The sequence below is a fragment of the Neovison vison genome, chromosome 14 (assembly GCF_020171115.1).
Source record: "Neovison vison isolate M4711 chromosome 14, ASM_NN_V1, whole genome shotgun sequence".
Lineage (NCBI taxonomy): Eukaryota > Metazoa > Chordata > Mammalia > Carnivora > Mustelidae > Neogale > Neogale vison.
The window spans coordinates 11,620,376-11,735,955 of record NC_058104.1 but is presented as its reverse complement, the minus strand read 5'-3'; the positions used below and the strand labels follow the sequence as shown (position 1 = coordinate 11,735,955).

At 57.5% G+C, this 115,580-nt stretch overlaps 2 protein-coding genes and 2 long non-coding RNA genes across 5 annotated transcripts; 2 read left to right on the top strand and 2 right to left on the bottom strand.

Moving 5' to 3' along the window:
- Positions 1–1,638: 1,638 nt before the first annotated feature.
- Positions 1,639–22,369, top strand: LOC122896065. Its single transcript, XR_006382350.1, has 4 exons — positions 1,639–1,664; positions 9,222–9,293; positions 21,679–21,799; positions 22,136–22,369. It is a non-coding gene; the product is annotated as an uncharacterized LOC122896065 (long non-coding RNA).
- A 364-nt stretch (positions 22,370–22,733) lies between these two features.
- Positions 22,734–47,918, bottom strand: LIMK1 (LIM domain kinase 1). 2 transcript variants are annotated; one of them, XM_044234004.1, is made up of 16 exons: positions 47,773–47,918; positions 45,934–46,030; positions 39,336–39,474; positions 39,006–39,115; positions 37,725–37,931; positions 33,049–33,154; positions 32,792–32,958; positions 31,666–31,849; positions 30,825–30,911; positions 30,383–30,514; positions 28,946–29,005; positions 28,617–28,682; positions 25,327–25,483; positions 23,842–23,897; positions 23,451–23,608; positions 22,734–23,347 (listed from the first exon to the last, which is right to left on the bottom strand). In XM_044234004.1, exons 1-16 carry the CDS (start codon positions 47,825–47,827, stop codon positions 23,185–23,187), a joined length of 1,944 nt encoding a protein of 647 aa, XP_044089939.1. In that variant the 5' UTR covers positions 47,828–47,918; the 3' UTR covers positions 22,734–23,184. The 2 variants fall into 2 exon arrangements, with proteins under 2 accessions (XP_044089939.1, XP_044089938.1); XM_044234003.1 differs by lacking the exons at positions 45,934–46,030; positions 47,773–47,918 and adding an exon at positions 42,511–43,080.
- Positions 47,919–48,283: 365 nt separating this feature from the next.
- Positions 48,284–52,027, top strand: LOC122896064. Its single transcript, XR_006382349.1, has 3 exons — positions 48,284–48,491; positions 49,264–49,424; positions 51,766–52,027. It is a non-coding gene; the product is annotated as an uncharacterized LOC122896064 (long non-coding RNA).
- A 4,680-nt stretch (positions 52,028–56,707) lies between these two features.
- ELN (elastin) lies at positions 56,708–86,534 on the bottom strand. The gene is made up of 37 exons (XM_044233191.1): positions 86,359–86,534; positions 80,311–80,361; positions 79,177–79,206; positions 78,662–78,694; positions 76,507–76,536; positions 75,294–75,329; positions 74,853–74,945; positions 74,530–74,607; positions 74,377–74,445; positions 73,642–73,689; positions 72,732–72,803; positions 72,405–72,434; positions 71,809–71,880; positions 71,315–71,356; positions 70,877–70,936; positions 70,541–70,588; positions 69,189–69,278; positions 69,051–69,104; positions 68,353–68,514; positions 67,045–67,098; positions 66,380–66,496; positions 66,085–66,135; positions 65,616–65,702; positions 64,715–64,771; positions 63,767–63,850; positions 63,614–63,673; positions 63,097–63,201; positions 62,375–62,413; positions 60,924–60,977; positions 60,766–60,825; positions 60,454–60,531; positions 59,846–59,884; positions 59,586–59,639; positions 59,149–59,193; positions 58,684–58,713; positions 58,071–58,121; positions 56,708–56,844 (listed from the first exon to the last, which is right to left on the bottom strand). The coding sequence occupies exons 1-37, from the start codon at positions 86,438–86,440 to the stop codon at positions 56,801–56,803; spliced, it is 2,289 nt and encodes a 762-aa protein (XP_044089126.1). The 5' UTR covers positions 86,441–86,534; the 3' UTR covers positions 56,708–56,800.
- Positions 86,535–115,580: the final 29,046 nt, after the last annotated feature.

Genomic DNA, 115,580 nt, shown 5'->3' with positions numbered 1-115,580 from the left:
CCCTGGGATCATGACCTGAGCCGAAGGCAGATGCCCAACATCTTTTCTTGCTCCACAGCCAATGTGGAGCCCAACATGGGGCTTGAACTCCGGCTCCTGAGATCCAGACCTGAACTGAGATCAAGAGTAGGACACTTAGGGGCGCCTGGGTGGCTCAGTGGGTTAAAGCCTCCACCTTTGGCTCAGGTCATGATCCCAGGGTCATGGGATCCAACCTGGCATCGGGCTCTCTGCTCGGTGGGGAACCTGCTTCCTCCTCTCTCTCTGTCTGCCTTTCTGCCTACTTGTGATCTCTGTCAAAAAAAAAAAAACCTTAAAAAAAAAAAGTAAGACACAACCCACCAAGCCACCCAGGTGCCCCAGAACATTTTCATTACCTGAAAGAATGGCAGTGCTCCCCTTAGTCTTAATTTCCAAATCCTCACCTGCTCCCCAGAGCTGGGACCCAACCAGTCCACCTTTTATCTTTACAGGTTTGCGCCCTTTGGACATTCCGTGTAAAAGGAGTCCTAGAATACGTGGTCCTGTGGGACTTGCCTTCTGCCACTCAGCCTGATGTTTTCAGGGTTCCCCCAACCTGTGGCGTGTTATCAGTGTCTCATTCTTTTTATTGCCGAATAAAAATCTCATTGTCTAAGTAGACCCCGTTTAATTTCTCTATTCCTCAGCTGATGCACATGGGAGTTGTTTCCATTTTGGGTCACTTAGAAACAATGTGTGAGCATTTGTGTACCCGTCTTTGTGTGGACACATTTTCCCTTCTTGCGGGTATGCACCTAGAAGTGGAAACGCTAGACCCTTTGGGAATTCTGTGTTTAACTTTTTTTTTTTTTTTTTTAAGATTTTATTTATTTATTTGACAGGCAGAGATCACCAGTAGGCTGAGAGGCAGGCAGAGAGAGAGGAGGAGGCCGCTGAGCAGAGAGCCCGATGAAGACAGAGGCTTTAACCCACTGAGGCACCCAGGCGCCCCTGTGTTTAACTCTTTGAGGAATTTCCAGACTGTTTTCCGAAGGGGCTGCGCTATCTTATGTTCCCACCAGCAGTGTGTAAGGGGTCCCGTGTCTCCCCGGCCTCTCCGACACTGGTTGTTAACTGCGTTTTTGGTTATAACCATCTCATGCATCCAAAGTGCTATCTTGTTGGGTTTCAGTGTGCATTTCCCTGCTGGCTGCGAACATATTTGCATGTGCTTATTAGCTGTTTATAGATCTTATTTAGAGAAATATGTTTTCAGGTCCTTTGCCCATTTTTAAATTGGGCTGTTTATCTTATTATTATTGAATTGTGAGAGTATTTTATATAGTCTAGATACAAGACCTTTCTCAGACATAGGGTTTGCGGAATTATTCTCCTATTCTATGGGTGGTTTTTTTTTTAATTTATTTTAATTTTGTTTTAATGGTGTCAATCTGAAGCATAAAATTTTAAAATTTTAATCCTGTCCAATTTATGTCTGTTTTATTTTTTATTTATTTTTTTAAAAAGATTTTATTTATTTATTTGACAGATCACAAGCAGGCAGGGAGGCAGGCAGAGAGAGAGAGGGGGCAGCAGGCTCCCTGCTGAGCAGAGAGCCAGATGCGGGGCTCGATCCCTGGTCCTTGGGATCATGACCTGAGCTGAAGGCAGAGGCTTAACCCACTGAGCTACCCAGGCACCTGGTAAGTTACATTTTTAAGGCATATTGCCTAATCCATCTGAAACTAATGATGTACTATAAGTTGGCTTAATTTAAATGAAAAAAAATTACCTATTCCATGTAAGATTTAAAATTTACCATCCTGAATTGATTCATAGTACAACATCCTATTTCCTCCCCATAGTTTTTATTTCTGCACTGTCTCTTTTTATGTCTTTCGCCTGAGGATTTATTAGGGTTTTAAAAGAACCAGTTTTGCGTTGGAGACCGCTCTTTTCTTTGTTCTCGATTTTATTGTTTCTTTTCTTCATTTTTGGGATTTTTGTTTTGTCATCCCCCCCTTCCCCCACTTCCTGAGTTGACTGCCCAGCTCACTGACTTTTGGTCTTTATTTCTAACATACACATTTAAGGTTATAAATTTTGCCCTAAGTATTCCGGTAGCCATATCTGCCCAGTTTTGTTATATGGTGTTTTCCTTTCTTCTTTGACTAGTAAATACTGAGAAGTGTGTTTTCAAGTTTTGAATGCCTGGGGATTTGCTTATGTTTTGTCTCACTGATTTTTCACTATATTGTAATATAGCCAGAGAATATGATATGCATGATGGTAATTTTGGGGTATTTATTTATTTATGTATTTTAAAAGATTTTATTTATTTATTAGACAGAGATCACAAGTAGGCAGAGAGGCAGGCAGAGAGAGAGAGAGGAGGAAGCAGGCTCCCCGCCGAGCAGAGAGCCCGATGCAGGACTCAATCCCAGGACCCTGAGATCATGACCCGAGCCAAAGGCAGCGGCCTAACCCACTGAGCCACCCAGGCGCCCAATTTTGGGGTATTTATTAAGACTTGTTTCTGACTTAGCATGTGGTCAGTTTTTGAAAAGAGTCCATATGTATTCTTTAATTATCACATTTGGAGCTCTATAAGGGTAGTTTATTTCTTTTTCTTTTCTTTTTTTTAGATTTTTAATTTTTTTAATATTTTATTTATTGGAGAGAGGGGGAGGGAAATTGAGAGCATAAGCAGTGGGAGGGTGAAAGGGAGCAGCAGACCCCCTTCTGAATGCAGACCACCCCCCCACCCCCCCCACCCCCCACCCCCCGCATGCCCAGTGGCCAGGCTCTGTCCTAAGACCCAGAGATCATGATCTGAGCCAAAATCAGATGCTTAACTGAGCCACCCAGGTGCCTAAATATTTTTTATTTTATTTTGTTTTGTAAGTAATCTTTACACTCAATATCAGGCTCAAACCCAAGATCCTGAGATCAAGGATCCCATGCTCTTCCTGCTGAGCCAGCCAGGCACCCCTGTGAAGGTCCTTTAAATCTTCATCAACACTGATTTTTGTCTGCTTGACCTAGCTCTCAGCTGGTGAGGGGGTATTTTAATGTCTTTCCCTGTGATTGTGGATTTGTCAAATTTATTTTCGTAAGTAAGTCTGTAAGTTTTTGCAGTGCTTATTTGGAGACTGTTTTTGTGGGCATCCAAGTTTAAATTCTTTTATCCTCCGGGTCGTCTGATCCTTTTAACATCAAATCTTGACTCTCCTTTTTCATACTAGTGTTTTGTTTTGTTCCGTTTTTGCCTTAAAGTCAGCTTGAATATGTCCATACTAATGTGTGAGACACACCTGCATACCAGCTTTCTTTTGCCTTGCCTGTTTTCCCCTCATCTCCTTACATTTAGCTTTTCTGAATCTTTGTATTTTTAGGTGAGCCTCTTGCAAGTAGCCGATGGTTACGTATTACTAATAGATATAATCACTATACGCGAGAATTGGCAAGTTAGTCCATTTCCATTTATTGTGATGACTGATGTGTTTAAATTATTTATGTCCTTGTATTAAGTTGGTCAATATCTTTTATTCCTCCCAACCTTTCTTATAATTCTATTTCAAATATTTTAGAAGTTGTCATGCAGTACCCAGCACGCATTTTTAAAAAGATTTTTATCTATTTGACAGACAGATCACAAGTAGGCAGAGAGGCAGGCAGAGAGGGCTGAGCAGAGAGCCCGATGCGGGGCTCGATGCTAGGACCCCGGGATCATGACCTGAGCCAAAGGCAGAGGCTTTAACCCACTGAGCCATTTTTGATTCCACAAAGGATACATTTTTTTTTTTTAAGATTTTATTTATTTATTTGACAGGCAGAGATCACAAGTAGGCAGAGAGGCAGGCAGAGAGAGAGAGGAGGAAGCAGGCTCCCCACTGAGCAGAGAGCCTGATGCGGGGCTCGATCCCAGGACCCTGAGATCATGACCCGAGCTGAAGGCAGCGGCTTAACCCACTGAGCCACCCAGGCGCCCCAGGGATACATTTTTGATTCCACAAAGCCTAACGTTAATCCCAAACAAGAGAAGGGCCCTAGAACTCTTTATGTTTTAAGTTAGCTCAAACTCAGACCCTGAGATCAGGAGTCACCCACTCCTCTGTCTGAGCCAGCCAGAAGGCGCCCCTCTGCTGTCAGGTCTTCCTGATGTAGTTTTGGAATGTTGGTGAGGTCCCATGCCCATGGCCGAGAACGAACTCGAGAATTGTCTGTGGTGCAAAAAGGTCATTTTATTTAAGGCACAGAGTCAGGACCCTTGGGCAGGAAAGAGCGGCACTGGGGTTATGAGGAACAGCTGATTATACACTTGGGAGTTGGGGGGGGTGGTAAGGAAAAAGGGAGGTGCCCCAAGGCCTTTCATCTGCTAAAGGAGACCCTCAGGTCACTAGAGGCCTTGCTATTGTCAAGCTAAGGTTGTTTTTCCCTCTGGCAAAGCATTAACATTAAGACAGCCTGGAGGGGCGGCTGGGTAGCTCAAGATGGTTCTGCCTTGGCTTGGGTCATGGTCACGATCTCCATGTCCTGGGATTGAGCCCCACCTAAACAGGAAGTCAGCTTCTCCCTCTCACTTTGCCTCTCCCCAGTTTTGTGTTCGCTCTCTTCTCAAATGGCTTAGAAAAAGACAGTTGTGAGTTTCCTGGAGGAATGTCACATAAATCTCACATCCAGGAATCTGGGGTGCAGGGAGTGGGGGGGCTGGGGGTGGTTTTGGGGTGTTAGCCGTTCTCTGCTTGCCTTCTGCTCCCTTATCATTATGGGCAGATAATCAACATTTTGACCCCCCTCTGGTAGCTTTAAACTTCTTTTTTTCCGTTTTTGCTTTTGTTCTGTGCATTCACTGTAATGGTTTCTAAATGAAGACTTACCATTTCTAAGCATGGGTAGGGTTTGCATTTCTTGAATCTTAAAAATCTTTAAAGTACCTGATGAAGTTCTAGAACCTAGGTGAGGTTCGGTGGGCTGAGCCGATGACCAAGAAAGAATTCTTGAGACATCTTTGGTGCAAAATGGTGGTTTATTGAAGCACAGGGACAGGACCCGTGGGCAGGAAGAGCTACTGCCGCCGGTTGAGAGGGATGGCAGGTTATATACCTTGCTGTTGGGGGGTGTGGTGAAGGGATGGGAGGTTTCAACGGAGTTTTCATATGCTAAAGAGGGCCCACGAGGTGCCAGGATTTCGGAGGCCCACAGGAGGCCTTGCTAGATCCGTGTTGTCTTTAGGCCAGCCATTAACATTAAGATAGTTGGGAGACTTTTTGGTGGGATGTCACAATCCTGCTCTCAATTGTCTTTGTTAGTGAGATTTAGGACATTTGCAAGCCAAGGGAGACTCCTGTCTAGCAGGACTGTGAGCTCTGCAAGTTAACTCTTTGCTTATAGTTTATGGCAGTCAGGGCTGCCTGAGGGATGCTACCCATAGGACTGAGGGGAGGGGGTGGAGAGGGGCGTGTAAGGTGCCAGGTTTGCTTTGTCTTCAGCCAGCCCCGTGCTCCCTCATCAGTACCTTTTGTTAGTTTTGAACATGTAGACTTTGTTAGTCTTTAAACCTTGCCCTTCCCCTGTTCTTTCTTTCTCCTTGGAGGATCCTCCTAGAGCTGTGTTCACTTATGTTATTCTCTCTTTGATGCCTTCTAACTTCCCCTCATTTTAGCTCTCTGTGCATTCTGGGCATAGAAAATGTGTCTGCAGACATGTCTCCCAGCTTGCTAGTTTTGAGTTTAGCTATTTTTCTTTAAAGATTTTATTTATTTATTTGACAGAGAGAGATCAGAGGTAGGCAGAGAGGCAGGCAGAGAGAGAGGGGGAAGCAGGTTCCCCTCCCAGCAGAGAGCCCGATGTGGGGCTCAATCCCATCATGACCTGAGCAGAAGGCAGAGGCTTAACTCACTGAGCCACCCAGGTGCCCTGCGATTTGACATTTCTTAGTGTGAGCTCATCCTTAGGGTAACTGGTTCTTAATGATCCTTGCCTCCAATAAAATGTGTTGTGGCCTGGATAGAATGGAGCATGGCTTCCTTCGCTTATGTCCCGGGAGTATCACCAGACTAGGCCCAGTATTTATGTCAGTGTTTAGCCTGGGACTTTCTGGACCGTCTGAGTCTGGTACATTGACATCTCAAACCACATGATGCTGGGCTGGGAGTTGTGGATTCTCGGGGTGAAACAGACAAAACATGCTTGTCACCTCCCTGTAGATGGGCACATTTTCTCAAGGTCCCCTGTTCACTTCTCAGAGGTCTCAGGACCCCTCTGGCCTTGGGTGTGTCCCGGGGCTGTCTCCTGTCCCCACCTGGGCTCTATGGCCAAGCCCCTGCCGCCCACCCTTTCCTCAGCACAGGGCAGAAGCAGGATGAGCTCATTAGCTGTCAGCTGCTGGGGACAGGGCCCTCTTGTTTCCGGCATCTGGGGATTTCTCTTTCTTTTATGCCATCGCAGCTGAGCATTTGAAATAGTTTGTCTCGTTGACCATTTCAAGGAGTCGGTGATGAGAAAAATTCCAGGTCGCTTTGGTATGCAAAATCAGAAACACCTGAAGGGGTCTTCACGGAGCACTTGCGGCTGTGTCCGAATAATGTGGTTGTGGAACTGGTATTTAATTTTCATTTAATTTTCATTAATGGACACTGAAGTCTAAGAAGTGACAGGTAGCTAGTGGCTCCCGTACTGGGCAGCATAGTCTTGGGAAGAAAAGAGGTGCTCCCCACGGGCCCAGGGGGTGGGCAGGCTCAGGCCAGATGAATCCCAGGGTGTGGACAGCCTGCATTCCAGCCTTGGTCCCTGGCTCTGACCATCTTGACGGAGCTCAAGTGGGAATCGTGTGGGTTGGCCTAGATTCCATGCTGTGGATTTGGACGAGCAAGTGCCTGAAGAATGGGTCAGTCTGCCTGGAGGACAGGCCTGAGGGGGTGCCTTTATTAGGCCCCACCTGTTTATCTGTTGAGGGCAGTTTCCTTAAGTGACAGTCAGGTCCCCATGGGAACCCTTTTGTCCCTTGAAGCCTTGGCTTGCTTTCCTCACCATCCCCACCTCTTCTGTCCTAAGCCCTTTCTGACCCTCAGGCTGTCCCTGGAGGGCTCCTCCCCTGCCAGGGCTGCCCACCCAAAGGGCTTGAGCTCCCCAGAGGGCCTCAGTGACAGCCTTACAGGGCTCAGGATCCCGTAGACACATCCCGCTTTCCCCAGCCTGTGTGTCTGTACCTGTGCCATTCCTCCTTCCCAGCTGTCCCTCTGTCACCTCCACCCCCCTCCCCGACTTTCTCAATGGGCGCATTTTCATTCTTTTTTTTTTTTTAAGATTTTTTTTTTTTTGAGAAAGAGCACAAGGAGGGGGAGTAGCAGAGGGACAGGAAGAAGCAGGCTTGCCGCTGAGCAAGGAGCCCGATGTGGGCTCCATCCCAGGACCCTGGGATCATGACCTGAGCTGAAGGCAGACGCTCAACTGACTGAGCCACCCAGGTGTCCCTGTTGGGTCCCACCAAACTGGGTACCCCAACTATGGGTCCGTGATTAAAGGAGCGAGACTGATACAAAGCGAAGGTCAAGCAAAGTTTTATTTTGCGCCAAGCATCAGGAATCAGACGGACCCGTCAAACATACCGGTTGGGGCTGCCCCTCCAAAGAGGAGGGCCCCTCCCTGCTTTTCAGACTAACTTTTACAGAGCAAAGGCCGTGTGGTTGGGCCTGGCCAGCCCTGGCAGGGGAGGAGCCAATGAGTTTGTAACACACACAGGAAACTCCACAGTGATGCTCGGCGACCAACTGAATTACACTGTACCCTAGTAGACATTTGAACCAGCCTATCACACCTTGGTTGGGATTGGCGCCAGAAGGCTCCCAAAGGGCGGGGGCCCATACTCCTTGGTAGCTAGGAGACAATATGCGCCCCCCACTGATTGAATCCCTCCACCTGGCCTGACCCACCCTTGTACTTGGACTTTGTTACTGGGACTGGTTTCCCGGACTTGCTTTTAAATAAGTTCCCCTGGGGGGGGGGGCAAGGTCAATTTAAGCTTTACAGCAAAAATGGCAGTTCAACCGGGGTGGGGCTGCTCTGGCTGAATAGGCCCTTCCAGTCCCCCATTCTCTTTCAAAACCGATCTCAAATTTCTGTACTCCCCAAACTCTGGACTCTCATACTCTTCTGATAGGTGAGTGTGTGTGTAGATCTGTACATGCGCAAGTACATAAAACATTCACGGAAGGACATTTTATGTGCACAGTGGACAAAATTCACACCTCATCCCTGAGTAGACAGCAAGGTTCGTCTCCCCCACACCCTGGGTTCCAGGCCGCCCTCTTCCCCTTCCCCAGGGCAACTGCTGTCCCTCAACGCCAGGAACACCCTTCCTTCAAGAAGGACCTGAGGCTTTTTTTTACTTTTTTTTTTTTTTTTAAAGATTGTATTTATTTATTTGACAGACAGAGATCACAAGTAGGCAGAGAAGCAGGCAGAGAGTGAGAGGGAAGCAGGTTTCCTGCTGAGCAGAGAGCCCGATGTGAGGCTCGATCCCAGGACCCTGGGATCATGACCTGAGCTGCAGGCAGAGGCTTTAACCCACTGAGCCACCCAGGCGTCCCTCAGGATTTCTTTTGACCTGTCAATGGACAGCAAGTGCCTGGAGGCCGGGGCTGATCTTGTCCATTCTCTGCAGGCTCTCTGGGCACAGGAAGGCACTTATGCCTGGGCAAACCATGGCCACCTGCAGACAAGGCTGCGGGGCAGTAAAAGTGAGAATAATGGAGCCTTAATGGGGGTCTGTGAGCCCCTAACAGAAGAATGGACCACAGTACCACTGTAAAAACCCCCCGCCCCAAGCTTCGGTATCAAAGGTGCAGGGCGGGAGCTGGAGCCTGGTCCTCGGGCATCACGGGCATCACAGACAGTAGCCTCCGTTCCTACCACCTCCCTGCACAGAAGGTGCCAGGTTTGCTTTGTCTTCAGCCAGCCCCGTGCTAGGGGCTGGTGTTTCGGGCTGGGATGCTGCCACCTCCTCTGGCCTACCTTTGGAAATGCGACTCCCTTACTTAGCAAGGTGTCAGGGAGACCCAGCTCCCTGGGGAGGGCAAGGACCCCGGGGAGGCAGGTGGGGGGGGGCAGAAGCTCTCAGCTTGGAAATCAAGGCCAACTTCGCCTTTCCAAGAATATTCTGACTGTCTGATCAAAGAAGATTTCGATTCAAGGGCAGCACGTTTCTGGGCACCAGGCCAGGGAAGGACACTAATGCTCTTGCCGGGTCCCTCCAACAGCCGTGCAGCGTTGACCCAGTGGAGAACCGAGTGGAAAAGGCCGAGCCAGGAACACTGTCTGCTCCTCAACAAGTAGGTGTTGGACGATTACTTGAAAGGCGGACCGTTTCCATATCCAGGGGCGTGGGGGTGACTTTTGCTTTTGTTCCTCTTGGGACTGGCTCAGAGAAGAGCAAGCGGAGGGGTGGTACCCGCAGAATTGGGCAGGCTCGTGCGAAAGCTGCCCCGCTCGGAGCACCGCCAAACGTGGTTTTTATCCTAAATTGATGTTTCTAGAGTGGAGGCCAGAGGGAAGGGAGAGGTGGCAGGCTGTTGAGGGGCGGGGTCCTGAGGGGTACGGGACAGTGGGGAGGTTCCTCGGAGAGAGCGACTAAAGCAGCAAGTCAGGCGAGGGGCGATGAGGGACGAGGTCGGGGTGGAGCCCCTCCCCGGAGCTCCGTGCAGTGACCTTGTCGCCGCCAGAGAGGTTTATCTGAGCTGCGATTCTTGCTAACTGGAAGCCCTCCCCGGAGACCTCAGCGGCCCTTGGCCCTTGGGGGGAGACACTGGGCTTCCTGAGTCCCCTGGCCCAGGTGCTGGATGGCCAGTTGTGTTGTAGAAGCCAGGGAGCTTGGCGATCCTGGGGCCACAGGTGTCACCGTGCTGGTTGGAAGTCGCCATAGGGTCCTGCCTTCTTCCCGAGCAGCCCCATCCCTAGCCTGTGCCCCCCACTAAGTCCTCCTCTGGTGCTGGATACTCCCAAGTCCTTGCTCACCTCTGTGCCTTTGCCTGTGCAGTTCCCGCTTCCCAGAACGCTCCTCCTTCTCTGTCCCTGTTGCTCCCACGTGCCCACCAGACACCCACCTGCCCCTCTCCTAGGCTCCCTGCACATGCCGCCTCCTGCAGGGAGCCCCTCACAGCCCTGATTTCCTCATCACGGTCTCTCGGCATGGCCGCCTCCCCGACGGTGCTGTGGGTTGTCCAGACTTAGGGCCCCATGGGGTTCACTTCTATCCCATCCACCCCCCAGAGCGTAGGCAATGGGTGGGCCTCTCCTGCGTGCTGAATAAATGAATTTTCTGAAAACCTGGTAGCATTGCATGACGCGTGCTCTAGACCAGGCCGAGGTGGAACTTGCGCGCACCTGGAGAGTGGTTCTGGGAGGCGGGAAGGCAGATGCCACCCCTGTGGTTTCTCATGCCCGCACCCAGCCACCCCCCGTCAGCGAGGACATAGGATGCACGCCTGGGCAGGCATGGTACCCAGCTACCTGGGGACAGCGATCTGTCCGGATTGGCGTGCATGCGAGCCAGCAGGTCAGTTGGTTGCATTCCTTGTGACCGATGCCCTTTTGCAGGGAGGCAAACCCTCCCTTGCTGGGGTGGCTCAGCGGGAACGGCTTGGATTTGATCTGTGCTTTGCTCCATTTCTCTGAAGCCAGTCTGAGTTGGTTTCCATCGCTAGAAACCACAAAAGCTGGACTAAATGAAGGCCGAGTCAAGGCAAGTGCGTGCTTCCGGGCAGAGAGCTGTATCAGCCGGGAGCAGTGCAGTGTTAGAGGTAGAGAAATAAAATGCTGCTCATTCCCACTGCGGTGAGAGGTCTGGAGACCTCGTCCTCTATGTAAAAGGAGCAAGACCTGGGGACTTTCAGCCAGGAGAGGGGAAGCTCCCCTGGCTGCAGAGAGGTAACCTGAGAGGACCGGACTTGCGTAATAGCCGAAAGATACAAGAGGGTCTTAACGACTGGACAGTGACCACAGCCGTCTAACAGTGGAGGTGCTGCCATGTGAGGTAGTGAGATCCCCGTTACTGGAGGTATTCCAACAGACATGGAATAGGAATCAAGAATACTGGCGGGGGTGGGGGGCACCTGGGTTGCTCAGTAGTTAAGCATCTGCCTTCGGTTCAGGTCACGATCCCAGGGTCCTGGGATGGAGCTCCGCATTGGGCTTCTTGCCCAGTTAGGAGCCTGCTTCTCCTCCTGCTTGTGGTCTCCCTCTCTCTCTGTCCAACAAATAAGTAAATAAAATCTTTAGAAAAAGGGAGAAAAAGATTGGTGGGGGCCATGTTTCAGAGTAACAGAGAATGGAAAGACCCAGCAGGCCAAGTAGCCCCAGAGCTTTGACTGGTTCCTTATGTGACCAACAAGACAAAATAGCCATAAACTACTTTTCTGAGACAACTGGGGAAACTTTAACTAGGGACTAGATACCAGAGAATACTGGGAGTTACCGTTAATTCTCTCGAGTCTGATAATGGGATTGTAGTTTTGTTTTTTTAAGATTTTATTTTATTTATTTTATTTTTTAAAAGATTTTATTTATTTATTTAACAGATAGAGACCGCAAGGAGGTGGAGAGGCAGGCAGGGGTCGGGGAGCAGGCTCCCTGGCTGAGCAGAGAGCCCGATGCGGGGACTCCATCTCAGGACCCTGAGACCATGACCTGAGCCGAAGGCAGAGGCTTTAACCCACTGAGTCACCCAGGTGCCCCAAGATTTTATTTTATTTTTTTAAAGTAATCTCCACACCCAACATGGGGCTCCAACTTACAACCCCAAGATCAAGAGTGACATGCTCTACAGAATGAGCCAGCCAGGTGCCCCAGAGTTATGGTTTTTTGTTTTTTAGTGTGTGTATTTTAAAGATTTTATTTATTTATTTGACGGAGAGTGCAGCAGGAGGAGCGGCGGGCTCCCCACTGAGCAGGGAGCCTGAGACAGCGTTCCAATTCCCTGAGTGTATTCCCTGTGGCGTATGGTCGTTTGTAAACTAAGGAGAACCAAAAGCCCAGTTGATAATCAGAATGGCTCCGGGACACCGGGGAGGGCTTGGGATTTCTGGAATCTGGGAAGGTTTCAGAAGTACTGGGGTGAGGCCAGAGAGGGGGCCTGGGTGGAATGAGGAAGGGCCTTGAGTGCCAGGTTAAGGAGGCTGATTTTGTCTGCAGGGGCCTGGAAGCCACGGCACGGCCGGGCATGTCATTGGGAGCAGTGAGGGGGCTGATGGGCTGGAGGACGGAGCCTTGGTCTCAAGTGCCTTGAGGGGCCAGGCAGCCTGGGTGGGGTCTGGGACCATCAGGGGAGATAGGAGTCCGCTATGTAGGGAACAGCTGCCCCTTGGGGAGCTCCGATCAATCGTTCCTCCAAGGGGGCAAAATGCACGTGGGTCCAGAGAGAACTTCTCGAGAGCATCTGGGATTCTTTCTTTGTATGAGAATCGTCTAGCTTGTAGCGGCTCCTTTTTAAAAGCAGAAGCAAGGGGCACCTGGGTGGCTCAGTGGGTTAAGCCTCTGCCTTCAGCCCAGGTCATGATCTCAGGGTCCTGGGATGGAGCCCGCATCGGGCTCTCTGCTCAGCAGGGAGCCTGCTCCCCCCCCCCCACCCCCGCCTCTCTGCCTACTTGTGATCACTCTCTCTCTGTGTCAAATAAATGAATAAAATCTTAAAAAAAAAAATAAATAAAAGCAAAACCCTACTGGAAGCAGACAAAGCCAGATTGAAGCTGTGGTCAGGTTCTGGGGCCACCATCCTTGGGGGAGTGAGGAGGTGTGACAGTCCTGGCGAGGAGGGTGCTGGGGCCGACCTCAGGTGGTGATGGGGAGGCCTGACGGCAGAGGCATCCTGAGGCGGCAGCCTCCAGCCAGGAGACTCGGTGACTAAGCAGATTCGGGAAGGGGAGGGTGGAGTCCACGGGTCCGCGTGGGCCCCGGATGGGCGGGGAGGATACTCCGGAGGAGGAATCACAGGAGGAGGTCAGGAAGGGGAAGAAGTGGTGTCCTGGCTGGAGACCTGGAGAGGGAGCCTGAGGCCGTGGGGAGAGTGGCCCTCCCAGAGGAGGAGCCCTCAGGGAGACTATGGGGATTCAGAAAGAGCCTGAGCGCCTGGGGACTGGATGGGGGAGGCGGGAGGGCGCGGAGAAGGACAGCCTGGCCTTCTGACAGTCCTTCTAGGTGTTCCTAATCTTTCTCAATCTGTGCCACACCCTCAACAGATAAACAGGTGGGGCCTAATAGAGGTCCCTGGAGCGGCGCCGGGGCCTCCTGTCCTCCAGGCAGACGGGCCCATTCTTCAGGCACTTGCTGGTCCAAATCCACAGCATGGAATCTAGGCCAACCCACACATTTCCCACTTGAGCTCCATGGAGATGGTCAGAGCCTGGGACCAAGGCTGGAATGCAGGCTGTCCACACCCTGGGATGCGTCTGGCCTGAGCCTGCCCAGCCCGTGGGGCCGTGGGGAGCCCCTTCTTCCTGTTTTAGGGGAAGGGGAAATGGCCTTTTACTGAGCAGTTACTATGTGCTGGGCGGTCAGGCACTACCTGGTTTGATGGCGTATCAGATCAGACCTGCACCATGGGCGCCGCAAGGTGTCGGCCCAAGTGTCGGGCCTTCGTTCATTCACCACACGCTCATCCAGTATCTCCTGGGGGCCAGTAAACTGCACTGGGCGTTGGGGATACAAAGATCTAAGACGCTGGGAATTGAATCCAGAATCTTGTGTGTTGCTTTCAAGTTACACAGGAACGATCCCCACCTCCACCCTATTTCGGGCTCCAGCTCCCCCCAGATTTTGGCGTATTCCCTAGCAGGCTGTATCAGAATTTTGGCAGGCCAAGAGGGGCTACGAAGCTTGTTCTCCCGAAAATCCTCCCCATATATCTCTGATTTGGCAGGCTCAGATAACCAGAGAACTCAGCTAGTGACACTCTTGGAAAGGTTTCATGAAATTTTGAAAATTTTATTTTAAATGCACAGCTGAGCTCCCAGGACAGAGGAATCCCAGGAGTCTAGGAACAAAGAGGGGACTAAACACGGTAGATGATAGCCAATGGGTTGACAATGTTGGTAATTGCCTTAGGGTTCCATGAAGGTCAATAACCAGGAGAGCCCGGAGAGGAGACCCTGCACTAGGGTTGCTAGGAAAGAAGTACAGGATGCCCGTGTGTGTGTGTGTGTGTGTGTGTGTGTGTGTGTACAGAGAGATACATGCATCACATACATAAACACACATGTACATAAGTACGGGGGTTTTTTTTTGGCTATGGCAGCTTGGGCCCACTTAAAATGGAAATTGGAGGGGCTCCTGGGTGGTTCAGTTGGTTGAGCGTTAAAATAATACGAAATCAGGGGCGCCTGGGTGGCTCAGTGGATTAAAGCCTCTGCCTTCGGCTCAGGTCACGATCTCAGGGTCCTGGGATCGAGCCCCGCATTGGGCTCTCTGTTCTCTCTCTCTCTCTGCCTACTTGTGATCTCTGTCTGTCAAATCAGTAAGTAAAATCTTAAAAAAAAAAATAAAAAAAAGATAAAAAAAATACAAAATCAGAGAGGGAGAAAACTGTAAGAGACTCTCAGCTCTAGGAAACAAACCGAGGGTTGCGGAAGGGGAGGTGGTTGGAGGGATGGGCCCTGGGAGGTCACGTGATGCGATAAGCCCTGGGCGGCGTGTGCAACTGGCCAGTCACTGAGCTCTCCCTCCAAAACGAGTAACACACTATATGTTAATTAATCGACTTTAAGTAAAAAATTAAAAAAAAAGAAATATCAGAGCCTTGACGGGATAATTTTCCACATGTGAGACTCAGAGGCACAACAATTAGGACAATCAGAGCCCTCCGCCCCAATCTTTTTTTTTTTTTTTAAGATTTTATTTATTTATTTGACAGACAGAGATCACAAGTAGGCAGAGAGGCAGGCAGAGAGAGAGAGGGGGAATCAGGCCCCCTGCGGAGCAGAGAGCCCCATGCGGGGCTCGATCCCAGGACTTGGAATCATGACCTGAGCTGAAGGCAGAGGCTTTAACCCACTGAGCCACCCAGGCGCCCCCCCACCCCGCCCTAATCTTGATATTATACAACAGGAAAGGGAGCATAAAATTCAATATGTTGATGTTGATTATAGACATCAAATAGGAAACCCCAAACCCTAAGAAAACAAACACCATCAATTCCCCCCCCCCCAGATTTGACAAAGAGCCAGAGTTTCTAACAATGAAAAGTGTAGTCGTTGAAGCAGATCACAGATCACATCCTGGGGAAGAGAGGATGGGTGAGCTGTGATAAGATTTCAAGGACTGTAGAGAGCTGAAATGATGAAAGAAATATGAAAAAGACGTTAGGAGATGCAGACAACGGAATCAGAATATTCAACGTCTAATAGAATTTCCAGAAAGAGTATGATTCGCAGAACGAGGCAGAAGTAACATCTGAAGATGGAATGACTAAAGACTTTTCTGCAACTGTGGGGTCCTGATTTCTCGAGAAACGAGGAAACACTGTGAATCCTGAACACGGTGAAAGATGGTGCGTGTAGATTTCTGCAGTAGAAATATGCAGAAGAACAAAATGTATAAAAAAAGATTTTCTCTCCCACAGACCCTTTCTGAAAGAATTGTTAACTGCGTACTTGAGGAAGAAGAAACTTCTGTTTGGAGTATCGTGAGAAAGGAATGAGGGACAAGGAGGGCAAGTGACCCAGGCAAGACCCTGGTGAAGGTGTTGGCTCAAAAAAGCAATGGGAAAAACTGGCAAAATTATCAAAAGCAATCATTTCGGGATCCTGGAAGTTAACAAAGGCAGACAGCAATTTGGAAGGCGCTTATTTGACAAAAAACTCGAGAGTCTCATTAATAACAGTGGCATCTGTGACTTTTTATCTCCAGGTGACTCCCGTTCCCCACCCACCCCCGCCCCCAAAGGCCAGGACACGGTGGCCATGAAAACTGGCAGCCTCACTTCCGCTGGAGGGGCTGACCTGATTTGGAGCTCTGCAGAAACAACTCATGGTGAGAGGCAGTGTTGAAAATAATATCAATTAGCGGCAAGCAAATGGGGGAAGGCCAATGTCATGGCCACCTAAGGCTGCAGCGCCGTTTGGGGCAAGCAAATGACTCGCCGCAGTTTTGAGAAGGAGATCTAGGGCACAAGATAGCCACAGGGGAATACGGAAGCCTCCAGCATATAATCCAGAGTCACACGCTCAACAGACTGAGCCGCCCAGGCGCCCCGAGACAGATCTCATTGAATCTGTCCCACAGAGGACATTCTAGCTCGCATTTGGGAAAAACGAGGCTCAGAGAGGTCAAGTAACTTGCTCTAGGTCACACAGCTAACACACGGCGGGGCTGATGCAAGGACTCCGGTGTGCGGGACACGCAGAGAAACAGGAGAGTAGCCCGAACCCAGGAGAAAAGCCAGGAACCGTCAGAGGGGGGTCCAGATGCTAGACTTAGTAGACAAAGATTTTAAGTCGGCTTTACAACTCTGTTCAAAGAACTAAAGGAACACGTGTTTAAAGAATGGAAGGAGGTAGGAATGTCACTCATCACGCAGAGAATATAAAAAAAGAGATACTGATTTTGGTTTTTCAGAACTGCAAGACAGACGCTGAATTGACCGAGCCACCCAGATGCCCTAAGAGTTTATTTTTTTATTTTTATTTTTTAAAGATTTCATTTATTTATTTGACAGACAGAAATCACAAGTAGGCAGAGGGGCGGGGGAGCAGGCTCTCTGAGCAGAGAGCCTGATTCAGGGCTCCATCCCAGGATGCTGGGATCATGACCTGAGCCGAACGCAGAGGCTTTAACCCACTGAGCCACCCAGGTGCCCCGAAAATACACTTTAAAGGGAGGAACTGTTTCTCGTTCACTGCCTTCTTCTTGAACGGTATTTTAAGTCTTCCGAAAATGACAACACAACAGCTTTAGGGATGACTTCTGTTAAATGATGGAGGTATTACACAGAAGTGTAATACAAATGCTTCAAGAAAATAGAAAGATAAAAAGAAAAGGAACCTTACACACGGATTCTATGAGGTCAGTATAAGCTCAATGCAAAACAAAGCTAAGACCACAGGACAAAGGCAGAGGACCATCTTCTTCTGAATTATGGGCATAGTAAAAAAATCTCCACCAACAGAATCCAACTGCATGCATAAAAATGAGGACGTTAGAGCAAAACTAGGCTGTTCCAAGAATGCAATTTTTTTTTTTTTTTAAGAATGCAAGGCTTTTAACATTGAAAAAATACTAATCTAATTCATCACATCATCAGTTTAAAAAAAAACACCAGGGGGCCCTAGCTGGCTCAGTGGGTGGAGCAAGTGACCTTGGTCTCAGGGTTGTGAGTTCCAGCCCCATGTTAGGGGCAGGGATTGCTTACACATAAAATTAAAAACTAAAAATTTTAAAAATATTATATTTATTTATTTGATAGACAGAGATCTCAAGTAGGCAGAGAGGCTGGCAGAGAGAGAGGAGGAAGCAGGCTCCCTGCAGAGCAGAGAGTCCAATGTGGGGCTCGATCCCAGGACCCTGGGATCACGACCTGAGCTGAAGGCAGAGGCTTTAACCCACTGAGCCACCCAGGCATCCAAGCCAATGATATCTGAATTGGAATAGATTATGTTGGTTAAAAAAAAAAAAAAATTACATACGTGATCATCTGTATTTTGAGGGTTCCCCTATTTATGGAATTCTTACCAAGATTTGAAAAAGTTAATTTGTTATTGGCAAGTTTGAGGTTCTTAAAGTAAAAGTTTAAAGCTTTTCATGAGTGGTTTGGGCCAACCTGGGCAGGAATCAGCACATTTTATAGCTATGTAACTGCCGGGCTCTGTAAGCTCAGCAGTTAACAAGGTGTAATGAAATCTGAAAGAAGGAAATTGCATAAATTTAAAAACCATAGTAATTTGTATAAAACAACCGGCTCTGTGATAAACTGCCGGAAAGACAGTGATTTGATTTTATGCTTAAACGGTTGTTTTTGTAGTTGAAACGGTCACTGAAGTGATACAGGATTCCAACAATTGCAACCTAGTTTTACTGTATTACAAAGAACCAACAGGATCGTATGCATTTGGCAAAATTTTGTCATTTGGAGAAGGAATTGCCCTCTTTAGATTTGTGCTTCCAAAAAGTCTCTCCGACGTAGAATGCTGTTATCACAGGCTGATTATGTCCCTTGAAAACCATTGCTTACACCTCGCCGCACTCTAAGCTTCCACAGAGGAACAGTTGTCCCCATCTTTTAGCATTTTAGATTTGCCTAACTTTTATAAAATCGCCGTGTGTCAAAAATCACACTTCCGTAATTGCTAAAGCATGATATGTCAGATTATCTGAATGCAGTGGCTTTTTTTTTTTTTAAAGATTTTATTTATTTATTTGACAGAGAGAGATCGCAAGCAGGCAGAGAGGCAGGCAGAGAGAGAGGAGGAAGCAGGCTCCCCGCTGAGCAGAGAGACCCATGCAGGGCTCTATCCCAGGACCCTGAGATCACGACCTGAGCCGAAGGCAGTAGCTTAACCCACTCTGAGCCACCCAGGCGCCCCCACCGCAGTGCTTTTGAGATCCACCCCTGTTCCTGCACGCACCCACGACAATCTACCCGTTTTCTTGTGAAAGGGAAGTTGGGTTATCACCAGATTTTGGCAATTATGAACAGAGCTTTTAGAAACGTCTGTGTCCTTACAGGGAGCGTGTGGACATCACTTTTAATTTCTCTAGGGTAAATCCCTAGGAGTGGGACTGTAGTGTTGCATGGGAAGTACATGGTATGTGTGTGTTTAACTCTGGAGGGGAACACAGACTGACCGCATTATCTGGCATTCTCGCTACCAGTATGTGAGCGTTCCGGTTGCTTCATATAGACCCGGACGCTTGGTGTCGTCAGTTCCAAAGATGCTAGCCGTTCTGACAGGTGCGAGTCGCATCTCCTTACAGCTTTACTTTGCATATCCCTGGGACTAGTGATGTGGAGCATCTTTTTAAGTTTTGCTTATTTTTTAAAGGATTTTATATTATTTTTTTTAAAAGATTTTATTTGACAGAGAGAGACACAAAGAGAGAGGGAACATAAGCAGGGGGAGTGGGAGAGGGAGAAGCAGGCTTCCCGCTGAGCAGGAAGCCCGATGTGGGGCTCGATCCCAGGACCCCAGGATCATGACCTGAGCCAAAGGCAGAGGCTTTAACCCACTGAGCCACCCCGGCGCCCCAGCGGTGTTGTTTCATATTCACATCAGCATGGGTTCCAGTTTCTCCACATCCTCTTCCACACTCATTTTCTTTCTTTTAAAAGAGTATGGCCGTCCTGGGGAGTGTGAAGTGAGGACTGGCTGTGTTTTTTTCCAAGCCTTGTTTGACTACGGGACTGGGAGTATATGCCCAGCGTCAAGCTGGGAGCATGAAGTTGGAGTATATTGTTTTTAGACGTTTCTCGATTCTATTTGCTGATACTTTGCCGAAGATTTTTGCTTTTTTCTATCCCTGAATGCTATTGGTGTGAAATTGTTCTCTTCCTATACTGTATCGGATGCGGTGTCAGGGCCATTCTGAGCTGCTAAGATGAATTCAAAAGTGCTCCCTGCTCTTCTGTTTTCTGGAAGAACTTGTGTAGGTTTGGTGCCTTTCCTCCTTTAAATTTGCCAGTGACCCCTTCGGGGGCCTGAAGTTTTGTTTTTCTGAGTGTCCTGAACTATAAATTCAGTTCATTTGGTAAATACATGAGCGGTCACATTTGCTGTTTCTTCTTTGGTGAGTTTTGATCGTGTCTTTTATTTATTTATTTGACAGACAGAGATCACAAGTAGGCAGAGAGGCAGGCAGAGAGAGAAGAGGAAGCAGTCTCCCCACAGAGCAGAGAGCCCGATGCAGGGCTTGATCCCAGGACGCTGGGATCATGACCTGAGCCGAAGTCAGAGGCTTAACCCACTGAGCCACCCAGGCGCCCCTGATCGTGTCTTTTAAGCCACCCATCCATCTGATCAATATTTAACACTTCTGTGCATCAAAGGACACTATCAAGACTGTGATGAAAATGTTCTAAAATCAAACTGTGGTGATGGCCGCACAACTCTGTGAAGACATCAGAAACAACTTTGCACGTAGTTGACTTGCGTGTGAATGGTCTCTCATTCTGAGTGTTAAAAAATCAATTATGACATCAGACCCGGTTTTGTTAGTGAGGACCACAGCAGCTCTGGATATTTCCTTCGTTGCTTGCGTGTCCATGAGCTCACTGCCCCTCCCTTCCGTTATCTGATGTAAACGTATTGATGAAGATGGGGAACTTCGTGATTTAAGTTGCACGGCACTCCAGGGGAATCCGAGGGGTGGATATGGTGACTCCGGCGTGCTGTTTGTCCCTCCCTTTTAGGAAGAGAACAGTGTGTGCACGAAGGATCCTCACCCTCTGATAGGGGGAAGCAAGAAGTTGTTAGAATCGTATGGAAATCCAGTACGGTAGAAAGATGTGTACGGGTGACGACCAGCCAAAGGGTGGACTGTGCTGGTTACTGTTTCAGCCCCAGACCCACTCCACTTTCTGTGATGCTGTTGCTGGACCTCAGAAAACTACATTTCCCAGGCTTCCCTGGCAGCTGGCTTCCTGTTAAGGGCCACCTGCTAATAGGGGCCAGCGGGGGGAGACCTGGAAATGAAACAAAGGAAGGGTCTTTCTTGAGCTCTCCTGCGCTCGTCAGCCTCGGCCGATTTTGGCCCCCGGAATGACTGTTTTTGCACCCACCTTCTTAGAAGTCCCAGCATCAACTGCTTCGAATCCAGCCTTTCCCCCCAGCACACATCAAAGATCCAAGCACTGCAGGGGCACTTGGGTGGCTCAGTCGGTTAAGCATCTCACTGTTGATTTCGGCTCAGGTCATGATCTCAGGGTCGTGAGATCGAGCCCCGCATTAAGCTCCACGATGAGTGTGGAGCCTGCTTAAGATTCTCCCTCCCCCTGCCCCTCCCCTGCTCTCTCTCTTTGAGAGAGAGAGAGAGAGAGCGCGCGCACAAACTCTCAAGTAGGGGAGAGGGACAGAGGGAGAAGCAGAGTCCCTGCTGAGGAGGGAGCCTGCTGCGCTGGCTGGATCCCGATTCTTGGATTGTAACCTGAGCCGAAGACAAACTAAGCTTAACCGACTGAGCCACCCTGGTGCCTCTCAAGATAAGAACTCTAAAAATCCGAGCACTGGTCTCCCAGGGTCTCTCCAAGGTCCTAGCCAGCTTCCAAGACCCCCACCGATCCCTTCTGGTGCGGTATCGGTGGCCTTGTGTCGTCCGCTCCCACACGGAATCAGGGTGGCCCACGTGACCAGCGGAATATGGTGGAAGGAATGTTGGGACTTCTGAGACGGGGTCAGGAAAGGCAGCGCCGCTTCGGCTCGGCTCTCTTGGGATGCTCTAGGAGCCCGGTGGAGAGGCCCAGACGGGCACCGAGGCCTCGGGTCAGCAGCCGGCCTCAGCTTGCCGCCACGTGAGGAAGCCCCAAGGGTCCTTGGGTGGGGACCCTCCAGTTCCCATCACGTCCTTAGAGGGCTGCAGCCGAGACAGTATGCGAGCACCTCAGGAGAGACCCCAGGCCTAAACCACCCACCCAAGCTGCTCCCCAATTTTTTGGAGCTGCTGAGTTTAAGGGGTGATTTGATACAGGAACAGCAGATAGCTAAAGTAATTCCTTCTTTTTCTAAATGCCCCCGCCAGGGCCACGGCAGCCTTCTATCGAAAGCCTCTCCATGTGAAAGAGCCGGTGGGCTTTCCTGACTGGACCCCTTAACGTCGTAGGAAGAACATCTCTTAGTCGGTGAAAGCAATACATTCCCTGGTACCTCGTCCTCCCCGCTCCCAAACCCAGCTTTGGAGAACGTTCCGTTGGGGGGGGGCCGCCTCTGCCCCCCACTCCCGCCCTGCCACCTGTCCCCACCCGCCCCCCTCTCTGGTCTTCCCACGGGGCTTCTGTCACCAAGCGCCCCTCTCGTGCCCGGTTCCTCGGGGCCCCAGACACACACGGCGACGGGGAATCTGCGTGGGGAGTATGGAATTTATTTTATTGTTCTGAGTCTGGATGCGTGTTCCTTAGACATCACGGTTCCCGGATGGAGGGGACGTGTCCCCCCTCCTGGCCTCGTAATGCCATGGACCTGTTTGGATTGTTTTCCAGGTTCAAAGTGCACTGAGAAGGCTTCACAGTTTTAATACTTCCTAGATGCTCAACCGAGGCGAAGTGACAAAATGGCCCCCCCACCCCCGCCCGCCAGAAAAATAAAACCCCAAGCCCCCCCGACAGCAGCTGCTACGGCCGTATGAAAAAATAATACAAATTCTTCTTAAAAAATAGATTACACAGAAAGAACCCAGAGGACAGAGGGCCACGGTGGGGGAGGGGGATGGGGGAAGGGAGACACCAGGGGAGAAGCCCCCCCCCGGGGGGGGGTTACTGAGATGAACTGCGGGGGGCGGGGATGCTGGTGGACACCTGCCTCGTCTGCTCTGCCCAGCGTCCCTCTGTGGCTCCGCCCGGCAGCTCTGACCCGGGGCCCCGACTCCCCTGTCCCCCAGCAGACCCTCCCTTCACCCTGAGGCCTGGTACCTGCTTTCACTAAAGTGGCTTCAAGAAAGAAACGAAGAGACCCAAAGCTAAGAGAGGCCTGCGGCTGAGCGACCGGGGGGTTTCCATCCTGCAGGGGCAGACCTCTCCGCGTTCGGGGGGTTTGGGTAAGTATCGATCCCTCCGGCTACGAGACACCCCCCCGGGGGCACGAGACACCCCCCCCCCCGGGGGCGACGCACCCCAGCAGTGTGGCCTCTCCCTCACTCCGCGCCCTCCCCTGCCTACCCAGGCGGTGGGAGGCGTCTACCAGTCCAGCCTCAGAGGCGCTGCAGGCGGGTGGGGGGTGCACAGGACGGCTGGGGGGGGCGCGGAAGGGTGCAGGATGGGGCGGGACTCACGCGGGCCCTCCGGCTCATGCAAGGAGAAGCGAGAGGGGGCGGCCCCACCGCGGCGGAGGTAAGGCAGGGCGAGGTGACTGTGTGTGCGCTGCCGGGCCGGCTCCCGGGCCCTGGCCCGCGGGGGAGGAGAAGGCAAGGCAGGGCCCGGCGCCAGGGAGGAGTATGGGGGCCTGCCACCCAGCTGGGGGCTCCGCACCCCGCCAGGACCTGCAGAAGAGCGTGGTGCCGGCGGTGGGGGTGGGGACGCTGGGTGGGCCGGGTTCAGTCGGGGACCTCGGGGTGCGCGGGCAGGCCGCTCTCGCCACGCCGATAGGTCTCCCAGAAGCCCTTGTCCAGTTGCTCCAGCTGCGGGCCCAGCGGCAGGTGGCCGGCCAGGTGCATGCGGAGGGTCTCCAGCCACTGCTCCAGCTTCCCGAAGGAGGGCCTGGGGGGGGCAGGCGGGGGTGGGGGGGATTTTGGGTTCTGCCCTGGAGGGGACAGCCCCCCCCCAGGGCTGCCCCTCCCTGGGGAGCCCAGGCTACACTGACCTCTTCTCAGGGTCCAGATCGCAGCAGCGCACGGTGATGGGGAAGAAGCTCGGCGGGCAGTTCGGGGGGCAGTAACGGTCCAGGAAGCCTCGCACATTGAGGCCGAAGTCCATGGTGCGGGGCAGGTAGTCGGGGTCCGCGTTCACCCGCCCAATGATCTGTCCGGCGCCAAGGCCCAGCAGTTACCCAGGGTGGTGGAGGGCTTGGCCGGGGCGGGGGGGTGGGGGGGGTGTCCCGGTGGCTGGGAGCAGGTGCCAGGCCACCACACTCCCCCAGGGGTATAGCTGCTGTGGGCGGCCCCTGCAGACTTCCAGCCCGCGGCCTGGGAGTGTCGGGGGGTGGACCCGAGCCACCAAGCCTGATGCCGCCCGCCGCCCGCCCCTGGACCTACCTCGCACAGGACGATTCCAAAGGAAAACACGTCCACCTTCTCGTCGTAGCTGCGGCCTGGGTGGAGAGACCGGCTGTCAGCAGGCGAGGCCGGCTCAGGGACCAGGCGGCCGGGGCCAAGAGGAGACGCTAGCGGTGTCCACGGGACCAGGGCTTAGGCTCTGCCCCCTTACTCCCCTGACCCCTGACCCCACCAGGTCTGAGCAAACCTTTGGGGGATGAGAATGAGAGCCCTGGGCAGGGGGTTCCAGACCCAGCTCGACCACTGACCAGCTGTGACTTTAGGCAAGTCACGGACCACGTGGTGGCCTTGAAATATATCCATGTCATACCCCCGGGATGGGTGACCCCTGCTCTCTTAGAAAAAAGGTCTTTGACCATATGATTGCTAAGGACCTGGAAACGAGAGAATCCTGGGTTATCTGGGTGGGCTCTAAGCACCGTTATGAGGGTCTCAGGAGGAAGAGGAGACAGGAGAGGCGGCGGGGGCCACAAGCCCGAGGCAGCCCCCGGCAGCCAGGAGTGGGTTCTCCCCTCAGATCCCTGGAGGGCCCATGGCTCTCCTGAATTTCCGACTTTGGGTTTCCAGAACTATGAGAGAATTCATTTCTGTTGTTTAAGCCGGCCAGCTGGTGGAAGTCTGTTGACGGCAGCCCCGGGGGTGGGCACAGGCTCTCTGAGGCTTGGGTTCTTCAGCTGTGACGTGGGGCGTGCAACTGTCTACCACGTGACGTTAACGACCCGTACGGCTGCTCCCCCGTGTCCGATTCTCACTAGTTTACAAGCCTCAGCTCCTCAGTGGATGCTCACAGACCCCCTTAAAGGTAGGGAGCGAGCCCTGTCTTGCAGGCTGCCAGCGGGCCGGGATGTGGGCAGTGCTGGCGCCAAGGGGGCCCCATCCCCTGGCCGCCCCGACCCCGTGTGTGCACCTGCCCGCGCAGGGGCTTTATAGCATGCCCTGTGGCCACACGTGGGGCACTGGGTGACGGGCCTGACCAAAAAGAAATGGAGCAGGAGAGGGGCCCCACCACCTACTCCCTGGGCCCTGTGGAGATGTCGCCTTGCGTGGGATATGCTCGTTTGATTAAGCTGAGGATCTGGGCGTGGACAGAGGACGGTACAACCACAAAGGTCCTTACGAGGGACGCAGGCATGGAAGGAGACCTGACAACGGACACAGAGGTCAGAGAAGGGACCAGGGTCCTAGCCTTTGTCGGAGAAGGGGCCTCTCGGGCCAAGGGACGGAGGCAGCCTGTAGAGGCCAGAAGGGAAAGGGGTTCTCCCCTTGAGCCTCCAGAAGGAACCCGGCCCAGCTGACACCCGAGACCGACGCGGACTTCCCACTCCTGGGACTAGATGGTAACTTGGTCTCCAAGCCACGCGGGGGGGCGATCTGTTACAGCGGGACAGGGGACGGGTCACGGGAGGCGAGGAGGGAGCCGAGGGGAGGAAGCGGAGGCCGGGGACCGGGGGGCCGCCCACTCACCGTTGATCATCTCGGGCGCCATCCAGTACGGGTTACCCACCACCGTGTATCGCTTCTTGCGGTCTGGCTTCTTGAGGCTTCGCAGGTCCGCGGGCTGTGTCTTCTCTTCCACCATGAGCCGGGCCAGCCCGAAGTCGGCCACCACCACGTTCTTGTTCTAGGGCGATGAGGAAGCAGGGCCACGCTGGAACAGGCTCCCGGCACCACCAGCCCACCCCACGCCCGGTTGGGACCGGTCCCTAGCCGGCTCCGAGGACGTGCCTCAGACTCCTGGGGGCCTGGGAGTGCTGTGCCCGCCCCATCAGGGTGCCAGGGCCGCCGGGCTGTGTGGGGACAGTGGTGACTCCCCTTCAAGACCCAGGTCCTCTGCTCTGCCAGGGACAGCTTTGTCTCTTACTCCTCCTTCCAGCAATCTGGGGAGGTTATCTTCACACCCACTTCACACAGGCTATTACTTAGGCCCAGAGAGGTTAAGAAAGCTGCCCGAGGCCATCCAGCCGGTCAGCTCCACTGTTTCAGGTTTGTAGGAGCCCCTGTACGCCCGGAACCCTGCGGAGTGGAGATGCTGACTGCTGTGTCTACCCCTCAGGATGGAAAATCAGGGGGCGCCTGGGTGGCTCAGTCGTTGGGCCTCTGCCTTTGGCTCGGGTCATGATCCCAGGGTCCTGGGACTGAGCCCGGCATCGGGCTCCCTGCTCAGTGGCGAGACTGCTTCCCCCTGGCCCCAACCGCCTGCCTCTCTACCTGCTTGTGATCTCTTTCTTTGTCAAATAAATAAAATCTAAAAAAAAAAAAAAGATGGAGGGACGCCTGAGTGGCTCAGTTGGTTAAGCAGCTGCCTTTGGCTCAGGTCATGATCCCAGGGTTCTGGGATCGAGTCCCACATCGGGCTCCTTGCTCGGCAGGGAGCCTGCTTCTCTCTCTGCCTCTGCCTGCCTCTCTGTCTGCCTGTGCTTGCTCTCTCTCCCTTTGTCTCTGACAAATAAATAAATAAAATCTTAAAAAAAAGAAAAATTAAAAAAAAAAAAAGACGGAAAACCAGGGAAGGGGCCCCCTGAAGGGCTGGGGGGCACCCCAGGGCACCGGTGACAAATCAGGGGGCTGGGGAGGTCCTCTAACAGATCCTCTGTGCCAGCACCAGGATTGGCCATGGTGCCCGGACGCTGAGGAGTGGGCCCGGAGTGGGAGGCCGCAGGGCCCCAGCCGGGAGGGCTTAGGACCAGGCTCTTTTTTTTTTTTTTTTTTAAAGATTCTATTTATTTATTTGACACAGAGATCACAAGCAGGCAGAGAGGCAGGCAGAGAGAGAGGGGGAAGCAGGCTCCGTGCTGAGCAGAGAGACCAATGCGGGGCTCGATCCCAGAACCCGGTGACCATGACCTGAGCTGAAGGCAGACCAGGCTAACTCTTAAGAGAAAGACTCTGTGTCGCCTCTAGGTGTGACATGAATGTGGACAGCTGCCTAGAGGACACTGTACAAGGACAGCAAGCAAGGGAGGGGCTGAGCACAGGCAGGGTCCGCCAGGATCGTTCAAGGGCTGCTTCCAGCCCCATCCCTCTGTTCAGGCCTCCACTTTTGAGGGGCCCCCCAGGGACTAATGATACAGCAGCCGCCCAGATGGGAAACAGCTAAGGATGACCAGCCAAGGGTGACCAATGGATTCTGAGGCCCCAGATGGTGGGCAGAAGTTCTGCTTTGTGCGGAGATGGATTCTGGGGATGGCGGCCGGGGAGCTCACAACTCGCATCAGATCCTCATCCTCAAGGGATGCCCCCTGCTGCCGGTGGCGGCTGTGACAGGTCACCCTCTCCAGGCCCTGCACGCCACACGGGCTCAGGCCTGCAGTGACGCTCATCACCAGCAGGGGCAGTGTGAGTCCCGTGGACACAGCCCCGCCCACCTCCGTGCTCTGCTTTCTGCCGCTTTTTTGAGTCCAGGCGGCCCCAGAGCCTCTGGGAAATTCCCAGTGGGCTGAGACACCCGCCCCTGCCCCTCAACCGCGCGGACTCTACAGCGACCAGCTCATCGGTTCCCCAATGTCATACTGCCGGTAACCCTTCTTGTGCTGAGTTCATTCAGCCAACACCTGCCTGGAGAAACTGCCTCCTCCAAGCCTGGATCTCAACCTGCCTAGTGGGATGAAGAGTTTCCTTCTCCAAATTAGAACCTCACTTAGAACCTCAGAGCGACTGGGGGCGCCTGGGTGGCTCAGTGGGTTAAGCCGCTGCCTTCAGCTCAGGTCATGATCTCAGGGTCCTGGGATCGAGTCCCGCATCCGGCTCTCTGCTCAGCAGGAAGCCTGCTTCCTCCTCTCTCTCTCTACCTGCCTCTCTGCCTACTTGTGATCTCTGTCTGTCAAATAAATAAATAAAATCTTAAAAAAAAAAAAAAAAAAAAGAACCTCAGAGCGACTGTGTTTGGACACGGGACTTCTGCAGACGCTACCAGTTCAGATGAGATTATACTAGCTCGGGGGGAGGGGTCCCTAAATCCAGGGCCTGCTGTCTTTGTAAGACGAGGACACACCGTGGGAAGTCAGTCTCCGGCAGAGGCTGGAATGATGTGGCTGCCGGCCAAGGAGTGCCAGGGAGTGCCAGCAGCCTCCGGAGCCGCGAGAGAAGCACGGGACAGATCCTCCCCCAGAGTCTCCAGGAGGAGCCCACCTTGTCAGCACCTGGTTTTGGGACTTTTTGCTTCCCGAACCCTGTGCTTTTCGGCCACATCCAGGCTGTGGTTCTCTGGGATGGCAGCCCCAGGAAACGAGGGAGCCCCGTCTCTAGCTGGGCACCCCCCACTGCCTATGGTCCCCTCCATCCCCACCTCTCAGACCCTGGGCTCGCAGCCCCTCCGCAACTCCCACTTCCCGACTTCAGTGTGTGCCCCCCCCACCCCCCAGCCTCTGGGAAGCCGGCCCTGACCACGCCCACCCACAGGCCACGCCCACCCACGCGCCCAGGCCTCCCTCCAGATTCGGGGCTGTTCGTGCTGCGTGCAGCAGGCCCAGTCGCTGTGCCGTGGGCTGTTCTGGCGACAGCCGCGCTCACGAGCCGTCACGGGTTACCCGTCACTTTCTCCTTTATCCGTTTATCAGAGCCTCCCAACAACCGGGAGCCACGGTCCAAGCAGATGGCCGCACCGGGTCTGGCGGAGGCCTGGCACTGCTTCCCCGTGAGCCAGAGGAGGAGTGGAGGAGGCAAGCCAGGATCCCCGTCCCTGCAAGGCCTCCCGAGGCCAGGAGTATGCAGGGTGGGGGGTGGGTGTCTCCCTCCCCGGGGCCCAGGCTGCTCACCTCCCGGACCAGGCAGTTGTGGGAGTTGAGGTCCCGGTGGATGATATTCATGGAGTGAAGGTAGGCCTGGGGGCAGGGGGCATGGAGGTCAGGGGGCTGCTGTGCCCAGGGAGCCCAGCCCAGCCCGGCCCTGGCTCCCCAGAGGCTCCCCCCACTCAGACGAGGGAGGGGTGCTCCTCCCACCCCAGCTGATGCCCTCTGCTTGGTCTCAGAGCTTTCCGACAGCTTCTGCCTCTGACCTTCCAGTAAAGAGTTAGGTTAGTGGGACAGAGTTTTGGTACAAGTGGGGTTAGCTCACCCAGCCCACAACCCCCCCCGAGCCCACTCACCATCCCTGAAGCGATGTCCTTGGCAAAGCTCACCCTCTGACTCCACGGGTACTGGCTGTCCTGTGGGCGGGGGGAGATGGGGGAGAAGGGCCAGGATGGGCCAACGGGGCCACGGCGGCGGAACGGTCGGGTGAGAGAGATCAGCCAGGGCAGCGAGCGTCCTGGCGAGTCCCGTGACTGCCCCCTCCCCACTCTCTCTGGCACCCACGTCTGTCCACATCGAAGGGGAGTGTCTGGATAACTTGAAAACATCACTCTCAGGGCGCCTGGGTGGCTCAGTGGATTAAGCCTCTGCTTTCAGCTCAGGTCATGATCTCGGGGTCCTGGGATCGAGCCCTGCATCGGGCTCTGCTCAGCGGGGAGCCTGCTTCCCCCCCACCCTGCCTGCCTCTCTGCCTACTTGTGATGTCTCTCTGTCAAATACCTAAATAAAATCTTTAAAAAAAAAAAAAAAACAAAACAAACAATGACAAGAAAAGCCACATCATTCTCCACTATGGGATTTCAAACACAAAGCGGGGAATACTCCTCTATGACTCCCGACCCCGCTCTTTGGAGGAAAAAAAAAAAACACCATCTTCTATCTTCAACACAATCCTGTTCTTTCAGGTTTTTCGAAAATCTGAACCTGCTTTCCTGTAAGGGCAGACAGACGTGCCCAATGAGAATGCCTACAGGGCACCAGTGAACAGGGCTCTGGGCTCAGATCCTCCGGGGAAATGCTTGGTTCTCCCCACCGCCGGGGACCTCGCGTTGGTGGGTGAGGACATTGGGGTGTATCAAAGACGGGTGTGCCGTGAGGAAGCCCCAGAGCGTGTAGCTCGGCATTTCCAAACTGAACTTGACCAGAGCACCCTTTCCAGGAAGGTGCACCTGTTAGGGGCCTGGCCTGCAGGGACCCAGCCTGAGGAGGGGGAGGCATCCAGGGAGCAGGACCGCTCGGTCTCGGGGGGTGGGGGGGGACACCAAGGTGGGGCGCCATCTGCGAGCACCGGGGTGCTACCTGCTCCTCCCCAAATCTGTTTTCAGTTTGGATTTGCAATTTTTCTCCAAGCCCTTAAAGATTAAGTTCCAAATTTCACAGAACCTAGTACATAGTAAAAAAGCCCCCCATGGGGACAGCACAAAGGTGCCTCTCCTGAGGGGTTCCACCCGCAGCCCAGACAGGTAAGGCTGGGTCCGGCTACCCAGGGCCTGGGTGGGGTCAGGCCGGGGGTCCACAGGATGGCCACCCTGAAACAGCCCTTGTGTCCGCTCGGAGGAGCTGCTGCCCGCTCCAGACCTCCGCTTTAGGTGGGAGTGGGCGGCTCCCTGTCTCCCTGTGTGATTCAGAATCACTGAAGGGGCTGGGGGGGCCCAGAGAGCAGCCGCCCGCCCAGGGCCCGCCGTGCTGGTGGCGGGGGTGGGGTGGGGAGCGGGCGGGATCTCGACGCTCACCATGCTCTTGATGATGCCCCGGAGGGTGCCCCCCTTGATGTACTCGGTGATGAAGTTGAGCCTCTTGTCCTTATAGAGCACCCCGATGAACTTGAGCACGTTGGGGTGCTCCAGGCATCTCATGACCTTCACCTGGTGGAGGGGGGGCCAGACAGGCTAGGCCTGGGGCTCTGCCCCGGTCCCTCTCCCCCCGCTGCCCCGCCAGAGACCCCCACCCGTCCCGGAGGTGGAAGAGTGCCCACCCGTCTGGTCCCCGTGAGGTCTGCGAGGGCCGCGCCCACCCCCCAGCGATGCCCTTGCCCGCCTCGCTCTCCCGGGGAGACACTTTCTCTTCTTCCAGCGTGTGGCTGGAGCGTCCCATCCTCCCAGAACCCCGTGCCGCCCCCTCAGAGAAGGGGGGGAAGAGCAGTCTGGGGTGGGGGGGGCGGGGCCACTTGCCGACCTCCTTGAGGAATGTCCTCTGGGTCTCTTCGTCGAACCGGATCAGCTCCTTCATTACCATCACCTCGCCCGTCTCCCGGTGCGTCACCTGTGTGGGGACACCGAGGCACGGAGACTCAGCACCGACAGAGGCTCTGCTCTCTGCCTGCCGTGCAGGAGGCCCAGCTGCTCCCCAAAACTGCAGGGGAGACGGACACACCCGGCTTGAAGCTTTTCATGGGCACTTCAGGGGATGTCCCCAACCCCTGAGGGGCGGCCGGGACTTATCGACTGCCTCACGGATGAGGCTTCCTGAGAGCCCGAGGTCACCCAGCAGGAGGGAAAGCGGGTGGCTGGGGTTCAGGCCCAGCACGGCCCGACCCAGAGCCCAGCCCTCTTTCCTCGGCTCCGCTGGGAGGTCGACTGGCGGCTCTACCAGAGACTCCCGTCCCCTGGGGTGGGGACCAGGCACAGGGCACCGTCTGCATGATCCTGAACCTTCCAGCCCTGTCATAGTCAGGGGACATCAGAGCCAAGGGTTTCTACTGAGAGGGTGTGGGAAGGGGTAAGCAGTTGGGGTTGGCCTCAGGCTCAGTGCAGGGCCTGGGGAAGGACCCTTCTGGATCCCACCCCCCATCTTCCAACCACATCCTCCACATAAAGTTCTGGGTCTCCCTGAAGTGGTACCCCCCCCCCCCACTAACCAGGTCAGGGAAGCCCAGCCGGATGAGAGTACGGGCCAGGGAGTCTGGAAGCTGGGTGACCCTTCCACTGTGCGTTCCTGGAGGCAGTGGAGGGAGGCAGAAGGACGGACAGGTCTCACCAGGACCGCCCCCCCATCCCTGCACAGGTGTACCCCGTACCTTGATGGCCTGGCCAAAGCAGCCCTTGCCCAGCACCTCCCCGTGGATGAGGTCCGACGGCCGGAAGATGCGGTGTGGCCGGCAGACCACGCGCAGGGACTCGGAGCGCCCCAGGTCCTTGCGCTGGGAGGCCGGGGAGCTCAGGGAGCCGGCTCCCGGAGACCTGTCGATGCTGTAGCTCCTCCTGGGAAGGTGCACGCGGGGCTCAGTGTCCCCGGGGCACGCAGGCTCCAGGCCTCAGCCCCGACCCCTCCTGCCTGCCACGCTCCCATCCATGCCCGTGCACGCAGTCGGCCCCCCTGGGTGGTCGTATGGCCCTCGCCCCATCCTGACCCGGCACCCAGGGCCCTGTCCTAGGCCTGCTATGCAGCACCGTCTGCCCTCGGCCTTCTCTGCTGGGGGACCCGAGGTCAGGGGCTTCATCTCCGAGCATTCAGGCGCCAGGCCCTGGGGTATGGAGCCAGATAGCCTGGCCGGGTGCTGTAGCCCCGCCGTGTGAGTGGCTCCCCGGGCCAGCGAGGACTCTAGGCAAACTCAGACAAGCAGGAACCACAGCCCTTCCCCACCACCACGTCTCAGAGTACATGTGATTTCCCCAGGAGGTGCCCCTTCCCCCAAAATCTTTGCCCGGAGTCTTGAGCAGGCCTCACGGTGTGTGCTGTGAGGACCCAGGCTACTTTTGGGTTTCTTCCTCGTGCTCCCCCTCCCTTCGAGAGAGTTTGGGGCTCCTGGCACCTCCGGTCTGGGCCCCTGCCGTGGCCCTGTGAGCCATCTCTGGGCTCGGGCACCTGGTGCGCAGGGAACCAGCGCGATCTCTAGAACACTCCCTTCAGGGGGCCCACCCCTGCCCAAAGACATTCGATGCTCCCATTGTCCTGAGCTGTCTATCCTCCCTGAAGCCAGGGTGCTGGTCCCCCCCAGAGCACTCCGTAACCCCCAGCCGGGGCAGCTGTGCCCCTCTCCCACCTCTCATGACCCTTCTCCTGTCTTAGCCCTCTGCACCCCCCACTGGCCTGCTTTTCTGCAAGGCACACTCGGCCACCAGATTAGGGGAGACTCGAGAACAGGGACCAGGCCCCACCCCTCGAGACCTGGTTTCCAGTTACAAGGCGCGGGGCTGACTTACAGGACAGGCTTCTGCCGTGTAGAGCTGCCCACCTCCCCACTGGGAGTGGGAGTTGGGGAGCTCAGGGGGCTGGGCTCAGGCCCCGGCCCATGGCCCAGTGTGTCGTGGGGGTCGTGCTCGAGGGTGAGCTGCAGCAGGCGGCTGGTTTCCTGGATCAGCAGGTCAATCTGGGGAGAGCGGGTGGGCAGATGGGTTGAGTCCGAGGCGGGGGAGGAGCCCCGACCCTGCTCACGGGACCTGGGACCCGGGACCCGTACCTCATCCAGAGGCACATTCCGGATGGGCGTGCCATTGATTTCCAGGATCCGGTCTCCGACGTGGATGGAATTCTTTACGTCTGGGCTCATGCAGCCTGGGTCCACCCTGGGGGTAGAGAGAGGAGTAGTCAGACCCCTGCCTGCCTGTCCCCCGGAGCCCTGATGGGAAACCAAGGCCGAGGGGATCAGACCGGGGTGAGGAGGAAGCGACTTTCTCTGTGGCATGCCTGACCGATGGCAGCGGCCTAGATCGGCAGTACTGGTTTGGGGGAAAGAATTCTGTCACTGACGCCGGTTGTTGGCTGTGCCTGTGAAAGCGGGGGGAAGTGGGGATTTGCTGCTCTAGTCCCGGAGGCTCAGATTGATCCTTCCAACTGTCTGGTGTGTTTCAGGCAGACGAGTGCCCCAGGAGGAGTCCCCTGCGGGTCTGGAACCATCGGCTTCCTGAGTCCCAAACCGGCCCCTTGAGATGAAGCAGAGGCTTCTCCTCCCGCAGACTCAGAGGGAGGGGCCGGGAGCCTACCCTGAGCCACAGCCGCAGGGTGGAGGCAGGACAGCACCCACGCTTGGACCCGTGAAACGGCCAGTTTGCCACATTTATCTGCTTCTCTGAACCCCTTGGCTACCTTGTTTTCATTTTGTCCTCACGCAAGCTTTTTTAAGGGATGTTCACTTGGTCTCTGCCCTGAGATGGGGAAGGGGTAGGCAGTGGGACGGAAAGGAGACCGGGGACTTTAGGAAAAAAGGTTCCTAAGGGGGCGGCTGGGTGGAGCACTTGGTTAAGCGTCCAACTCGGTTTCCGCACGGGTCATGGATCATCTCAGGGTCGTGAGATCGAGTCCTGCGTCGGTTCCATGCGGAGCGTGGAGCCTGCTTGGGATTCTCTCCCTGCCTCGGCCCCTGCCCCCTCCTTGTGCACATGTATGTGTTCACTCTCTCAAAAATAAAAAAAAAAAGAAAAAGAAAAAGGTTCGTAAAAGTTCTCCATCATCAAGAGTATAGTCTCACACGGGGGAGAAGCTCTCCCTTACCCTGGAAAGCCAAGTCATTCGTGCGAGAGGAAGAAGACACTTGGGGACCACCAGGGTGTAGCCTTCGCAGGAGGAAGCGAGACAGCCAAGAATCCTGCACGGGTGCCCAGACCATCTGGGGAAAGGCTGCTGAGGGCAGGAGGTTTACAGACTCAAATCTCACAAATGACTTATTGGTTATGTTTCAAAGGGAAAAAAAATATCCTGGATAGCAGAGGACTGTACTTCTGACCGAGGAATCAACGGTGGGCTTTACTGACTTTGTGGGTCAGGTCGGCGGCCGCAGGAAGGACACGGCATCACGACGACGCTGCATCAGGTTAAAACCCATAACCTGAGTCTGATGAAGTGGTCAGAGCAAGACAGCCAGACCCGGACGGAGGGAGTTCTGCTTAACTGCTGGCCCGTCCTCTTTGTAAATGTCCAGCTCACGGAGGACGACGAAAAGCTGAGGACTGTCACAGATTCAGAGATGGAAAGGGACACGCGGGTTCAGCGCCACGTATGGTCTTGGGCTGGAGGCTGGGTGGAGGGAAGCGGCCCTAGCGGTGGTGTTGAGAAAACCGGTAAAACGTGAACGTGGGCTGGCCAGTGGATCCAAGGATCATGTCGGTGCTCAATTTCTTCAGCGTCGTAACTGCGATGAGACACGGTCAGTAATTAGGCAGGAGAGCGCCCTTGTTTGTAGAACAATGTCAGGTGTCTAGTGGGGGCAGAAGGGCCAATAGAGCTTGGAACGGAATCTCAAGCCACTTAGTAAATAACAGTAACGTGTACGTATGTGTACGTGTGAATATAAACCATTCCAATGTACACATACGCATATGTAGAAAACGCATACCCTAAATGTGCCTCCCCCCTGCCAAAAAGTTACATTAGTGAACATCCTGTAAACTTGAAAATTTCCAGATAAAAACTTGGAAGTAAGTCTATTTCGTCGATACAGTCTTCTCGTGGATGCGGTCTTCGAAGTATATCCCTCAGCCTCCCTGCCTCCCCTTGATCTCCTGCTACGGCGGCAGGGGGCTGGGGCACAGACTCAGGAAACTTTCCTTCCGATGCTGCCGGACAAAAAGCGAAGGGGTCCACGGGGCTGGCTTAAAACAAACAGGTAAATCCGGTCAGCAGCCTCTGGGCAGGCAGGGCGGCTCCTCCGAGGGGCGTGGTGGTCTGGGCCGAAATCGCCGGGAAAGCAGCTGCCGGCTGGCGGAGGCTCCGCCGGCGAGAGGGAGGCAGGAGGAGTGCCGTTCCTTGGCTTTCTGTTCCTAAAATCCTGCCTGGCTTCCAGAGACCAGCTGGTCTGGGAGTTCCCCCAGCTCTCACCAGTCTGTCTGCCCGCTGCTGTAGACGAGGCAGCTGCTGGCCTGGCTGGCGTTCACGGGGCGCGGGGCGGGGGGCAGGCAGCGGCAAGGTTAAGACCGGACACATCCTGTGCTCGGCGCCTTCCCCCTCCTGACCCATGCCTCGTGGTGGTGCCACAGAAGCTGGCACTTGGCACCCAGGCCCACTAGTTACTTCTCAAGGAGTCCATCAACGCCCAGGAGACATCTTAGAAGGCTCCAAGGTGTCCAACTGCCTCTCTGTACAAAGCCCAGAGAGGGCAGGGGGCTGCTTGGCGTCACACAGCAGGCTGGCCAACTCTGCTGGCTCCTTTATCTGCCTTCTTGCGTTTCACACCTTTTCCACATCCTTTAGAACCCTGGTTAGGAATGACCTGCTCATCGCTGATCTTGGTTCCCTGAATCCTGTCAGCCTGAACACGTTTTTTTCTCCCCCCTTCTTGAAGACTACTTTCACCAAGGACAGAATCTTAGGCTGATGGTTATTTTTGGCTCAGGGCATCGAACACATCATTCTGCTTCTTTCTAGCTTCCCCGGTTTCTGTGGAGAAATCAGTGGCCCCTCTTTGAAGATGTCTATTTTCTATGGCGACATTTTTTATTTTTATGTTTTTTGAGAGCGAGGGTGCTTGTGAGCAGGGGGAGAGGGAGGGAGAGACTTCCAGGAAGCCTCCGCATTCAGCACGGAGGCCGCCGCGGGGCTCCATCTCACCACCCTGAAATCATGACCTGAGTGGAAATCCAGACTCAGACGCTCAACCGACTGAGCCACCCAGGCTCTGTGGCCACTTCTAAGAACTTCTCTTTCACCTCGGGCGCAGTAGTTCCACTGGATCGTGTGACCCACGGCTGGATTTCTTTTTGTTCTGCTTGGGATTTACTGGGCTGGAGGTCTGTGGATTGGTATAGTTCTAGGATGTTCTCAGCCACTGTTATCTTCAAACACCACCTCCCTCCCACCGTCTCGGGCTTCTCCTGGAACCCCAAATGGCTTCCCTATGTCCTAACCTCTGTCCTCCACGGGTCCTAACCTCTCTTTCGCAGCTTTCATCCTGTTGGTCTCTGCCTCTCCCTTCAGTAGCTTAAAGCCCTACCCCACCGTTAAAAACCTTGCATTGAGGGGGGCGCCTGGGTGACTCAGTGGGTTAAGCCACTGCCTTCGGCTCAGGTCATGATCTCAGGGTCCTGGGATTGAGTCCCGCATCGGGCTCTCTGCTCGGCAGGGGCCTGCTTCCCTTCCTCTCTCTCTGCCTGCCTCTCTGCCTACTGTGATCTCTCTCTGTCGAATAAATAAATAAAATCTTTAAAAAACAAAAAACAAAAAACCTTGCATTGAGGTTTCTGTTATTTCGTGCCTAGGGGTTCCGTTTGATTCTTTTCCATTTACTTGGAATTTATTCGCTCTTTGTTCATTTCTTCCAAATTTCTCTTACTGATTACAGCACATGGAACGTAATGATTTTGTATTGTGTCCAATCGTCCCGGTCCCCGGAGGTTCTGTAGGTCTGGTTCTCCTTCCTGTTGTTTCGGCTGGCTCTTCCTTACACGCCCCGCCTCCGTATGCATTCAATGATTCTTCGTGCAACTAACTGCTCATCTTCCTTGGGACACTTAGCTCAGGAAACTCAGTGAAAGGACCTGCATCTGATTCTTTCAGGGACTGGAAACACTGCTAGTGGGGAAGCACTTGAAACTTGTACCGTGGAGACTTAGGAGTTTCTGAGCCATCCAGGCCTACGAATTTGGTTTGCAAACCCAAGTTCATGAATTCTGGGAGATTTCCCCCTCCCCTTCCATTCAGGCTCCAATCAGTTTATCTTTCGGTTCTGGGAGTGGGGGACTGATGGAAGGTGTGGTCTGTCTCTCATTCATCCTTACCCCGAGAGCCCTCTGGGATCTCAGCTTAATGGAGGAAGAGTTGTCTAATGGGACTGGCTTTCTGGAGCCAGTCAGGGCTTCCAGAGGCCCAGCCATGAAAGGACTTAAAAACTGAAGCTTAAGTTGCCTCAATTTCAATTGGGCCTCAGGGCATGGCTGTCTTCGGGGGTTCTGCTGTCTGTCCTGGACTCCCTGCATCCATCGTCCTTGACTTGGTTACTCCCCTTTCTTGTTGGGTGACACACGGACTAAAGAAGTTTTAAATATTTTATCTAATGCTGATCATGGTTTTTAAAGGAATGAGAGGACCAAGGATGTGGCATACCAGGTTGTCAGAGCTGGGTTCTGTGTGTGCCCAAATGCTTCCCAGCCCTAGAGCCCGCCCCCCCCCTCCATCCAGAGCACCCACGGGCATAGCCAGACTCACCCCTGGACCCGGACGGTGTGGGAGTGCTCCGTGCTGCAGCCCGGCGGGCCGTGTGGGGGGTCGATGGAGACGGAGAGGCCACGTCTGCCATGAGCCGAGGCCGGGATGGATACGAGGGTAACTGTGTGGGGCAGGCGGGAGCCGGGGGAGTCGGGCAGAATCTGCTCGATGACGGGGGTCACCACGGTCTGGTAGTAGCAGTGCCCACTGCGAGGGCCACGGATGGCAGGGACCCAAGAAGGGGAAGAAAAGGGTGTGAGGACAGCTACCAGCATCACCGCTGCCTCCCCAGGCTCTAACCCCGCCCCAGGCTCTTCTCTCCTCCCCACCTCCGGCTCCCCAGGGCAGGAGGGGCCAGAGGGTCGTAACTGCCCCACAGGCCCAGAGCAGGAACTGAGCATGTCCAGCCCAGCCCCTGCCCCCTCGGTCATTCTGGGCTCGTCTACCGCTGTCATGCTTGTGAGCCGGCCAGGAAAAGGCCGGGGGATGAATCCAGTTCAGGAGGAAGTCATTAAAAGCCCATTTGAGACTAAGCCATGCTGCCCGGGGAATCCAGCTTGATCAGCACCGTTGAATAAAGAATTGGTCTGGTCTCTGTCCTGGTTCCTGGGAAAGAGGCTCCGAATCTTTGGAATGTAAGTGTCCCTCAGCCCATACCTGAGCTTGTGTTAACAGATGACTCAGGGTGGGCGGCAGTCACCAGGAAAAAACCAACCACGAGACTAGACGGTGGGGGGAGAGGGGGGCCTGTGACCCAGCCCGACCTTGGAGGCGGCAGCGAGGGTGGGCAGTGGAAGAGTAAGGCTCGATCACGTGCCCAATGCCTCAACCAATGGTGCCTACATAATGAGACCCCAATAAAAACTCTGGTGAGGTCCAGGCAGGTGGGGGCATCACACGTCCTGATTTTGAGGTGCAGGGGACGCATGGAAACTCCACATTTGGGGACCCCTCCAACTCTGCTCTTTGCGTCGCTTCTGCTGGCTGGTCCTCATACAGGAGGATCTGCAGCCTTGATCAAAACCCCTGAACTCGGGGTCAATTGCGGGCTGGGCCGAGCTTGTGGGGTGCGTACCAGAACTGCACCCCCGTGACGTGGGAGAGTGGGTGTCGGGGGTGGGGCGTGTCCTCCCTGTGACTCCCACGTCCTCTCGTCCTCTCGGTGACTTCTACACCGAACTTGTCCTCACACCTGCCCCACGTGGGGAGGGAAAGGATGCTGGCGCGGGAGGCTCGGAATGGGGCGGGCACCCCGGGCTTGGAGGGGGCCTGGGCACTCACCAGTACAGCTTGGAGTGCTCCACGAGCGTGTAGGTGTCCCCGTCACCGATGAAGGTCCCGCACGTGAGGCAGATGAAGCACTCGGGGTGGTACTTCAGCTCCCCGGCCACCTGGCAGGGGGGTGGTGGAGACAACCCAGCTCAGCAGCCCCTTCCGCCCCTCTGGCTCCTCCCCTCGGAAGGGCAGCCCCAAGCCAACTTTGGGGGCCTGGCTGGCTGGCTCTAGGATGCTGGTTCCAGAGACGCACAGACAGACCAAGAGGCTCAGAGGGCCAGGGGGTAGGGGGCAGAATCCGAACCAGCGAAAAGGAGAACCAGAGAGGGCGCTTACCATGACCAGTCCCTTGGTGATGTGCTCTGAGCACCCGTGGCAGGACTCTCCATAGCGGGCCCAGTAGTCTCTCTTGCAGAAGAGCTGCCCATCCTTCTCATAGTACTGGTGTGAAAGGGCGGCACTGCACTCACAACACCTGGGAGGGAGAGGCACAGGGACTCAGTCTGGCCCCTTTCCCCAACAGCAGGTGCCCCTGTAAGAAGGAGAAAAAGGGCCACCTTCCTTGGGCAGAAGCAGTGTGTGCTAGGGCCCAGGGCTCAGCAGGTGGAGTCTGGGATGGCTTCAGCCGGAAGCCTCTGTGCAGTGCACAGCCTGCACAACCACCCATGGCCGTTCTGCCTCCAGAGCACCAGATCACCTGGCCAACCTGCCAGCCCCAGGGTGAGAAGTGCTCTTCACTTCTGAGCTCCTGTCCCTTGTCTTGCAAAGGAGATGGCCCAGGGAAGGCAAATGACTTGCTCTTGGGCTCACCAGTCCGGTGGAGGGGGAAATGGAACCTGGCAGGACTCGGGTGGGGCTGATGCAGATGGCCGTGACCTGGGGGGAGCTGTGGAGAACTACCAAAAGCCGGCACCTGCCCACTGTCTGGGCTCAATGTACTTAATCCACACTGGCCACCATGAGGCAGATGAATTCTGGAGGCTCGAGACAGCTGAAGGTCATGGGATGGGTGCCACAACCCCAAGCAAAGCTCCTCCCTGTTCCACTATGATATAAGGCAAGACTGTAGCTTGCCAGACCCCAGCCAGCATCACTGAAGACAGAGGAGCTCCCTGGTTCCTAGATCTCATCCAGCACTTGGGTGCTGAGGTCCCAAGAAGGGGGCACAGCCTGGGCCGGCTCAACCCTGCTCAACCAGGACCCCAGCGCCCGCCCCCGCTTTCAGAGGAGAAGTCACACCGTAGGTATGACACCCAGATGTGCAGTCATCAAGGCTGGGACCTCCTGCTTTGCCAGGAGGGGATACAGGACAGGCCCAGCTGGGGCTCCTTAAAGGACCTGGGGAGAAATGAGGAAGCTTTCTGCTTCCTTCCCTGTGTTATCCCACAGGCCAGGAACTGGACCTACATGCCTGGTTTCCTTCCACCCAAGTGAACTGGATGGGGATCAGGGGCTCAGCTAAGTCAGGACAAGCAACCGCAGAAATACATGATGTCCCAAGAGCCAGGAGCCACGCTGGGTTTTGGAGAGCCTGATGGAGGGTCCTGGCTGCACAGGTACGTCTGGGCCAGAGTCTGCAGTGAGTAGAGAATCTGCCCGGCTCCTCCACTGCTCTCTAAGCATGCTGGGTCACGTGCCAAGGTCATGCAGGGACAGGGGACCAGGCTCAGAGCTCAGTCCCAGTAAGGAAACAATCCAGGAGAGGAGGGTAGGAAAGACCGGGAACTGAGTGAGACCGCCCGGTCCCCGGCAGGGCAGAGAACCGTCAGTCTCTGCAGCCAGCCCTCTGATGGCGTGACCTCACTCACTGATGCTCTTTAGCAATGGCAGATGAAGAGGGGGGAGAGGGCGGCAACCCAGAGAGCTGGTGGGACACTGTCCCTTTAAGAGGATCCAGCCAGTTCCCCATTGTCTGGGAGCCTGAGGGGAGGGGCTGGGGGACCACAGACCGGGGGCTGAGGGTTGGGGAGGAGAAGGCACAAAGCGCCTGGGTGCAGATGCACCTGGGTGGGGGTGCACCCAGGAAGGGGGGGGGTCCAATGAGCTCCCCCTAGGAAAGTTGAGAGTGGGGGAGGGAAGGCCTCCGGAGACCGCCCTGGGACGAGAGAGGAGGCAGCGGAAGCAACGCTGGCCGGGAGCCATGACGTCATCCCCAGCCCTTCCTGCCCCCGCACACCCAGCCCCGGCGCCCTTAGGGGGCGCATCTCACTGCGGGGTGGGCGAAGGGGCATGGAAGGCATGGGGCCTGGAAGGAGGCCGCCCTGGAGGAGGGGGATCCCCAGTGCACGCCCTTAGGGGCCCCAGCCTGGCGAGAAGGTGCGCAGCGGAGGAGCCGGCTCAGCAAAGAGGCGGGCGCGCGCCCCGCACCGTGACCTTGGCGAGGCTCCCCCACCGCCCGCGCCCTGTGCCATCCGCGAGTGATTCACTTTGCCCTTCCACCGGCTAGACGCTCGGCGCGTCACAGCAATGTCACCACATTAGTCTCCCCCTCACTGCGGGCTGCCGGGCTGCAGGAAGCAGGGCCCCGCCTCTGGCGGAGGAGAATGTTCCTCTCCAGCCGGCCAGCTCCTACACTCCCGCACTAACATTCCTCACTGTAGTCGCCCCCCGGAAGATGGGGTGCTGACTCCCCCAAGGACTGGGACCCTATTCAGCTCCCTGGTCACCACTTCCTTGAAGCCCACTCAGTCACCTGGCTGGAGTGCCCCCCATGCAGCCTCCATCCCCAGCCCTGGCCGGCACCCCCTCTCTCTGCCATCACCCCGAGGGCTCTCTGAGGTCCCATGCCAGAAGTCCATGAATGCTGGACCCAGAGAGAATGGGAAGTGGTTCCTGCAGAACACTGAACCTGGAGAGGGTCCGCCCCGAGCATCCCAGACCGCCCCTGCAGAGGGGGTCTCCACCTCGGACAGGGGAGCAGCTTGGGGCTGGCACTCAGGGCCTCAGTGGACCTCTGCATGTGGAAGGCACAGAGGAGCCCCTGGCCCTGTCCATCCCTTCACCTCTCAGGCCAGTATCTGGCCACCAGCCAGAGCAGGGGTTGGCGAAGGGGCACGGAAGGGGGGGGGCTCTTAAGGGCACCCCACCCCTGCTGCTGCCTCCAGCAGGGATGTCAAGGAGGGAGCACCAGGCACTGAGGGCGGCAGAGAAGGCCCCGGGCCGGACAGAGGAACTGCTGGAAGGCAGGCGGGCAGGCACAGGTCCCTCCCTTCCAGGGATGCCCTTCCACCAGGGCCGCATCCCTGGACACCAGGGGTGAAGAAAAAAACAGCCCGAGGACCAGCTTCACGGGGAGACCGGACCAAAGGGCCAGAGGAAGGCTCAGCAGCCGCCGGCCTGCCTCCCCCAACAGGCGGCCAACAGTGACCAAGGAGTTTCAGTTCTCCTGCCCCCGGAGCTGCCCGATCCCAGGTAGGTCTGCCCCACAGGGTGGCCTTGGCCCCAGGGGGCACTCAGACCAGGCACCCAGCCTGAGGTGTGGGCTGGGTTGGGCAGGGGGATTTGTACTTACTTGGCTCCTCTGAGGAAGCGGCTTCTTCTCAGGGCCAGCATCCCTTGCAGCAGGGGTGCAGCGTGGGGGGGGGGTGGGCCGGCCAGCTGCTTCCCCATCCTACTCCAGGCCCTCAGGATTGGAGGCCGCAGAGGGTCAGAGGGTGGGGCCAGAGCAGCCACATGGTGGGGGAGGAGGCTGCAGGGCTGCGGCTGAGGAGGCTGAGGAGGACTTGGTCCAGGCCCACAACAGGAAGCCGTTGGGGGGCCTTCTGCTGGTGCAGGCAGGGAGGCGGGGAGCCCCCACTCCGCCCTCAGCCCTGTGCACCTCGGAGAGCGCCCTTTAGGCCCCTTAGCCTCTGGCTGGACCAAGGGAGGCTCAGGACTCCCTGGGGACAGGGACAAGCCCCAAAGCAGCTGCTTCTTCCGGTGTTGCTCCCAAGGGGACAGAGGTTGACTTCCACGGATGGTCTGTCCTCCCTGCCTGAAAGGTCCCCTGGAGAGGGGGAGACCACACCCTGGCCCGGGCTCTGAACTGCGTGCCCGCTGTGTGCTCACCCCTACTCGCTGGGGGCGCAGCCCACCCAGCCTCCAAGATGTCACCGGAGCTACGGCGGGGCCCCAGGGCTGGAGGGCTGCTGGCTTCTGGAATGGACTCTTTCCAGCCAGCAGCTGGACCTGAGCAATGCTTGGACCATTCCGTCTGGCCGTGACCTCCTGGGAGGTCGGGCCCACAGGAGGTGGGACAGCTAGAACGGAGAAAGGAGTGGGCCCTGTGGGGACAGTGACCCCCTGTGCTAATGCCAGAGGCAGGCGATGGGCCTGTGCAACTCTCCCATGGCAAGGAACTCGGGGCCCGGGAGCTGGTGGCAGCCCCACGTCATGGTCCCGAGAGGCTCCTAGGGACAAAGCAAGAAGAGTCCAGAGCCCAGCTGCTGGGTGGCCTTGGGACTTGGGCACGTGGTGATTCCTCTCAGACAGAGCTTCCTAACTGTCACAGCGGTGAGGACACCACTGGCCTGGCTCAGGTCTGGGGGCCATTGGGAGAAGTGCCGATCACTGGGCCAGGAGCACGTGTGGAGGCCAGAATGCTGATGCCGTGGTTCTTACTGCCTGTGGGGCTGCTTCCGTGGTGGGAGCCTGTACCCCCACCACACCAGGGACGGCGGCACATGGTTCTTCCTCTTCCCTGACACAGGCCTGACTCCTTCTGGTCACTGGGCAGGGACCCCTCCAAAGCCAGATCCTGTCCCCTGCCCACCCCACCCCCCTGCTTCCTGTTGTGGCTTCCATGGCCGCATTCCCTGTGTCTCCCCAAATTCCACCTCCCTCCCCACTCTCAGGACAGGGGTCCCCAAAGTTCCTCCGGATTCCTCGGCCCCGTCCTGAATCCGGCCCACCATCTCAGCATCCTGGCCCCGCAGGAGCTGCCTCTCCAGCCTTCCCGCCTCTGAGGGGTCTCAAAGCACCTCACCAGCTCTGGGCCGGGCCCTGCCATCCCGGATGGCCTGCTGCATCTCAATTCGACGTGGCTGGGCACAGTTCGGAATCAGCCCGCTGCCGTGGTTCCCAGGGAGCTGAAGGAGCGCCACGCTCCCCAGCACCCAGGGCAAAAGCCCAGGTGGCTTCAGACGCTCCCCTGCTATTCCCAGTCCCCACTCCCGTGCCCCTCACCTCTTCACCTCTGCAGTGACTTGGGGCGAGGCCGACACAGGCTCTAGCCCGGGGTCGTGTGTAAATGCACAAGTCACGGTACTTCACAGGGGGATGGTGAGGGCTTCATGCCATCCAGCTGGCCCTCAAACGATGCCAGAGTTAGGGGCACCAACAGCCACAAACCCATGAGTAACTTTCAACTCCCCCAAACTTCACTATTCCTGGCCTGCTGGTGCCCGGAAGGCTTCCCCGTAACATCAACAGTCAATTAACACGGGTTTCCTATGTTACACGGAGCACCTACCGTATTCTTACAGCAAAGCAAGCTGGAGAAAACGTTACTAAGAAAATCACAGAGAGAAGACATCTATGGTATCATACGGTAAAGATGCGTGAAAGCAGACCGGCGCAGTTCAAACCTGGGGTTCAGGGTCAAGGGGAAAGTCAAAAACGCCAGATAGACAGTGGCTAATGCGATTGCTAGCGGGAACTGTCCCCTCTCTCCATTTGTCGTCACTGTCCTAGGTCAGGCCTTATGAGCTGAGATCCCTGAACTACTGTGAAGTCCCTTCCCTGCCAAGTCACCGCCATCTGCCCACTGGGATGGCATTTTTCACTAGGACTTCCGCCCACGTCCCTCCCCTGCTTTCTGCAAACCCTTGGCTGACGCCCTAGTGCCCTTGGAAGGGCCTTATCTTGGCCTTGGGGTCCTGCTACAGGCTGATCCCAACCTTCCTCCCCCGCTCGCTCTTTTCGAACCAGATGAGCTCTTCCCATTTCTGTCTGTGCGTGTGGCTTTCTCCAGCTATCCAGAGCCCTCTTTGTCCCCAAAGGCCCCTTTGTGAACCCCTGATCGGGAGCCCTGGGCCCCGTGCCTGCCTCTTCTCTGGCCTCATCAGCCAGAATCATTGCTGGCTGTGTGACTGGTCAAGAGAATTAACATCTGTGTCCCCAGTAATGGAGACAACACAGTATCTAATTAGACAAAGTCCTTAGAAGGATGCCAGGCCCTTGCTAAGTTGCAGAAAATGTTGGACGTTGTTCTTAAAGAAAAAACAAATAGACAAAACTTGTCAGAGGTTCCTGCTGGCGGAAATAAAACCCTGTAGCGGGTGGTCGATGCCTTCCCACCCCAACCCTGCTCTTCACCGACTGGCCCTGTCTTGTCACCCTCCACCCCTGCCGCCTGCCGGGAGACGTACCGCCTGGAACTGCTTCCTGCCATACTTCCCCGCGCAGCATGCCTCACGTCTCTGAGACCCCGGTTCCGGCCCTACGGCTAACCCTAAGGCTATCCCCTGCACCTGCCTCTCAGGATGGTCCTGCTGGGGGACTGGGCCACGTTTGGGTCCCCCGTGCTTGGCCACAGCCCTGACCTTGCTCTCTGACGCTTGGAGCTGCTTCCTGGAGGAAGGGGCTGGCCTTATTGGGCTGTGCCCGTTCACAACTAGCCTGGGGCCTGGGTTGTATCCTCCCTCCTTCTCTGGAGTGTGAACACCCCGTAGGCAGGGGCACACTGCCCTCCATGGCCTCCCCCTGCCTAGGTGCCAGAAGGCCTCAGTAATACGCGGGGAAATGCAGGTTTCCCTTCTCTCCTAAGAGATCTAGGATGACAAAACAGAAAGGCCCCTGGGGACCCCGTGCCTCATTTTACAGGTGGGGAAACAGGCCACAGACTTGCTGGAGACGGTGCCAGAGGGACTAGCCAGGTCTCCCGGACTGCTGAGCCGGCCTCTGGTCGCTGGCAGGTTTTGCTCGGGGCACCCCCACCACCCCCAGCCTGGCTTACCGGAAGCAGTCTGCGTGCCAGTCAGCACTCAGGGCCTGGAGGTACTGGCCGTCATAGATCCTTTGGCCGCAGCTCGCACACACGGGCAGCTCACTTCCTGCAAGGACACAGGCAGTCAGCAGCCCCTCTTGGGAGGCGCGGTCTGGTGCAGGTCCGGCCTGCCCGGCCCACCCCACGGGGACCCGGCACCTTCTCCTGCCCGTACGCAGAGCACCCAGATGCTGTGCCCAGCAGAAGGAGAAAGGATGTGGGTCCGAGAGTCTCGCTGAGACCTTGGCTAACTTGCTAGGCCTCTGCGGGCCTCAGTTTCCCTATTTGTCAACTGAAGAGGAGGACAGGATGTCCACTCTCCAGCAACAGCGTTCTCCTGCCCCGACTCCTGTTTAGCAAGGTCAAAGCGGAGAAAGCAAGAGGCAGCATTTAGAGATAAGGCAGCAGGCGACACTCCTCTGTCACGGCCTCTTTCCTCCCCTGGCTGTCCAGAAAGAGGAAGCTTCAAAAGGGCAGGGACTGGACAGGGCTGGGACGGTGTATCCAGAGCTGAAGCCTCTAGAAGAGGAGAAAGACAGGAAGCCCAGAGGTGCTGGCCTCATCTGAGTTTCAGCTGTGCCTTGGCCTCTGAGGGCCTGGGGCTGTAGAGCGGGGCACTTGAAGACACCTGCTTTGGGGACGCCTGGTGCCTCTTCAAGCCGGCCATTAGGCGTGCTTAGTCATTCTAGGGCCTGGTATCCTTGGAGCTGGGTGGGCCCTGGAGGACCCCCCCCAAACCTACTCGTCCCCATTGTACAGATGAGGAGACTGAGTCCTGGAGGGGGCAGGCCTGTCATACAGCCAGGCTCCCAGGCCACAGCCTGGCCCTCTGTGAGGATGCAGGGACCAAAAGGTAGGGAGGGGGGACTCTTGCTCCAAGTAGGCCTTCAAGGGCCTGGGGACGGCTGGCAGGAGCCCTACGGAAGGGCGGGCTGGAGGAGTTGGCATCAATGGGACCTGGATTGGACCAGGTGAGCCTCTGTGATGGCTGCTGGGGAAACCCCCAGGGGACACCAGGGAGGGAGTCTCCGAGGTCTTCATTCCCTAACTGTCGGGCAAGCCAGTCCTTGGGCCCCAGGAAGGGGAAAGGGGCTGAAGAGGAGACTAGAATGAGAGTCATCTTCCCAGCCACGACGGATGGCAGGCACTGGGTTTGGTGCAGGGAGAGGGGGTGGAGCCCCCGGATAGGGCCGCCGACGGCTCCCTGGAGGAGGCTTCTCAACCCGGCCCCAACCACCAGTACCGGGGGCCGAGTACCCAGCCCCCAATCGTAAAGACGAGGAAACTGAGGCCTGGCACGTAGCCCCCACCCCCGTCTCAAGGTCAAGGAGCTGGGCGGGCGGCACGGACCCAGGGCTGCGGCTTTCCCAGACCCTTTCTTCCCCGCCGGCTTAGAGACAGGATAAGGGGGTGGCCCCAGTGCGAGTACCCGGGTGGGCAGAGCACGCGGAGGGAGGCCGGGGCCGGCCCGGCAGCGCCTGGGACTCCTCCCGGGTGGTCGTCGGTCGGGGGAGGGGGAGGCGGGGATGAAAGGGAGGAGGGGCCCAGCCCGAGCCGAGCGGGGGGAAACGGGGTGGGAGCGTGTCAGGGAGGGGCCGGAGGGCTCGGGAAGGGCGAGCTCAGCCCAGAGAAGGCAGGGGCGCGGCCTCGCGGCAGACCCGGCCTCCGCGGTCGCCGGGCCCGGCCCCCTCCCGGCCGCCCGCTCCCCCCACCCCCCGGGCCCCGGCTGCCCCGGCACGACGCCCCCGCCCGCTCGGCCCCGGTGGGCGCCCCTCCCGGCCCCCGCCCCGCGCCCCGCGGCCCGCGCACCTTCCTCTCCCATACGTTCTTCCCTCCAGGTGCAACAAAGTAGCGTCAACCTCATGCACTCGGCGGGGGGCGGGGCCCGGCGGGCTGGGGCTGGGGGCGGCCCGGGCCCCGCGAGCCCGCCCGCAGCCGCCGCCGCCGCCGGCCCGGGAGGCGGAGGCGGAGAGCGCGGGCCGGGCCGGGGTGGGCTCGGGGCTCCCGGCGCCGCCGCCGCCGCCGCCTCTCGGACACCGGCTCGGGCACCGGCTCCGCGCCGCGGCGGCCTGGGGACGGAGCGGAGGGGCGGGCCGGGGCGGGGCCTGGAGCTGCGGCACGGGGGCGGGGCGGGGCGCGGGCGAGCGGCCGAACTGCCCTGCGCGGCCCCGCCCCGCGCCCCCGGCGGCGCCCCGCCCCGCCCTTTCATTCATCTCGGCCCGAGCGCCAAGTCCCGGCTGGGCGCCGCGAGGCGGGGCCTCGTGAGCGCAAAACTGCGGCATCGGAGGGGAAGCGTGCTCCGGTGCGGGTGCGGCAGCCTAGGAGGATGCGGAGGCCTGGACGGGGGGCCTCAGTTTCCCCGCGGGGGGCCCCTGTGACCTAAGTCAGCTGATGACCAAGAGCCCAGACCGGCGCTGGAGGAGGCGGTGTGGACCCTGAGGAAGGACCGTGGTGGCCGCCTTGAGGAGGGGCGCCTCTCACGTCCTCTCCCTCTCTGACCCCTGCAGTGAGGTCAGGCCCCGGCGGGGGTAAGGCGATGGCCCACGTCTCAGGCCCTCACCGGCTAGGCAGGGAGCTAAAGGAGGACGCTCTGGGGAGGAGCGGACCCCTGGGGGGCTGTGACAGATGGGCTCAGGGGTCTGCTCTCCCCAGTGTTGCAGGCTTGGAGCTCCAGCCCTGCCCAGGGTGCAGGAGGAGGCACAGCTTTGAAATGGCCAGAGGAATTGCGCTGTCCCCAAAGCTCGGGTCCCCGGTCTAGCACTGAAGAGATGAACCATTCTGCCTGGAAGTGAAGAATCCTAGAATGCTGGACCTGGGGAGGGGTGACCCTTTAGACTCCTCCCCCACTTCATTCCCTTGCAGAGAAGGGGTGAGCAGAGAGGCTGAGCACCGTGCCCAGGGGCGCCCAGTGAACAAGGGGCATCTAGATCTGCCCCCACTTGGGTTCTACATAATCACGAGTGTGTAGGCTCCTCTAGCCAGGGCCAGCAGCCAGTGCTGGCTAGGCAGGGGCCCTCAGCCCTGGATGCAAAAAACAGTTACCTGGGGGAGGGAAGAAAATATTAGAATTTTAATTTCTGATAAGAAAGAAGCTGGGCTTTAAAAATACTTAATATTTATATTGGTATCGGTGCCCTTGCTCTGTCTTGGTCAGATGGCTTCCCGAGCGGGCCATCGTGCAGGCTGGAGGGGGGCACAGAGTGGACCTGGAGGGACCCTGCGCCTGTGCCGACTTAGCTGGGTGATTTTGTCAAGTTTTAACAAAACTAACGATCACAGACGGACCTGTGGCTGCCGTAGATTCCTGAAAAGAAAGCCGAGATGGAAGACAATGCTGGTCCTGTAAGATGAACCAAAAAGACGGGGCATCTGTCCCTGGTAGGAACTGCTTGTCAGCCCCCGTTCCCGGCAGGACCAGGGACTGGATCATCAGATCGGACATGTTCAGTCGCTCGTATAAGGTATTACGTCTTTTTTTTTAGAAGACAAAAAAAGGAGTTTTGTATTTTTAAATAATACTGTCGTTCGAGTACTGTTTTTCATCCTTGGAGGACTCTTTGTGAACTCCGCTTTTGCGCAGTGATGGGATGACCGTGTTTTATTTGTGTGGGGTGGGGAGCAAACTGAGAGTCCCGGCTTGGGTCCATTAAGTTTTAGGAGTCTGTTTGCCATATATATGACGTTTGCTCAAAAATATCTTACTGATGGGAGGGGCACCTGGGTGGCTCAGTGGTTTAAAGCCTCTGCCTTGGGCTCAGGTCATGATCTCAGGGTCCTGGGATCGAGCCCCGCATCCGGCCCTCTGCTCAGCAGGAAGCCTGCTCCCCACTCCCCGCCCCCCCCCCACCCCCGCCTCTGCCTCCTTGTGATCTCTGTCTCTGTCAAATACATAGATAAAATCTTTTAAAAAATAAAAAAAAATATTTTACTGATGGGGTTCACCATAAAAATTTTCGTGATGGGTCAAGAGCCCCGGGGGAAAGGCTCGTTTACTCCAGGTCACTGATTAGGATTTGTCCGAACTTGCGAAGTTGGTGCCTGGCGAGAAACAGAAGCTCGTGACAAGCAAGAAGCTCCGTGGGGGGGATAAGGATGCTGTCACAGGATGAGCCCAAGACTATCACCCAGGCAGGGGCCTACGCCTGAGCTGTCCTAGCCTCGGGACAAAAAGAGTTGGCACCACAGGATCCCCGTGGTCAGACACAGTCTGCCCCCTTCTCGCCCACTCTGGGTGACCTCACCCAGACACGTCGCTTGGTGACTCGCCTGCCCCGTCTTTGAACTGCGAGACCTGAGCACCCAAATGTCTCCTTGGCGCCTCTACTTGGATGGCACATGGGCACCTCACGCTTAATGTGTCCAGGCCAGAGCTCTTCATGGGTGCCCGGGGCTGCCATTCGCAGCGGTTCCTCATTTCTGTCGATGACATACCATCCTCTCAAAGTGGTTCAAGCCCAAACTTGCCGGTGGCCTTGACTTCTCTCATTCTCTGCCTCTGCCCCTTGTGTCTGTTCCGTGGGCACATTCTGCTGCCTTTCTACACAGCATATATCCAGAATTCCACCACTTCTTCTTCCTCCCTGGTCAAGCCGGGTGCACCGGACAGTAGTCCCGGGTCACTTCTTCCTAATACCCTTCGGAGCTTCTGAACACATGGGTCAAAGCGTGGCATTTTCTTGCTTGTAAACCCAAAGCCCTACTTTGATCTTTACAGGACTTAGCCCCTGGCTAGTTCTTGGCTTTTATTTCTCCTCTCTTTGCTCACTTTTGTTCACCATCGTGAGCCTCCTCTGCTGTTCCAACTTCCCAAGCCTGTGCTCATCACTGGCTCTTTGACTGGAGGTCGGGTGTCCCCACCCATCCCAATGACTTAACATTCTCCGTCACTTCCTCCTATCTCCTTCCCCGGCTTTTCTTTCTTTCTAATTTTAAAAATTTATTTTTTAAGTTTATTTATTTATTTTTAAAAGATTTTATTTGTCTGAGAGAGACAGAGAGAGCAGGAGTGAAAGGGAGAGGGAGAAGCAGACTCCCTGCTGAGCAGGGAGCCCGCTGTGGGCCTTGATGCCAGGACCCTGAGATCACGACCTGAGCCAAAGGCAAATGCTTAACTGAGTGAGCCACCGAGGCATCCCCCAAAGTCTATTTATTTATTTATTTATTTATTTTAGTAATCTCTACCCCCAGCGTTGAGCGTGAACTCACAACTCTTTTCCCACTAAGCCAACCAGGTGCCCCTATCCTGGCTTTTAATCCTGGTGTTGCTGATTTCCCTGACATTGGAGGGAATCCTTTATCGACTGTTTCCTGGGGGCTGCTCTAGAAAATTACCACAAACTCGGTTTAAGCGAGTGTGTGTGGGGGGTGGGGGGCAAATTAAGAAACTGCAGAAATTAATTTGCTCCCTGTTCTGGAGACCAGAAGTCTGAAATCAGTTTGAGCCCAAGTCAAAGGAAAGAGCCTTCTGGAAACTCTAGAGGAGAATCAGTGCCTTTCCTCTTCAAACTTCTTTTTTTTTTCTTTTTCTTATTTCAAAGATTTTATTTACTTATTTGACACAGAGGGAGAGATGATCACAAGTAGACAGAGAGGTAGGCAGAAAGAGAGAGGAGGAAGCAGGCTCCCCACTGAGCAGAGAGCCCGATGCGGGACTTGATCTCAGGACCCCGAGACCACGACCTGAGCTGAAGGCAGAGGCCCAATCCTCTGAGCCACCCAGGTACCCCTAACCTTCTCCTTTTTTAAACTGCAGTTAAAAGCACATAATATAAATTTACCATCTTCATCATTTTTTCTATTAAGTAGGCTCCACGCCTAGCACAGAGCTCCAGCACGGGACCCGAACTCATGACCCTGAGATCACGACCTGAGCCAAGATCAAGAACCGGACACCCAACCAAGAGAGCCACCCAGCAACCCCCACCTTAACCCCCCTTTTTTTGTTTTGGAGACAGATCAAGAGAGTGTGCTAGCTCACATGTGCACGTGACCAGGGGAGAGGGGAAGAGAGAGAGAGAAAACTTAAACAGGCTCCATGCCCAGTGTGGAGGCCAATGTGCGGCTCGATCCCAGGACCCCAAGATGGTGACCTGAGCTGAAATCAAGAGTCAGATGCTTCACCGACTGGGTCCCCTCTCCCCGGGGTGCCCCTGTTTGTTAAGCTTCGAATTTTGTTCTGTTCCTGATTTTGTTGAGTTGCGTATCCGTGTCCTCTCATGGTTCCCCGGGCTTCTCGGAGACAACTACTTTGCATTCTCTGCCAGGACACTCATGGCTCTACATTTCTTCGGAGCTGGTCACTGGAGTTTCATTAGTTCCCTTTGGCACTGTCGTGTTTACCTGATTCTTGGTGATGTGTGGAGCCTTGCATGGGTGTCCGGGCCCTGAAGGAGTAGACGCACCTTCAGACTCAATTTTTTATTTTTTTAAGATTTTATTTAGGGGCGCTTGGGTGGCTCAGTGTGTTAGAGCCTCTGCCTTCGGCTCAGGTCATGACCTCAGGGTCCTGAGATCGAGCCCCGCATCGGGCTTTCTGCTCAGCGGGGAGCCTGCTTCCCCCCTCTCTCTGCCGGCCTCTCTGCCTACTTGTGATCTCTGTCTGTCAAATAAGTAAATAAAATCTTTAAAAAAAAAAAAAAAGATTTTATTTACAGGCTTTGCAGACTCATTTTAATAGCTCAAGACCTTCCCCTGCCCGTTCCCTGGATTTATGGGCCTGTCTTGGGGATCGTGTTATCGTGGGGCTGGAGTTAGGCTCATCTGTTGGGCCCACAGACGGGTCCGCGTTTGGCTGGCCGGGCACCAAGTGGGTGGGCGTGGATTCTGCTGGGTCCCTGAATGTGCTTCCATTGTGATGCTGGCTGGTTCTTGGGTGGGCAGGCCTGCTTCCAGGCCATGGTACAGTGGGGCTGGAGCCAAGTCGGGGCCGTTTTAGGGACTGTAGTCAGGTCTGAGGCCAGAAGGGCTGTTTACTGGGGGCCGGATAGGACCTGCTGCTCCTGGATCTCATAGTGGTGGCCGGTGGCAGGGGCGGCGGGAGCCAGAATCATGGTCTGCCTTCAGCTTGGGTCATGATCCCAGGGTCCCAGGATGGAGCCCCTCATCAGGTTCCCTGCTCAGCAGGGAGTCTGCTTCTCCCTCTGCCTCTGTCACTCCCCCTGCTTGTGCACTCATTCTCTCTCACAAAAATAAGTAAATAAAATCTTTAAAAAAAAAAAAAAAACAGAGAAGCCATCTGGTCCTGGGCTTTTCTTTGTTGGGAGATTTTTTTTTTTTTTTTGGTTGGAAGAATTTTGGTTATTGATTCAATCTCCTTGTTAGTCATCTTTTCAGATTTTCTGTTTCTTCACGATTCAGTCTCGCTCTGTTGCGTGTTTCTAGGAGTGTATCCATTTCTTCTGGGTTGTCCCAATTTGTTGGCATAGTCTGTCCCGATGGTTACGAGGATACTTGCGGTGGCATTTGGGGCCAACCGGGAAAATCTCCCGCATCCCACGAGCCTTCGCTGAATCACACCTGTGAAGACTGCTTTCCCACGTAAGGTAACTGTCAGGGCTGACTTACAGCTCTGCAAACTTCGCATGTTGAAGTCCTCCCCCCCCAGTACCTCCGATCGTGACTGCGTTTGGAGAGAGAGCCTTGAACGAGACAATTAGGTTAAAATGAGGTCATCGGAATGGGCTCTGGTCCAGCCTCACTTAAAAGAACCGAGGAGATTAGGAACAGATACGGATCGGAGGCCACCGTGGGGAGACACAGGGGGAACAGGCCGAGGAGGGGGTCTCTGAAGAAACCAAGCCTGTCCACACCTTGATCTGGGAGTTCTGGTCTCCAGAACTGTGAGAAAATGGATTTCCGTGGTTGAAGCCCCTCGGTCTGGGGTGCTTGGCTGTGGGCCCCTGAGCAGATGAACACAGTAAGATTCACAGGGTAGGGGAGCCGGTATCTTTGAGGCTCTCATCAGCCCAACACATTCACGGACCGTCTTTCTACCAGAGCGTATAACCGAGGAAAGCCGAGGCGTTTAAGGATTTTTGTTCTTCAGACAGTGTTTAAGCCTCCGGGGAATTTATAGTCTGGGATGGGGCATGCATGGATGAGGGACAAAGTGGGGAAACTGTCCCGTGTCACGTGGTGGTGGGCACTCTGGAGAGAAAGCAGGCGGGGACAGGTGAGGGAGGAGGGGACAGTTTGTCATCTGAGACAGGGAGGCTGAGAAGGTGACATTGGAGTCACTGGAGGCGGCGAGGGAGCCAAGCACGTTGCTAGGCAGGGGGAGACGGCAGATGCTGACCCGTAGGGGGGAGGCCTCCTCCCTGCCAGGCAAAGCGAGAGGGCCTGGCCTGGCAGAGGGCTGGGGAGCGGGAGGCGTGCTCAGAACAGCTGGTCCAACTCAGGTGGGGGCTCCGAGGCTGCGGGAAGGCCTCTGGCTCTGGTCCTGATGCCTTGACTTGACTTGACTTGGGTTTGAAAGGATTTGTTTTGGCTGCTACGTGGAGAGAAGTCTAAGGAGGAGCCCCGGGGAGAAATGGCTTTTTTCACTCCGTTGTGCTCTGGGATTTGCTCCCAGAGCATCAGCCCGCCCGCTTCTCTTTCCATCCCTGGCACCGCGTGGGTCTTTGCAGGCAAACGCACAGATACCCACACTCCCAACAAACATCCCTCTGCATCCTGCTGTGTTAGGGGGGCTCCCACGGGGGCGGTGGGGTTGGCTCTCCGGAGGTCGGTCGGATGCAGGTGTGACGCCATGTGGGCCCTGGAAGTGGAATTGGTGGTTGGGGCAGGGGATTCTAGAATCTGGCACCCAGGGCGTGGTCTGAAGGGGGAGTCCTGGGGGTGCCTGGGTGGCTCAGTGGGTTAAAGCCTCTGTCTTCAGCTCAGGTCATGATCCTAGGGTCCTGGGATCAAGCCCCGCATCGGGCTCTCTGCTCAGCTGGGAGCCTGCTTCCCCTCTTCTCTCTCTCTGCCTCTCTGCCTACTTGTGATTTCTCTCTCTGTCAAATGAATAAATAAAATCTTTAAAAAATAAAAATAAAGGGGAGTCGTGGGCTCCAGGTGGACCTGGCTCAGGCCCTGTGGATTTCTGGCCCCAAGGGGAGGGGAAGGGCCTTGGGCATGGGGGCCTCCGAGGCTCCCAGAAGAACCGAAGCAGGGCTGGGTGGGTGAACAGCGCTTCCTTCCGGGGGATGTCTCACAGGGAGGTCTTCTGGTTCGCTTAAGTGGGGCCATTTCTCCCCTCTCCACATGGCTGTGCACCAAGGCCAAGGGTTTGGTCTGGTCCACCCCTTCAGCTCTGCGGTCAGCATCTGGAGACCACCTGCCAGGCTCTGTGCTCAAGGTCTAGGGCCCAAGGGCTAGGTCTGGGGAAGGCGTGGCTGGCTGGGAGACCCACTTGGATGGGTCTGTCCCCGCCAAGGGGCTTTCCTTGGTAAAGGGCGAGCAGAACTAGGGGGAGGGGTTGCCCGAATCGGAGGGCAGGTGATTTTGGTAAATAGCTCCGCCCCCTCTCCCCGCCCCTGCAAATACACCTTGAAGAACGGAAGTTCCCATTCCCACCCTGGGGCAGATGAGAGAGGACAAAGTAAGCCACAACAGTTTCCTTCCGAAGGTTTTCATTTATTAGTCTTTTCTCAAGCAGTTAATTCTCTTTTCGTATTTCAAAGAAAAAAAATATGTATTTCATCCAGAGTTATACCAAAGTGATTAAAATTAATCTTCTACTGGGGAATATAGCTCCCCAGATCAGAAGAAAAAAAAATTTTTATTTATCAATTAACCACGAAAATAAAACCAGGAGAACATCAACAATCAAAAATCATCCCCAAGTATCCAGGACAAAAAATAAAATATTTATTGATCTATCACAGCGAGACACAAAGAGACCGGCAGGGCACGGCGGGGCACGGGTGGGAAATGCTCCCAAAACAGGGGTCCGAGGGAGGGACGGGGGATACAGTACTGCATGGGGGGGGACCCAGGTCGGGGAGGAGATTCCTGCCACCCCAACTGGCATGCTCCTCGAACCCTGGGTGCTCAGGCCCCATCGTAGGGGTGTGTGGGGAGAGGGGGAGGAGGGGCACAGGCCGTCTGGACTGGTTAAACAGGCTGATGGTGGGGGCCCCCCAGCCAGGCAGCGGTGCTGGGCGGTCAGCTGGGGACAAGGATGGATGGACGGATGGACAGATGGCTGGATGAATTCCACAAGAGCAAGAGGGCTGTTCCCAATGTTGGGGGGGGGGCAGCGTCTTTTCATCTGCAGGTGTCCCAGATTTGGGGAGTAAGTCAGGGACTGGGGGCTGAGAGGTGGTATGACCGAATCCAGCTTGAGCCTTTAGGTGCTTGGGTACCAACTGGACCACAGCCGGGGTGGGGGGTGGGGGTTCCTGATGGGCAGGGGGGAGGTGGGACTGCCCAGGGAGTGTCTGCACCATCTTCAGAGGAGCCCCAGGGAGGGGGTTCCCAAGGGGCTGCCCTTCCCTCCTCCCTCCCCCCAGGAAGATGAGAGCACCAGCGCGTAGCACCAAGTTCCCCTGGAGATGGAGAGTGTATGGAGGGGGAGCTCCTGGGTGGGAAGGGGTGGGGGCAGGGGGCTAAGCCCACCCACCCCTGGCCTCTGAAGTCGGGGGAGGGGCGGGCTCCTGGGTCCCGCTTGGCCACCACTCTTGTTTCCTCGCTTTGTGGATTTCCAAGGCCACCCAGCCTGGCCTGTCCCCGCTCCTGGGGTGGGGACTGGGGAGGGGCGACGGGGGGGGGGGGAAGGGGTCATAAGGGGTTTACATTCTCCACCAAGCAGTAGCACCAACGTTGATGAGGTCGTGAGTCAGGGGTCCTGGGACGCTCACTTTCTCTTCCGGCCACAGGATTTCCCCAGGCAGGCCCCAGCTGGGCGAGAAGAGGCACCCATGACAGTCTGACCCTTCCCAGGGCCTGCTCAAGCCCCTGCCCACTCAGACCAGCTCCAGACTCTTCTTGGACCCACACCAACGCGGTGGGGAACAAAGGCTCCAAAGCCATGAGAAGCCTGGCCACACAACCCCCTGCCGAGCTCTGAGCCATCGTGCTGCCCTAATTCCTAATCAGGCAGGGGGGTGGGAGCAGGGCCCACGGGATGGTGGTAATCAAGACTCAGGGAGGGGAAGGGGCCTGGCTCGGACAAGGTCTCTATATTCTGAGTCCACTGCGTTTGGGAAGCCTTCAGCAACCCTGATTGGCAAGCCTTGTTCTAAGCCGTCAGGGCACCGCTGTAGGACCTGGAGTCCTTCGGCCCTGATGGAACCCAACGCAGCTGCTTACCGCCACCTGGTGGCAGTGAGCCGCGGAGTGGGGCCAGGACGGGCTTCTCCCAGTGAAGGGGTTGGGGGGGGGGAGGCGGGGCTGGAAACCGGTGGGATTGGGCCACAGGCAACAAGCCGTGCCCCGGAGAGGGTCAGGCTGCCCTTGCCTCTGCCACTCCCCGTCCTGGCCCCAGCTGCCCCACTGCGGAGTGGGGAGCAAGGGCGGATGGGAGGGAATCTGCAGCCTGAGCAGAACAGGAGGGAGCCGGGCCTCTTTGGATCTACTTTGAGCACTGTTGGGAGGTTCCTTGGGGGGTGGTGACCATTACCTGCCCCCCACCAACTCCCAGAGGCACATCTGCATCTTGGAGCCAGGGTGGGGCTCTGTCTGGGCCCGGGGTGGCTTCTGCCCACACTGCCTGGCTGGGGGCACCTTGGGTCCCCATCCACCCCTCAAATTCCCTGACTGTAGGGGTCTGTTGTCCCATGAACCCTCTCTCTCTTCTGTTCCTCCCTTGCCCTCCTCCCTTCTCTTTCCCTTGGCTCCTCCTGGTGGGGGTGGGGTGAGCTGCCGGGAGGGAGAAACTGCCAGGGCTGGCATAGGGAGAGCCAGGAGGGTCCCAGGCCCACTAGTAGCTCTGAGTGTCTGTGTCAGAGGTAGACACAGGAATGGGGATGAGGCCTCTGGCTCCCCCCGACCTCCCCACTCCCTCCCCACTAGGCCTAGTCCAAATGTCGATCCCCTCTCCCAGGCTGATGGACCCCCCCAGCCCTCTGTCTCTGTCTGGCCCCCTCCCTGCACTGCCCTCTCCCAGGGGCTGGGGCTCTACTCACCTTGGTATCCCAGGGCTCCCAGGGCCCCTCCATAGGGCTTGGGAGGTTTGCCTGTGGAGGTAAGGGTAGGGGTTGGGAAGGGGGCCGGGCTTTGCTGCGTCTCCCCGAACCCCCACCATATACCAGGCCTCCAGCCGTCACAGAAGGTTTTGAACACATTCCTGCCAGCAGCCTGGCCTTTGGTCTCACCCAGCTGGAACAATGCTGTGCTCCTTGTGGAGGGTATCCTGCCTGTGGAGGTCTGAGCAGCTAGGAGGGCTCCCCCTGCCCCCCAGCCAGACCCCGGACCACGCAGGCTGCCCCACCTAATATGCCTGAGGCTTTGGCCTCCCTTGTCACCTTATGCATTTCCTTTCCTTTTCTGTGGGGCCTTCAGGCTCTCCAGTTACACCAGAGACCTGGCGGGCCCAGGTCTCTGTCTCCTGGTGTCCCGTCACATGTTGGGCAGGGAGCCCCAGGAATGGGATCCTTGCCCCCAACCCTATATCCCATGGCTGAATTTCCTTGACATCAGAGAGCCAGCCCCGGGGGGCTGTGGCCATGGTCACAGCGGCCACGGTAGCCCCTAACCCCTCCCATCCCCCCATGAAAATAGCTCAGTGCCCTGACTCACCACCAATGCCCAGGCCCCCAGCTGCACCACCTGCGGGACAAGGAGAGGGGCTGTGAGTGAGTCTGCTCTGGGGAGCCCGCCCAGCCTCTCCAGGGGGCCCCTCTCCCCACCCTGGGGGCAGCCGAGTTCTGGGCCTGGGTAGTCAGGAGCCCTGGGCTCAGCCTCACTCCTTGCATGACCCTGGGCGAGCCCCTGGCACTGTCTGAGTCTCAGGCTGCCGCATCTGGAACGTGGAGCTTTGGAAAAGCTGATGCTCCCTGGCTTTGCAGGGGAGGGGGAGGGGGAGGAGGGAAGACCCAGCTTCGTGTAAGGGAGGTCATGGCCCCCCCTCCCCCTCCCCCCCCCCTGCACCTGACTCTGATCTCAGATGAAGCAGGGGTTGGGGAGGACAGGGCTGCAGCACGGGGGTGGGGGGGTAGGGGGGTGGGGGAGAGGGCTGGGCGGGGACAGGGAGCCCGGGTGTACCTGGGAAAATAGGGGACAGTCCGAAGCCAGGTCTTGCTGCAACTCCTGTGGGAGGAGCTTGGGGTTGGCATGGGGCAGGCCCTGCTTCCCTCCCCTGGTCTCCTGCCCAGGACCACCTCCTCCCTGCCACGTGCCTCTGGCTGGCAGATCAGCTTTCCTTACAAGCCTTGTGTCTGCCTGGCATCCTGGTGGAGCGGGGGGCGCCCATATCCCCAGCTCATCAGCCAGGTGTCTGTCGCCCACGGTGTGCCCGCTGGCCCGAGGTCTGCTGCGCCTTTCCTGGGGCACAATGTTCCCTTTCCTGGACTGTCCCTTCCGCCCTCTCGCTCATGTCCTTGTGCTGGCTACGATTCCAGGAGCCCACCCCCCCTGCTAGCCAGACGGGCCTCCTCTAGACCCAGGCAGAGCAGAGGTTCTCGAAGAGAGGTGGCCCCTACCTCCAACTTGGAATGGCCTGGTGGCTCCCAGGACACCTCCAAGGCCAGCGGCACCTGAGAAGAGGGTGGACGGGGGCTCGGACGAGGCACAGCTGAAGGGGCCCTGAGCATCCCCCTCTGGTTCTGGGGACAGGGACGTCCTGCACAGGCCTTCAGGGCTCCTGTGAGCAGGACTGAGTGGGACCTGGGGCACGGATGAGGCAACGGGGGTGCGGCAGAAGCAGCTGCCTGGGCAGAGGGAGGCCGAGGAGGAAACTCACCATATTTGGCTGCTTTAGCAGCTGCGGCTGGGGACACACCTGGGGAGACATGGGGCAGAGGGCTCAGGAACTGCTCCCCCCTCTCAGAGCCATGTCCCCTCCTGGCCTGCTCACCCACTCGTCACCTGCCACCGTCCACCTGCCACCCTCCCTCATCTACCCCCCCCCCAGTGCACACTTTAGTGATTTCTTCCCCTGTGTCTAGTCTGGAGCACGGGGACGAGATTTGGGCCAATTTAGGCAGGGGGACACAATGACAACCCACGAAAGAGTGACATGTCAACACGAGCTCCCCCCTGCCCCCCGCGGTGGCAGAGACTTCGGGGAAACACATTTCCCTGCTGGCTTTGCTGTTCTCCTCCGGAAAATGGGCACAGCCACCATCATCCCGATGAACTCCCACTTAAAGCGGGTGGGTGGGCTGAGGCAGGAGACAGACAGGAGGGGGCTCCAGCGGGCGCTTGTGGAAAGTCCTTCAAAGGCTGGGGCCGGTGTGGCAGGTAGGAAGAAATCTCAGTCTCTCTCTCTCTCTCTCTCTCTCACACACACACACACACACACACACACACGTGCCCCCTGCACCCTCTGATTCCTCAGCAATTCCTCACCTCCAAAGCCCCCAACCCCTGGGATGGCTCCTCCGGCTCCGAGCCCCCCGGCTCCCAGGGCTCCGGCTCCCCCGAGGCCTGTGGAGAGAGCTGTGTGTTAAACTAGGGGTGGGGATGGCAGGTCTGCCTGCCAGACAGTGGGGGGCTTCTCCAGGGACCCAGGTAGAACCTGAGCTCCCAGGGCCTAGTGGGGCCAGGGTGTGGCCTGGGCTCTGGGGAGATGACGCCCCTGAGGGCCCCAGGCACGGTCAGAAGCCCCCCTCCCCAACGAAGCCCGAGGGGCTGGGTGGCCGCGCCCCAACCAGTGCTCACCATACTGGGCAGCTTTGGCGGCGGCTTTGGCAGCAGCGGCAGAGGCCGCAGGTCCGACTCCTGGGGACACAGAAGGAGCTCAGGGTTGGGGGGGGGAAGGGGACTCTCCACTGGTCTGTCTTCCTCCCTGCCCAGCCTGTCCTGGGCTTTCGACTCACCTGCCACACCGCCTGGGACACCTGCTCCTCCGAGAGCCCCGGCCCCTCCAGCTCCTGCGGAGAGAAAATGGGAAGTCGGTATCCCAATTTCTCTAGGATGGGGGCTCCCTGGCCCAGGGACGCTAGGCAAGCAGACAGGTGGCCAAAGCCATGTGACCCAGTGGGAAGGGGCATGGGACAGACACCCAGCTCTGTCCTGCACAATTGGGCAAGCCCCCTGCCCCCAAACCCGAGCCTTGGCCTGCCCATTTCTTCTCCTTCCCAGCCAGTTAGTGCTGGGAGCCACTGGAGGCCAGGAGCTGCTGAGGGGCGAAGCTAATCTCAGGTCCGACAGCCCTGTGTTCGAATTCTGCTTTCTCCTCTCCTAGCTGTCACCTCTCTGAGCCGCAGAGCTGGAGATCCTTGCTCTGCTCCTGCTGCGGGCATCTAGGGGAGCCAAGGGACACCCCCCACACCCGGTGCACACACTCTGAGTTCTGAACCACCTCCTAGGGCTGAGCTGCCGGGTGTGGTCACGGCTAACACCTGATGCAACGTTCACCCTTCTCTGTGCTTTGCACAGAGTCGCCTGCTTCTCATTCACTACAGCAGGGAAGGTAGGGACCCTTAGCATCCCCATTTTGCAGATGAGAAAATTGAGGCACACCAGAGGTTAAGCAATGTCCTCGCGTTTCCACCGGCAACATGTGGCTTGGGAGCCGGTGCCCTCAACTGCTTTGTTTCCCTGGCAACGTCTGTTAGACTCAGACAAGCCAGCCGCCGGCCGGGAACAGAAGAGGGGCCTGTGGGTCACCAGGCCCGTGGGGGGTGGGGGCTGAGGAAGCCGGGATTTTCCGAGGTGGAAACTGGCCCCAAGCGGGCTGGCCAGGGCTGGTTGGCGGTTCCCTGGCAGGGGCCCTGGGCTGGCTTCTCGGAGGCCAGGAATGCTGGGGTCACAGACAGCGTGGGTCTGGCTGTCCAGGCGGGGCTTGCCACGTCCTCCGGGCTCGCTGCTGAAGGTCCCAGCTGCCGGAGGCTTGCTGCTGTGCTGACAGCAAGGCAGGCAGGAGGCCGAGGGCCTAGGCGAGGTGTCCCGGCTCTGCTGGGGAGGCAGGCCTGGGCTCTGGCCCCTGGTCTTGGGTCCCATGAAACTGTCAGGGGCCAGGAGGGCCTTAGGGACCGTGGTCCTCCTCAAGGAGCTGCCACCATGGGTGTTGGAAATGTGAGGGGCATTTTGAGTTGTCCCAGAGCTGGGGGCACGCTAGGTATTTAGTGGGCAGGAACCAGGTCTACTAAACCATCATTAATGTGTCCTAGAAACTGCCTTTCCCCACCCTGACCCTCCTAGCCCTGTGCTGTGGGCTCTGGGCACTGGGCCGCAGCCCCACGGAGGGGAGCCCCATGGTCAGGGTCAGGGCCAGGGTGGGCAGCAAGCAGACTAACCACAGGGGGCCGTTGGGGAGTGCACTCACCATATTTGGCTGCTTTAGCTGCCGCCAGGGTTCCAGGGACTGGGGGAAAGAGAAAAAAGGAAAAGGGGGCCGGTCAGCAGCCGAGATCTGTGCCTGGGCGTTCTGGCTCCTCTAGGGAGCCCTCCCTGACTTCCTCAGCCTTCCTTGCTCCTCTCAAGGCTCTGAAACCGCGGCGCCCCAGCCAGGAGCCCACCCTGCCAGGTAGAGAGCTCTGGTATCTAACCGTGCCGCGGCCAGCCTGGTCTGGGGCTGGTTGAAGGCTCAACCATGTCTCTTCCTTCCGTCTGCCCTTTCCTTCTCCTCCAGGCACAGTGTGATCTGCCTGAGGCTGTATGTGGAGCAGGCAGGAGGTGAAGACCTGGAGGTCCTAGTGGCCCCCTTACCATAGCGTGCTCCTGGAGGGCAGCCAGACCGGCCCCCTCAGGCCCACTGACCCCACAGACCTCCACCCTCCTTTCTGGGGTAGTGGGTTACTTTTCCGTTCGGAACCCTTGTCACTCGTCTAACTGAGTGGGCAGAAACTCTGAGATCTAGCGGCCTGGGGCCCCCTTTGCCCAGCCTGCCACCTGTTACCCGGTCATCTCTGACGGCTCAGGAGAACCTAATGGGGGGCTCACTACAAGGCCCCGAGTGAGGCTGCTCGGGATGTGCGGGCAGGAACAGGGGTCCCCCTCCTCTGAGCTCAGGGGGCAGTTTCTACCTAGGCCCAAAAGGCCCCTCACCTGCACCAGCTCCAAACCCGGGAACACCAGCACCAACTCCGAATCCGGGAACGCCGGCACCAACCCCAAAGCCGGGAACGCCGGCAGGAAGTCCGGCTGCAGCCCCTGGGGGACATGGACAGTGGTGGAGGGGGCACAGCAGGCAGGGAGCATGCGCAGGGAGCATGGCGGGTCCTGCCTGGGGAGCTGAGTCAGCCCCTGGCGGGGCGACCCAGACACAAGTAGGGGCCTCCTGCCACTGAACCTGCCCTCTATAGCGCCACCAAGAATGGTCTTCCTAAAACACCCACTGACTGCCAGGTCCAGCCCCTCCCAGGCTGGCATTCTGGGCTACACGGTGGTTTTGGACATCCCACATGTCACACTGGAGGACAGGGAGGGGACTCGGAGGTCGCCTGGCTAGTGTGGGACCCAGGACTTGAACCCAGGTCTCCCTCGTGCCCCATCTGTGCTTCCGAGCCCTCTGGTGGCTGCTCTGGGGCAGGTGGGGAGGGCGCCCCTCAGGCTCGGTACTCACGGTACTGGGCTTTGGCGGCTGCCTTAGCAGCGGCTTTGGCTGCAGCGGGGGTCCCTGCTCCTGCAGGGAGAGGGAGGGAGGGAATTCAGGGTCAGGGACAGCACCCAGGGAGGATTCGGAGGCCCCTCAGGCCCGCTCACTCGGGCAGCTCACCTGCAACACCGCCGGGGCCAATACCAATGCCGGGACCGACGCCGGGACCCACACCAGGACCCACGCCGACCCCGGGGCCTAGCCCTGCAAGAGTAAGAAGAGCATGTTCTTAACCAGGTCATGACCAAGGACGGAAACCGACAGAAAGAGCCGCAGGCTCTTGTCCCAGCCCGGACGAGTAATGTGTGACGGCCACATTACTTTCCCTCCGGGGGCCTCAGCGCCCTCATCCCTGCAAGGAGGCACATACAGGACCGGGAGCTCTTAACCTCTGGGGGACAAGGACCCCTTGGGGGTTTCTGAGGGTGGCGGAAGCAGTTACACAGGAAAGGGAGCTCGGCGAGACGGGTAGACCCGTGTTCAAAGCTCAGCTTAGCTGCCAGGGAGCCGAGCAAATGTGGGGCATGACTCAAGCTCCCAGACTCTCAGTTTGCACATCTGGAAAATGGGACTGGTGGTACCAACCCCATAGCGTGGGTGTAAGGGTTGCCTCTGCACAGAGTAGCTTGGCCAAAAAGGGGTCATTTGCCATACATGAGTTTGGGGGTCAGCAGACCAGCAGTCAAGGTGTTCTCTGGCCTAGACAGTGCTAGACTTTGTAATCAGAACCTTGATGTCTGCAGGTTCCTAAGGCTAAGGCATATGGACCCCCATATTCCTGGTCCAGAGGCTGGCGTATGGTGGGAATCTATAAAGTGGGGCTGCTGTGGCTTGCTATATTCAGGAAGGTATGGGTGCCTGGGGTTGCCAGGGTGGGTTTTGGAGGTAGCAAGAGATGGAGAGAGCTTCAGCAGGGGGTAAGGAGTCCTCTAGGAGGCTGGGAGTCCGGGGAGCCCAGCCTGAGGTCCAGAGGCAGGCAGGCCCCAGCCAGATCTGGGCTGGAGCTGGGGGCAAGGCTCCAGAATGGGGGCCGGGGGCGGAATGGGCGGGGGTTGGGGGGACACTTACCAAACTGGGCGGCTTTGGCGGCGGCTTTGGCAGCTGCCGCGGCTGGGGTCCCTGCTCCTGGAGAGATGAAGAGTAGGGGTCAGGGGGCAGTCCCCGACACCCCGCTCCACATCGCCTTCCCCGTCCCCTATTCTGGAAAGATCCCCTGTAGGGAAGTGTCCCCTCCCCTAGAAGACTCTCCCCACGCTGTCTCCTTCGACTGTAGACAGAGAGGGAAGCACAGACAGCCAGCCTGGCGGCCAGGCCTGCTCTGAAGCTGGCCCCCTAGCCAACCTGGGCACTGCGACATTCGGGCTCTGGCTGTGGCAGAGGGGAGCCCAGCGCTGTATGGGGAGAAGCCCAGACCCCTCCCTAAGCCTCTAGAAGTCTTGTGCAGCTTTCTATGAAAGTTGTGTTCATTAAAAAAAAAAAAAAATCCTAACACTGCTTGTATCCCAAACTGGAGGAAACGGTTCGTTTTGGTGGTGGTGGGGAACCTCAAAAGGAAAATTTTTCTCCCAGAAAGAAGGCATGCCGAAGAGACGTCGGGTGAGGACAAACAAGGAAGTCTGTAACTTATCTTTGCGTGACTTTATCTCTTCCCTTTGGCCTCTGACTGGTGGGGGAGAATGAACCCAGGAGAGCCAAAGGGTGGCCCAGGCAGGCCCTCCCACCTGGTCTGGGACCAGAAAGGCCACTGGAGTAAAGGAGTTTCACCGCCGAGCTGGATGCCGGCTGGCTTCCGAGCCTCCCCAGCAAGCTAGGATCCCTTAGGCGGTCTTTGTTCCAAGCAGGGGAATTTGCCCGCCCTCCTCCCCATTCTTTTGTCAAGTCTGCAGAAGGATGCACTTGACCTGGGCAACGCCAGGGATCCTTCCGCGAGACAAGACAAACCCGTCTCAGGGTTGGGGACGCCGCTCACCTGGCACCCCTCCCGTGCCTGGGACACCTGCCACTCCGTCTCCGACCCCCGGCACCAAACCGCCCAAGGCTCCGGCGCCTCCAGCACCTGGAGGAAAAGAGGGGCGTCAGCTCTGTCCCTAGAATCGCGGGCTTCTTGGGAGAGCGAAGGGCGGAGGTGGTGTGGGGAACAGAAGGGCAGCAAGGACTTGCTGGTTGGGGCTGGGGGTGATGAGCAGGACCCCAGTAATCACGGTGCTGGGCCACTGAAGAGAGCAGAAGGGTTCAGAGTGGCTTTGGAAGATGGAGCCAGGGACCCCGGACCTTGACCCGGACAGAGAGGGAAGCAAAGGCCCGAGTGCAAGGTGGCTTCGTCCTCACGCTGAGGGAGGGCTCTGAGCTTGGGGCCTGGGCCCCCTGGGGGAGCAGGGCTGGGGAGGAGCAGAGGTCACTGGCCTTGGTGTAGGGACAGGCAGGGCCGGGGCACTTACCATACTTGGCTGCCTTGGCCGCGGCTGCCTGAGCAGCTGCTGCTGCTTGAGCTGCAGATGTTGGGGGGAGCAGAGAGAGAGAGCCCTTCAGAACCCCCCCTGGATCTCTGGGGAGGGGAGGGCTGTGCTTACAGAGCTCTTACCCAAAGGTGCTGGAACCCCTCGCTGCGCCCCCCACCCCAGCTCCTCCCTGAGCGCTCTGAACCCCAGCCTGTGCTCCCCTGCACCCTTCCCCCCCATAGCCCTACAAAAGAAAAGCCTTCTCCCAGTGTCCCCATGGGGAATTCAGGCTTACGGGTAAGCGGGGCTCCAGGAACCCCTCCGGCTCCAGCTCCTACACCGTAACCAGGAAAGCCCCCAGCACCAACCCCGAAAGTGGGAATGCCTCCAACTCCCACTCCGGCTCTGGCCCCTGCAGGGGGGAGAGAATCCGGTGGAAAGGCATCTCAGTAAGAGGGGCTGGGGAGGGGTCGGGGTGGGGCGTGGGGGGATGCCGGTCAGCTGGAAAAGAGGAGGCAGGTTTCCCCCAAGTCTGGTTCGTGAAGGACCAGAAACCATAGAACACAGGTGCCCCTGAAGGGAGTCTTTACTGACACCCCCCCACTCCAGCGCTCTCCAACCCCTCTCTTCTCTGAGCACTTGGGGAAGGGCCCCATCATTGGCCTTGGAGAGACTGTGGGGAGGTCCCATATCCCTAAGCAGGCTTGGGCTCCTCTGAGAGGGCCCCGATTAGGGCAGGGAGGGTCAGGGACGCTGTCTCCACTGGGAATGCTGGACTGGGACTCTCCCATTACCCAGCCCTGTGGCCTAATGGTAGGAGACACCTGGAGGAGATGTTGTATGGGGGCCCAACAGTTCCAGGTCCCAGCTCAGCCAGTGACTTGCTGTGTGACCCTGACCAAGTCACTCCCCTTCTCTGGCCAGAACAGGACGGGGCAGAGCTATCAGCACAGGACTCACCGTATTTGGCTGCTTTGGCGGCTGCTTTAGCGGCTGCAGCTGGTGACACAGCCCCTGGAGAGACCAAGGGGGACACAAATGACACAAGGGCCTACCTGTCCATTCACCAACGCATATCCCCCTCTACTCATCTGTCCATCTGCCTACTTAACCATCCATTCATCTACCCATTGGTTTACCCATTTGGTCTGTCCCTTTGTTTGTCTATCCTTGGACTTCGATCCACCCACTCAACCAACGTAAGTCTCTGTCCATCCATGCACCCACTCACCCATCCAATTTGCCACTCCTCTGCCTACCTATCCATTCATCTAGATATCCAATGGTTCATTTTGCATTTGCCTTCTGCACACCCATCTCCTCATTTACTCATCTACCCCTGGGCTTATCCATCCATCATCCACCCCTCCATCCACGCATCCATCTACCCATCCGTCATTCTCACCACTTATCTAGTGCCCTACCTGCCTTTCCATCTGTCCGTCCATCTCTGCATTCATCTCTCCACGTCTCTCCTTCTAATTGTCTTTTCATTTACACATTCCCTCGTCCATCAGCTTGTCTACTCATCTACATGGCCATTCACAGACGTACTCAGTTGTCCATCTCACCATCATCCATCCATCCATCCATCCAACCATCCATCCATCCATCCATCTATCTACCCAACCATCCATCCATCCATCCATCCATCCATCCATCCATCCATCTGTCCATCCATCCATCCATCCACCCAACCATCCATCCATCCATCCATCCATCCATCCAACCATCTGTCCATCCATCCATCCATCCATCCATCCACCCACCCATCCAACCAACCATCCACCCATCCATCCATCTATCCTACCATCCGTTCATCCAACCATCCATCCATCCATCCATCCATCCAACCATCCATCCATCCAACCATCCATCCATCCATCCATCCATCCATCCATCCATTCTACCATCCGTCCATCCAACCATCCATCCATCCGTCCAACCATCCATCCATCCATCCATCCATCCATCTCACCATCATCCATCCATCCATCCGTCCACCCACCATTACTGAGCACCTATTCAGCTAAGAGCTGGGAATACACACTGATAGCCAAAAGATGAATTAGAAAACTCGACACTGGCGGGGACTAGTCAGGAGATTGTTATAGCCCAAGGAAGAGAAGACGAGGCATGGCTGAGGGTGTGAAGAGAAGAGGATAGTTGGGTGAGGTATTAGGGGCAATCCAAAAGTCATATCAATGGTTTCAATAGTTCTCTCTTACATGTGTGTGCCCACGCGTGCACACGCGCAGCCCAGCTCACCTGGTACACCCACACCTGGGACTCCAACACCTGGGACTCCAACACCTGGAACTCCAACACCAGGGACCCCAACACCAGGGACCCCAACACCTGGGACTCCGACTCCTGGGACGCCTACTTGGCCAAAGCCTGGCCCACCAGGCACCACGCCTCCAGCAGTTCCTGTGGAAGGAGAGGGTTATTCTCCTGGTCTGGACCCTGGGAGAACCTCAGAGGGCCTCCAAGGGCACAGCTCTGGGAGCTGTGGGAGTGGCAGGTCCCAGGGAAGGATTCCACCCATCCGAGAGGCAGGGAGGTCTGCTGGAACCTGCCCGGAGCTCTGAGGGTTTGGGTCTGAGGATGGGAAAACCACCATCTAGGTCTAAAGCAAAGTCCAGTCTCTCCGCTGGGCCCCCAGGCAGTGGGTGCAGCGGCGGTGGGGTTAGGGTAAGAGGGGAGAAGTCAGGTGCTCCATGGGACATCCCCACCCCCGAGCTGGGCCAATCCATGGAGAACAATGGTCTTCCAGAAAGAGTGGCCAGTATGGGCAAAGGCAGGGAGGTAGGAACATTGCATGTTTGGGGAGATGGGGATAGAGGCTGCCAGAGATGGACGGAGGCCAAGTCCACCCAGCCTTGTAGGACTGGGCTGTCCAAGGCCCCTGTGGTTGGCGGCTGAGGGCACCGGGGTCTGGGCTGGCCACCCCACGGGGCACTCACCGTACTTAGCTGCTTTCGCGGCGGCCTTGGCTGCAGCAGCTGGAGTCCCCACCCCTGGAGAGACAGGCACAGAGGGTGAGACCCTTTCCCTGGGGCCCTCTCCAGAACGCCCCCAGCCCCTGCTGGACAGATGCCCACCTGCGATGCCTCCGATCCCAGGAATTGCGCCGGGCCCACCAGGAATGCCACCGCCTCCAACACCAGGGAGAACCCCGGCTCCTCCGGCACCTGGTAGGAAGGGGACCGTGAACATGTGGCTCCCAGGGCCCTTCCGGAGGCTGTGCAGGAAGGCGGCTTGGATGCTGGGATTTTAACCAGCACAATCTCCTCTGGGAATGCGGCCCAGGCATCTCCGGCTGGGCCTGCTTGAGGAGGCCCCCACCCCACTGTTCCTTGACTCACCCCCAAAGTGTCCATTTCAACACGCTCATTAAGGGACTTGTATGTTTTCAGACAAATCCCATTCTAATCACTGCCACATACTGAGAAACCACAAGCGGCCGCTCCCCGGGCCAGAGGGGCCCCTGTAGGAATGTTCAAGGCTTCCCCTCCCTGTGTTCCGAACACTCAGCCAAGTTTGTAATCCGCCAGGCAGCGCCTGGCTGCCCGGCTCTGGCAGCCCCTTGTCGCCCCACTCTCCTGCTCCCACATTCCAGCCATCCCCTCTAGCCTTGGGGGCCTAGAGGGAGGGCCTGCGGGGCCTGCATGGAGCGGGCCTCCAGCTTGCCGCTCTCCCTCACTCTTGCCCCCTTGGGCTGGTGGGGAGACGTCCTTTGTCCCATCAGGATACAGGAGGAGCTCTCCTGGGACTGGAGGGGAAGGCAAGGATCTCAAACCCAGTAATGTGATTCTGAACTGGGGGGTGAGCTGGGGGGGCATGGATGCTCACTCTGACCACCACACAGGCATGGGGAAGGCCACGCCACGTCTGCCAAGAGATCGTGGGCTTGAGGAGCAGGATAGAAGTTTTGTAATACATGTGACATTGATACTGAACAATTACATGGTTTAAATACTCATGTAGGTACCACCTAGAATTATCCTTCTAACCACCATAGTACCCATCCCCTCTGCCTGGACTTCTCCTTCCTAGTTTAACCACATGGCAAACTCCAGAATCAAATGTCATCTTCTCTGAGAAACCGTCTTGATTTTCCCCATGTAGAATAATGTCTCCCTTTTCTCGACTCCCACCATAGTGCCTGCCTGAAATGGATGGATGGATGGATGGTTGGATGGATGGAGAGATGGATGGACGGACGGATGATGGATGAGCAGATGGATGAGGATGGATAGGGATGGTTGGAGAGAAGGATGGAAGAAAGAATGAGTAGATGGACAGATGGAGGAATGGGTGGTATTGAAAACATTAGATAAATGGGGGTGGCAAAGGGCTGCCTTGGTTAGTTCTCCCCAGGGCAGGCTCTCAGTGATAACAGGGAAGGAGAGGCTGGGGGCTGGGGGCGGGGCTGGCAGGTACATTCACTCACCGAACTTTGCTGCTTTAGCTGCTGCCGCTGCAGCCTGGGAGCCAACTCCTGGGGCAGGGGAAGGAGAGAGATGCTGAAAACTGTGTTCATGCACTTCCAGGGCCCACCTGCTCCAGCCCCATGAGAGCCAACCCTTTTGCAAAAGATGCTGGGTGAGGGGCTTCCTAGCAACAGAGCTGAGGGAGCTGCCCTCTCCCAAGATCGTCCTCCAGACTGGGGTCTGGATGCAAGGTGGGCTGGCCTGCATCCTGAAGAGACCCTGGCCAGCCCCCCGCGGCTCTGGAGCCTGGGAGATTGGTGCCCCTTGGGCTGAGAGTTGGCGGAAGGTGTCCTTACCTGTCCCCGTCGGGTACCCAGCCTTGCCTGCTGCACCAGCCACTCCTCCCGGCCCGTAGCCTGTGAAACAGAAGAGGCTCAGTGGGCTGCTGAGCCGATCTCACTGTGGCTGTCCACCCCCAGACCCCCGGCCCCCCGGCCCTGCCCTTCAGGGGTCAGGCTGCCCAGAGTCTCTATGTTTTCACTCCCAGCCAGCGCGAAAACAAACACAAATGGGTGTGGGGTACTTGTTCCCAGTTTACAGATGAAGAGACTGGTTTGCCCAAGGCCTGGGACGAAACGTGAGGGCCAGGGTTGAGAACCAGGCTGTCTGAGTCCAAGTTCTATGGGATCCCCCTTCCAGCCCCCAACCCATCCCCAGCTGGGTGCTCCCGTTGCCAGGCCACTGCTGCTGGAAAGAGCTAGAAAAGCCCATCCCTTCGTGGGGTGCTCACTCACCAAAGGGCAGTTTCCCAGTGCTGTAGGGCAGTCCATAGCCACCTGAAGAGAGGGCAGGGCGGCCTTAGGGGTTGCTCCTTGGCAAAAGACAGCCCTATTCTGGGTAGGCAGCCCTGCTCCAGGGGCTGAGGGCATGCCCCTCTCTGTACAAATCCAGGACCTGCCATGGCCCTAGAATCCGAGTCTCTTTCTTATCAGCCTCCCGACGGACGGGAACTGGTGGCGAGGGCAGGGGGGTCTTTCCGTCAACATCTGTGGTTTCCTACCGGGGCTACGGCTCTCTGCAATTGTGCGTGTGGAGGAGGCCGGCTCCTGCAGGATGGCCTCCCTTGCTGGCGACCGGACGTGGGCGTCCATACTCAGGTGTCTTACCCACCCCGTTCCCCACCGCCTCACAGAGACACGAGTGGGTGACCAAGATGTCCCCCCACACGTTGGATTCTCAGCAGGGAGGCCCGGGGAGTGGTGCGTCCCGAGTCCTCCTTCTGACTCACCTGGCAGCTTGGGTGCCTTGATGGGGTACCCCAGTGGGACGCCAGGCTGCTGGCCCCCAAAGGGTCCGACTCCTGTGGGAACAAGGAGAGGGAGCTCAGGTCCCGGCCGAGGGGCCCAGCAGCCCTGCCAGGCTCGTCGGCCTCACGCTCCACGTCCCGCGCGGAGGGAGCCCCAGACCTAGCCTGTCTTCCTGCCTCTTTGTCACCGGTCAGCCTGGCCCTCCTCAGTGCCCCAGGTCACTTCCTCCAGGACACTGCAGGACTCTCCCCCAGCCCTGAGGCTCGGCCACTGTCTGGGCCTGCAGCTGTCACGGCATCTGGCACAGACGGGTGGGATTTCTGGGCTCATTCGGCTGCGGCACAGACGGAGGGGTTGGGGTTGGGGAAGCGGCCTGTGATGGAGGCCACATTGTGCTGAAGCCAGTCCAAGGCCTGGGGCGGTAGGCATGAGGGAAGCCGGGAGGCCTTGCTGGGATGTCGGGTGCCCGGCCCCTCCCAGGGCAAGGGCCCCTCCCTGCCTGGCTGGCTACTCTATTGGCCTGCCCACCCGCCGGAGGTGGGGGGGATGTTGGGGGGGACACCCCACTCTGCCTCACCTGGGATTCCAGCAAAAGCTCCGCCTCCACCTGCAAGGATAGGAGCCATCAGCTCAGCCCCACCCCCACGGGCCCCATAAATGGCAGCCGTGGGGGGCAGGCCAACGGGAGCATGGCCCCATCTGCCTGGACCTCCCGGCTTACACTGGGGGTTCTTGAGAGGGGTACTGCTCATCTTGGCCAGCTGCACCCGGGCTGGAGCCCCAGAGGCACACACCCGGAGGGCCCTGAGCCCCGAGTCCCCATCCCCACCCCCACCCAGGGCCACAGGGGCCTGCAGGAGGGTGGAGATTCCCGCCCTGGGCTCCCAGCCCGCTGGCCGCGTACCTGGGGCCTTGGCCTTGACTCCAGTTCCAGTGGGAACCCCAGGGAGCACCCCGACACCCGGGAACCGAGCTCCTGTGGGGCAAAGCGGGGAACTGGCAGTGACGTGTGGGAAGACAGGCCTTGCGGGCCCCCAACCTGCCCCGGGGTCACAGAGCTGAGCTTCTGTACTGACTATCAGCCAGGGGCATGGCTCACGGGGTGGGGGTGGGGGACCGTGTGGCCGTGGGTCCCTGTCTGACCCAAGGTCAGAAGCCCTGAGTTTTAATCCCACGTCCTCGACCCTCGAGCCTGTGCCTCCGTTGGCCTTCTCGCTAAACTGGAGGTAATTTGTAACCACGCTGCCCGCCGTCCCCAGAGAAGGCGGGACGTTCCGTACTTCCCCCCCATCCTGTCTCCACTGGGGCTGAGCCACCTCAGCCAGAGGGACAGTGGGGTGGGGGGTGGGGACAGACACTCTGTCAGTAAATCCCTCAGAACGGGCCGAATCTGGGCTTTTGGGGGAATTCAGGAGGTCACATGCCGGGTGGGGTGGCCAGGCCCTGGCAGGGGAAGGAGGGCGAGAGGGCGGCTCAGAGGGGGTCTCCTGCAGGGCGGGTGTGCTGGGCGGGCCCCCCTGGTGACTCAGAGCTTTTAGGAAAGAGCTACCCTGGGACTTGCTGTGTCCCCGGCAGGGCGGGGGGAGGGGGCCCTTCTTGGGCTGTGACGACGGTCTGGGTTTGGGCCTAGGATCAGGGCTGGGGACGGGGGTGAAGCTGGCTAGCCTCTGTGGGGAAAGACGACTCTGGTCATCTTCTGTCCGTTGGTCTGAGCTTTGATGCTTAGGGGGACAGAGCCGGTCAGGGCCCGGCTGGGGAGGCCGCCGGGGGCTTCTTTCCTTGCTCTAGGGTCCGCTCCTTCTTCAGGCCCTCACCTGTGCCTGGGAGCACTCCGCCTGGGTAGACGCCCGGCAGCCCCACACCTGTGGCCGAGAGAAGAGGTCTGAGCTGCGAGCAGAGGTTTCCCGGGCCCGTCTCTCCGGAGCGGCTCCGGGGCTCCCAGACCCCAGCTGCCCCGGGGCCCAGGGTGCGTCGCCAGAGACCAAGCGCAGTGGCCGCAGGTCTCTGACGCGTTTCGGAAGTCATCTGCAAGCCCTTCTCTCTTGTGTGGATTTATCTGGTCTCCTGGAGCCTGTTTACATGGCTGGCTCGGCCCACCTCTGGGCTAACAGCTTCCAGATGTTCCTCCCTGCTGTGTGGACTCAGGCAGCCTTTTGTTCAACCTGAAGTCACTTCCTCAAGGGCTTGGGTGCAGGGGAGCAAGCACCAGATGGGGGGGTCAGCGTGGCCTGGGCTCAGCCCAGCTCTGCCGGGACGGCCACGGGCCTTTCTGCCCTGCCTGTCCCCCACCCCGCGCCCATCTGGCGCTGGAGTGCCTGCCACAGAGCAAGCCTCTGAGGTCCCTTTCTGGTCCAAGATCTGGAAGAAGGGCCCGGAGGGTAGGCCGGGGCCCCTCTCTGGCATTTCTGCCAGGTTACCATGCATGGGAACTGGCTGGCTTCCCTGCCCGTTGCTGCCTGACCTCTCCCTTCCCGTTGGTCTGTTGCAGAGGGGGGACCTCTCCCCTCCCCACCCGGCCCCCTCCAGTCCCCCGGGGACTGCGCACTGACCAGGCACTTTCCCGGGCTTCGCTCCGGCTCCGACTCCGACCCCGGCTCCAGCCCCGGGCACCACCGCGCCTGGCACGGGATGGGGGCACATCAGAGTGGGGTCCGCCCAGGCTTACGGCCTTCCCCTGGGCAAGCTCGCTCTCCCCACCATACCTGTAGACACTCCTAAGCCACCGACGCCACCGACACCACCGACACCACCAAGGCCGCCGACACCGCCCAGCCCAGCCCCTGCAGAGTGGGGAGTGGGAGAGGCCAGGGGTCACGCAAGGAACGGCGGGAGGCAGGAGGGCCCTGGGCTGCCAGCTGAAGGCCCCATACTAAGGTCTGGCCCCGGCTGGTGGCCTCCCCGAGGCCCGGTGGATCGGGGCTGAGGATTCTGCCCGCCCGCCTGCCTCCCGGGAAAGGGTCTCGGCAAAGCTGGGCGCTCACAGAGGCCATCGGGCTTACGGCCTGTCCCCGGGGGTGACACTCACCAGCCTTGGCTGCCTTATAGGCCGCAGCAGCTCCCGCCGCTCCGCCGGGCACCAGAGCCCCCGGGAAGGTGCCTGCAGGAAAGGCCCCGAGCCCTGCCGAGCAGAGGACCAGGTGAGGCTCTGAGCCCCAGCCCCACTGGGCCCTGTCCCTCCCTGGAGGCGCCCTTCAGGTGGCTTCCATGCCCAGCAGCGACCCCCGCTCTGGGCCAGGTTTGGGGATGGAGAGCAATGAGATGGCCCCTGTGGCTTCTCTCCAGCTCTCGGCCCCGGACCCAGCTGTGACCTGCTCAGACCCTGGACAGCTGCTCCAACATCACGCTAGCACCCAGGGCAGGCCCGGCCCCCCCATCCCTGAACCCCAGCTGCCCTCCCCACCGAACAGATGCCCTGGGCTTGGCCTCTGGCCCCTCGATGGGCATGCTGCCCGATGTCCGCACTAACCTGCCCCCAGGCCAGCGCCTGCGAGCCCACCAGCACCTGTGGGGAGAAGGAGACCAAGCCAGTGAGGAGAGGAGAGGCTGGCGTCGTTCTTGGGCCTGGGAAGGGTCTTGGGGGGAGGGGGATTAGGAACCAAGCAGGACTGTGTGCGGTGCCCACAGCCAAGCTGGACTCCAGCAGGTGGTACTGAGGGTTCGATCCTGATAAAATAGGGACCCGTCACTAGTTGCCATGTAGAGCATTGACCCACGCCCCTTCACCCACCCCCCCAAGCCAAACCTTGCTTCCCCTAGGCCTGTCAGCAAAAGGGGGTGCCCAGCAGGGGTCTTACCATCAACACTCCTCCCCCCAGGCCTGGGCTGCTTCCTCATAGGGGTCCCCAGGCTCAGCTCGCCCCTCCTCCCCTCTATCTGGAACCCCCTTCCATCTCCCACCATCTGTATGTCTGTCCAGCCTGTCCTGCTGTCCAGGAGCCTCCTCGCTCGCAGACGGACGCTAAAATGTTTATGAGAAGCCGGACGGGTCCCTCTGGCTCTCTCCTTCGCACATCTGGGCCCAATTGCTCCTTCTCCCCCTCCAGAAGACATTCCTTCCACGGCTTTGGCCGGGACCGAGGGGGCAATCAGGTTGGAGTTCACTACCGAGCCAGGTTTGTTTCCAGTTCTGTGAGAATCCTCTCCTGCGAGCTCCAGTCCGCCGCCCAGGGGCAGGCTTCTCTGGGGACAAGCCCCAGGCACGGGGGAAGGCTGAGCCCCAGAGGGTCTACCTGGCTTTCCCTGGGTGTGGTCCCTCTTCCCATCCTCTCTCTCCCTTGTCTGAGCGGGTCTGGAACTCAGCTGGCCCCTCGGAAAGGTGGGTCTCTAAGCGCCGCCCCTCTCCCTATCAGGCAGGTGCAGTATGTGCCCAGCTGGGTCCGTGTTTCCTTAACACCGAAGGCCCTGCCCTTTCTCGGTGCTGCCAGAGGCTCTTAAGCCAAGCCCATTTCCTGAGCTCCAAGAGGGCAGGCAACAGGCTCAGGCCTTTCCTGCCCACAGAAGGGCTGGGAAGAGAAGCTAGGGGCCCAACAGGAAGTGGGAAGAAGCTGGGGCTGGTGGGGTGGGCAGGCCACCCTTCTGCTCTGCCCTTTTCCCGTGCTCCCCTGCCAGCTGTCTGCTCCTGGGGTCACCTCCCGCATGACCAGTCCCGCCCCTGCTCGCCCCCCTCCGCGGGGACTCACCTGGCCCGAACGCCCCCAGGAGTCCAGCGCCTGGAAAGGAGAAGAGAGGTGAAGAGCTCACTCTAGCCGGGGGGAGCCCAGGGGCCCGGCCCTCCAGAACCCTCTCTCTCCGGGAGTCACAGAGCCCTGGATTTGAACCTGGCTGCTTCTCCTTACTCGCTGTATGGGGGGGAGCACGTCACTTCCCTCTCAGAGCCTCAGTATTCCCACCTGCGGAATGGCCAGCCGGTCCCCGACCTCCCCGGGACCCATGGGCTGGGGAGCAGAAACCACATAGTGCGTGCCACCTGCCAGGGCACCCAGTGGGTGTCCCCCAGCTCCCCCCTGGTCCTGCCTGGCCGGCGGCTGGCCCCCAGCTGGTGCCGGCGGGCGTGGGTGGTGCCGCTCCCAGCTGCCTGGGCCCCCCCCACTGAGAGTCCAGGCAGGCCCGGCCCGCGGACGCCCCCGTGGAGCGGCTGCCAGCCCACCCACCCTCGACTTGTCAAGGGATGAATTGTTCCCAAGCACGACACACGCTGTCTGTGCCCCGTTCCATCCTGCCTGGGCAGGCCCGGACGTCCCCGAGGCCAGGCCCTGTGGAGCTGCTCCGGGAGGGGCAGGGAGGTGGGCGCTGTGACCAGAGCTGGGCCTTTATGGCCCAGGGTGTTGAGGCTGAGAGGGGACGATCTCGGGCCCTCGCCGTCAGAAGGTCATGTTCTGACTTCCCTTGGGGTCTACTCCCTCACCCCGAGCCTGCAGTATTTTTGGATGTCTGCACTAAGTCTTTCACCCGTGAACACCTCCATTTAGCTCTCATCCCTGATTGTCCTCTGTGGGCCTGTGTCCCGGTCCCGGTCTCCCCTCTGGTGCTTTATCGCCACCTGCCACGGGTTCTCCTGCTGCCGGCGGGAGCCACTCACCGCACCCCCCTGCTTTGCAGTCACGACCCCCACGAAGTAAAGTCCTTAGCGGGCTCTCCCGGCTAAGCAGAGTCCTACTTCCGCACCTCCGTGGCCTCCCTGCCCTCGGGGACCCTGTGAGGACGGCTCGCCCCTCCAGGAAGATGGGGTGCAGGTGTTGGCAGTGAAGCCCCAAGGCTCCTGGCCTCGCAGACCCCTACAGACCCCAGGAGAGCCCTGGCCCAGGACTCCTGCTCTCTTCTCCTCTCTCGCGCTCGCCTGCCCAGCCCTGGAGTTTCACAGCCCAGATGGGCTTGCGGAAAAGTGGGATCTGGGTCTTGTGGACTCATCTGGACTTGGACCATCCAACGCTGAGATTTCGTAAGAGCCGTCGCATTTCCAAAGTGTCCTGGAGCCTCTGGCTTCAGAGCCGGGAAGACGCAGGGGGTGGGGTGGAGGGGCTGCCCAAGCCTACATGTGCAGCGTCTCACGCCGATGGGGCCATAAATCTGGACCATTTCCTCCACCTGCTCCTTATCTGCCAGTGTTTCCCAGAGGGACCTGCCCTCCCCCTTTCCTGGGGGGTGTGTTTTTTGGAGCTGATGGGAGACCTCAGGGGCAGATCCGGGCCCCATGGGCAGAAGCCTGGACAGATGGAGCCAGATCTTCTTACTGGAAACCTCCAAGGTCTAGACACAGCTGGAAGAGGCCTGCCTGGTTGGGAGTGGAGCTCATCTGGGCCCAGCATCTGGGTTTGTGCTGGGGTTAAGCCCAGGCCTCAGTTTTGGGTCAGGGTTCAACCCGGGGCTGGGATAAGGGCTCCGATGGTCACTGAGGTCAGAGATGTCTAGAAGTTGGCGAAAGCTTGGTCTGGGATCAGGGGACCATCCAGGCGGGGTCTGGAGCCCACCATCGGGGTCAGCACCAGAGTGATATTCATGGGCTTGGTGGTCACTGGAAGGTCTGGCCCTGCCTCCCCCACCCCCCACACCCCACCCCCGGCACTGGGGGCTGTTTCTGCAACCCTGTGCCAAGGGGGCTCTCCAGGAAGCTGGGCTCATGGGTATTTGCAGGGTAGACCCCAGACCCTCTCCACCCTGGATGGAAGACATCCAGCCTCCCACTCCTAGAGGTCCTGGGGCCCAGCCCCAGCCGGAGTATAGCTGCTGCTCACCACCCCGCTCCCTCCTCTGGCCTGTTGCTTCCCTCCCTGGGTTCACAACTTTGGAGGCCCTGCCCTGCCCTCCCCTCCCTTCCCCTGGGGCCTCAGGTCTTACCAGTCTTGGGTGGTTTGCCTCCAGCCCCCAGAGCTGCAGAGCAGAGAGATGGGAGTGAATGAGGAGACTCAGGCCGAGATTTTTCTACTATTTCTCTCTCTGGGGCAATGCAGGGGCGGGGGAGGGGGTGGATATCTCACTCCCCAGGTCCTAGAAGAGCTCATGGGGACGGTCCTCCCGTTCGGCCAGGGAGCCACCGGGAGCCCGGGGTCTGGATTTGTGGGCGGGAAGTCTCAGCACTGACTTACGGTTTCTACTGTCTCAGACTCCGTTTCCCAGCCCCGGAAGACCTTGCAGGGGTGTTGTGGAGGGTCAAAACCCGGGGCAAAGGAGGCCACCAGGGAAAGAGGCTGGGGGAGCGACTCGGGAGGCCAGTGGGTTCTGGCAAGACTCTCCCAACTGGACACTGTCCATAGACTGAGGGATGTCTAGGCCTTCTGGAGTTCTGAGCCCGGGGGACCCGAGTGACAGCTGGACCCCATGGGCGAGGAACCAAGTTTGGATTCTGAGCTTACCTCCTCCTCCCAGACCTCCGAGACCAGCACCTGTGTTCAGAGAGAGAGAGAGAGAGAGATAGAACCATCAGTGTCTCTGCCAGAAAGTTGCCCACGGATCCACCGTCAAGTTCCTCACTGCTTAGCTGCGTGGCTTTGGGCAACCCTTAACCTCCGCGAGCCTCAGTTTCCCCATTGGGCCAACAGCCCGGTGCCTCTTTGTGTCTGGGACTGAACCGGCAGCTGCCCTCATTTCATGTCAGTCCTGAACCCTCAGATGATTTTTTTCTTTCTTTTTCCTCACTAGATCATCTGTTTATTATAAAAGGATGTAACCCAGGAAAGGCCAGATGGAAGAGGGGTGGGGGGGGCGCGGGGGGGGGCGCAGAGGCAAGGTTTGGAGCATAGGGCGGGGCTTCCACACCCTCTCTGGGCACCTCCTGCTGCTCGTCCAGGGGTCCCCCTCTCTGGAAGTGCCCCTCCAATACTTTCTAAGTATTGAAAATATTAATTTTGATTTTTCAGTCTACTTCAAAGCATGATGCTTTTTTTTCTTTCTTAAATTAAAAGAAAACATGCCGCCCCCCCACCCCCATGCCAGAGCCGCACCATTCTCCCCCTTATCTCCCGGGCTGTTCCCAGTCTCCAGTTGCACATAGTCCCTGCCTTTATATTGTTAGCAGCCGGAAAAGCACTGTGCTGTCCGGTTGAGCAGGTAGGGCACTGCTATATTTTTCAGTAGCCGTATATTAATTAGGACAGATTTGACTCAATCACACCTTCCAGTCAGGGGGGGATTTTTCGTTTATGCCTTTGCAAATAACCCTCTGATAAACCTTGTTCGGGATCTCTCTTTTTCTCTACCTCTGAATTATTTTCTTTGAACGGATTCCCAGGAGTGGGGTTCATGGTTTGAGGGGGGCGGGATAAAGATGTCCACTTCCGTACAGCCTTGCAAGCAAATGCTGTCTTCCATCTCAGAGAATTTATGCTCGAGTCCTTGTAGAAGTGTCACGCAGACGGCTTTTAGAGTGGCTCACGGGTCTGCTGCGGGAGGCGCGCCCATGTCCTTCCTGTCTGCGTTGCCACGGGGCGCAGCTCTTACGATCTGGTCACGCACCTTACCTGGGTGCGTGGAAGTTTTGTGTACCTTACCTGGGTAAAACACGCCTCCAGGAACTCCACCAGGAACAGCCCCCGGAACCCCTGGAAGTAAGGAAGTAGAGTCCTCCATCAGCCAGAACTTAGGGGAACCCTAATGAAGCCGAGGGCAGAGGACTGTAGACTGCTGTGTGTCCGCAAAAGAATGTCGGCCAAGCAACTGATGATCATAAAGCCTTTTCTCATTCACTCTCCTCAAGATGGCCCCATGAGGTTGGAAGGGCAGAGATTACTACTACCTTTGTTTCAGTGGATGTAAATTCGGGCTCAGAGAGGTGAAGAGGGGTTCCCCGGGGAACACAGGTGGGAAGAGACGGAATCTGGATTCAAACCCAGGCCACCGCTCTGAGCGGGATGGTGGGCACTGTGTTACCTGCTTCTCTCCCCGTTCCCCGGAGAGGGCCCGGCAGGGGACTGGGGCCGGGAACCTTCTGCTGGGTGGCCCGTTCTCTCCAGCCCCGAGCGGCGTGAGCCCGGCCCGGCCCATCGCTGTGGGAGGGCCGGCCGGGCCGTGACAGCGAGCAGTAAGGAAGTGTGGCTTCAGGGAACACAAACACAGCCATTCCCACACTGATAGGATGGCGTGAGGTCAGCGTCCTCGGCCACTGGGCAGCGACGGCTGGGTGGGGTTCTGGCTGTCGGACACAGCGCTGTCTTAGGACGTGCCGGGGCCCAGAGGGGGACACCATGAATGACCAAAGTGAATAGTTTCCTAAGGAAAATGTAATTCACTGGCCAGGCCGGGGGCGGTCTGCCCGGCTGAGATCACGAGTTCATTCCCCATGGACCCGCATGGCCCTCGCTGGGGAACGCCGTGCTGCTGGGCCCAGGCCCAGGCCTGCGCATGGTCATGGCAACAGACAATCCCAGGGCAGACCAGGCCCTGGCTTCCCTCCTCCCCACTCCGCCCCCCCACGCCGGAGTGGCCCCAGCTTTGACCAGCAGCCCTGCCAGTGCTCCGGCCGGGGCCCCGGGACCACCCCGCCGACAGGGGCGTGAGTGGGGTTGGGGGACAGGGTCGGGCAGCCCTGCGGTGTGTCTGGAGACCTTATGACAGATGTCTGGTGTCCGTGGCCTGCCACAGCTGGGTCTGTTGGCCCCATGGCCCTATTAACCGCAGAAACAGCCCAGCAGGGTGGGGAGTGCCAAGCGGTCATGGTTACCCCGTGCCAAAGCCCAGTGCTTTGTCACTCCGGCGCCACAGGCCCCCCGGGGCCTGTCACCCAGACCTGGACTGTGCAAGCAATCAGGTCTGAGCCTTGGGGGACGCAGAGTGGCAGGGCAGCCTCCGGAGGCTGGGCCTGCTGGGGAGGAGCACTTGGACGCTGTTTTCTGCTGCCGACCTCGTGCACAGCCTGCCTTGGGCCTTTGATGCCTCCCTTGGCCCCGGGCCTCCAGCTCTGAGTGTGTCTCGTGCCTTTCCCCATTGTAGTCCGGGTCTCTCTCCGTTTCGGCTCTCACCCTCCTCCCCTCTCTCTCCCTCCCGAGGACAACAGCACCCTCTCCCCACCTCTCCCTGCTCTCTGGCTCCTGGCAGGCTGCTGCAGGAGCTGTGGGGAGGGGGGCTCGGAGCCAGGGGCTCAGGACACGCCCGTCTGGCCTCTAATCCTGGCCGTGCCACTTCTTAGCATCTGCGTGACCTTGCACAAGTCACTTAACCCCTCAGAGCCCCAGTTTCCTTGTAAGCAATAGGGGACTGATAACCTCGGCTTTGCAAGGCTGTCGCAAGTTGTCAAAGGGTTCAAGGGAGGGACTTCCTGCCCTTGCTCTAGCATACAGTGATCACCGCCCCCCGCCCAAAAGGAGGTGAGTCTCTGTCCATGCTTTGCTAAGCAGTGCATGGCCTGGGGGAGGTGTCCAGCAGATAGTCAATAAACCAGCCGGTGAATGAGGTGGAGGGGAGTCAAGGATGTTGCCTATGGGCCGGGGTCCAACCTGTTCTGTCCCCAACCAGCCTGGGGGTCCCCCACCTTGGGCTTGGCTGAACCCCTGCTTCCTCTCTCCCCACGCCCATTGGCGGCTCCTGGTCTACCTGCTCTCTCCCCAGACCTGCCCCTCTCTCTGCAGCCGTCCTGGCCGGCCCCGGGCCTCCCGGCCACCCCCCCCCAGATTCAGATCCCAACAGCGATTGCTAAACTCTGAGCCTGAACCATGCCGGCCTGGGGAGCTAGAGATATTTTGCTCCCTGTTCCACACGGAGCTAAGGGAGAAGTGGGGGCAGGGCCGAAGGATCCCAGCCCCCCTCCTCTCGCCAAGTGCAGGAGAGGTGAGAAAAGATTAAGGCTGTCGTCTGTCAAGGGCCTCCAGAAGGGCAGACTCCACACCCCAGCTGGTGATCCCCCTCCTCCCCTCCTTGGCCAGAGCTGTGCCTCCCGCCAGGAGCGCAACCCAAGTCCTGCCCTTCCTCCAAGACTGATCTCAAATTCTTCCCCTCCTGCCTTCTCTGAGCCTGTGGTTCTCACCGCTCAGCAGGCCCAAAGCCGTTGGCTTGGAGCACGCTTGTCTTGTTTTATGTGGGTTTGGCTTGTTTTGCAGGCTAGCCCATGGTGGAACTCGTCTCTCATCTCCTAGACTCTCAGAGATCACAACAGTCTTCTGGCCCGGGGAAGAAACTCCTTCTGCAAACATCGCCCTGGGCTCCTGCTTGCATGCCTCCGGTGACGGGGAAGTCACCCCCTCCCGTCTCCACCTGCGGAGACGTCTTCTTTCTGCTGAGATAGAAGCAGCCCCTCCGTCTCTCCAGAGCCACAGAGACCCAGGCTCATCTTTCATCCACAGACGGCCTCTCATGGCCCTTTCTTTCAAGGTCTAACTCGAATGCTGCTTCTGCTATGAAGCCTTCCTGGATTTCCCAGAACCCTTCTGGACACCCCCGGGGACCCGCAGTCCTATCTGCTTCCTCCATCACCCATGCACGCTCCACCCAGGAGACAAAACATGGCGTGAGTAGCGAGAGGGAAAGTTAAACCATAAAAATATGCACTAATTGTAAGAGTCAGTCGGTCCAAGTAAACACATTCTGAATCAGAAGATGAATCGCCTCAGAAATTCACATTCCCACAGTCCCCTTATTTGATGTGACTTTGGCAGGAGTCTCCCCCTGGGCCTAGGAGATAAGTAGGGCAGGGATGTTTCTCCTCATTTTATGGCCGGTGAGATGAGGCGCCTGGCCCGGGACCCACAGCGGACCCCAGTCCCATGCAGGGACGCAGGGCCTTCCACCTGGGCCCTGGGCTTCAGGTTCAAAGACGTGGAGAAGGCCGTTTGGGAATGAGCATAGGACCAGGAGGCCTTGGCAAGGGACTCTGCCAAGCCTCAGTCCAGGGGACTGGCAGGGGGAGCAGATAAGACCTCACGAAACTGTTTATTGTTTGCCTGGAGAAAGGCTGCCAAGGGCTTTTGGAAAACAATCTGTCCTCTAGTGGGTGACTTTGTCCCCTCCCTCCCCCTGGGCACGTCTGCCTTTCAGCCTCTGGCCCAGCAAACTTGGAGAGCGGGATTAGCCCCCCCAAACCGCAGGCCATCTGCCCCGGAGGCTCATCTGAGTTACCTGGGCAGTGTTTACAAAACCTCTACAACCCAGTGCCCTCCTCGGACCAAATAAAGCAGGAATTCTTGGGTGGGACCCTGGTATCAGCGCTGTTTAAATCTCCCTGGTTAACTCCAGCCGGCAGCCAGGGTCCATAATCCCTGTCCCAAATCATCCTTAGTTCCGGAATCAGGAAAAGAAAAGGCTGATAACATTTCTGGGGCACCGGGGAAGGAATTCTCCCCGATTTCATTGTTTTCTGTCTCTTTTTAGATGGCATGGGGGTTGGGGGCGGCTGGTCCTCAAAGCTGCTTTGGACCCACCCTGAATTGGTGTAGACAACCCTTTCCATCACAGTTTTCCTAGGGAGCCCCCTAGGAAATAGAGTATTTTGGAGGAGGGGAACCCATGGGAGCCTCTTGGTGGGTGGGGGTAGGCGTGGGGGGAGCTGGCTCCCCAGGAGAGCTGGGCAGGAGGCTGTGTGTGTGTGTGTGTGTGTAGGTAGACGGCCCCTCCCACTCCGCCCCCCTGATCTAACCCTAACTTCTCTTGGAGGCTCTGGGCAAAAACCCCAACAGATGTCATGGATTCCCACACCCCATACTGGGACCCAGTTGCTCTACCACCAGGGACTGAGCTGAGACTTATGCTTGCAAAAAAAAAACAAACAAGGACAGGGGAAGGTTAGCAGTGTCACTGAGGACACAAGGAAGGGGTGCGTTCTGCTCAAGGGCGTGCCCACTCTGGAAGACTCATCCGGGGCGTGCTCCTCCCCGGAGGCAGCCTGGTACCCGGCCCCCGCCCCTCATTTTTTGGCAGAGAACTGGCTGGGGCTCGCCCCCCACCCCCCGGCTGCCTTAGCCCGTCTCAGCCTCTATTTCCCTGTTTGCAAAAGAGGATAATATTCTCGACTCCCAGGATTTTTGAAGGGGTTGAATTGCCATGCTCTGGGGAGGCAGGTGCTCAGGGGTCACACCTCGGGGAGCAGAGAGGAGGTTCAGGAAGGCCTAGAGCTGCTGCTTTTATGGGGGGCCCTGGGGTGGCTTGTCCTCTGGGGCTTGTCTTGATCTCCCTGCTGGACCCACCTGATGGTGTTTGAGTCCCCCTGCCCCTCCTCCAGGTCCGGGAGCTGACCCCCCCGCACCGTGCTGGAACCCTCTGCTCACAGCAGTCATGCCCAGCTAGGCCGAAGCACGGAAACCTTGCAGCTGCCCAGCCCCTAACTCCAGCCCCCCGGTGTGGCTATGCCCCCACTGGGCCCCCCATGCTGTCCCCCCCACTGAAGGTCTGTTTCTTACGGCAAGGGGGACGCCCCCAGAAAGCTGACCCCACCCAGGCTACCCCACCAAATGGCTCAGGTATCTGCACCCCTCTCTTTCCATGGCCACGAACACCTTCGGGGGCCCCGGGGGGGCCACTCTCGGGGGCCCTTGAGGTGCGTAGCAGCCCCACGGCGGGGTACCCTTGTCCCCTGTGGCAGAGAGCATGCCAGACGGTCCGGGACTGCCCTGAGGTCCACTTGAGCCTCTGCCGTTGGCCACCCTCTCTCTCTGCCAGAGGATGAACACCTTCCCCGGTTTCCCTGATCCTCATTCGTGCTCTGGACTGTGCACACGCGCACACATGCACACGCGTGCACAGTGACCATCCGCAACTGGAGAGCGCGTTTCCCACGTGCACATGCCTGTCGGGTGGCAGACTTGTGCACACGGTAACAACACTGTCGCATACCTTACAACTCCCGCCCCAACGCACGCACACACGCACACACGCACACACGCACACACGCACACACACACCTGCTCAGGGAAGAACCTGTGAACAGACACTCCCCCTCTCCTGCCTGACGACACACCTGGGCACACACATACATGCTCACCTGTGCGATCGCGTGCCACACACTCGTTCCTGTGCACGTGCACACACTCACACACATGCTGGGATGCCCCACCCCTCCTCGCCAGGGACAGACCACGGCAGCGGCTTTCCAACCCACAGCCCCGTAATCCACTGAACTCTGACCTTCCTCAGACAGGTGTCCTGACTTCCCCGGGGGTCAAGGAACCTGCTGAGGTCACACAGCTCACAGCGGCAGAGCTGGCCTCCAGCCCAGGTCCCCCACCTCCCCGGGGCACATGTGCGTGCCTACTGGATCCACAGGTGTGCAAACTGCTGGTGCCCAACAACCCAACGGGACCCCCACCGTCCCCTCCCCGGCGTGCTCAGGAGTCCCCCCTCCCCCCACTGGGACAGAGCAGGGATCCTTAGCCCCATTGGGGCGGCAGAACCAGGACTCGGTTGGGACCATCCCGAGTCTTGTGACAGGTTCCTCCTCCGCACGGGCTGGCTCTCGGGAGGGACGGTTCCAAGGATCCAGTGGCCGAGGGGCTCCCGCCTGGGAACCCCTGGAGGACGGCGGGGTAAAGGGCGCCCTCTGGTCTGTCAGCACAACCACCTGGCTGGGCGGCCCACCCCCGGGCTGCCGGCATCCCCGGGAGCAGGGTGAGGCCTACCTCCGGGCTTCGAGGGGTGGGCGATGGCCAGCAGGAGCAGGAGGACTCCGGGCCGTAGGGTCGCAGCTCTCAGACCCGCCATCTCGGGGAGAAATGCCCCAGCCCGCTCTCGGCGCCTCGTTTTATCCCCAAAGCGTAATTGCTGCCTCGTCGCGGAGAGGGAAGGAGGGAGGGAGAGAGGGCGGGCGGGAGAAGGGGGAGGCCTGGGGGAGGGGGCCGCGGGGAGGGGGGCAATGACGAAAGGCCCGGCTCACAAGCCTCCCAGGCTGGGTCTGACGGGACTGGACTGTGGGCTTTTTTCCTTAAAACACACTCACGCGCGCACGCGCGCGCACACACACACACACACACACACAGTCCCCCCCATCTCTCTCCTGCTGTTCTCTCACTGTTGGCCCTGTTCCCGCCAGAAAGTGCGAGGGGGGCCTCTGCCAGGACAGCCCTCGGGAGAGGAAGCAGGAGGGAGGGCCCTGCAGCCCGGCCAAAAATCCGGCCCCAGCCAAGGCCCGAGTGGCCAGGCCCCCGCCCCTCCGGCTGGGCCCCGGGCCCAGCGTGGGGACACGAGCCAGCTGTCCCGAGCCTCTGCCCCCACCCGGCCCTCCAGACTCCCCCAACACCCCCGGGTCTGGCCAGAGACGGTCCTTGCCCGAAGCTGGGGAGGTGGGGTGTCGGGCAGGTCTGGGGTCCAGGGCCTGGGGCCAATGTCTGCTGAGACTGAGGGGCTGTGAGCAGAATGGCCTGGAAGGGGAGGTCATGTTGGCGATGCCCTGTGGGGCATCTGGGGAAAGGAAGGGAGACCCTGACACACTGTAGGGCTCCATTCTTTATAGTCTAAGGTCACAGCCTCCTGCCTGATGTTGGGGAGGGAGTGCAGGGGCAATTCCGGGATCCCTAAGTGCAAAGGCAGAGGGGCTGCACCAGGGGAATGGCCTGGGAATTAAGGCCATGTTGGCGTTGTCCCCTGGGGCATCTGGGGGACATGTGGGATACCCTGACACACCACAGGGATTCCATCTGTCATGGATCAAGGTCACAGTCCCACACGCATGCCTGTGCAGACCACAGTGTCTGGTGAAGTTCAGGCTGGATCCCCAGGTACTCTACGGGGGACCCAGGGGTTGGGGACCTCACCTGGACTGAGAAGTGGCTCAGCCACCTTTATCACCCAGCCCCCATCTGTCACAAGGGCCGAGCACCGCGAGCACCCGGACCAGACTCCGGCCCAGGAGAACGCCCCGGGGGCCTGACATTCCGCTGGTGGCCAGGAGGGGGCGGCCCTGCGCTGAAACAGCGGGGACCCAGCCTGCCTGAGACACGATGAGGACCCTGGGGATTTTTCTGGGGTCGGATAGGATAGGAGAGGGTCATGCCTCCTCAGACCCTGAAAGTGGGAGAAGAAATTCAGGAGCCAGAGGACTGGGGAGGGAGATGGATACTTGCCTTCGTCAGAGCCTCCAACAGGAAAAAGTCGAGGCCACAAGCTCTGTGAGCTTTTCCCTGCCCCCAGATGGAGAGAGCGCGGGGGAGACACAACGGCAGGTCTGAGCAAGGGGGCTAAAGCACCCCTCCTCCAGCTGGGAGCCCCGCGGCCACCTGGAGGTCTAGCGGCAAGGCCATGCATTGGGCTCCGGGGAACCTAGCATTAAATTCTAGCTCTAGCGCTTTCTGCTGGGGTAAGCTCTTCACAGAGCTTCCGTTTCATCCCACGTCAGGGGCTGATAAATATCCCTGCCTAGGAGGGTGACTGTGGAGATAAATAAAATATGGTCCTATATTCCTGTACCGCACCTGCCGGACCCAAAGTGCTCCGTCCTCGTTGGGTTTCAGTACCAGCAGTCACGCTGTGGCTTCCGCTCGTCCTGCAAGGACTGTTCCCGTGTTTGGTGTAACTGTAAGGCCAGCTATCTGCGGGACCACCTTGGGACCCCGGGGCCATCCCCGCCTCTTCCTCTGGTCTCAGGCAGCAGCGGCAGTTTGGAAGGGGGGTGGGCACGTGAAGAGAACAGGCTTGAAGCAGGCGTCCAGGACATGCACAGCTCTTGTTTCCAGCGTGTGTTCTTTGGGGGGACTTTGGGGCAGCGGATAGAGGTTATGAGCCCGAGATGGTCTTTGTTGGTGGGGGTAGGGGCTGCTCAGGGACGGGGTCCGGCGGCTCAGCGCCTAGGGCGAGCCTGCGTGTGGGGAGGGGAGGCCGGCGGGGTAGGGGTGCATCTGGGCGCCTGCCCCCTCCTGGGAAGGGGGAGCGGAGGGGGTGCTGGGGAGTTGCTGGGCCCCACTCCTCTTGGGGCAGTGACGTGGGCAGGAACCGGCTTTCAGAAATGCAAACCGCAGTCTGCTCAGAGTCTTTATTAATTCCAGCACCGGGAGAGAGGCCGGAGCCAGAAGGAGAGTTTTCTTGCTACCCGGGGACCTGGGAGAGGTGTGGAGGGGGCGCTGGCAGGGAGCGACGCGGGGCTGCCGGGCCAGACCTCTCCCTGCAGGCCGGGGCCCTGTGTCCCACGCCCACCCAGGACCCCCTTCTTCTTAGCGCCCCGAGCTCACGGCAGCAGCTCCAGGGACACTCAGCCTGGAGTCTGCACACGGCGGGAGGGCGGGGCTTTAGTTCGAAACCCACCCACGGAGCTGATTCTTCAGTACAATTTAGCCCAGCGCCCTCAGTACAGAGTTAAGGACCGGGGGTTACAGTTACTAGCCAACACTCGATCATTCATTCCCTCGTACATTCCAGAAACCCGGCCGTCCTCAGTTGCTCTACGCCCACCTCCCTGCATAGCTGCGTAGGTTAAACGAGGCCGGGAAGGTGGAACCGCCCACGGAGGGCCGCGGGGCGCATCTCGGGCTGGGCGAGCCTGGCTTCTCCGTTATCACCCACGAGCCTCCCTGCCTCCTTGCTGCTGGGCATCCAGGTGCGTCACTGACAGGCCGTCTCCGACCCCCAAGTCCTCCAGGTGCACCTGTTTAGAAAGGACAGCGCCCGCTCTCCTTGCACGGCTCTGAGTGCCTTATTGCTTTGCCTGGAAGCCCTCCCTTGCCTTCCAGATAAAGTCCAGGCTTCTGAGTATGGCCTTCAAGGCCCTGTATGACCCAGCGCAGTGGCTCTGACGCTCTCCTTCCTTTTGGCTGGCCTCCCTTCTGGCTGGTGGAGCTCCTCCCCAGCTCCCAGACTTGTCCCGGAGGGCTGGACGTCGGCAAGGGTCCCTAGTCTCAGCTTCTGTCCCTGCATTCCTGTGCCCTTGGCATCCCTGTCCCCAGACCCTCTCTGAGGGGCGTTGGTGGGAACCTTTGTGGCTGGGCTTGGCGTTTTATCTTAGACCCTCTGGCTTGGCCATTGCTGTAGATAGTTTGAGGATGAACCCAGTTCTGCCTTCCGTGTCATCATTGGATGATACGCGATAATAGCACACTTGTGCCTTCTGGGAGATGGGGGGTTAGGGGCTGCTGGTGTGAGTGGACCCCCGGAGTCTGGGTGCGGTTTCTGCTTTCCCCCTGTCTACACACGGTCCTTTTATTGGTTGAGTACAGGATGCGCTCTCTGCGTGGGGTCTGGAACCAGAGAGAGTGGAAGAGAGACAAAACTTGCTTCAGGGCTAGACTGGGAAGAGCCTGCTGTCCATCGGACCCGGGACCCGTGCTGGGCTCCGTCCCAGCGCATGGGGCCCTCTGCCGTCCGTCACCTCCACCTCCGTGTGAGTAAGGGACAGTCCTGTAGGAAATAAAGTCAAGCTGACACTGGTAGCAAGAACATGAGTCGTTCAGACGGCCCCACCTGAGGCTTCGGAAGGCACAGAACGCTGGTTGGGGGCGTGGGTCCCAGTGTAGAGGCTTGTAGAGAGAATCAGCAGCGAGGCCGAGCGGCAGCCCTTTCCCTCACCCGACCCAGCCCGCTCATCGGAGAGACCCAGCTGCAGACATAAAGCCAGACCCTGCCCTTTCTCTGATTTAAAAGATTTTCCAAGAGCCCCATAAAATAAAGAAAATGTAAGTAAAATGAATCCTAATCATATGCTATATTTAACTGATTATATCTAAAATATTACCATTTGGTTTTTTTAAAGATTTTATTTATTTATTTGACAGAGAGAGAGAGAGAGAGAGATCACAAGTAGGCAGAGAGGCAGGCAGAGAGAGAGGAGGAAGCAGGCTCCCTGCTGAGCAGAGAGCCCGATGTGGGGCTCGATCCCAGGACCCTGAGATCATGACCTGAACCGAAAGCAGAGGCTTAACCCACCGAGCCACCCAGGCGCACCTAAAATATTATCATTTGAACAGGGAATTGATATAAAAAATATGGGGATGTTCTACGTTCCTTCTTTTTGGTACTAAGTCTTAAAACTGGCCTAGGCAACAAATACCATAGGATCCAGTAATTCTGCCTCTGGGTATCCGGTCTGAAGGAAAAAAAAATTCTACTTAGAAAAAGACATCCGCCCCCCGTGTTCATTGCAGGATGATTTACCATTGCTAGGCAGAGAAGCCGTGTTAAGTAGCCACCTATGAGGAACAGACAAAGAAAACGTCACAATGGAGCGTTACTCACCCATGAAAAAGGAAAGGAATTCCCGTTATTCGCACTCACGTGCATGGACGTTGAGCCTGTTATGCCCAGTGAACTAAGTCACACAGAGAAAGACAAATACGGTACGATCTCACTTCCATGTGGAGTCCAAATTAATAAAAAAACCCAAACTCACAGATTATGGTGTGGGGTGGACGGATGGGTAGTTGCCAGAGGCGGGGTGACATGAGGGAAGGGGTCAGAAGGCACAAACTTCCAGCTCTAAGACAGACGCACCCCTGGTGACGTCACGTACGGCTTGGTCACGGCCGTGAACCACGCCGGATGGCGGACTTGGAAGCGGCTAAGAGGGCAGATCTTGAAAGTTCTCATCAGGACAGAAAAGGTTGTCACCGTATCTGGTGGTGAATGTTAATCCGATCACAATATGTGCCAATATCGAGTTATCATGTTGCGGTCCTGAAGCTAATACTGTGATATATGTCGGTTACACTAAAAAAAAAAAAAATAAATAAAAACCCCATAAATAAAGACCACCAACTGAGCACATCGCGATTTCGGGCTGGTGGCCTTTGGTGTGCTCAGTAGACCCTAGTGGCCAGTGGCCCCTGGAGTGGACAGCGCAGGGGAAGGTCATGAGGGGACTGGTGAGAAGGAGCTCCCACTAATAAGATTATAGGTAGGACAGCGGAAGGGTGAGGGAGAGGGGCAGGGAGGAAGGGCCGTCCTGGAGGGCCGGTGGGGCCAGACGTGGGGGTCGGGGGAGGTCTGGAGCACAACAAGGACAGGCAGCCCCAGGGGAGAGGCCCTACCTCATGCTGGTGACCCAACCAGAGCAGGTGACTTGCCCATGGCAGTGGGGGTGGTGGTGGGGGGGCCGGGGGTAGGGTGGGGGCGTACCGCGCGGCACCCAGAGCCAACGCTTTGGCCGGAAAATGAGAGAGGCCTTCTGTGGCTCGTCGCTGCCCAGAGGCAGCTGGGGACCTCTCTGAGCCCGGGCCAGGAGAGGAGAGGAACTTGCCAAGCAGACAGATGTCAGACTTCGCTGGAGGTAAAGGGTCTGCCGTGAAAAGCCACTCGATGGGAGGCTGCGGGTCTGGGCTGCTTCGTCACGCGGGACCGGCCCGAGGGAGGAGCAGGCGGTACTTGGAGGCAGTTTTGGGGGAGCTGGGGTGGCAGCTGGGATCCCAGGAGGAGTTTGGGGGTGCCGGGGTGGGGGGGGTGGCAGCGGTCATCATGACCTTGGGCAGATCACCTAGCAATACCCAATAACGGTGACATCAACGGGTCATTAAGCCCCAGAAATACGGAGCCAGGGGGCTTCCCCTAAGCCTTTAAGATTGAAAGCTCCTGTCTGTCCGCACCAGGTAGACAGCCCGTGTGCCGATGCAAGATGGGGTCCGTGACACCGTTTCGGTGACCAAAGCAGATGACCGAGGCTACAGGGAGAGAGGGGAGGGCCGGGGGAAGCCCCCTCCTCACGAGCACCGCCCCCGCATGCCCCAATTCTCCAGCTCCTCGTTTCTGATCCAGCAGTGTCTGTACAACGCCTCGCCTCTGCCCAGGCCTGGGTGTTTTTTGTGTCTGAGTCATTTGTCAGTCTGGGTCCTTGGCCGGTGCGAGCCGGGGGGTAGGTGTCCCGGACAGGCCGTGCTGTTCTGCTCCGTGCTGTTTCCATATCTCCTCCCGAACTGTCTGCTGCCGTCTGGGGGGCAGGTGGGGGGGGGACATGGCTAGCCAGGCAGACTCTGCAGACCCCCCTCTCCCCAGGGACCCAGAACACGCCTTTCGTTTGTTTGACACTTGACAGTTTACAAAGCACATCTCCATTTATGATTGGGGATATTATTATCCCAAGTATAAACACAGGGGTTAGGACCCCTGTCTACAGACTCGGACCGCCAGAAAGAGCACTCTTTGTATCTGATGTCGATCTGTGTAATTGGACTGCGGAGCCCCTGTCAGGGGCGGCAGCCCGTTCCAGCCCAGTCACCGGCTCTCTCTGTCCTGTCCCTAACCAAAACCCCGGGGGGCCCCTGGCCTCGCGGACTTTTATTGGAGCCTCCGTGCCTTTCTGTACCCTGGGTCTGTGATGAGGCTGGGGACCCCGGCCCTCTCTGGGGATGCTGGCCAGTGGTGATCTCCTTCTGGACCCACGGGGAGCTCTCCCATCCCCCGGGTGGGGAAACCTTTCCCGTCTTGCATATGCACTCAAAGAGAAGGCAGCTTTCTGCCTGGTTTGGCTTGCAGCCTGGGGAGCCGTGGGAGGGTTGGGATACAGGAGGGACCCACACAGGTGTTCACGGCTCTGTTCATTGTCCTGCTACCCAGGGGAGCAGAGTGAGTGTTTTGGGGTTACGCGAGCTCACCCACTAGCGTTATGGCCTGGAGTGGAGGCCTCTGGGGCATTTCACCCTTCCAGTCACTCTCTGATAGGGTGATGGCCCGAGCTGGGAGGTACACTCCCCAAAGCAAAGCTCCCCAAAGTACACTCCCCGGTCCTCTCTTCCCGGGGCTGGGCACCCCAGTTCTTCCCATGCTGGCTCTGGGAGCTGGTGGGCAGAGCTATCCATGCTCCCCCTGCCCCGTCCATGCTCCCTCTGTCTGGCTCATGGCCGGGATCCCTCCTGCACGCCCTTATCGCCTCACCTCCTCCAGCCCATTGTGCCCAGGAGCCCTTCCAAGAGCCTGAGCTAGGAACGCTGCTGGGTGGGAAGCTCTCTTCCTCCTGGGTTTTGCTTGTCTCCATCCCTACGCCACGTCTGGCCACTCCCTGCCTTGGGCAGACCCCCTCCACCCATGCCCGGAACCCTCAGCGGGCCTGATCCCTGCGGCGCCAGGCGGGTCCCACGGGGCGGGCAGGGCAGCTGCCAGGATGCAGGGTGGGAGGCAAGTGAGGCCGGGCCAGGGGCTCCCGCCGGGCCTGGGTTATCTACTCCCTCGTTGCTTCTGGTCTCCACATTCCTGAGCTGCCGGCTTTGGCCGGGCATTGGCCTTGCTTGGGAGCGGGGACCGGCAGGGCATCAGCACCTGCTATCCTGGGAAAAGGGGATGTAATCAGGAAGGCTTCCTGGAGGAGGTGATACCAGACTTGAACCTGTTCCCTTCTCTCAAACGGAGATGCGTTCTGGGTGGTGGTTGCAAAAGCAGGAAGGCTGAAGGCCCTGGCCTCTGCCCTTCGGCCCACCCACGGGCTGCCTGCTTGCCTGCCTGGCTGGCGGGGAGCTTCCGGAAACACAGTCCCAGCTGTCCTGCCCTGCGTGAAGCCCGCCAGGAACTGACCCTGGGAGCATGCTGGCCCTTCCAGCTCAGCCTTCACGCTCTCCCAGCGCTTTTCGAATTGCAGGCTGTGACCTATTGGTGTGAAATTGGTTTAGTTGGGGGCAGGAACAGCATTTGAAAATCGAGGGAAGAGGATGGAATGGAAAAGAAGCAGATGCCACACGTGCCACACAGTCAGCCCTAAGTCTTAACAACTTCGGTCTGAGTTCCGCGATGGCGCCCTCCATTTGCCGTGCCTTCTTGTCCGCTCTGGCTGTGCGTTAGAAGCCATGGGGGTGTCTTGAAACAAGTCTCACTGCCCGGGCCATATTCCAGACCAGAGTCCCTGGTGTCAACAAGGAGGGGGTCTTCCCAGGAGCTGCTGATGCACCGAATTGCTTAAGAAACACTGAACCAGACCCCCCCATCGCTGCTGGTGACTCTCCCACAGGGGCCCCAGCTGTCGGGCCAGCGGTCCTCCGAGTTTAGTGAGCGTGAAAAACACTGGCTGTCCAGGGGTGGTCCCTGCCAGCGCCACCAACACCACAGGAGAACAGACCTGTTAGCGGATTCCAGGCCCCGCCCCCAATCGGCTGACTCGGGACCCTGGCGTGGGACCCGCGATTCCTGCTATCACGAGCCCGTCAGCGGATGGGTAAGCACCTTCCAGCGTGAGAGCCGCTGACCTGACCTTGACCATCAGGCCTCTCTGTGTGAAGGTCACCTGTGTCTTCCAACCACAGCTTCTGGTTCCGGAAAGAAGGTTTCCAGGGGGCGTACTAGTCAGCCACGGGCGGCCACAGCAAAGGACCGCAGATCGGGGTGGCGGGGGTGCCCAAACATAGGAATTTATTGTCTCGTTGTTCTGGAAGCTTCCAGTCTGAGGTGAATGCCTTCAGTGTCCCTCCTGCAGCCTCATCAGCCTTGTGTCTTAAATGGTTGGGTTCTCCCAAGGCCCCCCCCCGCCCCTTGGCTCGCAGACGGGATGGCCGCCTTCTCCCTGCGTCCTCTCGTGGTCTCCGCTCTGTGTGTGTCTGCACCTTCTTCTCCACCTCTTTTAAGGGCACCAGCTCCCCTTGATGACTTCGTGTTGACCTCATCGCCTCTGTCAAGACCGTAGTCTCCTCCTTCTTTCCAGCGAGGGAACATTCTGGAACATAAGCCCTCTGGACGCTCTGATTCCTTCCCTCACTCCCACAAGCAGACCCTTCGGTTCTGATTCTTGCCTGGGCTTGAGGAGCTCTGGGCCCTCTTGAAACAATATTTGAGACGCCCTATAGGGACCCAGTATCACTTACCTTCTCTGACTTCTTTCTCCGAAGGATCTCTCCGAGTCACGATGTGCCACCGGATGGGCTGAGTATCCAGGAGGCCAATAGGATTATTTCCATTCACTTCTTCTTCATCTTCTTCTTTTTTAAAAATTTCATTTATTTATTTGACAGAGATCACAAGCAGGCAGAGAGGCAGGCACAGAGAGAGAGAGGGGGAATCAGGCCCCCCGGGGAGCAGAGAGCCTGATGCGGGGCTCGATCCCAGGACCCCGAGACCATGACCTGAGATGAAGGCAGAGGCTTAACCGACTGAGCCACCCAGGAGCCCTCCATTCACTTCTTTTTTTTTTTTAAAGATTTTATTTATTTATTTGACAGAGAGAGATCACAAGTAGGCAGAGAGGCAGGCAGAGAGAGAGGAGGAAGCAGGCTCCCTGCCAAGCAGAGAGCCCGATGCGGGACTCGATCCCAGGACCCTGAGATCACGACCTGAGCCGAAGGCAGCGGCTTAACCCACTGAGCCACCCAGGCGCCCCCTCCATTCACTTCTTTAAAAATCTTCTTTGGGGGCACCTGGGGGGCTCAGTGGATTCTGCCAGCCCAGACTGGTGAGACCTCTGGCCACCCAGAACCGTGTGTGGGAGGGCTCGTGACAAAGGAAAAAGTCATCTGAGTGCAATTAGGAAAGGCCCGGCAGGAGGAGGTCAGGCGGAAGTGGTGCCAGTCTAGGAAGGCTTCCTGGAGGAGGTGAGCCATGGCTTGGGAGTCTAGCCTATACTGAGCTCCTGCACAACTATCAGGAACCCTAGTGGGAGTTCCATGCCCTAACTGGCTTAATCTCCAGATAAATGGAGGAGGTGCTGTAATTCCCTAGTATTAATCATATATATATATATCTTCTCCAGGGGCTGCTTTCATGGATAAAACCAACCAGTCCGGAGCCCACACCTCAACTACCAGCTTTAGGGGGCTCTTCCGCTTCAGGCCCTTATTCACCTGCCCTAATCACCCCTTGGCCAGACATCAGACCATTAGGGACACTCTCTACACCCAAAAGCCCACTGAAGTTATTCAAAGTAGCCAATCCTAGGCCTGCTGATCTAGCCTCACCCGCTCCTTCCCAGGCCAACCACAGCAAAGCCTCTGGCCCCCATTCGTTCCCCACTGCCTGCTGGCCAGCCCCACTGGCTCCCTGTAAGGCATGCTGCTTTCTCCTGGGATCGGGGGAGACCTACCTTTTCAGTGGCGATCATCTCCCCATCTGTGGGCCTCACCATACCTGACCTATATTTTGGAACACCCTCATCCCACGTTCGAAAGAGCAAACGGAGGCCCAGAGAGGTTAAGCGAGTTGCCCAGGGTCCCGCAGACGGGATTTGAACCTCGTTCCAAGCCCAGCATCTCTCCGCAGCCTCTGTGCTCAGACAGAGCGAGGCCCGGGAGGGAGGGGGGAGGAAGCGCGGGGTTGGAGAGGAGGTCAGTGCCCCTATCCTGGAGACGGCCCTTTGCACTGGGGTTGCTCCCACCCCCTGCCCAGTCCGTGCTTTCTCCAGGCTGGCCCATTGCATCCCATCTCTGGATTCTTGAGGGAGGTGGGGGGGGGTTGAACACCAGCTCCTTGGGGAAGGGGGGCTGACATGCCTTAAAGCCTGGCCCCACTCCCTCTGGATGTCTAGAATTTCTTGTCACAGCCAGGAACTCCTTGGGGGATGGGGCTATGTCCCGACTCTGCTGTGTCCCCAGGACCCATTGTGACCCGAACGAGAACACATACTTAGAGCAGGAGGGTAAGTAAATGGATGATGTCTCCTGCTGTCTGTCTCTTTCTGTCTCTCAGTCTGTGTCTTTCCGTGTGTGTGTCTCTCTTTCTCCTGCCAGTCTCTGCATGTTCCTGCCTGTGCCTTTCTCTGCCTCTGGGGACATCACCTGTGCGGGGCCCAAGACTTTAAAGTCCCCAGGTTTGCATTAAGTAGTGTATCCTGTGCAGAGAGCCCGAGCGGGGCTCGACTCTAGGACCCCGGGATTATGACCGGAGCTGAAGCAGACGCTCAACCAACAGAGACACCCAGGTGCCCCTCCACAAGAGAATTTCCAAGTGAGAACAGCACACGAGAAGTACACAAAGCTTAAGGGGGCAACTTGATGGGTTTTCACCTGTCTACGTACCAGACCAACAACCCCCTCATCCACATCTAGAACATTTCCAGCCCAGCGGGGACTCTGTGCCCCTTCCAGATGGTACCCGCTGGAGAACACCGCTCAGCTAATGTCTGTCACCACAGACTAGCTTTGTCTGTTCTTGGACTTGGCAGTGGGTTGAGTCGTGTCCCCCAAAATATATGTTTGTGTCTTAATCCCTGGTGCCTGTGAATGCAACCTTATTTGGAAATATAGCCTTTGCAGATATAATCTAGATGAGGTCATACTGGATTAGTGTGGTGGTATCTTCAGAAGAAGGCCATCTGAAGACAGAGGGACATAGAGACGCAGGGAGGAGATGGCCACATGAAGACGTGGGGACGCGCAGACACACAGGGAGGAGCACAGACGTGAAGACAGAGGCAGAGACTAGAGTGGATCACCTACGAGCCAAGGAATGGCAAGGATGGCCAGCGACCCTCAGAAGCTAGGGAGAGGCGAGCAAGCGTTCTTCCCTGGAGCCTTCAGGAGGGTTGTAAGCCTTCTACCACCTTGATCTTGGCCTTCAGGCTCCAGCACTGTGAGAGAATGCACTTCTGTTGGAAGACTCCCCATTGGTGGCCATTTGTTATAACAACCCCAGGAAACTCATACAAACTTCAAACGAACGGAATACCACAGCCTGTGCTTTGATGTCTGGTTTCCTTTGCTCATATGATGGCTGTCAGATTTACCCATTTTGCTCTGTGTAGACATAGTGCATTCTTTTTCATTGCTGGTAGTGTTTCATCTTATGAATATACCACAATTTATTTACCCGTTCTAATGCTAATGAACACTTGTGTTTCTTTTCTTTTTCTTTTTCCTTTTTTTTTTTTTTTTTTGCTATTATGAATAATGTTGCTAGAGCTATTCCTGTATTTTGTGGGTGTATGTCCTCATTTCTCATGGGTCTAGAGCTAGGAGTGTAATTGCTGAGTTTCATGGTAATTATATGGGTAATTTTTTAGAACTTCCAGAAAGCCAAACAGTGGTTGTGCGGGGGAGTCTGGCTAACTCAGTCGGAGGAGCATGTGACTCTTGATCTTAGGGTTGTGAGTTTGAGCATCATATAAGGTATAAAGATTACTTAAAAATAAAATCTTAAAAAAAAAAACTAAAAAAAAGGGAAGAAAAAGTGGTTGTACCTTTTTGTATTCCCACCAGCAGTGTCTGAGTTTCAATTGGCCTTTATCTTGTCAACACTTAGAATTGTCGAGTCTTTACATTTTAGCCATTTTGTAGGGTATATAAGGCTATCTCACTGTGATCTTAGCTTTCACTTTCCTGATGAGTAATGATGGTGAATGCTTTCTCATTTGCCTTTTGGACATTTGAGCGTCCTTTTTTGTGAAGTGCCTGTTTGAGTCTTGTCCATTTTTGAAAATTGGGTTTTTTACTATTTTCCTATTGAGTTTTAGATGTTCTTTATATGTGCTGATACAAGTCCGTGGTTGGTTATATGTATTTGAAAGACCTTCTCCCACTCTGTGGCTTGCCTTTCTTTTAATGTGGTCTTTTGGTGAACAGAAGTTCTTAAATTTTGGTGAAGTCAAATTTATCAACCCTTTCTCTAGTGGTTAGTGTTTTTTTCTATCCTGTTTAGGAAATCTTTGCCTACCTGAAGGTCATGAAGCTATTCTCCTAGGTTGTCTTTTAGAAGCTTTATAGTTTTACCTTTAACTTTTAATGTTACCCAAGAGCATTTTAAATCTCAGAGAACCAAGGCTTCAGCCTGCCCGTTCACCCCCTCCCCAAGCTTGGTGGCCCAGGCATCTGGGAAAACTCTTTCCCTCCTGGGTCACCAGCTGCCCTGCCTCTTTCCCTGGCCTTAGCTCTTCCTCCAGGTCCTGGAATTAATAAAAACTCTGAGCTGCCTGTGGTTTTTGGAATGAGAGCTTGTTCCAACTTCTGTCAGGATTCAGGCAGCAAGTGGGGTCCCCCATCCCCTCTCCATATGTACTGCTTTTCCCATTGGGTGTGGGACAAGCTTATCCATTTACACAGTTCCGGGGGTCCCCAGATGGAATCTCCAGGGAACCTTCTTACTAGATCTTTCCCCACTCCTCTCTAAGATCTAGATCTTTCCTCACTCCTCTGTAAACCCACCCCACCATCTGGAAACTTCCAGGTCACTTCTCATCCCTTGTCCATAAATTCAAAGCTAGAGGCGCTTGTGTCTCCTCCCCGCCCCCAGGATGGCAAATAGGTTCCATCAGCAATCATGACGACTGCCTGGCGGCGGTGGCCTGAAAATTAAGAAGGATCCTGGTTTAGCTAATGGGAACCATCCAGTTGCTTGGAAACATCTGCCCGGAAGGAAGCACTGGGGGTGGGGGTGGGGGGTCGTGCCTTGAATGTCTCTGATCTAGTCTGAGTCCCCATGAGGATGAAACCAAAGTAGAGTTTCAAGGATGCCCTTGAGGGCACTCAACGGTTAATTCGGAGGTCCAGGTTGGAAGCGCTGGCCCGATCCGCTCAACAGAGGGGCCCTGATTCTTCCATCAACAAATAGTGATAGACCACGTGCTATGTTCCAGACCCCGCGCTGGGCCTGGAGAGCACGATGGTCCGCCTACCCTGGGGTGGGCCGAGTTCCCTGCGCTTTTCTCGACGCCGGTATTCAGCACGGAGAACGAGCCCGTCGGGGACTTTGTGTGACGGCCGTGTGCTTACCTCCTCCTCCTCCGGCCCCGGTCCTTGGGGTGGGATCACAGCACAACTTCTCAAGAATGGAACTTGGCAGCTAACTGGGGTTCCCCCCACGTTGAACTATGTCTCTGCAGGTGACTTTCAGGAAGGAGATCTGCAAGCAAGACCTATGAGCTCACACCTATGAGCCAAAGGGTGTGAAAACCCTTTAAACAGACCAGGGGGGCTCAGGGGTGTCTAGAAGAGTCCTTGGGGACTACTTGAGCACTGTTCCGTGGCAAGCCTGCTGGTCCTGCCCTGTTGTCCTGCCTTTCTCACCCTGAGAGGGCCTCAGGATTTTCCACCCTTCTCCAGCTGTCACACACACACACACACACACACACACACACACACACACACACACGGGGATGTGAACATAGACAGGCACAAATATTCTCTCTTTTTTCCCTACTCATAGAGTAGTCACTTCTCTTCTTCACTCACAGGGTAGGCAATAGCCAAGGTTCTGGCCTTGTGGTTTTCAGGCTCAAGTCCCCACTGTCCCACTTCGAGCTGTTTGCCCCTGGGTGAGCCGCCCACCCCGAGCCTCAGGCTCCCCACCCATCCGAGGGGCCTGGGGTGAGGAGCCAGGGGCCACGCTTGCTCTGTAGCTACCCCCCCTCCCCACGGATCACTGGCTCAGGGCTAGTACAAGAAGCTGGGGTCTCTGGGTTTCCTCTGGAGATTCATCTCAGTGCCCCCTGCCCAGAGCTCGGCACTGAGCCGGGAACATAGTGGAGACAAGGCCTGTGGCGGGAGGGAAGGCGGGAGGGAGGGCCCGGATTTCACTCTCAGTCTTCTGGTGGTTTTCCCTCTGGGAAAGCCTTAATTTGTTTCAGAGGCATAAAGGGGCACAAAATTCTGCTGTTTCTGGACCAGCTAAGCTGGGAGAAAGCCACGGTGGCCTCCGTTGGACCAGAGGGGCCCCAGGAGGCGAGCCCCAACCTGCTGTGGGGCCGCTGACCGGAGCCCGGCTGGGTCTCCGCTGCCCTCCTGGGCCCCATGTTCTGTGTTTCCATCATGTCCCCGGCCCCGGCTGGGCCCCGGCCAAGCCCTCACTCGCTGGTGAGGGCCAAGCCAGGGCCGTGCCAGGCTCAGTGGAGGCCCTTGGCCAAGAACAGCAGAGCCGTCCTCAGGAAAGCTGGGGATTAAGCCGCAGGCCAGCAGGGACTCAGGTATCCGCCTCCCGCCCCAGCCTGGAGATGAGGGGCACGGCGACCTCCCAGCTGCCCCCCAGCAGGGCTGTGATGTGAGGGGACGGGTGCGAGCCACCCACCCGGGGACGTGGGGACACAGCACTGCCTGGGCCAGCTTGCTCGAGGACAATCTTCGGGAAGAAGCATGGCCATGTGCCTCCTGCCTGCTGGTTCCAACAGTCCTAGGTCCCAGGGCCTGGAGCGCTCTCTCCCCCAGCCCAGGGCCAGAATGGACCCTGGGTGACAGCTGCCTAGCTCCTCTCCCTGCTGCCGGCTGAGCCCTGCCCCAGACTAAGTATCTCAGCTCCTCTGAGTTTCCTGGGGTGGGGGCCACCCGAAGTATTGGGGAGGAGGATGTGGATGGCTCAGGGCAGAGAGCCCCTTTTGTGGGGCCACCTCTGTGCCTAGCCTGGGTAATATAGGGCGGACAGCCTGGCCATGCTATGGACCCTGAGGTGAGGGGCAGACTCCAGCAGCTGCCATGGGCCTCGGAGGTACCCACCTTGCTCAGGCCTGAGTCTAAGGACTCGGGCTCTCCTCCTTGCCCGGGCTCCTGTGCCTGCCTCTCCCTCCCAGTTACAGTGCGTTTCTCCCTTTCCTGTCCTGTCCAGATGCAATCCACCCTTCAGGACTTACTGCCTCTGGGAAAGGCCCTTCTTTGACCTTGGGCTGGGTTGACGTCTTCCTCCTGCCCACCCCCCAGGGCCCTAGTGGTGTGACATCGATGCCCTGGATGGCCACCATCTGCAGACCCCTGTGTCTCCCTTAGACAGGAACCCCTTCGAGGCCAGCCCTCCCGTCTCCACTCCCCAGCCCCTCTCTCTTGACCTTCGAGCTCTCCTTGCCCTCTGGGCTGTGCCTGTTCCTGGCTGGGCCCCACCAGAGCAGGTGGCCGCCCGACCTGGCCTGGTCCTCTGTCTGGGCCTCCTCTCGGCCCCTCCCTGTAGGCTCAGGCTGGGGCGGGGGGTGTCTGCATGGACGCTGACTCAGATGTTATTTTGGGCTCCCCTTGGGCCCGGCAAGCTCTGGGGCCTCAGGCCTGTTTAGACGGCTGGGCCGGATGTGACCAACTCCAGGCACTCGGTTCTGCACAGGGCTGGGGGAGAGGCAGGCCAAGGCAAATGCCGGCGGGGCCGGGGGCAGGCGGGAAGGACAGGCCTGGCAGGTCAAGGGCTCCAAAGGCTCACTGAGGCCCTGCTCATCTCCAGCTTTGTTCTTAGCTCCGGGGGTCCCAGCCGAGCCCTGGGCTGGGGGACAGGTGCGCTAGGCCTTCAGAGGTCATCTTGCAGATTCATGGTCTCGAAATCCCCCAAACTGGGATGCCAGTCAGAGGGCGAGGCCTCCGAAGGCATAGCCTCGATGGCCCTCACACAGACATATGCCTGTGCCTCCGTGGCAGGGGCGGGGGGGCCCCTCGCAACCCGGGTCTCCGACGGGGCCCCTCCCCGCCGCTCCACTTGAGAGTTGTCATCTCAGAAGCCGCCTGGACGAAAGCCAAGAGCCGAGAGGCAGGTGCCCTGTGGGCCCCGGGCGAGCACCTTCCCCCAGCGGCCTCAGCTGTTCTGCTGGTGGAAAGAGGGGTTTGGTTTCACCACATTTTGGACGCTGGCACCCGGTGAAGCCGTGGGCCGGGACAACCCCAGCTCTGCTGTTCTGATGTGGCCTTCCAGACGGGGCGGCTGGTGCCTCTTTCCCTGAAGTCATCGATGGCTCCTCAGCCCCGGCCGCGGGCCCTAGCCCAGAAATGTCTAAGGAAACATGAAAATCCTCAAGCTCTGTCCACCACGTCCAAATCGAAAGCAGAAGTTGAAGCTCTGTTGTTAACTCCCGCGAAGCAGGTGACCAGCCTGGCGGTGCGGCCGGGGGGCCCAGGCGGCCCTCAGGGCTGCCCCCTCTGGGGACTCCGTTGCCCGCACGTTCAGGACTGGGGGCTCAGGGTAGGTCAACCTCGTGCCTGGACCCAGGGACAAAAAAACTTGCTGCCTTGGCGGGAGGCCTTGCAGAGGGAGGGTCGGCTGCTGCCCATCTGCTGGGTCACTGACTCCCCAGCCGCTCTGGGGGATCAGAGAAGCACACCGCCCCCCCCCCCAAAATGTTCCAGAACCACTGGAGGGCCAGGCCTGGGTTTCCCACAGGAGAGGGGAAGAATGCAGACAGCACTCCCCCCAACCCCCACCTCTATCGGTCACCTGCAGCACCCGGCCAGGGACCAAGGTGAGATGAGAGAGGGTTGAAGGGGAAGGAGAAGCTGGGGAACGGACAGAGGGGGCGTCCCAGGCCCCCGGTAGCTAGCTTCTGGGCTCAAAGCAGGAGGAAGGAGGAAGCTCTTGCAAGCAAGGAGTCGGCAGGAACACAGGCTGTGACCCCGCCATGAGGCGTGGGCGTGGGGTTACCGGGGGGGCCCTTTCTGTGCTGTTGGTATGAGCTGTCCAGGTCAAGACCCAAAGTTTCTAACTCTAGACGCTTTGGTGTTGGAAGGCCCCAAGGGAGCCCATTGTGTGGAGGGTAAAACTGAGGCTCTCAGAGGTGCATGGCTTGCCCAGAGTCAAAGCACGTGGCTAGTAGGAAAACTGGCGTCCTTGTCTCTGTCTCCCAGACTCAAAGACAGTGCTTGGCCAAGCCGCTCTTAGGTGTGGGAAGGTGCAAAATGCCCCCTCCTGGAGCCTGATCCCAACCCCAGAGATATTCCCACCAGGCCTCCGGGCAGGTGATGGAGAAGGGTGGCCTTCCAGGGCCTGGGGCCCCTTTGGACTGAGGACACGGCTGGCCCAGGCGGCCCAGCGTTCCGGCAGCCGCCCAAGTATGTGGACGGCAGTGTGGACAGCATCCTGCCACGTTCCCAGAGCACGCACCAAGGAAAACAAGGAATGTTTCTTGGATGACACAGTCTCCGTCCAAAATCATGCATTCCTGTGGGAGAGCAGTGAGGAGGGGTCGTGGCTGTCTGCAGGGGCAGCGGCGGGGGTGGGGGCTGCCTCGGCACAGTGCAGTCCTGTCTGCAGACATGGGTCCCCTGGTTGTGCCCACGGCCAAGGAAATCTGGGTTGGATGTGCTGGCGGGCGGCCGTGCCATTGGCACACGCGTGCAGTGGCTGTGCGTGCCGTCGGCAGACACCGGTTTCGTGCGTACGGCTGACGGCCTGCTTCTCTCCCCCCCACCCCAGGGCGCACAGCTGGTACCCCTCTCTGCCCCTTGTGGACACCTGGTATACCCCTGCCTATGTGTACCTTCAGTTCTGAGCAGGTAACAGGTGCAGCCCTTGACCTTGCCCACAGTGACTTTCCCTTGTTCCTGTGTCCTGCCCAGGCCCCCAGTGGTAGGTCCCGTGCCCTATATGAGGACCGGGCATGTCCTCCAACCTGTTCCGGACACAGAGCATTTAAGGGAGTCAACCAGCTTGGGTTCGACCACTGATGGAGTTGGGCTTGGATATTGTGCACCCCCGCCCCCGCCTTTAGCCTCAGGCTCCCCCTGTCTCAGCGGTCCCTGAGGTTCCCTTCACATGACCACTGTGTACAGGATGGAGGCCAATGGGCCAGGGCTGGGTTGCTGATGGAGAGCGGACAGGGGAGGGGCTTGTGGTGGAGGGCCCATGGCAGGTCCCAGGGCAGGGCCTCTTCACAAAAGGAGGGAGCCTCTGGCCTTGACCTTGGAGATTCTGAGTCCTGGACAGCCCAAGGTAGGAGTTGGGGAGCCAGAGAGGGCACATGGGAGGCACCTATCCTAGAGAAGACTTGTCAATGGACACACACTCTGGTAAGGGTGCTGGGGGTCTGTGGGAGCCGAAGGTCACCATTCCTCTACTTCTGAGCGGCGGTGATGACTCTGTAAGAAAGGACCTTACAAGATGGGTTTTGAAGGTTGAATAGGAGTTTGCGAGCCGCTGAGCATGGAGAAAGATTGTAGAGCTAAGTCATCATGGGTGCCAAGGCCCCCAAGGCATCAGGAAGTGTGGGCACACCCCAAGAAGTGTGGAAGGTCGGAAGGCCGAGCTTGAGAAGGGCTATGCAGGGCCACGGGGGAGGGGAGACCAGAGACTAACCTGGTCTGGGAGCGGTGAGGAAGAAGAGCCTGAAGTCAGGGAAAATTCTGGAGCAGGTTTGCCTTGAGAGAAGATGCAGAGGTGGGCAGGGTTCAGTGATGATACAGAGTCTGAGTGTGAGGGATGGGGAAGGTCTGAGCAGTGGCATGGAGGTGGCAGTGGGGAGGAAGGAAGGGTTCAGGCCGTCTGGTGGGGAAGGTCCTGATGCTTCCTTCCATCCAAATGGCTGCTCCGTCCTGCCCCGGTCTAGGCATCTCTGGCTGGTACGGGGAAACCGGGGAGCCCCCCCGCTACGGTTTACATCGTTCACATACTTCTGGGCTCTTATCTACAAGGGTCTGTCGTGCAGGCCCACCTTGCCAAGTGGCCCCATCTCTGCCTGCCTCGTAAATCAGGCCTGTCTCTCCGACGCCTCCCTGCTCCCACCACACCCTCCTGGTGCTACCTGCCCCGCCCTGAGTTCCACCCAGCCGGGGAAATAGAGAGGGGCCCAGAGGTGAGCGGCCCTACGCAGGAGCTCTGGCTTTGCAGGGAGGATGTCCTGGGTGACCTGGTTTTCAGGAAGCATCCCCAGAGATCACCAAAGATTGGTCCCATGGCCGCCCTGTTTCCCGGCTTCCAGGGGGTGCGGTGGTCATGCCCGTCGCTTCCTGCAGGGGGCCTGACCTAGGGTGGGGTCCTACTTGTCCCTTTCAGGAGGCTGGAACCCAGCCCTCTTAGAAACTCACAGGACTGTGTCTAGACTCCACGTGAAGCAGAGCCAGGTTTACCACTCTTCCAGGCCTCACGTCCCTTCTGTAAACTGGGTACATTCGCGCATGAATTCAACAAACGCCGACTGTGTGCCGGGCCCCAGGTATGGAGATGAACCAAGCAGAGCCTCAGTCCGAGTCCAGCAAGCAGACTCTTGTCATGGAGGAATAGGGTCCTCCAGGGTGAGCAGGGGGCTGTGGGATCCCCGAGGAGGCACTGACCCTGCCTGGGCAGTCCGAGAAGGCTTCCTGGGGGAGAGGACCTTCTAGCCCTGATTTCAAGGACAAAGAGAAGTTTGCTAGTTCAAAGGGAGAGAGGGGGCATTGCCATCGGGACGACCACAGTTCAGAAAGCAGAGAAGCAAGACACAGCAGGCTAGGCTCGGTTTGGGGTGGGGACCTTGAGAGCAGGGGAGATCGGGTCCTGCCAGGCACGGAATGCCAGATGGAGGAGTTCGACCGTCTCCACCGAGGTCAGTGGGGAGCCATGGAAGGGTCATAGCAGGGGAGGGGGGTGCGGCATGATCAGATTTGCATCCCGAATTGACCCTCGGATCGTTGCCCACTATGTGCAGAACATCACACCAGCGATACTGAGAAAGGGGCTTGAGGGTCCAGGAGGGGTCCGGAAAGAGGGTCCAGATGGTTTCACCAAGGAGACGTCAGTCGATCTGGGCCTTGAAGGAGAAGCAGGACATCTGCACGGGGTATCTGGCCCACCTCTGTGTCGCCACACGGACTCAGGGCTTGAGAAGGGAGTGGGCAGAGGAAGAGGTGTCCCTTCTTGGAAAGCGGGATGGTTTGGGTCTCCTGCCATGCCAGGCGGTCCTCACCCACACCGGCTCGGCTGGCCCAAGGTCCTGCCTCCGACAGGACCGTGGCTCTTGACCAGGTCCGAATGGGACGGCTTGTCCCCGGCACCTGCACCTACGTTGCTTTCCTACTGGCCATTTCTAGAAAGGGCCAAGCACAGCTTGGGGCCCATCCCTCTGGTCTCTGTTTCCCAGTGACCCAGCATCAAAGGCGTCCGTCTGGGAGCCTGGCAGATGCTCCTGAGGCCACCACGGTCTCTGGGAGGACCACAGCTGCAGAGGGCCCGAGGCATTTGTTTTCTGGAATGATCTCCTTCTAGGTTCTTCTTCCCAGTGGTGGGCTCTGGAGGACACAGCTGGAGTGAGGGCGGAAGGAGCGTGGGGCAGGCTGGTGCCCGCCTCGGACGAGGACGTCAAAAACCTGTGTGTGGACCGCTCCATGCGGCAGCTTTGCCGGATCTCAGACATCAAAGCATGCGTTCTAGAAGATTCTATTTCCATCCAGTTCAGAAACAGCCAGAGTCGTCTCTGGTGGGAGAAGTCAGAGAGGGCTTCTCTGGGCTGGGAAAGCAGAAACTGGGAAGGGGGTAGCAGCAGCTTTTGAGGGGCGCGGGAGGAGCCTGGCCAAGTTCCGTAGGCTGCCGGGGCACCCCCGACACAAACGTGAATTTTCACATTTGTTCAAAAGGAGTCGCAGTGTTTTATAATACTCATGTGTTTAAGTAGGAATGTGTATGTGTGTGTCTGCAGATCGTTCTGACGGAAGCAGCAGTGTATTTGGGACAACCTGACTAATGTTTTCTTTCCCGGCTGGAGGACGGTTGTCCCAGTTATCGGGGACCTTCTGGGAAAGAGCATTTGGCTCAGCTGGCATAGACTCCGGGACAAGGCAAGGGGGACAGGTGGTTGGACATTTGCACATGCACGGTCACAGATACATGTGGGCACACGTGCACAGCTTGGCCCCAGGCATCCAGACACACACTTGTCCTGCCGTTGAGGGACACTTGTCCCACTCTAGACTCGGGTGCCTTAGGGACAAGGGCTGGTGCCGGTGTTGGGTGGCCCGTGGTTGGTCAAAGGGTCCACCCTTGGGTCAAAGGGGTGAGGCACAGATACCCAGTGCATCCCAGGGAGAGCAGTGGCCCGGGGAGAGCAGACCCATCCCAGCCGCTTCTCTCAATGGCGTCTCAGGCTGGCTGTGTCTTGGCTGGAAGGTCTGGCTGCAAAGAACCTTTGGAAAAAAACCAGAGGATTCTGGGAAGAGCAGCAGGGTGGGGGGTACAGGGAGATTCCCACACTGGAGATCTCAAGTGAGGACCATTAGGATGTCACACGTGTCCCCGTCCCCTAGCCCCTGCCACCTCCTGGGGACCTGAGCCTTTCACGTCCCCGAGGCCTGGTGGCTGGCCGGCGTCCTTCAAGGAACCTGCATTGCCTGGGTGGCGGCGGCTTTGCCAGCGACCCCTGACCTCTCTCTGACCCCTCCACTGTCTCTTGCTTCCCACCCTCTTTGCATCCCAGCCCTGACCTCACGTCTGCAGAGCTGCGGGCGGGGGCGAGATAAGGCGGGTGTCGCACGCTGCTCCCTCCTGGGGACCGACAGGAAGGGCGGGCCAGGCTGCCAGCCGCGAGAGCGCCCATGACTCACCAGGTGGGCAGGGCCGAGGCTGGCATCCGGGAGGAAATGCCACTTCCTCTGGATAAGGCCGCGGGCCCTCCAGATTTGCCTGATGGTGTATGCATGTGGGGTTTTGTTTCAAGAAGTCCTTCCACTCCTGCGTGACAAAGATATTCTCCAACAGTTTATTCTAGCAAATCAGAGTCTTGCTTTTCATATTTTGGTCTGGCTTGACTCCCTTTGGAGACATCTTTTTAGGAGACAGTAGGCAGGGATCCAGTGGTAATTTTTCTCCATCGAGCGAGCCCATTCCTTCAGTCCCGCTAACCGCTCCAAACTTTCTCTATGGACCCGTGGTGCTTTTGACTCTCTTTGAACGTGCTGATATGCTCTGCCTCCCATCTGGATGTTCTTGAGCCCAGACCCCATTGCTTTCCTGCCTTCCCATGGCTTCATGGTCTGTGTTCACAGCAGGCCGGGCGAGGCTTCCCCTCTTGGTTCTATTTTTCGAAGTCAGCTATATTCTTCCATATATTGTAGAGTAAGCTCATCAAGTTCCTCAAAAATATCCAGCTGGAGTTCAGGATCTTGGTTCAGCGAAGGACAGAAGAGAGGAGGAGATCTGTGCCTTTTAAGCAACAAGGGACTGCGGCCCTAGTATATACATGGGATGCCCGCAGAGCGAGGAGAGAAAGACGGCACCCCCTATAGAAAAATGGGCTAAGGGTATGAACTGGCGATTTGCAGAAGAGGAAATGGAAACAACCAGAGTACAGAAGGAGCGACTCAAACTCACTTAAAATCAGAGAAATGCAAATTAAAAAACAATAATAAGATACTACTGATCCCCCATCAGGCTGCCTGGCTGTGCAGAGGTAGGAACTGGCCAGCGCAGGCAGGATGTGGGCAGAAACACCTCTCCAGGTGTCCATCGCTGGGGCGTGGGTGCAAAGCGTGGCCACACCCACCCTGGGGTGCCACGTGATGGTCACATGCGAAGCCACAAGCTCGGTGGAGGATAAGACTAGGTTGTCGGAACCTAAAACCAGAGCACGGCTGGAAAAAAATAAGAAAGAAACAGGTAGCCGCTAGCCCAATTCCACTCCCATAAATAAGCAGGGCTGAAAGGAACAGGTCTGTGAAGCCCCTGGGGCACAGGGAAGATGATTGCTAGAAGGGTAACAACGTTGAGTGCTGACTTACCACGGTGACCGTTCCGTAACGTATGTACCCATCGTTGTACACTTGAACTAATGCAATACCCTTTTGTCTATTATTCTTCAATTTAAAAAAGTCAGTCGATCAATTGGTCAATCCATCCATCCTCTGTGCTTGAAGGCCAAACATAGATTTAAAAATAGCATAGACACTGGAGGTTCGGACTCCCTCTGCTCCAGGCACCCAGGGGTCAGAGGCTCTGGGAAGACCCTGGGCCCCCAAGGAGCATCTCCCATCCCGTTGTGACTCATGGCACACGTCAGGCACATGGGGTGAAGTGGTAATTAATTGGGCCTGGGAAGGGGATGGTGGGGAGGAAGCAGGCAGGGTCAGGTGGGGACTGAGAGGTTGACCCCTTGTGGGAAGCACAGGGTGGGGACCTGCGGGCTGTGTTAGTGGACACTCTCTGCTGGTCCCTGGACTGGGCAGAGCAGGGCTTCGTTTTCTGAGCAAGAAACCCAGACACGAGGTTTGCCAGAAGCCTTTTTGTTTTTCTGGATTTGAGAATTTATTTATATGAAAAGTCTTACCAAGGTATAAACATTCTGGGCCTTTGCACATGCTGTGAACTTAGCTGGAATGTTCCCTCCAGGGCCCCCTCCCACTGGGTGTCTGCCTGAAGAACTCCAGCCACCCCTGGGGGCACCTCCTTCAGGAACTTTCTCTGACCCATGTCCTTCCCTGTACCCTGGGGTGCTCCGTCCCTCTTGGGGGGACCCATAGCCCCTCAAGTGATGGTCATCATCTGTCTCCACGTCGGTGCTCCCCAGTCGGAGGTGCTTCTCGGGGCAGGAGGCTGCCTTGTTTTGCTTTCCCAGGTGCCCAACACTCCATGGGGCTAGAAACGTCAGACGCGCGGATAAACGGCGGACGTTCTGTTGTACCTGCCCCGGTTCACGATCAAGGTGGAGGCTGTCATCCCCGCACCAGGTCACTGGGGTTTGACTCAAGGTGGTCTCCAGGCCCCTGCTCTCCTCCCGGGGAGGCTGGGATAAGCTTATTCTCCCCTGCCAGAGACTCAATGTTCTAGGCTTGTGACAGGAAGCCCTGGCCCCTGGGCTGCTGGGCATTCACTGTGCCTCGGTCATCAAGACCCCAGCCTCCAGAAGGCAGAGGGGACACTGCGCAAATCTGGCTCCCATGTCGGGGGGGGGTGCTTTGCGAAGGGCCCAGGGCTCCTCTGTCCATTTCAGCTGTCTTTGGTTAGCTAGAAGGATGGGCCACCATGGGTAGCCTGCTCACCACCCTCCCGAAGCCACAAGAGGGCTGCTGTGGCTGGGTCTAGCAACAGGACCCCTTTCAGGCCCTCCACGGACCCTTGGGGAACAAGCCCCCTCACCAGTAGCTTCAGAAGTTTGTCTCTGAGAAGGTTCGCTCTTCCCAGACAAGGGGCCTTGTCCGGGCCAGTCTGGGGGACTTTTGTTTAAGCCCCTGGTTTGGGAACGTGAGGGAGAGAAGGGATTTTTTTTTCTTTTTTCTTTTTTTTTTTAATGCATGTACTTTGGTTTTCTGTGCAACCAGCTCTCAAACTCATTGCTCCCCTCCTCGCTTGGCAGGGCTGCCCGCCTCGTGCTGTTGACCTTGGCTGTGGGTTTGCGGGGGCTGGAGCTCTCACACCATAAATTCCTGTCTTCTAGGAATCCAGCCTGGGAAAGAAAGGAAACACGGAGGAGAGTATTTGATTAACATTTTTCCAACGTGACCACATCACAGAGACGTGTGGCCGGAATTCTCACCCTGGACTGGGCGGGGCACGACTCGGCTCGTGCCCAGCTGTGGGGAGGGTGGGTTGGACTGGGGGCCCGTCTGGCCCAGAGGAAGTGTGGGGTCTGAGCTGGGGTTGTCCTTAAGGGTGGAGGGCTCTTGGATGGGAGCCGGGCCAGGTCAGACACCTGGATCTGAGCACCGAGGAGAGCTCACCTTTGACCTCCGCTGTTCTCAGCCGGAACCCTGAGCTCAGGGTGCGAGGTTCTGGCTTTGTTTTAACCATCAGCTCCCCACTCTGGACAGAGCCCTCTCTGACCCCAGACTGAATCTTGATCCTAACTCCAGACTTAGACCTGGCCCAGTGACCTCTGACCCGAGCCCCGGGCCGACTGGCCTTTCTTCTGTCCCTGAGCTCTCCCGCAGAAACCTTTCATGCCTCCCTGTCTGTCCCCAGACTCAGAGCCTTCGTCCTCAGAACTAGCCTGGGACCAGTTCTGTGGGACTGTCATCAACCTCACCTCTCCAAGCGTCTGGCCAGCCATCCCCTCTCCTCCTCCGACCACCAACTATCATTGGCATTTAAAAGTCTCGCCGTCAAAAGAAGGGCACCCTCCCAGAGCCCCACTCACGCCTCTGGCCGTCTCATCTCTCACCTCCCTGTCCCGGCCACTCTCCAGAAAGCTGTCTGCACAATTGTCTCCACTCCTCACCTCACTCACCAGCCCACGTCATCGGCTTCCCATTCCCCCCAGGCGCCCAAGTGGTCCCCACCCAGGTCAGTGGAGACCCCATGGAGCCCAGCCGCACTGGCAACACCCTGTCCTACCAGGCTTCTGGGACCCCAACTCTTCCCTCCTCGGTCCAGATGGACGGGGTCGTCTCTGCCTGGATGTTCATCTCTAACACCTTGGTCTCCACTGTCCAAACCCAGATGCCTCTTCTTCCCCCCAAACTACTCCCTCTGCAGTGCTCTGGCTCAGCGACCCCTCTTGCTCAAACCTGAGTCATTTCCACACGTCCCTCTTCCTCACCGTCCCAGGCCCGGCCCACCCGCACCAGCAGGACATCTCGCCACATCTGGATTTCTACTCCATTGGCGCCCCAGCTAACTCCACCCATGCCCGCACCTCACCCACCCCTCCCCACCCTCATTGCACCCCTTGCCCATTACCCCTGCACTCTCCCCCTCCAAGCTGCCGTCTGATTTCCATCCGATCTCCAAGGACAGCTTTCTGACTCTACCCTCATCCACTCCTGCCTCTTCTAAGCCAGCCCGACCTGTTAAAAATGCCAGTCTTATCATGTCACTTGCCTACACCCCACCACTAACTTTCCGCTCCCCTGCAGCGATCTCCTTGGGCTCTCTTGTTCCAACTCAGTGCCAGCCATCCCGGACTCACATGGGTGTACCTTGTGTCCCTCTCCCTGGAGTCCTCTCTGCCTCGTCTCCCTGCAGCCGGCAGCATGACTGGTTAATGTCTGCTCAACCGTCAGCTCAGCGCAGACCTCACCTCCACCAGGAAGCCTTCCCCTCCTTCCCAGGGCTGGTCTGGGGTCCCCTGCTGGGCTGCCATGGGGACCAGAGGAGCACAGATCATGTTAGTTATCATTTCCTGGCTCTCTGACCTCAAATTTGGAAGTCCCCCCCCCAACAAGGAGGCACGTGGTGGTCCCTCCAATCCATTTTTAGAATAAATGAGTTAAAGAGAAGGACAGAGGACCCTCAGAGACCAAGAAGACATCAAGGCTCAAGTAGGGTAAAGGGAAATGGGGAAGCAGGGCTGGATGTCTGGGGAGAGAAAGAATAGGTTGGGGGGCCATGGGGATGCCCCTTAATCAGGGGAGACATTTGCAGTACCATGACATGGAGAGGGCCTTTGTTTGATAAAGGGGATCTGAGACCTACAGTGGCCAGTGGCAGAGCTGAATCCTGGACCAGGACTCTGAACTTGGGATATGTTCTCAGCTCCCAGAAGGTTACACGTCCATTGGCTTTGACCTTCACTTCCTGGGCTCCCATCTTCACCCCTGGTAGCCCACCCCTGGGAGCACACTTGGCCCTCCCCACCTGGGAGCCCACCTTGCCCTACGCACCTGGGAGCCCATCCGGCTCTTCAGAGCCTCCTCCACCACGTGCTCACAACCCCCGCTTTGGACTCTCTCGACCTGATTCTTCCATTGGACTCACATTCCCCAAACCCACTAACCTCCCCACCCGTCACACCCTTCCTCTTCCTACTGCCCACCTCAGTGCTGTACCTGAACCAATCCCCCCACCCAGGATCACTTACACATGGATGCAACATGTATTGAAATGGTGGGGGTGGGCCAGGCTAATGTTAAGAAGAAGCCTTTGATCTTACACCACCACCAAAGGATCCTATTTTCATCTGGAAAAATACAAGTGAATTTAAAATTTTAAGAAGTCCAAGACAGGAAGAGAAATGAAACAGAACAGGATCCTATGCATGTTGGGAATAAGAACAGCTCTTACCATCCACTGTGTGTCGGGTACTGTGCTGAGTGCCTCCCAGGCATGTGACCACAGCCCCTGGGGGCCTCTCTCCACTACCATCCCCACCTCAAGTTCCTACGCGAAGGGACTGCAGCTAGAAGAGTTTCTGTCCTTTCTCTTCTCCCTTGTTTCTCCTCCTCCAGGACAGGTCCTTTCTACTGTGCTCTGTAGTAACTTTATAGGGGAAAGTTCTGTCTGGCGGGTAGAGGGAAGACTTGGGGGGGTCCAGTGCTACCAATGAGTGGGGTCCAAGTGTATCTAAGTCAAGGGTAAAGGGCAAGGATGTCCACTGAGACTTTGCTTTTGGGCTTGATCCCCCCTCCCTTTTTTTTAAGTAGGCTCCCTACCCAGCATGGAGCCCAACACAGGGCTTGAACCCCAAGATCAAGACCCAAGCTGCAATCAAGAGTCAGACTCTACCAACTGAGCCACCCAGGTGCCCTTGGCTTGATTTTCTAATCATTATTCTTTTTATATCTTTTTCTTGCCTTGTTGCAATGGCTAGGCTCTCTAATACAGAGGGGAGTTAAGTGGTGGCAGTGGACAGCTGTCCTCAGTAATAACGTTAATGTTTAATCTCTGTCTGATGGATTCCTGTAGCTATCTCTTGGTTTGTTCTGAATGTGTGAGGGAGACGTTCTTTATAGAACTCCTAATACCCCATTTTACAGATGAGGAAGCGTGAGGTAGCTTGCCCAAGGTCACACATTCATTAAGTGGCAAAGCTCCTGTATATATATATCCCAATGAGTTCAACTTCAAAGACTGTGGTCTTAGCTACTATGCTATAAAGCCTTCCATAAAACATGTTCTAAAAGAACAATAATTTAACAGTGTGGTACTGGAGTAAGGTCTGAAATATGCACCATTGGAACAAAATACAAAGCAGCAATTTTATATAAGAGCTGATTATATATAAAAATGCAAGACTTGGTAAAGCATTTATAAACTGAATTATAAAATGAATTGGAGGGACAGCAATTTGGGGTCCGAGGAAATTAGCTAACACTTTGTATATTCAACACTAAAATGATCTCCAGGCAGATGACAGAGTTAAAACTTACATAAGTAAGTAATAAAATTCTACAGTAGCTGGTAGGAAACATTGCAGTCTTTTTTACCTTCTGGAAAAGCATTTATAAATTTTTCTTAACTTCCTTCACTTTTCTTAAACTTCCCAAGTGGTTTATAGGTTTCCAAGCAATAGAAGAAATCACGAGGAAAAAGATGAATCTTCTTGGCTCAGGGATGGGCGGTGTGGAGGGAAGGGGCCGTCCCCCCGGCGTGATCACGGGGGACAGAGCTGCAGGGACTAGCGGTATAAATCATCTTTGAGGACCTAGAAATATACACCAACACGCTATTGCCAAGTTGAAGGGGTCTGGAATCCCCGGGCAGCCCTTGAATGCCCACAGAGATCCCAATGTCAAGGCACGCT

Excerpts from the sequence above, each read along its gene's own strand:
- ELN (XM_044233191.1), bottom strand. The coding sequence starts at position 86,440 with ATGGCGGGTCTGAGAGCTGCGACCCTACGGCCCGGAGTCCTCCTGCTC. Across the intron at positions 72,804-73,641 it reads CGGAGTGCTCCCAGGCACAG|GAGCTCGGTTCCCGGGTGTC; the intron begins GTGAGGGCCTGA and ends TTTGCCCCACAG. Across the intron at positions 64,772-65,615 it reads AGGCACGGGAGGGGTGCCAG|GAGCAGGGACCCCAGCCGCG; the intron begins GTGAGCGGCGTC and ends TCATCTCTCCAG.
- LIMK1 (XM_044234004.1), bottom strand. The coding sequence starts at position 47,827 with ATGAGGTTGACGCTACTTTGTTGCACCTGGAGGGAAGAACGTATGGGA. Across the intron at positions 29,006-30,382 it reads GGGGCATCATCAAGAGCATG|GACAGCCAGTACCCGTGGAG; the intron begins GTGAGCGTCGAG and ends CCCCGCCCACAG. Across the intron at positions 25,484-28,616 it reads ACAACTGCCTGGTCCGGGAG|AACAAGAACGTGGTGGTGGC; the intron begins GTGAGCAGCCTG and ends TCATCGCCCTAG.